This window comes from Psittacula echo (genome assembly GCF_963264785.1).
Source record: "Psittacula echo genome assembly, chromosome: 3".
NCBI classification, from domain to species: domain Eukaryota; kingdom Metazoa; phylum Chordata; class Aves; order Psittaciformes; family Psittacidae; genus Psittacula; species Psittacula echo.
Genome location: NC_137736.1, coordinates 6,411,183 through 6,533,078, shown reverse-complemented (window position 1 = coordinate 6,533,078; position 121,896 = coordinate 6,411,183). Strand labels below are relative to the sequence as shown.

The following is a 121,896-nucleotide window of genomic DNA, read 5'->3' as shown; positions in this document are numbered from 1 at the left end:
GGCCAAAAAAATATTCTTTGTGGGCTCCACCCTCTCCCATTTTTCCCCTTTAAGGCTTTCGGAGTTGACTGGATACAGGTGGCCTGGACTTTAATCTTTCTGATGAGAGAAGGAACCCGGTGGAAACCAGGTGGAGAAGAACAACAGAACAATTACATGAGTTCTTGAACAGAGTACAACAAAATGCCAGGGCGTAGCGTAACAGATGAGTGCTCTCTGGAGTTGTTGAAGACCAAAAGCTGTAGTCCCACTATTAACTTTAACTGCATTAAATTGGGCTCAATGTTAGTTGCTACCTTCTTTGTTCACCATGAGCTGCCTGGCCCCACTGCCTCTGATCTATTGGTGTCGCAGCTGAAAGACTATGTGGGGAATCATTTTGGGAGACTGATGTGGCTGAAAACTACCCTGTCAGAAAAGGAAAGATAAAAGTTTTCAGGTCACTGCATAACTCCCTGAAGACTCATACTTACTCATGGGAGGTGGCAGGTATATGTGGCTGAGCTAAAAGCTCAAGGTTTAGATTCATGGAGCTTGCTTAGATTAGATAGGGGAGCTTTTTGTGAAATACTGGCCTATTTTTAATGAACATTTCTGAGAACTCTCTGTGAATGACAGACGTGAGCAGTGAATGGCCTTACAAGTGTTGAAAGGTGTTATGATTATTGCTATCTTGAATGTTCTTTGCCTGAAGTCTTTATATTCCTGTGGAGCTGCAGCTGGAGTGAAACCTGGCCAGGGCCCCTGACATACTGGTGTGTGCTGTGGAATACACTGCAATGGCCAAGTGGTGAGGTTTGGTCTGAATTGGTCTTCTTGTTTGGTTGGTTGCTTATTTTTTAAACGCAGATCAGCCATTTTCAACAAAAATAAAGCTCTTTGCTACAGTTTTCAAAGAACTTCACTAATGAGCTTTCTCCTCAGACCTGCATCCATAGCATGAGTTTTTGGGGTGGTTTTGGTTGGTTTCTTCCCAGTAATAGCTTTTCTAGAACAAGACTGTGTAGCTGAGCTGGCGTGCCATCTATCTGATTTTCTTTATAGCCACTTGGCTCTGAGGGGACTCCAGGTGCTCAGATGTATGAGCAAACTGTCCACACCTCTGAGAGTTACTGTGCAGTGACTAAGTGTAACTCTGCAGGAGTAACTCTGTGCCAGGGCATGTTGAAAAACTGTGGTTAAGTGCACTAGTTCAGCTGCCCGTGAAAGAGCCTGAGCCAAATGCATTTTACCTCACATTAACCTTGAGATAAGATGGTGTAATTTGCTTCAAGATGAATTACTGGTGCTCTGTTGAGGGACTTGTTACGCTGTGATGACTTGCTGATGTGTTTGAACTATAAAATCAGACAAAGAGAAGTGGAAGATTTAGGCAAGGAGGGTAGGACTAGGCATTACTTAAGAGCAGAATAGCTGGACAGAGAAGACGGATTGGATGTGAAAGTGCAGTTTTAGAGGAGAAACTTGGCTGGCTGAGCACAGAAAAATTAGTAGAAGGGTGGTAGCAGTGTGCAGGGGAAGGAGGGAGAGGCAAGGTGAGCAGCTGGTAAAGTGGAGCAGAAGTAATCTGGACAAGAAAATGAGAGGCCTAGATGTGGAGCTGAAGAAGTGGGGAGGGGTATGGAAAGGCAGGACAGGAGGGGAGAAGGCAAAGAAGTTGAGCTAAACAGATGATGAGGCTCTCTACTCATGTCTTCCTTCTGCCCTCCAAAGCCTGGGAGGGAACTGGGTTTCTTGAATGTGACTTTTTTCCCCTGCAATCCATGAGGACCTGTGAAACCCCTGGCAAGACGTAATCTTTAAACTTTAAAAGGCTTTAAACTGAATTATGCAGATAGTCCTCTTCCGCTCTCTGTCAAATGACAGCACTGTTGTGATTCTGGGTGCATGTGATGCTTCGTGGTGGTTTTTTCCTAGTTATTAAAAAAAAAAATCTACATTACAAGCAACCAAGCTTAAGTATTAAAAACACTGTTGAGACCTTGACGGCAGGAAATGCCAAAATCAATGAGTTAAAATTAGTAACCAACCTTTAGCGTGCCATTTCCCATTTTTCCACAGGATGTCACCATTTCTCCACGTGGGGTCCATCGCCGTGTAACCTGGGTGGCACCAGTTCAGCGCTTCTACTAAATGTGAAATGAGATCAGATTAATTTGGCCCTTGGACTCACTCAAGGTAAGCCCCAAACGGTTTACTAACTGTGTATAATAAACAGCTCCTTCCAAAGGTGTGATTCAGAAAGGATGGGAAAGCAGCAGCACAAGGCTGCAGTCAATGTGATTGCTGGGTTTTTAATCCAGAAGAAGGAGGCGTTCCTCCCAGCCCACCAGGAGAGGTGGTGAAGGAAAGTGTGGAAAAGAGGAGGATGAAGATGTGGTTGCTCTTTTGGCAGGAAGCTGAGGTAAGTCTCCAGAAGGGGTGAGAAGACAGATGCTGTGAAATCTAATGTTTTGTGGAGTGAGGCCTTGTCTCTCTGCTGGCTTTTGGCTATAGTAAGACATCTTATCTGTTGTGGAATGCCTCACTTGTAACCTGCAACATCTTGTGTAAAAATGACCTTGGAGTACTGATGTGGTGAATGGAGCTTTGCCAAGGTCTTTGGTTTCTTTGTGCTGTTTTTACTAAGAGCTCTGCTAAGAGAAGCATTTCGGGACACAACAGCTGAAACAATTAAAAACAGATGAAAGTCTTTAACAGGAGACCTGTTCTCTCTTGCTTTGCACTTCTTGGTATGACTGTTGGCCCATTTTGAGTACTAAGAGCAATCTACAGATGAGGATAGCCTAAAAAGTCAAAGTTCAGAGAAAATACTCAGTGATCACAGTTAAAAGGATTTGCTTCAAAGCCTGTTGAAAGGTTTCAGTAATGGCTTTGAGTTGCCCTTGAAAAAGAAGGCAGGATTAAGGACATTTTCAGCCCATGCTGCAGAGAAGTCCAGTTTGTGACAAAACCCCAAGTTTACCAACATTTCAGGCATCCTGTGAAGGATTTTCATATACTTAATTTCACTTGGATTGGGTGAACTTTGGATAAGCAGCTTAATGAACAGGGATGACATTTGGATGATTTGCTGGGCTGAAGTCAGGAATGTTGTTGTCTCCTACTCGCCTCAGTAGGAAAAGTATCTTGGATTGAATTCCTTAGGGAACTAGTGAATTCCTAGTGTTCACATTCCTCCTGTGCAATACTCAGAGGAATAAATAGCAATGGCAACACGTTAGCTTGCAGCTTTCAAGTTCCAGTGTGTTAAGACGTTTCTTTTCAAAATTAACTTTACATTCCCTCTGTTCCTTGCTGGTCAGTCAGTGGCTGAATCAGCAGGGGAGATGCTACATCGTAGTCAGAGCGTGAGGTAAGAGAACAACATGAGGAACAATGGATGGAAGGGGAATATTATATTGACTTAGCAGATAAGATTTTATCCCAAATTTCTGATGTAGAACTTGGGATGAACTTGTATCTTCAAAGCAGTCCAACTACTTGCTCCTGGAGATCTGGATGAGGGATGTGTTTATACCTGGGTTGTGACTGGATTCCATGTCTGCTTTTCATGAGTTTGGGTCCAGCCTTATCTGTTTGTCAATTTTAAAAGTAAATAAATTAACAATTGTATTTGCTGCTAGCTGCCTGTTGAATGGGGAGAAGAGGAAAAGCCTACTGACTGGGAAAAGGGAGTCCAAGAGCAGGGAGGGAAGGAAGGAAGGCAAGAGGCAGCTGTAACTAGAAGGAGCTTGAGGAGGAATGGGAGATGTTTCAGGGAGTGGAGGGAGTTCCAGCAACCACTGACTTCTAGTTCTGGTGACAGCATGGAGCTGACAGAAACAGCTAAGCAGAGAGAGGACAGTTCTTTCCTTAAAGAAAGGGCAATCCTGAAAACCATCTGGGGCCTATTAATAGTCTGGATGGGAAGATGTGAATTGCCCTGTGTTTCTCAGCCTAGCCTGAGGAGAGGCCCTACTGAAGTACTGATCTCCCTAACACTGGACTGGTGGTGCCTGCTCAGCATGCAGGGGTGCAGGGAAGGTCTTCTCACCAGCAATGGCCGTCATAGGCTCACCAATCCATCCTGCTTCCCCCAGACTAGGCAGGGGGCCAGCATGATTAAGAGTGTCAAGGACTGTAGAGAGAAGTTTGTCTCCTTGAGCCAAGGAGAGCTCCCTATGCAGAAGCTCAGGAGTTCAGTAGCTAGGTTTTTACTGGCTGCTTGATGGATAGTTTCTACTAAAGCCTGCAGTAGCACAGGGCAGCTTAACAGTTCAGCAGACAGGGAGACATGTAGTATGTATTTATCTGGTGTGTCAAAAACTATGAAATGCAGAGGTCAGCAGCATTTCTCTTCTCCTTGCTCTTTCTCCTATTGTTTGTCAAGGTGCCTGGTCAAGTCTGACTTCCAGCTATTTGGAAAACTTTTCCAGGGAGTGAATGCTTGCCTCAACTAAAGGGAGCACCAGGGATCCTGATTTTCTGTGACCATTTTAGCCACTCCCTTCCTGGAAATTAAAGAGCTGGACAGAGGTTATAGAGACTCATATTACACTACATTCTTAATTCATCTTAAACAATTAGTGCAACATGATCTGAATCCTGCCTATTAAATCTTTCAAAACCATCGTATTTGCTTATCCTTAATTGCAATCCACTAGACAGAGGTCTGCTGAGGGCCAGCACACAGCCAGGGACTCAGGGGAGGCCTACCAGAAATAAAAGGGTGAAACAGCAGTGACAGGACATTCAGGCCATGGGAAGATGGGGGCTTTCAAGGATTGGCAGGGATGCATCACTATCACTTCCCTTGTGTAAGGAACAGCCAGTGCTGTCTTCACTCTTGAGAGTTCCCCTGGCTTTCCCCTCTGTCATTGCCCCCACCCACAGTGCCCTTCCTATACTACTTCCCAGTCTCAGATGGTGGAGAGTGAACAGAACACAGTACAGGATCTAGAGCACATCACTGATGTCTTAACATATCAACCGTGAGAGCATGATAGGAACTTGACATCTAGCATGTTGATCTGGAAACATGCTTTTGATCCCCTCTTTGATCCTAAGTACGTCTCTGGAAGGACTCCTAAGGGAATTAGACCTGAAAGAATCCATTCTGGGTTTTAAATAAGGGACTAGAGTAGTTGAAGTTAGGATGTGTTGAGTAAAATTTAGTGTTTGTTACACAGGGTGAGTACCAACCCAAAACACTGCACCAGCATACTGTAGAGCATATTGAAAACTAGGGCAAAACAGTCAGGATATGGGCTTCAGGTGAAGGTTTAGTTGAACTTTTCTGCCATGTAGGTGACTTGTATTCCTATGTCATGTTTTGAAAAATAATTGTACTCCAGCTACGTAATGTATTTAGGAAGATGTCATTGTAAATAGGCTGCCTTCAGAATTCCTCCACCTGCATATGGAGATGCTCTAATGTTTTATATCTGACTCTTAAGCATTTGTATTATTTTTGGTGGGAATAAGGATTCTAAATATGTCCTTGATAAAGTGACACTAATGATTATTAGATTTACTTAGAAATCCTTCTCCTAGATCAATGAGAAGAAAAGCAGAAGAAATCTAGTGTAAATGAACTTGGTGTTCGAAATCAAGACCCGGCTTGACCACTGATGTAAAAGAAACAGTTTAAGAGTGAATTTTCTACATTATTTTGTAACTTTGTGAGTAACAGCTGCAGGGAGTCTAAACGGACATCTAAATGGAGATATGTAATGTTGCAGCCTGGTTACAAGCAGCTTGCAGCACTGTACAGCATATGTCTTGATGCAGTATTTAAAAGGAGCAAGATGCTGGGATGTGAGCACATAGAATTATGCAGCTGCAATCAGTAGCATCTCAAAAATGGAATGACTCATGTATTTGTAAATACTAATGATTCCTTCCAGGCTGCCAGTTAGCTCCCACAGTTTGTTGTGAATGTTAAACTATTTTCTGCAGTGGAGTTTCACATTTCATAAAACACAATCAAGAGAGACTTGAAGAGATTCAAACAAGCCAGATTTGCTACAGACACAGGCATCAAAATGGCATGCCACCAAGCAGAATAAAATGGTTAACGGCAGCAACACTTAGGGGAAAAAAAAGGACAACTGGGATGTGTGCAGTGGAAAAGAAGTGAAATATTGCTGCTTCTCAGTTGATTGACAGCTTAACACCATTCATTGAAGCCACATGAACACTGCCTGGTTTTTCAGCAGAACTGATGAAGGATAGAAGATTGTATTATGGAGCATTTTATGGACCTACAGTGAGGCATTTTTCTTCAATACACAGACAAGTGGACTTGGGTTCTGAACGACATTTCCTCTAATGCATAACGCACAGACCTTAGGTGGCATTTGATTTTGTGTGGTGACTAATTTGAGATCATCCATGCATGCATGTGGTGCTACATATTAACAGTGGCATAGCTGTCTGGTTGCTTGAGGTCACATTCTGATCAGTTCTGACAATTCATACAGGGTTTGAAGTTTGGAAGTCTTACTCCTTCAAGTCATGAGAAGTGAGAATGAAAGAGGGTTCCTGTTTGGAAAGAACTATACAGGCAGCTGTCTTGGTTAACTCTGCAGTTAAAAAAAGATAACTGAGGATAGCAAAACTTCCCCCCGTGTGACTAGTGTGTATCTTCTTCATGCCTGAACACTTCTAACCTGGAGCTACTTTTTTTCTGATTTTTAACTGAAAACAGAGTCTGAGTGCAGTGGAGGGACAGACTGTTACAGATTCGTGTCTTTTGCAGAATTAGTGATGTTATTTTCCAAATGCAAGTTAAGATTTTCTGATTCCTGAGTTAGCATAGAGACTGTCAGACAATACACACTTGTCTTCTTCAGCCATGCTCTTTTGTTGTGTTGGTAGCACATGCAGCCATTTGAGTACAAACACCTGGTCCTTCCTTCCCACCAATCTGTGCAATGGATCTACTCCAGAATGCTTGGATTTTCATGGGTGTTTCCCCACAGAAGGGAGCAGCTGATCAGCAAGCACTGAAGTAAGCCTGGCCAGGCTGGAAACGTGCATCCAACATCAGCTGCCGCCTATCTGCATTGTGGAAAAGCTGACACATATCCAAAGGCTCGGCTGGTTTTGCCTCCAATGCATGTGGAACAGGCAGGTTACTTTGTGGCAGAGTTCAAAATTCCTTCTTTTGCCATGTTCCCAGGGAGCTTGCATGCTGAATTTGCAGTGTTGCATGCATGGCAGATCCATCATCTTTACTAATATGTTTGGGTATGCTTTCAGCAGGCAGGACAAAGGAAAAGGTATAACATGAAAGTGTTAGTGGTCATAGTCTTAGCACAAACTGGGGATGTGCAGAAAACAGTGTCTTGACTGTACTGTAAAAACCAGAGTTTCTTAGCAAAAGCAAGCAGCGCAATTCTTTAAATTAGTTTTGCTGCAAAATTTGACTGGGCCAAGAGTTTCTGCTCTGGGTGTTGTTGTAAGAGTCTTTATTTACTGTGGAAGGCTAGGCCTCAGAGCCCTGATCCCAACATGAGATCCCAGAATTTTTGAGATGCTGTGGGCAGAGTCCTGCAGTGTCAGATGAAGTTCGGCTTCTAAAGTGGAAAATGACTGCAGTCTTGCAAACTACCTTCTACCTCCAGCCTCTGATGCTGTGAAGATGTGACCAAATTTCTGGCAAGAGATGGTCTGTTTGCAGTACTAGTTTGTAGGGCATTCATAGAGACAAAAATGCCTTAATAGTCATCTTCATTCTACACTTGTTTCTTTAAGGGCTTGCTTGCCAGTATGGAAGGAAACTCTTTCCATATAGCCTTTTGTTGTCTGTCTACCAGGAGGGGATGGTTCAGTCCTGTGGTAGAGCATCTCTGCATGCAGTAGTCCTGAAACATGGGAATTTGCTTCTCAGCCTGGGAAGGAACTGCCGCATCACTTCTTGAGGTGATTTTATCCCAGTGAACCACTTGCCTTCACCTAAAGATGGAGTTTGAAGCTTAGAGGGGATGTAATTAATTACTTTAGAGTCTCTTCTATTGTACTAGACCAGAGCAAAGGCCCTTCTATCCCAGCACTGATTCTCTCTCAGGTCGTATGGCTGAGCTGATGGTATTTGGTATATTTTGCAGCTGTTCAAAACCAGAAACTCTACGCTGTACTTGGGCAGTTAACATAATAGGCAACAGGGCCCTGACAGGTCATCTTGCTCAGAGGTTTGAAGTCCCGTAACACAGGCAACTTCTTTGACAATTAAACACAAAACATGGTTGTCTGGGCTGCTGGGGCAGTGGCTGTCTCCTGTTTATACTAAGACAAAGACAAAACTATCTCTCTAGACCAATATTAAACAGTTTCTTTTTTTCAAGTTGATAACGGGTTAGTGGTTCCCAGAATAGGCACTACATGAAAAAGATACAAAAATAGTCTGTTTCCCCACACAGATTTTCCACAGCTTCATTTACCTTCTGTCATGTATATCAGAAGTGTAAGAAATCTGGAAAACCCCAGACTGCTACTGTCAACTGTCAGTGGTCGGGGCTTACCCTGCCTAACAGTGAATGTAAGTATATTTTTGAGGTTTCTTGAAAAGCATGTCCATTTGAGTCTAACAGATAAGTACTTCTTTTTTTGGACAACCATTCTTTTAGTGGTGTAACTGAAGGCAACGCAATGACTGCAATGCTACTGTGATGTTTATACATCATGAGTCACTGTTGGATGTTCTTGGATTCTGATAAAGGCCTGCACAGAATCCCGTGAAACCCATGGCACTGGGCAGTGTAAGTGAGACTCCTTGAACCCCAGAGCTGTAAATGGCCAGTACTGTCTGTAGTCCTTGTACTCTCACATGTGGCACCAGGCTGCCAAGTGACACAGTAGATTGAGGAAGGGTTTATTTTTCATTATCTCTTTCACAAACCAAGATTTTCACTGCATCTCTTTTCCTGGGTACTAGACCTGACAGTTTTTCCAGCACAGTAGCATGCCCTTAGCTATTTCTCTTTGATTGGTAGATAAATCTGTTCATCCTGACACATACTCTTTAATATAATTCTTCTGCCACTGTCAGCAGGCAGAGAACAAACGGAAAACAAAAAGCGCCAAGTTAACAATCAGTCCTTAGGAGCAAGAATAAAATGAGTTTTGTTTGGTCTTTTCCTGGTTTCTACAGGCCAAATAAATGTCATTCAAACTCTCTCTTTAAATAAAAGATGTTAAGTAAAAGACACAGTTCAGTTGCAGACTTGGGAAACCCCCTTTGAGGATGTTTTTTTACTACAGACTTTCCCTCAGAGTTTGTGTTGCTATCACTAGCTCTAAGCTATTGGATAGTGGCCAGCAAATAAAGCTTTAGGAAGAAAAGACAAAGCTAGTTAATTTGAAAGAAAAACATGCTTAATATGTTAAAAACCCCCTTGTACCAAGGCACTGTTTTGGAGAGCTGATGTGTGCTTTTTGTAAGCTCCATCTTGAGGTGTATTTGCATGGATGTGGGAAAAGCATATTCTGGTCAGCATATGCAACCTGTACATCTTCCAGTTCATCATGGCCTCACATGCTGAACCAGGAGGCACAGCACAGGTCGGTTTGAACAACTCTCCCAGCCAAAAGGGATGGCTGGGGAGAGGCTACTGAGCTGGGCTTTGTGGATAATTACGTAGGTGGCTAATTAGGTGAGCGTTACATGACACCATTTCAGAAACAGGATGGCAGTCTCCTCAGGAGCCTGTGTTTCAAGGCGTCACATTGTCAGGCTGCCACAGAGGTGCCTTGATGATGGAAACAGAAGAGCCTCATCTACCTCTGCAAGAAAAATGTGGAGCTTTGGATTTCTGGCAAAAGAGCTGGAGTTTGCCTCTTGTCTCTGGAATTCTATGTGAGAATGAGGGAATTGAAAAAGAATCCTCTCCTATCATTTACTCATTCAGGTAGCACAAGTGAGTGATGTGGAATTCACCTTGGTGATCCAGAGAAATAGAAAAGCAAAATCTCAACAGAATGGTCTTGCTTCTGGCCTGGCTTATTGGGAAGGGTAAATACTGAAAATAATTAAACCATTCTCTCTGTCTTGCCAAGGACTCTTGAAAACAATGGAGCTGCTTGAGATTTCCTGCCTTGCAGGGCCCCTTTCAATCTTTTACTTGACTGGAGTGTTCTCATCCCTAACAGATATTTTGATTTCCTAAGTTTTGCAGAGACTGAGAGCATGTAACCTGTTTTATAGGAGCCACTGCTATTTACTCTTCATCACTTCTGTGACTGACAAGTATGAGATCACCTGCCCATGAGGTGTAAAAACCTAATTCTAGAAGTCAATCTAATACTTTCTGTCCTTCCAAACGTTCTTGTCAGTGTTCCTACAGTTTTGGATCCCCGTAGTTTATGATACAAGCTGCCAGTTAGCCTTTGACCCTTGGTACACCCCATTAAAAGGCAAAGCAGCTGCATCCCAGTAGGCATAGTCTTTTTCCCTTCCCAGCTCTCAGCAGTGTCACATCCATTGCTGTGCAGCCCTTCCCATGTTACCTGTGTGGCATGTCCCTTTGCTCTGCAACATGCTTGCCAGTCTATAGGTGTGTGTGTAACCCTGTCATCATCAGGGCTGGCTGCAACACAAGTATAGCAAGCGGCTGCCTTAGCAAAATAGCCAAGCTTCTCCTATGAAAGCAGGCTGAGAGAACCAGGCTTGTTCAGCCTGGAGAAGGCTCCGGGGAGACCTTAGAACAGTTTCCAGTGCCTAAAGGGGCCGACAAGAAATCTGGACAAGGCCTGTAGTGACAGGACAAGGGGAATGGCTTTAAGATGACAAAGGGTAAATTTAGTGTTAGATATTAGAAAAAACATCTTCCCTGTGAGGGTGCTGAGGCGCTGGCACAGGGTGCCCAGAGAAGCTGTGGCTGCCCCATCCCTGGCAGTGTTCAAGGCCAGGTTGGACAGGGCTTGGAGCAACCTGCTCTAGTGGAAGGTGTCCCTGCCTGTGGCAGATGGTTGGTGCTGGATGAGCTTTAAGGTCCCTTCCAACTCAAACCAGTCTGGGATTCTATATGGCAGAGACCTGGAAGGCAAGACTGGCTGCTGATGTCTGGTTTGGGGCAGACTGCAAAGGGAAAGCAGCTCTGTATCGTTTCCCCTATTGCCTATGGCAGGGACCAGCCAGGCTGGCCCCCAGCCATGAAACAGCAATATTTCATGTTGCTAATGATGATGGCTATGAGCATTATTTTCTTATCATGTGAGGAGAAAGTTCTCTACAATGAGGGTGGTGAAACACTAGCACAGGTTGCCCAGAGGCCTGGATGTGGTTCTCCGTCAACCTGATCTAGTTGAAGATGTCCCTGCTCCTCACAGAGGACTTGGACTAGATGATCTTTGAAGGTCCCTTCCAACCCAGACTGTTCTGTGATTGTGTGATACATGCAATGCTTGCCTAGCCACGTGTTCTTCACTGCCACACTGCGATGAAGAACTGAGCCCATCTTCCCCACTGCTTGACTAGGGGAAAAAGAGCTTAAGGAAGCTGGCTACTACGTTCTGATCATGAAGCTTGGCTCTGGCACAGCTGAAATCCTCCCTGTTGATGTGCCTGCTAACACTGCGGTTGGTGACAACTCCGCTGCCGACGCCATTTTCTACCCTGCTGCCCGCTCCCCCCTTCCCTTTTCTTTCTGGCCGTTAAGTGTTCCTGGGGAAACGCCTCTTTGGACACCTCGTTTATCGTTACAGAAGTGGGGATCCCTTTGGGTGACACGTTTGGTCTGCCCTCTCTGGGATAACGGACAACACCGCCGCCTGAGGGGCCGGGGACGGCGGGGAGAGGCGGCAGAAAGCTGGCGGACTACATCTCCCAGCGTGCCGCTGGGCGCAGGCAGGCCGGGAAGGGGCGGCTGGCGCGGCCGGGCACCCGAAAGCAGCTGAGCGCCCCAGGCCGTTCTCGCCGCGTTCTTGCCCCGCAGGCTGTGCCCGCCGGGAGCCGCCCGCCATGTCGACGGTCGCCGCCGCCAGCTGCGACGCCAAGGGCGCGGAGGAGCCGCGGGCGGAGAAGAAGCCGCTGAAGCCCTGCTGCGCCTGCCCCGAGACCAAGAAAGCGCGGGACGCCTGGTGAGGCCGCAGCCGCCGCTGCTGGCGGTGTGGGCTGTGGTGGCCCCGAGCCCCCGGGGCGGGCGGCAGCTCCTGTGCGGGTACTCCCCTCCGGGGGCGCGGCCCATAACCGAGCTGCTTGAAACGGGCGTTTTAACTTTAACCCGTCCTCAGCCCGCTTCCGCCCTATGTGCGAGGTCTGGCCCGGTGCATTCCCCTTCCTGCTGCCTTCCAGGAGTTCGTGCCCTTAACAACGTGCCGGGGTGATGCTGGGAGCTCTCCCTAACACGGACGGAGGGTGCTGGAGCAGCCAAGAGGGATGGGAGAAGGGAGGAGGAGAACATGCTTTAGAGGGATAAATTAGAAATTAAGAGATTAATATTTCATAGCCCTGGTTTAAAACAGGTTTCAGAGATTAGCTTTTAATGCTGCTTACAAATCTTCCCTACTGTTAACGAACTAAAGCAACAAGTACCAGCAGGTAGTAGCATTATTATTGTTTAATTAATTATAAATGCCGTTTTCTTAAATAAGATTTTTTGGGGTTTAGGACTCAGGGTGACATTTCTCACAGAGGTGAAATCTTGACAATTAGGTATATAGCTGCATTTGTAATTTCTTTGTTTTTAACCTGACAGGCGGTACTTTGGTTGTTTGGTAGGTGACATGATGCTGGACATTGTATTTTGCTGAAGTTAGGGGTGTGGTAGAGTGAAGGTGAGTCCAGGGCCCCCTGTGAAAAGAGTGGTAGGATGCAGTTACGGGATCAGATGGTGTTGTTCAGGGCAGCCAGCAGACCTGGCCCTACTTAGTGTAATTAAGCTTAACGCCTCTTCCCTGTGAGGATGCTGAGGCACTGACACAGGGTGCCCAGAGAAGCTGTGGCTGCCCCATCCCTGGCAGTGTTCAAGGCCAGGTTGGACACAGGGGCTTGGAGCAACCTGCTCTAGTGGAAGGTGTCCCTGCCCGGGGGACAGGGGGTTGGAGCTGGATGAGCTTTAAGGTCCCTTCCAACCCAAAACATTCTATGATCAAATGATTTAGAAAATAGGATATTTTAATTATTCGCAATTTGGTAGTTTCTTCCTTTGGTGGCAATAATAACATAGCATGGCATCTGAGGGTTGATCAGGCCCATGACTGGTGCTTTGCAGAGTGTTGGAATCCTCACCTCTGGGAACAGGAAGCACTTTGGTCAATCAGAGAGGGAGTCTGAACCGCTTTTGTGGTATACATGATAATATAAGTGGTGGTAGGCTCTTACCATTATTTGAATATGTGTTAGACACTTGGATGGATGAGTAACATCAAAAGTTACCATATGTGGTAAATAATTTTTTTGGCAGTCGCTGGGCAGGGGTTTTTTCCTTCAGGTTCCCTAAATACCAACTGAAGCTGGACTAAAACCTCATTTACTGGTCTCTCTGTTCTGGATTGGTCTCTTACTGGAGAAATTTTGTTGCTTCTGTACCAAATTATTTGAACCTGGTTGCTGGTGAGATCAGCATACTTGAGGTGATGTGACAGCTTTGCCTTGTATAACAAATCCCTGTCTAGACTTGCCCAGAATAGACACAGACCTGTTAATAGGAAAGCCTGTTACTCATTTCGTCAGGTTTTTAAGTATGCAGCTCCAGACTGTGGCAGCTTTCTGAGAGGTGTGAAGTTTTTGGCAAGTATAGTACTGCCCTGAGCAGGATAGGCAAAAAGATCTCTGAAGCTGAATAGAGATTTTTGGTTGTCCCCAGCAGCTTGTCAGTTATGCGGCTTTGACTAATAGTAAGCAAACATTTTGATGTTGAACCTTGGAAATCACTTTGTTTTGCAGCATCATCGAGAAGGGCGAAGAAAATTGTGGGCACTTAATTGAAGCTCACAAAGAGTGTTTGAGAGCCCTGGGCTTCAAGATATGAGATGAGCAGGACTCTGAATGTGGTGAGTACAGCCTTCAGGACTTCTGCTTCTGAAGTGCCCTGGAGTCTCAGTTGGTGCTGCTGGAAGGCCCAGAGTACTGTTCATGGTGGCAAAAGTGTGAGAGGGAAGGCAAAGTACTCCTTATTGACACTGGAGTGCTCATGAGGGTGGTGAAGCCTTCTGGCAGCATACAGCCTTTGCGTGTAGCTCTTCAGCAGCAAAGTATGGTTGTGCCTCTGTTGTCTTCCAGTAGATCCAAACTTCCCCTTGGATTTCTAATGCTAGGGTTGGGGGATTGGGTTTTGTGGGTTTGTTGGTGGTTAGTTTGCTTGGGGTTTTTTTTTATCTTTGAACTGTCCCTCAGTATCCAGTGGAAATCCATGTTTTGTGAAGCTGCCTTTCCTCTCTCTTCTAGGTGATGTCTGTGGTGTGACTGTGTTCTGGAAAGCTGCAAAATAAATTATTTCTGCAAGTTACTTCAAAGAGCAAATATAAAGAAAGAATCTATTTATAAAGAGCTGTTAATGATAGACTGTGCATCACATCTGTGGCTTTTCCACTGTTAGCTCTTGATCACTGCTATAGAAAATATATTTTTTCCTCTTAATAAAAGTCTGAAAATGACCAGTGTTCCTGACTTCTGTTTCTTTTTAAGTAGAGAAATGACAGTGTTCCCCTCATTGAAACCAGTGTGCTATAGGAGTGGAGGGAGTGAGAAAAGTCTGCTTACTCATTGACATGAGAGCACAGGTTCCTCTGGTGGTGTGGTTGAACATATGCGCTTTTGGTGGGTTTTCTCACTGATTCAAATTGAGAAATCACACTAATACTTGATCTGTTCCTGCTTTCAGCAAAGTCGTGCTGGAGCTTGTAGTGCGGTTTGTGACAGTAGATGTAACTATATTTGTACCAAAAGATGACCACAGCCTTATGAAATGAACTTTCCTTAGACTCAAAACTGGATTTGCTTTCCCCTGTTAGAATTCTTCAAACTTCTTTTGAATAGCTTTACCCTAGGATTCAAGCTGCGTTATTTCTGATTTTATCAAACTCAAATTCTTGAGCCAGTGGTTCATAAAGGGAAAGGGAGCAGAGGACTACAGATGTGTGTACCGTAGATTTGCCTGAAAAACAAGCTTTTTTATGCTGGTTTTTGCTGTGTTCAAGGTCTTGTGCTAGGTGTGCATGGCCTTGTATTTTCTACATGTTTTTTTCCTCACCTGTGTGACATGACAGTGGGAGGGTGGTTGTGGCCTTTGGTTCCTTTTTGCAATCAAGCCAAAACAGTGCAGTTGGTAGTTTGTTACACCTATGGAGGGACTTTGTTTTCATACTATGTTGCTGTGCAACCCTAGTGGTGGTGGTCTTCCTTTGGTGAATGACTTTGCTTAAGGCAGCATCACTGATTGCTTCCTTCTCCTGCCGAGTTTGCTTTTCAGAGACTGAAGATACAAAATCTGTGCTTTGTCTTGATTCTTCTCCTGGCTTTGATCCTGTTGGAGGGATGAGTGCAGTCATCATTGTTTCTCTGCTGGGTTCTGCATGTTCTGAGCACTGAATAGCAATGAAGAAGCTGTGGATGGTTACAGTGTAGCGCTTGGTGGTGTCTCTGTCTCAAGTTGTGTGAGGAGGGTTTTGACTCTGCTTTTGGAAATGTTTCTCGAAGGTCCTGGAGTCTGAGTAAATGCGCTTTAAAATGTCTGCCAGGGACAAGCTGGGCTTTTAAGACTTAGTTTTCTGCTGCTTGTCTACTCTCCTGTCTTAAGAGTTGTGCCCATGTTGGTTTCCAGCCTATGAGAAGGGATGCATGTGGAGCTGGCTGGACAGGCCAGTCTGCTCCAGTGGAAGGTGTCCCTGCCTGTGGCAGGGGTTGGAACTGGATGATCTTTAAGGTCCCTTCCAACACAAACCTGTCTGGGATTCTGTGAAGGCCTGTAGCTGTCTGGGGAGCAGGACCTGGCACTCCTCATGGTGTTTATTCTCATCTTGAGGTGGAAACTTAAATAATGCCATTTATTTTTGAATCAATGCGTGCCAGAGCTTGAACTGAAGAGAATGTTAAAAGGTGGACAAGCACCAGCTTTGTGGTAGCATGTCCAGTCTGGGTAAACTGTGGAAATGGTGTTACAGAACAAAGAGTGGGGCAGGGGTCAGAGGCTGTCAAGTGAGATTCAGTGCTATTAAATTGGGTCAAGGTAAGGAAAAAATCGGTTTACAAAATTTACAAATTCTTTAAGCTCAAGAAATGCGACATCTTGGTGTGCCTGAAGGTAAAAGCATGGTAAGATACTATGGAAAGCTTTTGGAATGAAGATGATGTGATCCTGTGGTACCCATATGCAGCATAGCCAGAAAGGTACTGTACAACTCTATACTTAAAGCAACAATGGGAAAACCTTGTAGTCAAATCCCATTTCTTGCTGAGTGGCTCAATTTGTTGCTACAGGTTTCCTGGGGAGTGGATTCAAGGCTTGATTTGGGGAGTGGGAGCTACTGGCGCTGTGTTACTAGTTACCAGTAGAGCTGGTGAGACACTACCCTGCACAGGGTGTTTGGTATAACCGGGAGGGTGTGAAACTTAGGAGTAGCAGGAAATGGGGCTGAACTGTGTAGCAGTTCAGTTATGTACGGTACATGTCCCTTTGTGATTCCCCATGAGGTAGTCTGGAGCAGGCTTTAGACCTTTCCCAACAGCTGTAAATCAAATGTGACTATGTATGTGAATATTTTGAAGCTACAGGGTTTATTAATATGTAAGTACCTGCTTTGCAGACTAATGCCAGCGATGCACTACATAGAATCATAGAATAGTTAGGGTTGGAAAGGACCTTAAGATCATCCAGTTCCAACCCCCCTGCCATGGGCAAGGACACCTCACACTAAACCATGCCACCCAAGGTTTCATCCAACCTGGCCTTCATCACAACTTTCCTGGGCAACCCATTCTAGTGCCTCACCACCCTCACAGTAAAGAATTTCTTCCTTATATCCAATCTAAACTTTGCCTGTTTAAGTTTAAACCCATTACCCCTTGTCAAAAAGGATTTTGATTACTACATAACAAATCAAAAATGTCTGATTATGCCCTCTCTGACTTTAACCTGTCAAGGTGTTACTGTCCTCAACACAGGTGATTGTACTAGTCATCTTCAGCTTATGGGATCAGTATTGAACCAGTAGACTTCCTGAAGATTGGCAAAATAGCCAGCTGCTGTGAGATTCGGGACTGATAAACTCTCAGTGAAGTGCTGCAGGACAGAGGATTTGTTTGGCAAACATAGTGCAGCCTGCACCTGGATGGCATTATCTCACGGGGCTAAGTATTATATGCTACTGGTTGAATTCATTGTAAGTGGGGAAACCAGTGGAGTATCTGTTTACAGACTGCTAGTTTCACTGCTGAAAAGCTTGACATGTCTATTTTATTTCTTCACAGACTCATTTTGCTGTAATGTCTATGTGACTTCTTCTTCCAGGGAAGAGTGTTAATGCTGCTCAGGTGTTTTCTGTGCACTTGCTCTCTTGATGGCAAATTGGTTTGGGCCTTGGTACCTCCCTTTTAATACTTGTGTGGCATTCCCCCTTGAATTGGTATTGGCTTTTGAATGCTCATCTTGGATGACCCCAGTTTCTCTGGAGGGAAAGCTGTGTTCTAACTCAAGGCAAGGCATGAAAATAGAATTTCTCTTTGGAAAATAAAGAGCTTTTTGGACTTGTGCTGGGTGGAAAACTGAAAGTGCTGTGGAGACTGCATGGCTACGGTGTGCTCTAGGAAGAAAGGAAGATTTGAGCCTTGGTGGTTCAACCACTTTACAAATCTTCCTTATTTTAAAAGAAAAACTGGGCCTGAAAACACCTAAATCAATCTCTAGCATGTGCTCAGAGATCTACCTTTTGAAAGGCTATAGCATTCTCTCTGCAGCGTCACATTCAGAAAGGCTGTATGGTTTCCAGTGAGAGCTTGGTGCTGTTACTGCTGTGGGCTTAAAGCTTCCTGTCTGCCTTCTGTAAGGAGGTCACAGCAGGCTGTCTCCATCCCTGGCAGCACTCTGACCCCAGCATGTGCCTCTGGGGTTACTGGAGCGCCACTCTTTGTCTTCTGAAAGATGCCAGAGGAAGCACCTTCTTTGTCCTAACAAGTTGTTAATGTTGTGTTCCAGGTATTTTCTAGCTCAGGAATTTACCCGAGGAGTGAAATTAGTAACTTCCTTTTTGGTCTCTTTTCTTTGATGTTGTTGCAAAAGTTTCTTGGTAGTATGGAAAGGGGGCAGAAATTGCAATGTTGCTTCTCAGAATGCTTCCTCTAACATTGTTCTACACTGCTGTTCACAGCAGTTCAGTTTTGTCTCGGAGGTCTTATGTGAAGTATCTTTCTCCTGAGTGTTCCCAGTCTTGATATCCCATATCCCTATTTTATCAAATGTCTGCCTATCTCAGAAAGAGGACCCCTTATAATATTGATCTTTTTTCAGAAGCTTAAAGGTAGACAAGTTGTTGTTGAGATCATCTAGCAAGTACATGGCAATGGTATGAAAAACACAACTTGGCTCATAAGGTTTTTATTGTAGTGCTTCAGCTATAAGGTCATCCTTCCCTCTTTGCAGAGAAGGTCAAGAGAAATTAGGTTCTTCATTTCCCCATAGCTCTTGCAGCTGAGCCTTGTTTTGCTTCAGTCTGTAGGATTGATCTCTTATAGGGACCACTGGAGAAAAGGTTCCCTGATTTCCCTTAACAGAAACCATTCCCCCCCCCCCCGTTCAAAGCTTAATTTGTCTTCCTTCCTTCACACATGGCAACCTGTCACAATGGCACAGCTTTTGCTGTTCCTAGGAGTGGTGCCACTCTGTGTTGCATGTGGACTAATCATTGTAGAGGTAGATAGTACTGCCCAAGCTCGTGATGAATTCTTTCAGGCTGCCATGAAGTGTTGCTTCAGCTTTGCCCAGTAGACAGTGTTATCCAGAGCCCTATTAGTAAAAGAGGCTATCAGTGTGTCTTTAAGTGAATGGTGCCAGTGGGAATGGCATGTTAGGCAGGGCAGCTGCAAGCTCGGACTGAAACACAACCACCCTTGAAACCCTATCTCTACTCCACTGACCCATGCAGGCTGACTTCATACTGTTGACTGACCGTGCGGGTTGCGTCAAAGCCTGAAATGTAACTGCTTCCAGGCAACAGGGCAGATCCTGCCTGTACGACTCACAGCGTGTTACTCGAAGCAGGGGAGAAATTGCATTTACGCATCTTTTCTGTAGCTGACCACGGAGGACTGGACTCGGCAGGTCCCTCGTGCCTGTGTCCTGGGTTACCCAAGTGGAAATTGTTTGCTTTTCACATTGAATGAAGTCTGAAATAGTTATGAAGAAATAAAAATGTGAGATGGCGTTTCCCGAGGATGCTTCCCTACAGAGCCTGTTATCTGTGGGGTGGGAGAATCGTCCCTCGGCTAGGGTTTCCCCACAGAGCATGCTCCCAAGTGTTACACTCTCAAAGTTGTAGGCAGGATAGTGTCCTCTTTGTGATAGATGAAGCTGGTCCCAGTGGCACATTTACTGTAGCTTTAAACTTGCAACCACAACTGCCTGCCCGTGCAGAGCTTTACCTCGTGGCCCTCGGCCCAAAACGCTGCACGAGATGGAGCTCCCTGGGGCAAGGGGGAGGCTCTGCTGCTGCGCCTGGAAAGCATTTCTGGAGAACCAGCCTCTCTTGCTAAGTGCTGCAAGCCACAGCAGGAGAAGGGGGTGACCTTTTTCCTTTTTAGTGCTGGGTGAAAGTCCTGCAGGAGAGCAGGAGCTCGGAGCGGTGCAGAGCCCCATGTGTGGCCGGAGCCCGCTGCGATAAGCTGGTTGTTTTCCCCCGTCCTTTCCCCTCCTCGTGCTGCGCCGAGCTTATCTGGTGGCCTGAGTTATGTTAAGTAGCGGGTGCATGCTTGCTCTCTGTTCTCCTCCCTGCTTTTGCTCCTTGGATTTCAATTCCAAACATGGTTATCCATTTGGGGTCTCTCTCCTTTCCGCTGCCAAGTGATACACATTCCACACTCAACACCAGCTCCCTCTGCTGCTCTCTCACGGTCGCTATTTTCATTTGCCGGAGGGCAGGCGAGAGAGCAGCGAGTGCAAGGAGATCTCTGTCCTGTTTGTGAGTTTCCCAGCTAATGGCCTCTACTCTTCCTTTGATTGAGCTCTTTTCACCTCCTATTTGCAAGTTTCTTTTCTCGGTGCTGTGGCTAAGGAGGGGGCCAGCCGCCGGTCTGTGAGACACAAAGCAACGAGCCCTTTTGGGATTGTTTTTGGGTGCAGAAACCTTCAGCAGCGTTTTACCATGTCACTCTGAAGCACGCTGCTGTGGGACCGGCTGGTGCTCAAGAGGAGGAGGAGGAGGAACATCAGCTCTGGTTTCAGACCTCTGCAGCACCCTTTGTGTATGACAATTCATTTTGAGCACAGGACAGCCAGGGAGGGTGGGGAGTGGGGAAGGATGAGTGCAAGCAGCCTCTCGTGGGACCAGGCTCTTCTCCAGCCTCCGGTGTGTGATGCCTGGAAGGACACTTTGGAGGGGGCAGCTTATCATCTGGCCAGCTGCATTGTCCTCCTGGGTTACATGGGGGGAAGTGGCATCTTTGGGTCCCTCTATATTTTTGGCCTCCTGGCCCCAGGCTACTTCTGCTATGCCCTGTGGGGCTGGCTGAGTGCCTGCGGACTGGATATCTTCATCTGGAACATGCTGCTCGTCCTCGCCTGCTTGCTTCAGCTGGCTCACCTGGCTTACCGGCTCCGCAGAGACACCATCCCCGAAGAGTTTAACCTCCTCTACAAGACCATGTACCTGCCCTTGCAGGTGCCCCTGGATGTCTACAAAGAAATTGTGAAGTGCTGTGAAGAGCAGGTCCAGTCGCTCGTCAGAGACCAGAATTATGCGGTGGAGGGCAAGACGCCCATTGACCGCCTCTCGTTGCTGCTGTCTGGCAGGTAAAGGCTCTCCTGTTTCTAAGCAATGTCTGACAGCAAAGTGCCGTGGTTTATTGTAGTGATTTCACCCTCTGTGGTTTCATCCTCTGGGGTGAGGATTGTTTCCTTCATCTGAAAGGGCTTTGAGATATACATCTGTTTGTTGGGAAGGGGGGCAGAGTGGGTATTTCAGGGAATGGGTCCCAGAATCAGGCCATGTGCAGTGAAGCACCCAGCTCAGCCATGCTGTGATACCGCTGGGGAACCTGTGCCTCTTTCTCTGTCATTTTAAAGTTGTCTCGTTTCTGGTGGGAGCAGACTGGCTGTCAGAGAGTGTTCCTCAAGGCAGTGTGTCTGGACCTGTGGTCTCTGGGGGTACCAGACACACCTCTGTGATGCGAACGGCTGTGCACTGAGTGTGCTGAGTCCACCTGCTGCCCCAGAGAGCAGTGTTCAGGGAGAGGTCCCACCACTGTTCCCATCACCTCAACCCTCAGGGCTCTGAAATGTCTCACTTTGAGGGTCATTTCATCCATAGAGAGCACACTTTCCTGTGGTGGATCCTCATCAGGCCTCTTTCTTTCCCTGTGCTGTCATGCATTCATCATGTTTCTTCCTCTGGACTACCGAGGAGGACCTTGAGGACCTAGATAGTCACACTGGGTATTTGATTATTGAGTGAATTGTGCTGAGCAAGTACTGGCATTTGTTCCCTGGAGATCTTGTGGCTTGCCTTTATGAGCATTTCTCTTTGTGATGTGCAAAACCCAAATGCATACAAACAGGAATGATACTAGCTTCCCAGCTGCTGCCAGGCACTTGGCACTGAATATCAAGTGAAAGTGGGAAAGGAGATCTGTAAATGGGAGCAGTGCTGAGCTGTAGGAAGTGTGTTTCATAAGGGTTTTCCTTTAGAAAGACAAACCCAGCATCACCCTAGGACTTACGTTTTACTGTGGTGGTCCATCCTCTCTGGTGAGGGGATGTGTAAGGAAGGCTTGTTCTTCCTTTTCTTGGTGTTTGTCCCATTTCTAGGATGTGTTAAGAGCATCCTGGGACCACTCACCAGTGCTGAATGGCAAAGCACTGGGAGGAAATGGGGAATGTGTGTTTCCATTAGGTGTCTTTCCCCATACCAAACCTCTGTGGTCTGCATGCTCTGAAGTTTACCTGTGTGCCAGTGGGAAGAGTCTGTGTTGTCTTGCCCTGTGCTGGATAATCTGATGCTGCTCTTCAGGCATGAAGGTGCTGCAATGGACAGTAATCTGGTGCTGGTGGGGTAGCTGTTCTGCTCTTTTGCAGTGGGAAGTGTGTATCTTGGCTGATACAGGATGCTTTGTGGAGATGGGATTGGATTTGCATTTCCTGGTATCCACTCTGTTGCTTTGTGTGGTCCTTGCTGACCCAGCAGAGGATTGCTACTATTAAGGTGCCTCCTCTTAAACTGGACGATAGCAAGACAAGGAGGACTTGGAAATGCAGAATGTGCCTGGATCAAGAAACGTGCCTCTTGATCCCTGACCCTTCCAGGCAGCACCCCCAGCTGACTGGAAGCCAGCAGTGAACTGAGCCTTGTAACTCCTGAATTGCTCTTGCTGAGTTGTCTTTGCGCATTGTACAACAGGGGAACATGGTGACAGGAAGGAAAGAGGCCGCAAATCTGGTGGTGAAGAGCTAAGAATAGAGCTCCAGAATGCCCTGCCACTGCCCCAGGCCTGCACAGCTATCCTCTGCTTCCTGGGTGCAGGTTTGACCTTGACATTGGTAGGCAATTGTAGCAAAAATAAGGGAAAGGGATACTTGGGACTCCTAGAGAGGTTGAATGGTAATGTGCACCTAACTGTGAGCTGGCAGCGTGATGTGTCAGGAATGATGGCCGATGTGATTTTGGGAGGTTCTGGATGTAACAGCTTCCCAGCATCAAGTCAGGGAATGTCTTTGTGCAACCCTGGGGACAGGAAGAAGATGCAAGCACAAACAGTTGGCTTATAAGTGCTTGAAAAGCAGCAGCAGTCTTGCAGGGTGAGAAGGGCTGGTTTAGGACCAAGCATTGCACCCAGGAGGGCTGGCTTTGTACTAGGAAATGGAAAGCAGAAGGAATATGGGGAAGTGGCAGCAAATATCCTTTCCCATAGAGAAAGGAGCAACAGCCCCGTAGATGGGAGCATCTGCAGCTGTCCTGGAGAGGGTATGAGACACACATGAGATAAGGAGAAGTCTTCCTCCCTGGTGGGGCTGGCTGCCTGCATGTTGTGTGAGTTGATGAGGTTCGTGTGACATCTCCTTTGTGGCCTAAGTGTGTCCTTTCTGCAGGGTCCGAGTGAGCCAGGACGGACAATTCCTTCACTACGTCTTTCCATACCAGTTCCTGGACTCTCCAGAATGGGAGTCGCTGCGACCCTCTGAGGAAGGAACTTTCCAGGTAACCCAGTTTTGCTCCTTGCTGCTTCGTTGTGTGTCTGAGAAGGGGATGGAGGGGGCTCATGATGCCATTCAAAGCTAACTGCGAACGCTTTCCTCCCCTTCCTCATGGGTTAGCCAGCACAGGATGGTGCGATCAGTTGTGTTCCTTTTATTCCTACCTTCCTCTGAAGAGCTCAGTGCATGCTCCTATCAGCTGAGGGATGGTGGAGCATGGTGCTCCTTCCAGTTTAGCAGGGAGAAGGGGTGCCGGATTGCTGGCTCTCTTCCATTACAGCATTCCCTAGTACCTGTGTTAATGCATTTGCCCTGGGCACTGCTAGCAGGGTGCATCATTCCCGCATCAGATGGCAGTCATTGCAACATGCAGCAGTGATGTCAACCCGTAAATATCCTCTTCCTCACAGAAGTTTCTGATGGTTATGTGCTTTGGGTGGAGAGGCAGAGAGGATGATTCACACCCGAATATGGTTCTTTCTGAGCAGAAGAATCCTGTGCTGAGAGATCAGACTAATTCTTATTTGAGCAATTAAAAGGATTTTGCTCTTGCTGTCAACACCCCACAGTATTTGTTTGTCTTTCCTTCTGGAGGAGGATACTTAAGCCCACATCTCTCTGCCTTTAACTCACATTCCAGGGCAGGCTGATCACTGTCAGGATGTTTATCTAGAATATATCAGTTAGGGCATACGAGGAGGGGTTTTGCTAATCCCTTGGGAACATGGCACAGTCATGAGAGAGCAATGAGGCTTTCTCATGAGGGCAGCCACGTTCTGACGTGGTTAAACCGGGGCAGCTCTCTGAACGTGCTTTCCTCAGGTCTGAATTTGTCCCATGTACAAAAGAGTCATGGTAGTTGCTCCTAAAGCTTCGCCATCATCAGTGATGATGGCCTTGCAAGAGGAGCAGCTGCAGGAGACGGCTTCTGGTGCAACTGTGCCACAGGGCTACGGCTTATGAGCAGAAATAGTGATGTCGAGCTAAGATAATGGGGTAGAGAGGGCAACAACAGCATGGCTGTGCTAGGGGTGAGGGTATCTCATGTTTTGCACAGGGTTTAAATCCAGCAGCAGATTGCTGCTAGCTCCTGGACTGTATCTGCCACAGAGTCAAGCAGAGAGTCCAATGGCTGCCTGGTGCCTGAGGCAGGGAAATGGCTGTCTGATGGCATGCAACCTGCAAAGACCTCGGCAGCATTTTCTGAGCTAATTTCTGTGGAAATGAATGTTCCCAAACCTCCTGAGTGTCTTTATTGGTGGTGCATGAGACAGCTCAGGACCAAGCTGGTGCCAGGCTGCACCAGCCCTGCCAGCACCACGCTTTTGGCCTTTCTCCTGCTCGGTGATACAGGGTTGGACAGGGAGGTTGGCTCTGCCTGGCACCAGGATGGGGAGGCAGAGCCCTAGGTGGGGAGAGGCTGCAGCCATGTGCTGGAATTGCCCCAAACCCATGGCTGCTTACTGAGGAACATTACTGAGGACAAGGGGGAATGGCTTTAACCTGCCAGAGGGGAAACTGAGCTGAGCTCTTAGGCAGAAGCTCTTCCCTGTGAGGGTGTTGAGGCGCTGGCACAGGGTGCCCAGAGAAGCTGTGGCTGCCCCATCCCCGGCAGTGTTCAAGGCCAGGTTGGACACAGGGGCTTGGAGCAACCTGCTCTAGTGGAAGGTGTCCCTGCCCGTGGCAGGGGGTTGGAGCTGGATGAGCTTTAGGGTCCCTTCAACCCAAACCAGCCTGGGATTCTATGAAGAAGTAGCAGCCTGTGTGAGACCAGCATTCAGCACGTGAGACTTGACCAGTCCATGTTCACAGCAGTTCACAGTATCACAGTATCACAGTATGTTAGAGATTGGAAGGGACCTCAAAAGATCATCTAGTCCAATCCCCCTGCCAGAGCAGGAATACCTAGGTAAGGTTACACAGGAATGTGTCCAGGCGGGTTTTGAATGCCTCCAGAGAAGGAGACTCCACAACCCCCCTGGGCAGCCTGTTCCAGTGTTCTGTCACCCTCACTGAGAAGAAGTTTCTTCTCAAGTTTAAGTGGAACCTCTTGTGTTCCAGTTTGTACCCATTACCCCTTGTCCTATCATTGTTTGCCACTGAGAAGAGCCTGGCTCCATCCTTGTGACACTCCCCCTTTATATATTTATATACACTAATAAGGTTCCTGGCAGGACATTACTTTTGATGGCCATGCTTAGCCATTGTGATGTGGTGCTTTTGGCAGCTATTTAACCCACTAGTCTTGTCTTTCCTGAGTAAGTACTAATACTCTGTGGTATATCTCAACCCTTATTCCTAGCATCACAATCATTTGGTTACAAAAGTGCACATGTGACTCTGGGACTTTGCTGGAGAAGTGCATGGGAGGTTTTCCCTGCCCAAGTTTACCCCATCTCTGTCTGGATTGAGCAGTTTTGATCCTGGACGCTAAAAAAATGGCAGAAACTCAATGTGGTCTACAAGGAGAGCTGGTTTCCTTGAGCTTTCTGTTCTGGCTATGTCTTCTTCCCACAGGGCTGCTGGCTCCCAGAGCCTGAAGGAGTTGGGTTTCAGGGCTGGCGCTTTTCCCCAGAAGACTGAATTATGGGCTCTGCCCATGCCACCGCACTTGTGTCGAGGGGATTCATGAGTGGAATCTGCCCTGCTGTCCTGGTTAGGAGGCAGGTTTTCTTATTACATCTCACTTAATCCCCCGTGAGAAGCAGAGGCTTTTGACTGCTGTGCCAGAATTGGTTAGGAAAATGAGAATCTGGTCACTTCAGTTTCCGTGTGACCCTTCCTCTTGCTCACCTCAAGCCTGGGAAAGTTCTCAGGTTTTATCTCCTATATTTCTTTCATAAGGCAGCTGCTTGCATGGCAGCGGCATTAAATATCAAACCCAAGGACACGCACATGCACCCAGACCATGTTCAGCTTCCCAGTGGCACTCTGCCATGGTGGCTAGCCAAGGAGACCCCTGATACAGGGTGAAAGGGAGCCCCCGGGATATTTTGGCTCCTGCACTTGTTCACATGTTGGTGTCTTCATTACACTCGGATGTTCTTCTTTAGCCCAAGGCAGTTTGACCCTCCCTGTCTTTCTTATCTATTAGTGTTATTATCATAATTATTATATTTATATATTACAATATACACTCATGTATTCTATAACAGTTTTTGTTATTAATAGTCTGGTCTTATAGCTAGGGGGAAAAATGGCTCTGTTTACATTGGCAAAACCCAAAGCAAAATGAAATGTTCTCTAACATCAACCCAACAAAGCCTCAGGTGAGCTCCCTACCTAAACACACAGTAAACCCCTCTCACTGAGCTGTGCCCACCTCCTTCAAAGCCATCCAGCCCTACAGCGCCCAAGAAAGCTGGTGAGACAGGCTGTCCCTCCTGTGCAGGGTGACCAGGCAAGCCTTCCAGGTGGCCCTTCCCACTCCCAGGGCCTTCTCGGCAGAGGGTTGTGCAATCCAGCAGCAGGATGTGCTGGCAGCCTGCCGCAGGGCTGGCTGGGCATGCAGAACACCCCCTCTGCAGCCTGTCTGTGGAGGGATGAGGACATCATAGAATCATAGAATCAACCAGGTTGGAAAAGACCTTTAAGATCACCGAATCCAACATTTACCCCAGCAGTGCCAAGGCCACCACTAACCCATGGCACTGAGGGCCTTGTCTACACGGTGTGTGAACACTTCCAGGGATGATGACACCAGCCCTGCCCTGGGCAGCCTGTTCCAATGCCTGAGCACCCTCTGCGGAAGGAGTTGTTCCTCCTCTCCAGCCTAAACCTCCCCTTGTGCAGCTTGAGGCCGTTTCCTCTTGTCCCATCACTTGTTCCTTGGGAGCAGAGACCGACCCCACCTCACTCCATCCTCCTGTCAGGCAGTTGCAGAGAGCGATAAGGTCCCCCCTGAGCCTTCTCTTCTCCAGACTAAACCCCCCCAGGCCCCTCAGCCATTCCTCATCACACTTGTGCTCTGGACCCAGCCTGTGCTGCCCTGCTCACTTCAGTTGTATCACTCGCATGTCAATAGGGAGCATCATTTGAAAGTGAGAGAGTGATATTTAGCCAGCCACTTGGCTAGGTTAAGTAAGGGCATGCCAGTAATTGCATAGGAAAACCTGGCCTCAGGCTCCCTGGGGAGGGAAACAGGTAGGTAAGGATGTATCTGACCAGCTTGGATGATCTGGCTCCAAGGAGAGCATGCATTGAAGAGGCTGGGGGCCTTCACTGGAGAGAAGCATGCAGCCCCAAGGCGAGTTACCCACCCCAGGCAACGGGGCTTACTCTTCTCCCTCCCTCAGGTCACGCTGACGGCTGAGACCGACTGCAGCTTCATCACCTGGCCGAGGAAGAAGCTGTACCTCCTCCTGAGGAAGGACCGCTACATTGCCCGGCTCTTCTCCTCCCACCTGGGCTATGACATCTCAGAGAAGCTCTACTCCCTCAATGAGAAGCTCTTTGCCAAGTTCGGCCTCCACTTCGACATCCGCTTGCCCAGCCTGTACCACGTCCTCGGGCCAGCCTCCTCCGAGGGGGAGTCGGAGGACTGCGAGGAGTCACCGCCTGCCTCTGGCCAGGCTGATGGCTCTGAGCCCCCTCCGCAGCCACCGCCACCGCCGCCACCGGCTCCTCGGCCCCGGGCATCCCGGCCTGACAGTGACCTGCTGGGTGAGGATTCCACCAGTCTTGTCTTGGAAGATTTTGCTGAGTTGCCGGGGTCTTTTATGGACTATGTGAGCGAAGGGGAGTATATGAAATGAGGGCACTCCCGGCATGGGCACGCCTCACCCTGTGTGGGACCCCCGCGTAAGTACCCGCTTGTGGAAGCAAGTCCTTCCTGGGATGTGGCTGCCCAGGCAGAGGGGTAGCCTCCACCTCTTGCCCTTTTTTGCCATGGTTTTGCTGGTCCCTAGCCCTTTTTTGCCTGCTGCCCTAGGGAATCCCGGGAGGTGGGCTCGAGCTCTGTGATTGTCCCAGGGAAAAGCAGGAGGGTAGAGGCTTAACTCCAGGCACCAGCCACACTGTGGGGTGGAAGGGCCTGTAACCCGGCCATAGGAAGCTCTTCCCTTCCATCAGAGAAACGAGAGGCAGAGAAACTGAAATGGTGCCCAGGCTGCTGGGTGGTACATGAGTGCCCGCAGAGACCCCACAGGGCTTGACCTGGCTTGCCATGAGGTAGAGCTGTGCCTAGAGACATGCCAGTACTGAGCTGAGGAAGATGTCTGCAGGTGAAAGAGCAAACAAGCCAGGAGATGGTGACAGGGGTAGAAACAGCTGCAGGGTTTACAAGGAGTAAATAGCAAGGAGCTGCTGTTCGCCCTTCAAGTGCTCAGTCTGGGCAGGGGGAGAAATCTCAGTCCTTCCTCCTCCTGCCTGCCACAGCTCATCCCCACATTTGCTCTGTCCTTGTTTCTGCTGAGCCTCATCTCAGCCAGATCTGCTCTGTCTCTTCAGGGTGCTGAGCTCTAACACTGCCTGTGGCACAGCTCTTGCCTCCCTGGGTGGACTGACAGGCTGAAAACAGTTTTAGCATACCCCAGACTCTGCTCTCTGCTGAGTGGGAATGAGATGCTGTCTTCCAAAATGCCAGCTCCTTACTCTGCAAGGGAAAGATTCCCAGGCTTGGTGGATGTGAGGGCAGAGGAGCGATGCAGGCAAACAGAAATAGACAGGAGGGTGCCTCGGGCTTGAAATCCAGATCCAAGTGGCCCAGAGAGAAATTCCACACTCCATTACTTTTAGCCAGCCACTGCAGGCCAGCTGCAGAGCTACCGCCACCCCATCGTAGCGGCTTTCTGGCATCCAGCAGCCAGACACCAAGCCTGGGGCAGGGATTTCTGTCCCAGAAGTGACCACTATATATGGCCCAGTTGGGCCTGCGTGGCAGGGAGGAAGTTGCAGAGCTGGGTGCAGGCACCTAGGAACACGGTTCACCATCACACCCTGGCGCTTCCCTGGGTCTATTCCTGACCCAGGACCCACTGACTCCCTGCAGTCATCTTCCCTACCCCAGTGCTTGTGCACAAGCCTTGTTGCTGTGACGGCAAAGGGGCAGTCCCTCCTCGGTGCTCTGCATTGTAAGGCTGCCTGGGTCAGCCCACACTTGCTGTCCGCAGTAGGCCTCTTGTGGAAAAGGCATTTCTCCCTGTTCCATCAGTTTCTATTCTTTTGAAAGCGGAACTGGAAGATCTTCCTGTTTTGTGCAATTCTGCTTTGAGTTGAGTCATGTTCCTGCACTGCTTCTGTGCCTCCCAACGTAACATCTGGGATACGAAAAACGGCCGGGAAGAAAAAAGGGGAAAAAGCAAGTTTGGTTTTGCTTGAATTGGATACGAAGCTGGCAGGAGTTTCACCTTGGGTTGTCTTCATTTGTTTGTTCATTTGCACAGAGAGAAAAAGAGTTTGTTTTATTCTAGCATCGAGGTTGTGGGAATGTGAAGTCCCTGGTCCTGCTGGTACCACTGCTGGAGAGAGGGATTTGCAGCTTAGCTTTTTTGCAGTCCTTACTTGGCAAGGCAAGAACACTGAGAGAAGCATCCCCTTGTCAGGCGTGTTGGTTGGATACATGCAATCGAAAATGAAGGCAGGTTGTGTTGTAAACGTGGTGAGGTCACTTTGTGCATTGCTCAGATTTCCTCAGCAGAAGAGTATCCATTCTCAGGTCACTGGCAGAATTCTCCTACCTGATCCAGCTCAGTAAAACTGGAATGTGCAATGCAGTTTAAGAAGGAAGGAGGCAGGGAGCACCACAGCTTTTTTCGGTTCTTGGTCTTTTGTTTCCACTCATTTTTAGAGGCAAACCTGTGAACATACACGCGAGGTGTGCGCGTATGTGTATGTTGGGGCAAGCTTGTGCCACACAACACAAAGCTCTTCTTCCTTTCACACAACCCTTTTAAAACATGTTGGAAGCTGGAAGCTTTTGTCTTTCTAGATCTTGTGTGTGAGGTGACATCAAGGTGTGCTGATACTTGCAGTAGACCTGTGATAAAAGCCCATATGTTTCAGAGGCCAGTGTTTGGGGTGGGAGAGGAGGATGATCTTCCTCAGAGACAAGAGCCAGTGTGGTATTTTGATTTCAGAGGTAATTAGGGCAAGGAAACACAAACTGTTTTGTGTGTTTGTAACAGTGGAACAAGCGCTTCCTTGTTACTGTGCTTGGGTAGGCTAATCACATCACATAGAATCACAGAATGGTTTGGGTTGGAAAGGACCTTAAGATCATCCAGTCCCAACCCCCCTGCCATAGGCAGGGACACCTCACACTAGACCACATCTCCCAAGGCTCTGTCCAGCCTGGCCTTGAACACTGTCAGGGATGGAGCATTTACCACTTCTTTGGGCAACCTGTGCCAGTGCCTCACCACCCTCACAGTAAAGAACTTCTTCCTTATGTCTAACCTGAACTTCCCCTGTTTCAGTCATCACCCCTTGTCCTATCACTACAGCCCCTGATGAAGAGTCCCTCTCCAGCATCCTTTTAGGCCCCAGCAGCACAAAAGCGGTTCTCACATTCAGAGAGTACTCCACAGCGACTTGGGTGCCTAACCACGAAACTCAGTGGTACAGAGAGGCTGCAGTTTCCTCTTCTGGCCAGGCACTTGCCACAGCTCAGATGACCTGAGCAGGTCTGCCATGGTCTAGGGAAAGCACTTTCATAACTTTTCCCTTGGAAGTGGTTAAAATGTGCATAACAAACAGGTATATTCCCTGCAGTGTCATTGTTTGAAGTAAGTGATAGCTGCGGTCCCAGAGATCAGAGCTCCCCTGGGGCTTTCTCCCTGGTCTATGCCCTCATCTCCTTCCCCAACAGCTTCCAACCTGGGTAATCAACTTCCAGCTCTCAAAATTCCTTGTGCTGAAGTGCTTCTATAGATCACATTCCTTTCCATTTTCTGGCACTACACTGGCCACCTTGCAATACCACACACAGGAGGGCAATTCTGGAATGCTCAAAGTGCTGCAAAAGTCATGCAGAAGACAATATTCCTGGGACATTATATTGGTCTGTTATTCCTATAATCCAGGCCCTTGGAAAGAGTTTCTAGTCTGCTTATGGGCAAGACAGACTGTGATACCACACTGATGAGCACATGATTTCTCTGAGGAAGAGAGAGATTTCCATAACTTACAGGCTGCCTCTTTGAAAGGGGCAGGTAAAGGTTCTGTTCCAGATTTGCTTCAGCCGTGTACTGCTGTACAGCTCAGTGCTCCATAGCAAACTAAGCTTTATTCCTTGCACGCAAATTCAACCAAGCAAAAGCCACCTGCTTTTTATTCCTTTTCATATTGCATTTGTTCTAGTTTGCTGCTGTCAAGTGCTTGCAAGATGTGAAGCTGTTGCTACCTAGGTTTGCATGGATGTATCTTGTGGCTGGCTTTCTATCTAGTGAGTGAGGTGGATGGAGGGAGGGATGCTTGATGGCCTGTAGCTTGTTAACTCTAAGTTAGTAAGAATTGTTTCATACCTGCTTTGAGAGCAAAACCAAGAACTTGTGGAGTCTGTTTCACTCATACCACAGAAAATGCTTTGGAGGAAGCTGGTTTTGCTGTCTCAGGGTGCCCCATTTTCTGACTTATCACATGTTGAAGAATTGTTTTGCATGGTAATTTAGGAAAGAAAAGGAGAAAGACAAATAATGGTGGGCTCCATGAGGTTTGTGTCTTGGGAAATTTGGAAGTAAGATTTATTCCTGTGATAATAATGGTGTGCTCTTTGCCTCTCTGTCTTCCCTCTCCTCCCTGTTCTTTCCCCCTCTCCTGCCTTCCTTCTCTCTGCAGCATCTGGAAACCTTCTCCGGAGTTCTCCCCACCTTCTCTGCAAAGGACGAGCCCCTCTGGCTCCCACTCAGACACCCGAACTCTAGGGAACAACAAGCTGTTTTGATCCCGAAGCCCCTCCAAAGGAGCGTATGCTCACACAGGTTTCTGACCAGAGAGACACTCTTTAGCAAGCACAGAGACGTCTGCCTGCAGACGTGTACACTCAGGAGCACGTGAATTACACGCATGAGACTGCAGTGTGACACTCCAGCACCTCCCACCCCGTGGTTGTTCACCAGAGCTGCCTGCCCCAGTGTGCTTCCACAGTTTGTTTTCTAGTCCTGCATCTCTGAGGTGTGTCGGCAGCTCTGATACCAAGGTACACCGGTATCGCTGCAAGCGGTACCAGCCTGCTCACAGAATCTGTGTTCCCTTTGATTTAATGATTCTCATTAAAGTCAGAGATGAAACTACTGGTGTTTGAGGATTTGGAGAGGGAGGTGACACTCTTTGAAAGGCTTGGGCCGATCTTAAGGCACGGAGGGAAAGGACAGGGGAAAATGGGTTGCCTGACGGCTTTGGTAATGGGCTTGCAATGGACAGCATGATACAGAGATTTGGTATCATGCACCTCAGTGGGCATCCACTCTAATAAGACCAGAAATTACTTTTCCAGGGGTTAGGATTTCTCATTTATGACAACCACCACTTCTCAAAGAAGTTATCGACTTCTGGTGAACGGTAGGTTGTTTGAGTTGATTTATGTGAAGTAACAAAGGGGAGGAATTGGGACTGGGGGCAGGCGTAGACAAGAAGGAGAGCCTGAATCCGTGTGTGTCTGTCCACTCCCCCTTATTTTTGTGTAAGTGTGCTCAGTAGGGGATGACGTCAGGATGCACACACTGAGTGAAGAAGTGAGTACAAAGCATCTCTGGTGAGAGCAGCCACTGGCAGGAAGAAGTGCAATATCTTGGATGAAAATAGCGTGGAGAAACAGCCTCTTCAGGTTCAGCTGCAACGGGCTTTGGCTGATGAGCTTCCCCAGCCATCTCCTCTGTCAGGGATTTGGAAATGGCAGTGCTGGTGGAGGAATCCACTGCCGTACAGAGCCTGGTGCAGCCAAGCTGGGTGGTGAGGGTAGGAGCCTCTCCAGGGCAGACATCCAGGGAAGGAGTGAGGACCGTCAGTCCCTCCATCAGCACGCTCAGGGCAGGGTGTTCTCTGTGTCTCTTGGCAGAGAGGTGTGGGGACATGGCCGTTCAGTGTGTGGGGCTGGCTTTATGTCAGCCCTGGGCTGGTGGAGGCAGCCCTACCTGCTTTGTGCTGCTCACACGGGGGCTGTGGCCCAGAGTCTGGTTTGCAAGACCTCTGCTCTTGCTGAGGTCTGGAGAGGGCTCTGAAGTGGTGCATACGTGGGACCCATGGTGCAAATGGGCTGAGCTGAATCAGCTGGTGCCCTCCACAGGTGCCCGCTGAGGTTATGTTTGAGTCTTCAATAAGAAGCTCCCTGGAAACTCTTCAGTCATGGCACTGACTAACCTAGATCTCTGTCAGGTTGTCAGAATCCAGCTCTAACCCCCTCCTGAGTGTAAGCTGGAGATGGTGTTTGTTAGGTGGCCTTTCAGGGCCCAAAAGCTTGGCCGTGAGCTGACAGCAGGAGCTAACTCTGCAGTGACAATGTCTAGTGGAGCAATAGTGACAGCTCACGACAAATGACTGAGGCTTCTTCATGGCAGAAATGCCTTTAGCATGTCACCCTCTCCTGCCCATGGTGGTCCTGGTGCACTTCTTTCACCCAGTGAAGCCAGTCCAGAGAACCAGAGAAAATGGCCTATAGAAGATGTGATCTGTGGGCAGAGGTGATGAAAGACTCGTCTTCTCTTCAATTTGCATATTCATCAAGGTGGTGGAAAAGGTGCAGATGGGTAAGGGCTATTTCTATGTACATGTGCCTCATATTGTAATCATATTGTAATCTTATGTTGTAATTGTAATATTGTAATCATCAATTCCTTCCAGACCTCAGCTACTTTTCCAGGTCTGAAAGGCTGTGCTGAGTTCCTAGAAGTAATTTGTGTTAGGTGGCCCTGTAACTATGATGCTCCATCCTCCTACTATTACCTTCCATTCTGAGCAGTTGGTTGAAGCAGTGTAAAAGTGGTTGCAAGAGCATTGCCACATTCCTGGTGTCTGTTTAACTTTATGTGAGCTTCAAAGAGAACAAGCCAACAGCCAGAAGAGCTGCTCCAAGCTTGTCAGGGAAAGGAATCTATTCTGATTACTTAGCAAGAGCACTAATATGAAATCCATAGGGTCTCACTCTGAAAGTGTCTTATAGATGGGCCTACTAAATTTCCCATTGGAGCATTGGCTAAGAATAACTCTCTGAACCACATCATTTCCCCTTGCTGAGGAAAAATAATACCTCTCACCTTTAACATGAAGAGCTCAGGACACTTTAATATAAACCACAAGTGAATCATTCCAACACTCCTGTTGTAGGAAGAATGATATTATCTCTTCTTTCATATAGATCCAAATCTTGACATTAAATTACTTGCTCTTCTCACTCACTCAGTACTCACTTAGCACATTTCTGCTGATCAACACAGCTCCTGGGAGTGGGCTGATAGTTGCACTCAGAGCTGGGTACAGAACCCATGAGACAGAAGTCCAAATCCAGCCTTTTAACTGAGAGGTCGTCTTGTAAGCAGTCAACCTGGTACTCACTGATCTGCCACTTTCCCTTGACATCCTGTCCCTCGTGCAGGAAGTAAATAACCCATCCAGTTTTATGGTGAAAGCATCATCTGTGAGCAGACAGCAGCAATAGGTTTAGGGATCCTTTCCGTTCGGGGATATGCATGCATGCTGCAAATGCAGTGGCTAGGCACAAGCAGTGTGCAGCTCATAGGAGATGTCTGTGTTGCTGGGGAGGGTGAGGTTCCAGGGCAGGCATGACATTATCCTCCTGTGGGAAGAGCACAGGGAAATCAGGCTGGGCATTAGCAAGTGGTGGCTGCTATTCTAACACAGGAGCAAGCAAAATGTTGATAGACCTTGTACTGCTTTGCAAGGGCATGATGAACAGGGTGCTGTGCCTTTGCCACGATCAATTGGCTGGAGGGTGAATTGGGATGAATTGTATGGGGTTGTGTTCTTCATCTTTCCACACACACCCCCTCTCTGCCAGCAGTGCTATTGCTGCCCTGAGTGTTCTCAGTTTAGTGGTAAGAGCATAGCTGTGAACCTGTGCAATTCTACAGCTTTCTACCTCCATTGCAGCCAGGTCCAGGGTTTCCAGCAGTGCAGGTTAGCACCCCTTTAAGGCAATGTGCCATGGTGTGCCATTCATAAGTAATAAAAGGCCATGTATCTGCAAATCCATCCTAACTTTACAGTGCTTTGCTCTGCAAAGCACGCTAGGAAGGAACAGACTTTATGCTCAAGGGAGTGCCTGTTATTTACATAGGAATGCCTCTATTTTTCCCCTATGTGGGTCTAGTGGATCTATTTTTACTGCCTTGTGCTTGAGTCTCCTTCCTGCCCATCAGAACAGAATTTGAATGTGAGCCCATTTTGCCTTCTGCTTCTGTTTTTTCCTGCTTTGAAGTACCCGGTAGCTTGCTTCAGCTGGATGCAGCATAAAGTCAACTCAGAAGCAACACGGACAGAGTTTAATGTGTCAGCATATACCCAGCTACTTTGCCTTGCCTGCAGGAACTTTGGATCTGCAGAACTCCTAGCAAGAATATTATACCATTGAGAAGACCTTTTTCTCTTGCAGGATGAGGACTTGGTTGCTTCTACTGTAGGTAAGGTAATCATGGCTGAAGGCATATACTGTTACAATGCACAGCCCAGGAAATCCCAAAATAATTATCTTTAGCCTTAGTGCTTTATACAGCTGTGCAGTATGAGAAGCAGAAATATATTATTGGTCTTCTGTTGTCTCACCCTGAAAAATGTTTGTCATGTTTCAGACGGGGGCCCATTGTTGACAGGGGAAAGATGGAGAGAGTATTCAAGGAGAAAAGGAATAAATTCCAGTTAGTACAAGATTTTACCGTGGTTTGTGACTTAAGCATCTTCAAGGTGATGTAAGTCACAGCCACTTTCCTTTCACAGTGCAATGCTTTTATCCTTGAGGAATAAATGTAGAAAACTACCTTGGTAATTTTTCTCCCTCACAGGTAGAAAATGATTTACACGGAGACACCGAGGTGATGGGAGAGACCTCTTTACGCGTTTGTCTAAGCAGGGGAGAGGATGCATTGTTTCAAACCACAGGCTGCATGCACGGCATTCCAGTGACTTACTTGCTATCCAGAGGCAGTGGGGCTGCACAGAACTTGCCGTCAATGGATGCCTCGTCCTTCCTCCAAAACTGGTTCTTGGGGAGATACTTGAGAGTCACGCTGTTTACCTGGCAGAGGGGAACTCTGTGGGCCAGCAGCCGTTTGCCCACCTCCTGGTGCTTCGGTCTGCAAGGCAGGGTGAGAGATGTGAGGGAGAGCATTCAATCAACCTGCAGATGCAAGCCGTATGCAGAGCTGTTGAAACACTGGGGGAACCTGAGGTATTATTGGGAAGGCTTCACATAATACAGTGGAGTGAGAAGACTCATCTGGCTGTCTCTCCATGATTCATCTCTGTAGTCAAGACTTTCTACAGATAAATACCCTTCCTTCCATCACACAACTACAAGAACTGTTTTTGCTGTTGCACATAGATTGAAATGCTGCCCCAGTGGCCACAGAGAGGTAAGTGGCCAACATCTGTGAAATCATGAACGGCACAGATGGGGATTGGTTGTTCACCATGTTTCCCAGTACATAAACTAGGCTGATCAAAGAAAGGTAGGAGGTGGCAGGCTCAGAAAGATTGCACACAGCAGAGTACCATTCCTTTTAAGCTGTTAAAATCCTTGCTGTGGGATGTTGTGGATGCTAGAAAGTTTATGTAGCTGTACAAGTCACAGGAAAGGGACCGGACAAGCTCATGGAAGAGAAAAGCTAATAAGGACAAAGATCACCTTTGGCTCTTTAAGTCCCTGAGATACAATTACTCAGACACTGGGAAACTATCTGAGGAAGTATTGCTACATGCTTACACTCCCTTTTTTTTTATGCTTTTCCTAGGTATTTGCTTTTGACCATGTTGAAGGTGTGATGCTTGGATAGAGGGACGCTTGTCCCTATACTCTTACCCAGGTAAAATGAACTGAGAAATACCAGAGGTTGGGTAAGCAGTGATTAGAGCCCAGTCAGTTGGGTGCTACGAAGGGGTACAGGCCAGCCATTCTATGTAGATGGGCCACCCCCCTCATGTGAAGTCCATTCAATGGACTAATGCTTGATCTTCTTGGCAACTCTAAGAGCTTAGAGATCATAGATTTCTTTGTGCCTATGAAGAATATGTGTGTAGCTGACTCAGCACAACCCCAGAAACACCTGGGTGAATGCCTGAACGGAAATGTGATGGTAGGGAAAGGAGAGAGCTGACAAAAGGGTCAGGAAGAGCCAACATTTCTGTTAACCAACATAGCTCCTTGGAGTGAGCTGATAGTTGCACTCATCATCCTCCTAGGCCAGAGTGGCCAACCCAAACCAGCACAACCAGTCCCTCCCTTAAACCGCAGTGGTAGGTGTTGGAGGTTTTGTGTGTCAGACTGTGTCTGGCTTGAAGCTGCCAAAAATAGGAAGCATCATGAATGTGGTTATAAAAGTGAATAATAGATAGCAAATGGAAAACAAACAGAGGGGAGGCCATCTCTCTGCTGTGTGTTGTCCATGGGCAGGATGCAGCCCTGCCTTAGGACACAGGAACACAGTAAGGTTAAGCAGGTTAAAGAAAGTCACTCCTGGGACTGACATTTTCTCCAACCCCCCACAACCTTTGGATGGATGTAGGACTCTTGGCTGGCTCCAGACCCATGGCAGGGGGTTGGAACTGGATGATCTTAAGCTCCTTTCTAACCCAAACCATTTTATGGTTCTGTGATTCTTGGATATGGGGGATGATGCTGTGTGATGTGTAAGCCATGTCAGTGCAGCTGAGAAGTGTGCTGTGTAACAGGTTCCTTACTCTGCCAGACCCATGGCAGCTATGGGGCTTGAGGCCATGTTTCCTGGGGCACTCTGAGCCACCGGTGGGGTAACGGCACCTCAAGGAATGAGACTGGAATTGATGCTTGGAGGAGAAGGGCAAGATGAGGCAAGACACAAGCACGAGTCACTTGCTGAAAGTATGAGACTGGCTGAACACTCCCCAGTCCCTGTGCACTTCTGGGGAGCTGCGGGATGACATGCGTGTCAGATGACCTGAAATGAATCAGTGATTCATCAGTCCCTGAACTGCTACCTGGAAATCTATGCCCATTATGCACCGAGCTTGACTGCACTGGAGGGCAGAGCTTCGCCTGCAGTGGGGAAATCTGTTTGCTACAGTGTGAATTAGAAGGGATATCTTCAGTTTTATACTCTCAAATCTGGAGGTTTATTGCTGTAAGCCCATTTTTTCAGTTTAGCCTTGTGCTTCTTAGGAAGGCACTTAAATGAGACAACAACTGCTGTTCTCTCAGGGTGAGGGTGCCTCTGGATAGGTTACCCTGCTGTAACTCTAGTGTCTCATTAAAACTTGAGGGTACAGCAAAGCCTGGGGATTGCCTGCCTGTCTCACTTCTCCAGTGCTCACGTGCCTCCAGCAGGACACCAAACCCTGTGCGCCGCAGCTGCAAACGGAAGCGCTGCACGGGGCCTGACTTGACCTGGGTGTTGCTATTTCCTCCCTTTCTTCATCTTTGGGAAAACTGGATTTGGCTCCAAGTTCTGGAGGGGTCGAACAGACCGAGCTGCACCAGGCAGGAGTACTAATCCAGATCACAGCGCCTGGCTGTAAATCTATCACCAGTCAGCTATGTCAATCTGGAGAGCACTCTGGAGCATGGCTTCCCTTTCCCTAGTTCTCATCCCTACCTCCTGGTGCCCGGGACTGAAGCAGCAACACAGTCAGCTTCAGGTGACAGTGCTTTGGTTTAGCACTAAGGACTGCGTGGAAGCCAGTGCTGGAACCCCTCTGATCCTAGGAGAGCTGGCTGGTGCTCTATAGCAGACAGTTTTCCTGCTTCCTGAGGCAGCCAGCAGTGTGTGCTAGCCGCATGTGCACCTTGTGGTTCCCAGCCCACAGCAGTGGGAAAGAAGGGATAGGAAGAAGTGGGAAAGACTTCTGGGGAACTTCTGCGGTGGAGAAATACCCTGTGGCAAGGGCTGTGGAACAGGAGCCTGAGTCTGGTCCTTTAACTCAGATACAGTTTGGAGAAGGGATATGCTTTCAAGAGAGATCTGTCTGTCCGCACACATGGTCTTCATCCTCTGCCTGCTGGATGATTCCCTATGGTGAGAGCCTGAGAGCTTTGCTGCATTGCTGCAGAGGCAACAAGCTACCGAACACATTCCTGTGCAGAGATGCACTTGTCTCCTCTTTGTAACTGCTGTCCTGTCAGGCATCAAGAGAGCTGTCTAAGACTGGAACCTCTGATGGATGGGGTCTTGCTGTAGCCATCTCTGACTGGCAGAGCAGTAATAACTATCTGAATGTGGTTAGAACTGGCACCAGGCATGCATATGGTGTAGAAAACAAAGTAGCATAGCAACACAAACGTGCAAATCTGAGGATTCCAGAGTATACCTGCTGCACTCAGGGAGGAGGCAGGCCTGCCTAGGGGTACTGAGTAATGGTAGCACATGCCTGATTCTCAAGAGCATACAAGGTAAATGTGGAGAGGCTGCAGAAGAAAGGTTGTGATTCATCACACAGTGACTGCCCCATAGGGAGATTTGCTATTGATGCGCCTTTCCTGGACTGGGGTAAACAGCCTTACACATGGAGCTGCAAAAACCAAACAGGCCAAAAGCATGCACTATCACTCACATGGTGATCTTCACTGTGTCCTTGGTGCTGTTGCTCCAGAAAGTGATCTCAATGCTGGTGACTATGTTTCTTTTCTTCTGCAAATGGAACTCAACCAGGCTGTGATGGACTGAGCAAGAGGCAAAGTCATGTGGGAGTGAGGGCTGGTATTGTCAGTTAGACCTGGTATTGTCAGTTAGACCTACCGCTGCCAAGAGGAGCCTTCTAGCACTGGTTTCCTGGCCCCACCAGCAGTAAGAAAGAAACTGACATAACAAAGAAACTGGTCTCTGTGCTACCAGAGGCACAGCCCAGTATAAACAGGCATTTTCACCCCCCTTCAGTCCTGAAGCCATGTGCCTGTGTTAACCCAGGGCTCTGCTCACACTGATAAATCCACTGGGAAGGGCTTTATGGTGGAGATGTGCAGGGTTAGGGCTCTTCAGCTGTGTGTCTCAGACCATCTGGGCCACAAGAGCTGATTCTAACGTGGATGGTAGCTTATAACTACCTGGATCTACCTCATTTGGTCAACACCCTTCTGACTAACTTTTGTTCACATACTGCTTACTTACCACAGAATGGAGCTGAAGGACTGGTCATTAAATACACTTTTACTTCCTTGGGAAGCTTTGTCATGTTGACACCTGCCTGCTCCAGCAGACCTGCAGGAGGAGATACAGCCAGCGCAGGGAAAGCCATGAATGACCCAGAACAGAAACAGAATTGTTCCCAATTCTCCTCCACTCACCCCAACCAACTCCACTGTCTTGGGGGACAGACCCTGTTTTATACCAGTGCAAATCAGAGCAAGCGCAGGTTTGTGGTTTCTGCCGGGCAGGTTAATGTTCCCTCAAAAAGCTTATGCTGGCTACCGCAGGTAATCATCATCAGAATACCTCTTGGTGGTATCTCCTTCCTCTGCTAATAGACTGTTATCAGTGTGCAAAATGAGGGAAATGAAAGACTACCAAGTGAGGAAACTCAGTGCAAATGTAAATGACAATGCAAACACTGGGAAATGTAATTTGTTGGTCAAGTGAGAAGACCACCATAACTTGAGGCCTGCCCCACTGACTAGCTGACAATGTGGGGGTGACATGGGGAAGGAGTAGCTGATCTGAGAGCACCTATCCCAGAAGAGGCCTCTCCCTATATTCCACTGGTACCAGACTGCAAATAGCACTAGAAGACACTGCCTCCCCTTGTGCCACAGCCCAGTTTCAGAAGCCTCAAAGAGGTAGCTATTACCTTCTCCCAGTCCAGGGAGTTTGTCTTTGGGATGGCCATGGCATGAATCTATGGGAAGGTGGTGACACAGCCGCAGTGAGTGGTTTGTGGGAGAATGGGACTTCAGGCTTGGGCTAAAATTTCCAGCTGCTTCTCTCAACAAGACACTTCTTGAGTTAATTGCCCACTTGTTTGGCAAGTGATTCTGGAAACGCGTTTGTGAAATGAAAACTGTCATGATCAGAAGGTCAAGATTTTGGTGTTCTGTCTTGGGCAATACATGAGCTTTTAGAGCTTCTCTATAGAAGCCTGAAACCGAAACAGTTTCTTCCTATCCCCAAAGAGATTCAAGGCAAATCCTGCTCAGAGCAGCCTGAACTGCGTACTGTGCTCTGCACTGGCACCCCGTCAGGAATGTATTGTCATCTGCTCCAGGAAGGTCTCATGCTGGTACTGTACCTATTCTGGGACAGGAGAACAGGAAGGGGTCCACACAGTCCAGGCAATGACCATTTAAAAACTCTTGATGACTTGCACAAGGGAAAGCCACAAACGGACAGGAATTTTTCAAGGCACTGACATAGAGATGTACTGCCCTCATGTGATCACAGATCAGGTATTTATAGCCTGCAAGACAAAATGCACCCAGAGAAAAGCAGCCATGAGCCTTCCTGTTGGCTTCAGCCTTTTTTGCCTGTTCCCAAGAAACACTCCTACTGATTCTGCAGCAATCCTCTTCCCGTTAATAACATTTTGCAGAGCATCTCTGTGACAAACCCAGATCCCCACTGCAATAAAAGTTATGTAGGAAGTTAGAAGTGCATCTCCCAGGCTAATGGAGCCCCTGAGAAGACAGGGACTGCTGCGCTGCCATGTCTCCATCAGCGTGCCATTGATGAGGCCCCAAGCGCTCTGCAAGGGGGTACAATAGCTTTGGCTCCCACCTGCACTGGGACCCCAGCTATGGAAGTGAGGTGCCATAGGTGTTCCCTGTAACCTGGCCCCCCACGCAGAACATAGTTAAATATTTATCCACTCTATTTACTGTGTAACGTCCCATTCTCAAAGAGTTGTAATCATACAAGCTGTCTTCTAAGTATAGACACAGTTTGCAGCATGAACTACAAAAAGCAGCTTTTGCAGTAGTACCTAAGAGCCTTTCAAGCAAAAATGTTTTCTTTGTTGATACAAACTCTACTTATTCTAGGGTTTTGGCTCATACAGAAGTGTCACTAAAATCACATCTCTCTCTTGACCACAGAGTTGCCAAGACACTTGACCTGTACGTGGTTTTAATTTCATCTGCTTGATGTACTGCTGAGAGGAGATGTGGGCTATGAATCCTGCCACCATATATCTTTACAAATACATGTTGTATCACTTTGATGTCTGCCCAGACTGCAGCAGGAGCTGGTTGCCAAACAGCATTTTCACAGGTTGCTAAACGGCCAAGAAAGCCACAGAGTGTTCTCACCTGCAGAGAGGAATCGGGGGCATCCTGGCTGATCTTTGCCTCCATTGACGAAGTAATCGATGTGGCCTACAGGGATCCGGATCCCAAAATCTGAAAGGAGGTGAAATGCTACTTCACTCCTACGCTTGATCTTCTGTAGGCTTTATCCTATATGGTGTATGACAGGCCCCAATAACTGGTTGATTAGTAATGCTGGACCCAGCTCCAGTGCTGGAGACAGCAAGGACAGATTTCCTGTTCCTATACACCTGCATTGTGCAGGTTTGCTGCATGGAGCAGAAAGTGCCCCAGGCCCTGCCATCAAAATGACTGGGAACTGCAGCTTAATCACCACCTCTGTGACTCAGGTTCTCGATCCTTTGCAAAGGAGAACAAAACTGACCACAACCTTAATGTGGCATGGTTGAGAGTTATGTTGGTAGAGGTTTTCAGGATCTCCAGGCAAGAGGTGTGACTCAAGGGCAGGGTGTTATTCCTCAGCCCATGTTCTACCTACATAGACCCCAAATGCTTTAGAAAAGTTACCCTGTTGTTGAAGGAGCTGTTGGTTTGACTCTTGTTACTTTCCCTCGGGGCTAGCAGTGGCACCTTTCTTACATTAGGTGGGAAAAAGCAAAGTGAGACTAGACATGTATTCCTTCCATATGGCAAAAGCCACACTGAGCTGATTCTGCACAAACTCACTTTGTTGAGTGAAAAAACCTCGCTGAGGGATTGCCCTCTGTTTAATCTCCACCTGGTTGTTGCTTGAAGTGCTCTGTGGTATGGATACATGCCAATGAATTAATCATTAAAGCCTATCTCACCAAGAAACTTCCTCAGAGGGAGCCTGAATTTCTGGTAATCTGGCACAAAAGAGGGACAAGGACATAAAGGCTCCCCAGGAATAATGACGGCAGGATGGACAGAAGCATGGGCCGATGCAGATGGAAGACAGCTTACTGTCAGCATCAGTATGAATGGCTTCCACAAAGAGGGCATCCCCAGGATCCAGGCGTTCCTCAGGGCTGGCTTTGGTGTACTTAGGGCCTGCAGGATCCAGGCCTGTAACAAAATCAAACACCTCAACAAGCAGTGCTCTTCAGCGTCTCTTTCTTATTTCTGGGCCAGTTATTTTGTCAAAACTTTTAAACTGTTGCTAGGCAGAAGTGATGAATTATTCCCAGGTTGCACTGATTGTGCTCCAGAATGGTTTCTGCCCCCCCTGACTTCCACTGCAGCTTCCTTACCTTGTCCTCCTCCACTGTTCCACTCTCCCTTAGTAGTTTTGTACCTCAAGTTTCTAGGCTGTAAAGCCATGACTGAACTTCAAATAGGCTCTGACAGAGTGGGTACAGAGTGTCTTGGCTTTTCAGTGGAAAAGGATAAAACTCACAACACCTTCCCTAAGTGTACTATAATTTGTATTAACACTACAGTCTGAGAAATGTCACTGAAGATCATCAGTTGGGTGATGAATCTGGCATCCCAGGTATTAACTAATCCACGCATTACAAAGCTTTGATATTATCAAACATCCTTAAAACAAAGAGGCTTCTGGGGTCTCTCTCACAAATAAAATTGAGTCCTTAAGCATCTATATTTTGCCCAAAACTTGCTCCTGGAGCAACTTCCAGGGAGACAGAGGAATACAGAGGAAATTGTCCCTGTCAGTTCCACAGAAAAGGTTAAAGAGATTTGTTTGTTTGTTTCTAGCTGAGGTTTACCCTGTTCACTTTTCATAGGCAAGTAATCTCACAAGATGTTTTACACCCCAGGTAACATCAATAGTTTAAGAAACAGCTCTGCTTCACATGCCAGTTTCCAGCTGGCCAAGTTTCACTGCCTCGGACTCAGTCCCATTAATTCTCTATGGAGAAGGCAATATCAGCAATGTACAAGCTGACATGTCTGCGTTTGTGAGAGGGTTTCCTTCTTGGTGACAGTTTCCCCCCTATCAAAATGAAACTCCGTCCCTGGGAATTCCCAGAACTTGGTAAGACCATCAACAACCTGGTCTAACTGAGAAGGCAGCCCTCCGTTGTGGCTTTTTAGGGGTGGTGGGAGGTTGTCTAGAAATCTTCTAAGGCCCCTTCTCACCTAAATCACTCTGTGGCTCTATTCACACTCCATACCAAACAGCTGAGTTGAACCAAAAAGCTGTAAATGCCATGATCAGGCTCTAACCATCTTTCTCTGTAATTTGCCCACTACAACCTCTTCCCCACACCCAGGGGACTGGCTCTCTTTGTTTAATGTCAGCTCTGATTTGGTACAGCTGGGTGGCCTTAGCTCAGTCTACTGTGAAAACAGCTCATTTGTGGGAGAGAGCAGCAAGAAGCTTTATCTGGGGCTTCCCAACACCAGCTCAGGCTCTTGCCTTTGGTCCTTGCTGGAGCTGTGTTGTAGGGATGCCATGCTCAGCCTGGTGTCCTGCTTTTATTGTAACAGGACTTCTTGGCTGAGCTTGGGCTTGCCTCATCACTACAGGTTTGCCTGGTGATCACTCAGCTGTGGATGACCCTGGTTCCTGTCCCTGTCCCTGCTCTGCTCTTCTTGCCCAGATACGGTAGGACTGTGCCACTTGTCAGTGAGGCCACTGCCCCTGCCTACCTGTGGTTGTCCCCTTGGCTCTCAGCTCACATCTTTCCTGCAGAGCAGCTGACCTTTGCTGCTCCACACAAAGACATGCACTGTGTGGGCTTTAGCTTGAAGAACCACACAGGTATAAAGGGGAAACAAAGGATGTGGGTGTTGTGGGGTTTCATTACTCATGAGGCCTTGTATTCTTTTTATGCTGGCAAACATTTTGAAGAGTGGAGCAGGGGTGGAAGGACACTTTTGCAAATACATGCATTCTTTTGGCAGTGTGGAGGGGACTGATGGCTGGAAAGGGATTGTTAGGCTCTTCTGAAGCTGGGAAGAAGCCCATAAACTTGGAACTAATGAGTCCTTATGCAATTAAAAGACCACTATGGATGACTCCCCTTCCTTAGTCTTTCATTCTCTCACTGGAAGAGCAGACAAGGACCACAAACTCAGTTTTATGATACCTGTTATTCGTCCCAGCTGACCTCCATGGAAGTGCCCCACCAGGCCCCCGACATGCGCCCCAAGGCTTACCCCAATGATGTGGATGGATGTCCCTGAGACTCCCAGGGCCTGCAGATTGAGGATAATTCAAATTAATGTTTCTATAGCAGAAAGGTGAAATACCCTCTCTCAGTCCATACAGCAGCTCTGTAGCTCTTCTAACATAGGACTGCCTTTGAGGTGTATGGTAGAGAACCAAACAGCTGTGGGAATGACGGATATTGCCCCTTCTGTTTTTCAGAGTCTTTATTCCACAGATGCAAACCCAACCCTAACCAAGTTGGTCAGGTAAGATGTTCCTGTTTATAACTACATGGCCTGTAGCTTCTCTTTCCACAGCTTGTTTCAGGCTGAGTTTTCCTCCCTCAGCTGAGTGATCCATGTTCACCACGGGAATAATCTTTTTCTCAGTAAAGCTGATAAAATTTTGTCACTTTTATACCACCATTGTGCCAATATACTGATTAGTACTTTCAGATTATATTTGCAGAGATTAAGGATTTATCCATGAGCTGAACTGCCAGGTAAAGCACAGCCACTTAGATCTGATGTGAGATGACTCCATCCACAGGAATTCAGCTGCCAGCAGGCTGGCCTGCATGATGTAATACCATGCAGTGGGAGAGCATATGGTGCATGACAGCATGAGGGAAAGATGAAAAATCCTGACTTCTAAATGAGGCCATATCCTTGAGCAGTAATGAGGCTTGTGAGAGGAGAATACAGCCTTCTGTGGTGCAGTGCTGCAGGAAAGGCTGGACTGAAAAAGTCCTCAAGTAATTAGACTACAGCTCAGCACAGATATGGACTGAGAAGTGGGGACACTGTCCAGCTTAGTCATTTGTTCACTCTGTGACCTAATCAGTAATGAGGTGTGATAGTCCTCTCCCCTTCCACCCCATCCCCATCCTTCCAATGACACAGTGGATCCAAGGGTATCATACAGGTTAGAAATGTGTGACTGTGCACAGCAAGGTGTGTAGATAGATACCCAGGAACTCCTATGCTGGGCAGCCTGGGTCTGCAGTGCAAACATTACGCAGGGAGTTTATGCACAGCTGGTTAGCACAGAGATGTATCACGTTCACTGTGTAAGGGGTGTTCAGCTGTGCAGCGCACAAACTAACGGTGACACATCTGGGGCTTTCCAGCTACTGGGAGGTGTATCTGAAGCCCAAAGCAAATATAAAATGACAACAGGGGTGTGTTTTCAGAAAATGTCAAAACTCAAGAGAAAGATGAAAACCCAGTGGCGTGCTCAAGTCTGCACTGAGAGGGGAGGAAAAGAAATCTCTTTAGAGTTACGGAGTCCTCACTCTGGAATAACGTTCCTGGAGACAGCAGGTTGGGAGCAGCTCTCTGAATCTTTTGCATGAATGGTGTTCTTTGGCCATGCTCCCCCCACTCCCCCACTGGAAATGCACAGTAGCTTACCAGGAGCTTGCTGATGAATTGTGAGATGGAGAGGGCCAGCTCTGTGACATTTTCCACCGCAGAGGGATAGGCTCCTGTAGACCCATAAACCCAGTCTACTGCTATCACGTTCACCAGGCTTGTGTTCAGTATGGCACGGACAAGCCCTTCAATCCAGGAAGGTTTAGTACCCAAAGCCCTGTGGAGTCATCAGAAATGAGTATGTTAGGTGCCTTTCAAAGTAGGGCATATGTTGTTCGCTGGTGCTGGGGCTTCACATGTCTTACAGCAGCCTGCCAGGCACTTGTTGAAAGCTGGGTCTGGACACCAATAGCTGGCATCTGCAGCAGTGTAGTAACACCTTCCAGAACACACTGGTTCAGAAGGGAACCAGCTATTTTAATGATTAAGGTAACATCTGCAGGGCTCAGGCTGAGATCTCAGTCTTGTTGTGGTGCCACCACAGAGCTCACCTCAAGTACATGAGCTGACCGGGAACATTTGGATCCTGCTCTGCTACCAACTGGCAGGAAGTCCTTGGCCAAATCACCTTGTCTTTCACTGCTACATTTCCTCACCTGTAGGCCATTAAAAAACCCCAAAACCCCATAAAATCTATGCACAAGAACTCAAGGAAAACAGAGAGGGCTATGTTCTACCCACTTCCCTTGTTACCACCTGGTGGGAGGCATGCTATGTCACATGAGGGCAAAAGCTGGTTTTCTGAAAAGACCCTGCAACACCTTCTGTGCTTTCCTCTTGGTCTTCCGTGCACTTTCTATTCAGGCTTTTGCACATCAAAATAGTGCTATATGGTCACACCTGGCTGAAAAATTGGAAAGGAAGATAAGCTTGCAGAATGGTGACAGCTTAAAAGAACCCAGCTCAAATCCCTGCCCTTTCAAGAATAGTTAATGTGTCTGGCAGGGCTCCTAAATGGCTGGCTAAGCCAGGCTGTTGATAAGTAAGGACATGAGCTCCAAGAAGACAATTTTAAGGGGCAACAACCTTGAAGAAAAGACTTCTTAAATAAAAAGGTTGAAAGAAAGTAAGAAAAGGGATGAGGTAAATGAGGAGAGAGAAAGAGAGAACATGCAGGAAAGTTAAGAGAATGAGATACAGAAATAAAGATATTTTAATTTCCTAACTTTTTTTAGGCTCCAAAAAAATGTGAAACACACAAAAAAATAGGCAGCTGGCCACAAACTAAAGGACTTCAAGTTGCATTGTTGGTTGTCAGCACTAATTTCCATGCCTCTGCCCTGGCCCACCAACAGTCCCCAGGTCCAGCTTTGGGCAGCGCACTCCAGACTCTATCTTCAGCTGTTTTGCATGCTGCCACTCTGCTGAGAGACTAAGAAAGTCACAGAGCAGGAAGTTTCCCTACCAGCCGCACCCAGTGCTTGGGAATGCCCCAGCAGCATTTAATTTAGCAGTGAAAGCTTAGTCATGGTACTCTTCTTTCTCTCACCTGAAGCCATGGATTATAATCTTGGTGTCCAAGCTGCTGTTGAAGCTGCAGTTCTTGATGCCGTCATCAGCTAAAATCAGCTGCCCACAGCTGGGGTTTGAGGAGGTGAACAGAAGAAACTGGACCTTAAGTTTACTGCCCCGAAGGAAATTGGCTGTCTGGAAGTCAGTACAGTGATGCCCTGAGAGTTTGTCTGTATTCCCTACAATGAAAGGCAGCGAACAGCATATTCACTCTGCACCTCTGCAATGGGAAAAATAAAAGCTCATTCTAATCCATTAGGAAAAAGAAAGTAGCATTCTCACTTCTATTGATAAAAAGGATAGAATACAAATTACATAGCCTATTCTGGAATATATATATTCTATCTATACAGCCTATTCTGGAAACTTAGTCTGATGAAGTTGTTTCTGTCTTTCGATGGAATTCCAGCACTGCCTGGGGAAGATAACTGTGGATGTCATGGTAGCTTTGACTTGAGAGTGGTTTTACTGAGATGTGAATGACATTCTGTTGTTTTTGGTTGGGGCTGTTTTTCAAATCAGCCACACACACCAGCTATTACATACATTTATGAGGTGGCTACTAGATCTTTGAAAAAAAAAATGGTTGCCAACAGGTAGTCACCACTGAATGGGGATATTTGTATTCAAATACTGGTAGGCTTAGTAATGGGGTGAAATTTATTGACCTGCAATGAGCAGGAAGCTAAATAATTAAATGATCCCTTCTGACCTAAAAAGTGTTATTTTATGAACCGGCATATTTGCATCCTGCTGCAATGACAATGCAGCCACTTTCCCTTTTCTGGACTGGAAGAAGCGAAACAGCCTTGAATCTGCATGTGCAATGATATAGTAGATAAATAATCAGACAATCATGTTCCTAATTGCTGGCTGTTCCTATAGGAGACACTTTACACTAGCTAAGGCAGAACATGGCCTAAGGGTCAGCAAAGTCTCACAGGAATGAGATGCAATATTCAGGTTCCCCTTTGTGGGAAGTGACAATCCCTTGCTGTGGTTTATTTTGGCCTTCCTGTGTACTGAAGGCACGAGAGAAAGACATGTTCTCTGACATCAATTTGGAGAAAACGCAGCTCCTGAGCCAGCTTAATGAGGAAGGGCGGGTTCAGGGCAAGCACTGTGTGGTCAGAAATGGTGTAAAATGAGAGGGATCGTGAATAAAGATACGGCACACTCTGAAGCACTGTGATGCAGGTGATGTGGAGCTGCAGTGATGATAGCAGAGTCATTGCCAGCACAACTGAAGAAAGAAACAGAAGCCTGGAGCCTGTTTATTTTCTCTCAGCTACTGCAGATTACACTTGCTACACTTGCTTTCAAAGCATGAGGTGCCAGTGTCAGAAGTCAAGTAGTTCCTTTTTTGCTTCCTTATACTTCAGAGTAAATCCGGATCATTCTTCTACATCAGGTTAGTGGAATTCAGTCACTGAGACTGAATGAAAAGAATGGGAGAAGAAAGTACCATTCTTGCACCACCCTTTCTCCTGGCACCTAACTTGATTATAGCAAGGATCTTTTGACACACAGGTTATCTGGGGAGACTTGAATTCAAATCCTTCTATGTAAAACCTTCAATCCCTTTGCCAGGCGCTCCTGTTTCTCTTACCTGCTTGTGCTGAGTTGAGCAGCAAGAGGACAGCAAGAACAGTGAGCGGCTTTCTCTTTGGATCCTCAACCATCTTCCTGTTAATCCACTCCAAGTAGCAGGCAGAAACAGCCATCATGGGTTGCTTGATCAGGTTCACTGTGTTAATGATCAACCAGCCTGTGGTCTTTTGGGAAAAAAGGGTAGGGGCAATTACCTCTGCTCTTATTTGGCCATTTGCCGTAGTCTGTGTCAACAGAAACAGATGAAAACCATGCCGACGCTTCTTTCCTCGCTACCTCCATTTCTTCAAGGCAAGCTTCCCATTTCAAAGATCAGCTAGTGACACCAGTCTCAACAAGTGACAGAGTTACAGGGCTTTATCCTCACCACCTAGACCTGCCTGCTGAATTCTGACTAGGGACACTGATTTGTCCAAGACTTCACAGTAAGTCCGTGCTGGGAAGATTCGTATCAGTTTCACATCTATGTACTTTCCTACTGCATTGTTGTCTCTTTCCTGTACTTCTAACTTTAGCAGTAACTGCTAAAAGACCACAAAGCAACAGATTACTTCTGAAAAGTGAATGGAAAGACAGGCTAAAATGTAACTGGTGGCCGTAACACCATAATACACTTAGACTGTACATTTCTTAGGGCAGGGGCAAGCTTCACTTTTCCTTTGGAGACTGCATTTTCAGGTACTACAGGAAATAAAAGCATGATCTCAGGAATGCACCAGTTTCATAAGCATGCAAAGACTTCAAACAGACTCAGAATATAAAACTTTACTGCTTTGGTGTAAACAGATGGAGAAGCATAAGTGAAGAACCAAATATGTAACCAGGAGTCAGTCCCACGACACTCATGAGGTGGTGGTACCACCTCCCTGGCTGCGTTAAAACTGTCAGGTAAGAGCATGCCTGTTTCCTAAGTCTCATTGGTGTGTGCTGGTCCTTCCTGCAGAAGACCAGGGAAGATTTGCCCTTGACTGTGTTAAATGGCAAGAATGTCAGGCACTGGAACAGGCTGCCAGGGCAGTGGTGGAATCACCATCTCTGGAACTGTTCAAAAATCATGTAGGTGAGGTCCTCAGTGACACGGGTTAGTGGTGGACTTGGCAGTCCTGGGGGAATGGTTGGACTTGATGATCTTAAAGGTGTTTTCCAACCTAGGTGATTTGGTGATTCTGTGAGTGAAGGAGCAGTAACCTGTCCAGGCACTATTCTACAGCTGCTTTATTTGAACAATAAGATGAAGAAATTGGTTCAGTCTGATCAGAAAGATGACCAAAGATCTCTCCAAAAGCATCAGATGTTATCTTCCTTTGCAATTATTTGCAATAGCAGTCATTTCCTTGCCCTAGTTTTCTCCAGCCAAAGGCTTTGGGGCTGTTTTAGGCAGAACAGCTTTCTTATTTCCAAGTCACTCCTGAGAGAAACTTGTTCAGTTCTCATAGGGAAGTTAGGCAGCATCAACTGCCTGGCCTGGAGGGCTACTGAATCCCTGCCCCATCTATATCATCCTAGAGAGACATATACAGATACAGTCTGATCCTGAAATACCTGGCTCCATAATCAAGCTGGCTTATTGTCAGAGAAGTAGGTTCTTAGTGTCTCTTCAAATATGTGAGTGAGTTTGTCAGCCCAGTCAGTTCTCCAAGAATGAAAGCTGCAATGAAAATAGCCAAATCCTGGTTTCCAGCCTGCTCTTCATCTTTCCAATCCAAAGATAAAAGCCCATAGACTACAATGGGCCCTCTCCTTCATTACACCCACAAATTCCAGTGATCTGGATAATCCCTCAATCGAGAAAGAAGGAAATAAACTTGTGAAATACCAATAGACAGTGATACGTTCATACAAGGCTTCAGGGCAACGTGATAACTGTGTAAATGACTAATTTCTTAAGGTAAAACAAATTGGAGCACCTAAAGAAAACCAGCAAACACTTCTTTCCATTTTTTTATTGAGAATTCTGGCAGTAAGCCCCATTCTGTGCAGCAGGATGCAATGGTTACTCTTTGCCAAGTTCTATGGACATTTTGAAATGCCAGGTAATATAAGGCAGGCACCGGGTATCACAGCTTAGAGAAGAAAAAACCTGCTGCCAAGACGCGCGCATCTGCTATGTGTATGTATAGAGTTTTCAACAACATCCTGGAATGCTAAAAAAAAACCCCAAACGAAACAACAACCCCCCTGTTGACACTGAAAATTCTGTTTCCTGAGCAGTTTCGCGTTGTGTTTTCCGTTTGGGTTTTCTTTTTCTTCTGTAATATCAGGTTTAGTAATTCCAAGAAATTCTGGATTGCATCAGCACACTGCGGTGGCTCTGCATGCAAACAGCGAACGCCACTCACTTCCTCTGTGCTGAAAATGCTCTTGCCTCTAAGAACTATTTTGGTAAGAAGGGGTTTCTTTTTATTCGTGAACTTATTTACTCAGTAACTACAGTTATATTAGTTCAGAAATTTAACCGTGGTGTCACTCGTGTTACCCCTCTATGGAACTGATGATAACGGCAATGCTGTGAAGGCACTGCCTCCGATTTCTTCCAGCAGTTCCTCACAGCATGATTCACTTGCGAATGAGTCCGGGATAGGGAAAGCAAACAAACTCCATTTTACACACGATTTCTTTTCATGAAAAACACTGAAAAGAAATTGCATTGTCTGCACATTCAAGCAAACGCTGAAAGTGCCCAACTCGACTGGGAATGTCATCCTCCCACCCACAAAGCTGGCAGAGGCATACAAGCGCTGCAAGTGCCCAGTAGTCAAGTGGAAATCTGATCACAGGAAAATGCACTTTCCTGGAAAACCGTTCATTGATACCAGAAACGATGCCATCAGGGTGGCAGCATGGGACCTTGGAGGAAACCAACTGTGAATTATGCAAATGATGACTATTTAAAACCACTTTGTGTTCCTTGCATTCAAGGGAGGGCATGAAATGCATGCAGAGTTTGGCTCACTCTACATTAAGGCCTGGATCCACTCTATTGCCAGAATAGTTGGTATGACAGCTCTGGTAATTCTTGTCCTTTGCCTATGGAGTAGAAACCATGGATTAGAAAGCATGGAGGCTCCAGCATATTGTTTCTAGAACTGACAGAGGAACAGAGTTTAGTTCTCATGTCAACAAAAAGCCATTCAAACTCCTGACTTTCAGAAGAGTGTCCTAACTATGAGATAGTAGGAAGAAAGCATTAAAAATTGACTCAGTAACTGAGGAAGGGAAAACACGGGCAAGGCTCATTGGGTACTCAGTAAGGAAAGGAGGAAAACCTGTCATTTTCTCAAGTCTTTCATGAGTACTTTAGGGACATGCTACCTAGTATGATTATATAAATAGGAACATGAGGGAAGAATGTATCCTTGCCACATATCCTTATAGTTCCCAAAACCAGAGGTGAGGGCACCAGCCACCAGGCTCAAGTTTCTCTCTTGCTTCACTCAGTTTCTTTGCCCTGTGAAGCCTTTGTCACACTCTACAATGTGGAAGCTCTTCTTCAGTAGGAAGAACTTAGTCCTGCTTTGGATGCATGTGGGTGAGCTCCTGTGGTTCCTTCCACTCTAAAATAATCTGTTTCTAAGTGAAAGTGTCAGTCCCTACTTCAAATTTCTCTCTGCTAACCCCAAAGATCTCATAAGCTATGGGAAAGTTGACCTGTGCAAGGTGGGAAGTGGCATCCTCCCAGCAACCAGCTCTAATCTGGTCTCTCTCAGCCAAGACATAAAACGACGGTGAGAGCCTCCCTGTCCTGTACTAGTGCTGTGCTGGTGTTCCCTGGGGCAGGCAGCTGAGCATGAACTGCATGCTTTGAGGCTGTAAGCTGTACCTGCTGGCAGCTGGAATCTTCTCATCCAGGACAAGGAACTGTGCTTCGAGACCAGCCTTCAGAAGGAGATACTGCTGGGGTGTCCCTCAAAATGAACAGCAGGCTTTTGCAGACCATCGGTGTCAAACGCCAGGCTGCAGGGAGTACTGGATGTTCGGGTGACCATCGTTTTCTGAGGCAGCGAGCTGCACATTACCTGCTGAAATTTGTTCTTCCCCTAACCTGTGTGGCTCCCAAACCCGCCTGGACGCGTTCCTGCGCAACCTGCTCTAGGTGTCCCTGCCTGGGCAGGGGGGTTGGACCAGATGCTCTCCAGAGGTCCTTTCCAACCCGAATGATTCTACGTGATTTCATGTCAGCTTTCCAGCAAGCAGAGCTGATGCTCCCGCTGTTGTAGGGCAGCACAACTTGTGTTGCCAGCGTTCGCTGCAGTTGCACCCCACGAAGCAGAGCCCCCCCTTCGCAGCACCACCTCCCCCCCAGCTCCTCTCTGCCAGCCGCAACCCACCAAGACACCGGCACGGTCCGCAACGCCTGTGAAACCCCCTTTGCTGACCTTGGCCCGGCGGCTCCGCAGGCGGACCCAGCTCCTGGGGTGAGTCGCCTGAGGAAGAGGGAGGGAGAGGGGAGCAGAGGATGCGAGAGGAAGATGGAGAGAGGGAGATGAGGAGGGAATAGCGAGAGAAGGAGAAAGGGAGATAAAGACGCGGAGAGGGAAGGGGGAAGAAAGAGGGAGGGAATAAGGGAGAAAAAGGGGCGGGGAGAGGCGGCTGAGCTGTTCTCGCCCTGAGATTCGTATTTGTGCGGTGCTTGTGAGGGTGGGTGGTGCTTGTGAGTGAGGAGGCGAGGGAGGGGAGGCTGAGCAACACTTGTGAGTGGGGTAGCGGAAGAGAGAGAGCAAGCAGCCGGCCGGGCTGCGCGGCGCGGTCAGACCAGACCAGACCATGCGGCTGGCGGTGCCGCTGCTGATGCGGTTCCTGGTCTTCCTGGACTTCCTAGGTAAGTCTTGAGGGGGGCGTCGTGGCGGACCCTTCCTGAGCCCTCCGCGTTTTCTCTTCCCTCCTTCCCTGCCGCCCGGCTCCCCTCACTGGCGTCGGGGCGGGCGGCGAGTGTTAGCGGCAGCCCTGCGGAGGAGCTCTGCGCCCGTTACCCTCCGGAGCAGCGGCTTAGTAAGTTGCGGTGTGCTCCGGAGTTGAGGAGTCCGTAGGAAGCGCGGCGCCGAAGGGCGGTTCCTGCCTTCCAGTCCGTTTGAATGGAGGTGCTTGGCAGAACCAGTTCCTCTCGCGTGTACTGGAATCCCGTAATGAACAGGGCGATAAAGCTCCTTTCCTGTGAGGAAAGCTAAGAGCTGGGCTTGTTCAGCCTGGGGACGAGAAGGCTCCGGGGAGACCTTAGAGCAGCTCCCAGTGCCTTTTTGATGAATGGGGGAAAGTCTGGACTTCTCAGAAGTTCGTGTTGCTTGTAGAATGTGGCTAGTTCAGTAGGTTGCTGATAGAAACGCTAAGCATAGTTTTAAATGGTATGAATTGGAAGATCAGTCGTCAGCAGCATAAAGCTGACACCGATTGTGTTGTCCTGTTGTCTTACTCTTGGGTCTTCCTGAATCAACAGGAAGTCCTGAATTGCATAGAATCACAGAATGGTTTGGGTTGGAAAGAACCTTAAAGCTCATCTAGGTCCAGCCTCCATGCCGTGGGTAAGGGGCACCGTCCACTTGAGCAGGGTGTTCAAAGCCCTGTCCAATTTCTCACAAAAGGAAAAAAGAATCCTGTCCTGCCTGCTTAAAAGCTCTTGATAAATCTTTGTCTCCAGAGCTGTGGCTGTGATATTATACTAATACCAAAAAAACCCCACCAAATAGGTGCGTTTTTTCCATTGACATTTAACGCTACAGGATGGACGCAGAGTGAAAAATGTTACTTGAGAGTTTCTTAGCTTAATGTGATTAATGGTCATAGTCCTTGGAAAGCCAGGATCATCTCTGGATTGATGCACAGGCTCCTTGGATCTTGAGAGTTGACAAGTGTGGTTAAAGGTGTTTGTCCGACACAGAGGTTAACTGCTGTGAAATGGGAAATCTGTCCCGTTATAAAATGAAGTAGAAAAGAGGGGGGAAAATCCCTGGGAAATTTAGGAAACACACGATGACACTTGTTTTCTTTAGAAGCTGAAACAATGATGGAGACCTTATACATTATTTCCTTGAAGAAAAGGAAGCTGTCAGCATTGAGTGGGAGGTTTGTTAAGATTGGCAGTAGTGCAGCATAGCAGAAAAGTGAGTGAGTGATCCCTGGTTTTAGAGGAGAGGAGGGGATGTTGATCCTGTCTTACTCCTGGGAGCTCTGAGTTCCTTGCTGCGATATCATTTTTTCACCAGCCAACAAAACAAGATTGCACTGAAGAGGACAGTGATCCCCCCGTACCAAGCAGCAGCTATGGAGGGAAAATGTGTTTTCTTTTCAGCTCTGCTTTCTTCCAGTCTCATTTCTGGGCTTGAAGAAGAAACAACCTTGCTCTTGTAACTCCAGCCTAACTTTTGTGACTAACTTTTGAGAGCAAAGGTACAGAGAGTTCACATGCATCAATACCCAGGCTTAGGAAGTTATTAGTGGTGGGCTGAGGAGTGGTGGCTCTCCTTGCTTATATTGTTGGTATCTGGGAAATGGCTGCTTTCTTCCCAGGAGGGAATTGCATTACCTTGCTCGTGCCAACAGCCACTGTGGCTTGATACATTAAGCCACCTCAGTTTGGCTGTGGGTCTGTGAGCTAAAGTTAATGAGAGGCAGTTTCACAGTTGGTAGAGCAGGGAATTTTTCTCCATGCTAGGAACACTGTAGGTCCCTAGGCAGTAAGAGAGGACTTCTTGATGAAGACACACTCCTAAGCATTGCCTTTATGAAACAAATCTCTAACAAGACACCAAGCTTCATCCCATCAAAAGAGTGTTTCATTTTGCACAGCATCCTGCTGCCTTGTGCTCTCCAAAGACAAATGTTTGGAGATCCGGGGTTCTGTGCTTTTCTGGAAATTGCTAATTGAGATGAGTGGAAAGAGATGGTCATATTGGAACAGCAGGGGCAAGTGAAATGTTTAAATCTATCTCAGCAGGAGAGAAGACAAAGGCAGCAGGGTTGTCATGAAAAGATGTGGGAGTGGTAGCTGAGCCCTCTCTCTTTACTTTTCCAGTTCCTGTGCCTGGAAAAGGCTGCTGTGTAAGTGCAGACAACAAAAGTAGAAACTGTAATGGCATGAGAACCATACTCATTGCAGATTGGATGGTCCTTAAGAAGTAAGGCCTGGACAAGACCTTCTGGGCATGAAGTTCCCTACCTGAGCACACAGAAGTGTGTTTCCCATTGCTTGTCTTCATTCTGTGTCTGAGAAAGTTTCTGTGGTGTGGCAGCAGGCCAAGGAGCAGAATGCTGTAGTATGCTGTCAAGCATTGTTCTTTGCCTGTGGGAAACCTAATCTTAATGACTGGCCATGCTGACCTCCTGACTGCTTTCCTATGGAAAGGAGATAGGATGTGGAGTGAGATGGGCTACAGTTTGTTTTCTGGACTCATACACAGTGAACTGACTTGTTCTGGTGTGATAAAGCTGCAGTATCTGCAATGATTTTATGAGCCGTAGTAAGTTTTCGTATGAAGATGGCTTGAAAAGGGAGGGAAGCACAGAATGATACAGGAATTGATGAGTTCTTGACCTGATGCCATTTAGGAATAACCCCCTCCCCCCCCCAAATCCACAAAAGTAAACCCAAAATAGTAGCTGTCACATGGGAGCAATCGTCTTGAATAAGCTTGTGAAATATTTCTTTTTCACTGTGTGCAGTTGCTGTATTTATACTCACGCCCTTCCTTCAACTTAGTAGTGGAGTAGAATCAAGTCCTTATTGCAAGTGTAATTTGAACTTGGTATTGCCATGTTTTTGTCAGTGTCCACATACATGTCTGCCATGGCAGTAGTCTTGTGATTTTCTTCTTTGTTAGAGCCATTCAGAAGTAGGAGAAGTAGGAAGTGATTGCTGAGGACGGGGGCAGGGACACAGAGGTGCTAATGGTTTACAGCATCCCTTCCCCACAGCAGAATGTCGTAACATCTGTTAGATGAGTAGAATTTTTTAGCACATGTAGCTCTCCTTAATAAAAACTAGGGAAAATCTCTTACTGTTCTTTTCTGTTGTTGTGTGTTTGTTTGTATTGAATGTCTAGGTCTTTTGAGCAGAATGCAATTGATTCAACACTCGTAGCAGTAAGGGTTTCTGGACAGCCCCCTGCTTTTGCTTGGGAAGTTAGTTAACATAAACTTGATGAAGTGAGGTTTCCAAGGGAAGTCCCCAGGATCCCCATGATTGCAGAGCAGATGCTTTGAACAGAGTAGCAACTTTGTATTGGAAGTGTGCTTTTTACTAACTCTGTGGATACTCATGCTGGAAAAATTGCAGTTTATTTGCTGTGCAAGATTTTCCGTCTGGGCATTCTGCAGCAGAGTGCTGAGACAGATTTTGCTGGTGATGACAACTCTTCATTTCATCTTTTTCATCAGACCATAGGCAGGAGGCCTAATTCAAGTGAATAAAGGGAAAGTACTGAGGATAGAGAAGCTTAGGATAGGGAAGAAGATTCGGACAGTGATTCTACCTGGGACTGTTATGTGGAAACTGGATCCCTTTGTGGTGCCTGTCACACAATTGTGCAGAAAGGCCAGGTTTGAGTAATACTTAACTGAGGCATGCCTTATTTATCAGCATTGTGATGTGCTTCTAACCTAAATTTGAATGTATCTGGTAATGCATACAGTATTAGTCAAGCAAGAGTGTCTAAAACAATTGCTAAGGTAACTTTATTATCTTTTTTCTCCCTGTAGCAGGCATCTGCTGCCAGGACCTGTTTGGCGTTGTGGGAGAAAATTTTACTTTTCCAGTGAATATAGAAAAAAAACCAGAGGAAATAATTTGGACGAAAAACAAGGATAAAGTGGCTGAATGGGAAGGACAAAACACGACGTATTTTTCTTCTTTCCGTAACAGAAGCTTCCTTAATGAGGAGAATGGCAGCTTGACTATATTTAACTTGCAGAACAGTGATGCTGGCGTATATGTACTGGAGTACTTCAATGCTCAGAAAGAAAGTTCTCTCTTAACCTTCACACTTACTGTGCTACGTAAGTAGTGGAAGAACTGCATGAAGAACTTGCACCACTTTATTCACTTCAAGAAGGCTAGAAAGGGGATTGTTTATTTGTCAGGGAAGCAAATGGAAGCAGTGAGAGGCCATTCTTTTGGCTCTATTAAATTGCTTTGGCACTTCAAACAAATTTCCAAAGGTGGCATCTAATTCATGTGCCTGTCATTGCTCACCTTGTAATGATTTCTAGAATGAGTGTAGATGGCACGCTATCTACTTTCAGGTAGATAACCAAACTCTTTGAGCAAGCTGGCCCAAGTTATCCCAGGCATTAGATGTCTACTAAAGATGTTCCTTCAGGCATACTATACATAGTTAAATATCTTTGGTATTATCCTGTGCAGATCTACACAGCTTTACTTGTAGTCTTTGAGAAATATATTTGACCAGTGTGTGTATTAATCCTCTTGACAGTGAACCGTGAGGAGTCTCGAACTAGGCACAGAACCACCACAAACAGGGCTGCTTTTAGAAACAGATTTCTCACAGATGTGCATGGGCACGCACACACACATATATTTTTATCTATGCACCCTCCTGCTGCTTTTGTTGTCTGTGCTAAAATTCAAGGCAGTTTATAACCAAAGTAATACAGAATGGTTTTTGGTTTTTTACGTCTTTCTAGCTCCCCCTTCAAAACCTGAAGCAAGTTGCAATGACAGCGGGGATGCCTTTGCGTTGAAATGCACAGCAGATTTCTCAGAGCCTCTGCATTACACATGGAAGTTGAATAGCATACCACCAATCGTTCGTGACATCCCAGAAGTTTTCATCACTAAGAAGGATGTTGGTGCTTCCACAAAAGCTGTCTGCTTCATTAAATTCTCTCAAACGGAAAGGAGCTCTGAAATCTCTTTGACTCAGTGCTTTTCAGGTAAAAAAGGTAATGAACCCTCCATGGGCTGCAAGTGAATATCTGCTCCGCTGTGGACCTCCATGGGCTGCAGGGGGATATCTGTCCCACCATGGACCTCCATAGGTTGCAGAGGAGTCTTTGCTCTGGTGCCTGGAGCACCTCCTCTCCTTCCTCCTTCTTCACTGATTTTGGTGTCTGCAGGGCTTTTTCTCTTTGCACATTCTCACTCCTCTGTCTGCTGTTGCATGACAGTTTTTATCCTTTCTTAAATAGGCTATTGCAGAAGTACTACCACTGTTGCTGATGGGCTTGGCCTTGGCCAGTGGTCCATCTTGGAGCCAGCTGGCATTGGCTGTCTGACATGGGGGCAGCTTCTGGTATCTTCTTACAGAAGCCACCCGTGATGTCTCCCTGCTACCAAAACCTTGCTTGCAAACCCAATAGAAGATGTTTGATGAAATTTTATTTGTCTGATTTCTGGCTCAGCCTTTCATAGGCCAAAAAAATGGGATGGACATCGCCTTTCAAGTGGTGATGTGCCTTCACTGTACTAAGGAATTTATCATCTAACTTTCCCAGAGCTGGTGTAGGGTTTTGCTAATAACTGACTCTGGCACATTAATTTCTTGAAGTTACTTTTTAAAACCCAGATACCTACAAAGATACTCAGGGTTGTATCTATTCTGAAGTAGTGTAGCACACAGTTGCTTTCTAACTGACCAATCCTTATTTTATTTGTTTAAAGGAGACAGCCATCACAAAAGAAGCAGAGATGGTCTTATTGCGGCTTTTGTTATTTGCATGGCAGTTGCAGTAATAGTAGCATTTCTATGCAAAAGAGGTATGTATAGTACTTCCTAATGGAGCTCAACATGCTTCAAGATTACTGAACTGAGTTTCTGTAGAATGTTAGGAAGTTTCTGACTCTGGGATGTATTGTAAACACAACAGAAGAAACCAGTGCAACTTAGGCAAGGGCAATAGGTTTGAAAGAAGTAATATACTAAACTTTTTGCGTTCAGACACTGGGCTCTGTGTAGTGGGAAATGTTGTTGTTTGTATTTGCATATTTCTCCTTCAGACCAGGTGTTTCATTTACTATGTGTTTCTATTTACCAAGTGTTTATGGCCTCTCCCGTTCCTACCTGAGTGTGCCTTAACTACCTTTTTTTCATAGCATCATAAAGCCTGCCCTCAAGATGTATTTGTTGCTAGGACAGGCCTATACCAAGGCCTCTTGAGTACCTTATGCTGAATCTGATCCAACAACTTGCTGTGCTCAACTAATATCCATGAGACAGGAAGCTACCAGTTGGAATAGTTAAAGCATAGTGCTGTGTCTCAAAGATTTTGGTCTGCATAATAGCTAGGTGGTGGTCATAGAAGTAATTTCATCAGCCTAACAGATTCAGTGGCAGCATGAAGAAGTGAAATCAGCTTCCATCAATAATTGTGAATCCCTCGATTCCTAAGGGACATAGTTGAAGTGCAGGTTGACCTGCTTGGAAAGAATTTCACTGCAGTTGTGTAAGATTTTTCAGACGTGAAACTGTAGGTAAATACGTAATAAAACTTTCTCATTGCTGATATGTCTGCAAAGCTTATGTAGATTAGGCGATACTGAGAACTGTTGCTGAACTTTGAATCCATCTAATGATGGCAATCAACTATTCTATGTCAGAGAGGCTTGCTTTAGTTTACCATAGCTCAAGCATGCTTTACTCTGACTCTAGGGAGATCTGTCTTTCCTGTAGATGGATGAAAATTGTTCCACAGAGACTATAATTTGTAGGATGGCTTGAGCCAATCTAGGCACTTACTATCAGTAAAAGTGGGGGTCTTGCTCTTTGGAACAGCTTTTATGTTCATCACACCCCTCTGAGGCAGTTAAACTAACTCAAGTAGCAGGAAACTGACTCAGCAGAAAAATCTGGGCCTGTGAGACTTAACAGGTTAAATCAGATCATGAAGGGCTCTGAAGAGCACTGGGCTGACACTGGAGGGGTGGAATGCTGGTCAGTGACGGAATCAAAGGTAGAAGAAAGGGCAGGAGACAGGAAGGGCTGGGGGGATGAGGGAGGCTGTTGCAGGGATAGCAGGACAGGCTGAGACGTGCCTATGAAATGTGTTGCATGAAGCTGTTACTTTCTCACACTGTAAAGAATTGCTGCACTTTCAGCCTGCTGATTTCTCAGAGCTGAAGCCTTTGACAGTACCGCCTGCTCTACATAGAGCATAGCTAGTTTAAAAGTACTTGACAAATAGAACATCTGTGAAGAAACAAAGTTTTGGTGGGATGTGAAATTAGGTTAGCTATAGCAAATAAACTTGGCGAGGGAAGAAAGGAATGGATGGAAAAGGTAGTTTTGTTATTTGCAAAATGAAAGCCGTGTCCTTATCACAGTCTGTACCTTGCTCAAAGGGGGCAGCGGAGCGGGAGGTGTTGATCTCTCTCTGGTTACCAGCAGTCATGTACAAATGTGAGAAAACATGGATGAGTGGGAGTGAGTTAAGACTGATTAGAAGAAACCTGACTCAGTGATGTAGATGAAACTGCCAATGAAACTCATGAAACAAGGAAACAGACCTAAAACAGGGCTGTAGATCTGGAGAGGAGGCTATGATATCCAAGTCAAATCCTGTTAGTTGCCAGTGGGTAATACTGAAGACCAAGTGATGAAAGTTGGCAAATTATTCCTGGCTTGTGTGATGTGCTGCTTTGCACAGGCACACACTTGGCCAAACTGTGCTCCTACATCACACTTAGGTTTAGCATCTGAAATATTATGTAACGTCAGGGCATCATATATAACTGTGCTTTCTTTGGTACTATTTGCAAGCTCTGTGGGGACAGAACATTTTGCATGTTCTGTAGGGAGTGTGAAACCTGATGCTTATTGCCACAGCTATAAAATGAGGGGGATGCTAATTTCATATTCAGGCCCTCACTGCATAGACACAAACAGCAGCTCCCTCCCCCCAGGCTGGCTTCTCGATCACGTTCTTCAGTCCTGCCATCAAGCTGGTATAAATCACCCACAGGTAAAGCAGTAAACCTGCTTGGGTTTTAAAGATACAAATAAAAAATACCTCAGTCCTATACAGGAACCTTGTGAGAACTAAACTAGGGACATAATTCTTTTTCTTGTTGTCTACACAGATGAGTACCATATGTTACCATATGCTGCTCTCCTAGACTGCTGGCATCTTATCCTAGATTGGAGTGATGCTCAGCTAGAGACTAGCGGAAAGGATGGGTAGGGCTATCAAAAGAGGAGCAAAGACTAGATAATGCTGCCTTGGCACATCCAGTTGGTTCCTTTTTTACTGTTTGTCTGTGTACACCAGGACAGACACACTGATGTGAGCTTTGCGTATGCTTTATTGGTTATCAGCCTGGTTAGAGGTTGATGCATGTTGCATGCAGTGAGTTAAGTTGGCATGTAGGGCATGTAGTCTTGAACTTGCTGGGTTCTAACTTCCTGCACTGTAACTTCCCTTTACTTCCAGTTCCCTTGCTTGTCAAATAAGAGCTCTATTTGCAGTCCTCAAAAGAGAAAACTCAACAATCACCTGACATTACTGTGTGGAAGAAATAGCAGCAGCATCACATGCATGTGTGGTGGTGCACAGCTGATACTAAGCCTGTACCTGAACCTTTGCATAAAAGCAGTGTCTTTAATGCCTAGTTAAATGATCTAAAGACATAGAGTCAGGGCAACCTCACACGCTACCAGCTGCTTAGCAGGCGGCTGGCAATAAGTGAATAAATGTTCTTAACGTGCTGCAGTTGCAGGGAAATGTTTTTAACCATATACAGATAATTTGGGTAAAATGGCTATTGGCTATCAGATACCATGGTTCGCCTACCTGTTGTAAATGGATTGCTTTGGATCATGTGAAATGTCTTAATTCATCTTACACTTTATTAGTATTTAAAGCCTGCAGTATTTGTGTATAACCAGTTCAGTTTCCAGAAAAGAAGACCTAATAATTTACCTGTGTGCTTTTCTTTTGCTTCATCTCTTAATTCATTATCAAATAATTGCTTTGTAGAACAAACAAGAATGGAAGAGAAGCTGTAGAATTCAACACTGAAGAAGCTGCCACCTTTTCTCTTGGAGGTTTTCCAACAAGCACTGAGGTCATCCAGTGGATGCTTTGAAGGCCAGCTGAACTGTTTCCAGTGTCTGCTCTTCTTTTCTTAGAAAGGACAGTGACACTAACACAAAATGTAAGAGTTAAGGTCTTTTTTATCGTATTTAGAAACTAACAAAGACTTGTCCATTTACGGGAATGTAGATAAATCAAAAACTGTTTAGCTTTCTATGCAATGTTAGATCACTACTTGTTTACAGACAGAAGAAGGGTAGTTGATCCTTCAGCAAACCCAGGTGCCTTTTCTCATCTCTGGCCTTTATTCTAGAACTTTTGATATTTTTTGCACTTTTAAGGTTCCTTTTTTGTCTTAGCTTCTGCTTCACAGTATTCTAAAAGAATGTCAATCTACCCATTGCTATACAAAGAACAATATGTTTTTAGGCTGCTTGTGACTGGAAAGAAAACTTGAAAACTGAAGTCATACATACACTGAAGCTCAAAAAGAATCAAAGAGAAAAGAATACCATGTTAATACAGCTGTTGGGTGCCTTTGCTGCCAGGGTACACTGCTGGCTCTGGATGCCGGAGAGGGACTCTTCATCAGAGACTGTAGGAATAGGACAAGGGGTGATGGGTTTAAACTGAAACAGGGGAAGTTCAGGTTCAATATAAGGAAGAAGTTCTTCCCTGTGAGGGTGATGAGATGCTGGAACAGGTTGCCCAAAGAAGTGGTAAATGTTCCACCCCTGGCAGTGTTAAAGGCCAGGTTGGGCAAACCCCTGGGCAACATGGTCTATTGTGAAGCGTCCTTGCCTATGGAAGGGGGGGTTGGAACTGGATATATATTACATGTACATTAATATATAATATAGAATCATAGAATGGCTAGGGTTCGATCATCAAGTTCCAACACCCTGCTGTGGGCAGGGATGCGTCACATTAGACCAGGTTGCTCCAAGCCCCATACAGCCTGGCCTTGAACACTGACAGGGGTGGAGCTATGTTAAATAAGCTAAAAAAACCCCTGTCACATCTTTTTGTAACGCATACTTACATTTCTTACACTTTAAATTTAGTAAATGATCCCCAAAACTAATCATTAACTTGAAGTGATTTATTTATTTGTATATTTAAGTCACAACCCTTTCTCCACTGCACCTTCAAGGGATTTACCAGGATGATGCTGTCTACCTCTTTGTAAGAAGTTTCCACACAAAGATGTCCTTTGTCATGTGTATCAGGGTAAGGGTAAACCTGTAGCTTGTTTTCCTGCTTGGACAAAGGCTTGCTTTCTGTTATTAATATGGAAAATAATGGTGGAAAAAAATGATTGGTTGGAAGAACTGGCTAAAACTGCTCCCAGAAACTACCAGTTCATCCGGTACGCATCATTCTTCCTGTGTAATTTAAAACTAAAATGCATGCAGAAGTCTTACATAGGAAGTGGTTTTGAAAATTCCTTAACACTTGATATCATTGACTTTGTTTCCAAATCAAAAAGCAACAGCTTTCACAAATAGTAAGCGGTTGGGTTTAAGTAACCACCATTGCTGGAAATCTTTAGCATAATTCATGCAATTTTTTGAGCTTTATCCGAAGTAGAAAAGCCCAGGCTGACATAAGACCAAAAACTACAGGCTCTACACCGTCTCACTGTATGCTTTCACCCACTCACTTTGCACAGCGTCCTGGTTTCAGCTGTAACAGGTGTAGTTTTTTCTCCTTCCTTGTGGGTGATACAGTGCTGGGTTTCAGCTTCAGTCTGGGCATAATGCTGATAGCAACAACTAGAACATCAGTGTGTTCAGTAATGTTTACCCCTCCTCCAGTGAGGAGGGTCACAAGAAGCCTGGAGGAAGCAGAGACAGGACACCTGACCCAGTGTAGCCAAAGGGGCATTCCAAACCAAAGCACATCATGCCAAGTATAGAAACTGGCGAAGCCCCCTTAAAGGGACGATCACTGCTTGAGTCAGGCTGGGAATCGGCCAATGGGTGCTGAGCAATTGTATTGTGCATCACCTGTGTTTACTGAATGTTTTTCCTTTCCCCTTTTCATTTCATATTCCCTCCCCTTGTTATTTATTAAACTGTTCTTATCTCAACCCGTGCATTTTATGTTCATTCATTTTTTCTGCCAGGAGGAGGTGGGGAAGTGGAGGGGTGAGCTGGGTGGTGCTTATTTACTGGCCTGGCTTAAACTGGGACTCACAACATCTGCTGTGTGTGAGAAACTTCTACCCACTGGTAGAAGCACAGATGTTCACAGAATCATGGAATCAACTCAGTTGTAAAAGACCTTTAAGATCATCAAGTCCAACCTTGACTCCAGCAGTGCCAAGGCCACTGCTGAACCAGGGCACTGAGGGCCTCGCCTCCACTGTGTGTGAAGACTTCTGGGGATGGTGACTCCAGCAGTGCCCTGGTCAGCCTGTTCCGACACCTGAGCACCCTTTGGGGAAGGAACTGTTCCTCATCTCCAGTCTAAACCTCCCCTGGTGCAGCTTGAGGCCATTCCCCCTTGTCCTTTGCAGTTTTCACAGCAAAAGTGAAGCTTAGGGTCCTTTTGGCATTGTTGTTTCTTTGGGTTTTGTGATGAGTAGCTTGGGTTTTTTCCCCATAGGGATGTGAAGGCAGACATTTGGGAGAATAACCTGATGTGACTTCCTGCCAGCTCTGGCAACAGCATTTGCAGTGCCATTCCTACGTCCCTCCCTCCAAATGTCCACTGCACAGTAACTAAAGAAGAATAAACACTTTTTCTGTGAAAAGTGTGTGTCCGGATAGGCAGTTTTCAATAGCAAGTAGTAGAGGCTCACTTGAAATGCAAGCAGCTGCTTGTGTCTTGTGTGCAGCTTAAGTCCAGAAAATGCCAACTGCATTCCAGAAGTGAGCCTGCCCTCTGACACCCTGGAGTCCCAGCTCATGCTGATGGTGAGAGCTGATTGCTGGAAATGACAGAAACTGAAAATGAGTAGGAGCTGCTGCTGAGTACTTGTGGTGAGAAGACACACCCCAGCTGATCCTTTACTCTCCTTTTCATGCTGTATTTAACCTTCAGCAGCAGTGCCTGGGGAAACGTTGCTCCTCGTTAATCCCAGAAGAAATGAGAGCTTTTTCATGGACTTTCAATTCCGGTGCCAGTTGAGGTTAGTGGGAGTCAAAAAACAGAACCCAGGAATATCTCTGTCCTTTTGACTCTTCCAGGAAATTTAAGCAAGCCCAGTATGACCAGTTAACTGGAAAAAAAGCATAGCCAGCAGCTGCAGTGGCGCTGACACATGAGGAGAACAAGTCCTAGTAAGAGATTGTTTTATTCCTTTCAGGGAAGTTCCATTAGGGAACGTTAAGTCATATTGTTGGAGGTGGGAGTGGGAGACAATGGGGAGCATTTGTGTTGCTGCCTGTGGGTTTCTACAGTAGGTTTATGATGCCTGTGTTATTCAGGGCGCTCTCTCAATGGTTTTTGGCAGTTTTCATAGCACTGAGATGTGCTGACAAGCAGAAAAGGTGTTCTGCTCCAGAAGCAGCTGCCTGTAACTGTCTGAAACTCCTGAATATGAGTCTACAAAATGTTCTGAGATCGTGCTAGTTGAGTGGCTCTACAGAGCTTAAATAACTTATCAGAGTGCCATTCCCTGCGCCTGTCCTCCATATCACAGCCTATGGGGCTACCCATAGAAATGCTGCACAAAGAAGAGATGCCTGAAAGTCTTTATTTTTTCATAAATTTTGTATGCCCAGTCCCAAGACAGAAGAAAAAGTTGAGGAGAAAAGGCAGCTCACGTAGAACGGGAGGGTCTCAGTTGGCAGCAATGGTTGCTTTGATCCAGGAGACGTAATTGCAGACCTTAGTGTAAACTCCAGGGTAGCCTTTCTGTGCACATCCAGTACCCCAGGAAACAATGCCTTGGAGCTGCCCGTTGCAGACTACTGGACCGCCGGAATCCTTCTGTGCATACAAAGGATATGCATGGTCAGCAAGTGGTACCAGCATAAGTGATGAGCCAGAGATCCCAGGTATCACTGACAACTGAGGGAGCTCCATCATGGTTTTTCTATACAGAAGTTCTACAAAGGTCATTTCTGATTAGCACTCTCCATCTGATGCTACTGTGCCTGCTTTAGCTCCAAGCACAGCACAGCTAAGGATGAGTAAGCTGCCTATTTTTGACAGATGCAGTCCTTGGCAGACAATTAGGCTGTGTGTGTCTTAAACATTATTCTGCCAAGTATTTCCAGGGAGGTAGGTCCATGTCAAACGCAGAGCGATTGTCAGGTATAGCCATTTGCCAGACTGCCTGGCATATTGGCTACTTCATTTTGGTAAATCCAAAACTAACATTTGTGTCCTAAGCTCTAAAGTCACAATGATTACTATCCACTCTCTGATGCACTGCTCCTCCATTTTTAATAGCCTGAGGTGCTGAAGGCTGCTTCTAGAAATTCAGTGCAGAGGTACTGCTGTCTCAGAAAGAGGCAACGACTGAGTGTTAGAAACCCAGCCTCACGCAATAAGGAACTTCCTTCCTACACCTCCACTGTTGTTAAAAAAACCGATAACCTTCAGACATGACAATGCAGTTAGTATAGTAATTCTCTAATATGAAAGCCTCTTCCACTGGAAAAAGGTAGGAGAGAAACACAGGGGAAAGGAGAGGCAGATACTTTACCTGGCAGGAGTCTTTTCCTCCCTCCAGGAATCCTACACATATCATGTTATTTGTAATATCACCAGGGTAGGCACTGCTGCATGCACTTGCGGAGAGTACAGGAGCATTCAGGCACTGCAAGGTATTTGGATACGCATCTACAAGAAAATAGGGATAAATGGTTGATAACATCTCTGAGTTCATTTCAGAGCCTGGAACGAGCTGTCTGCGCAGAAAAGTAACCACTGAACATCCTGGTTCTGCAGTTGTCACTTCTCCTCTGAACAGCAATCACAGCATGGATGGAACAGGTTCTAGCCATGGGTCCACCATTCTACATTGCAGCCACACTGATTTTTGTGGTACTGGATTGGGTTTTCATGGTAAAGTTTTGGTAGTGGGGGGACTACAGGAGTAGCTTCTGTGAGAAGCGGCTTGAAGCTTCCCCTGTGTCCAACAGAGCCAATGCCAGCTGACTCAGCACTGGCTGAGGCTGAGCCCATCCACAACAGTGGTACCCTGCTCATGATAACGTAACACTGAAGGGGGGGAAAACCCCTGCACAATTGCAGTGGGATCGTGGAGGAAGAATATGTGAGAGAAACAGCTCTGCATGCACCAGGGTCAGTGAGGAAGGAAGGGGAGGAGGTGCTCCAGGCACTGAAGCAGATTCCCCTGCAGCCTGTGGTAAAGTCTGTGGTAGGGCAGGCTGTCCCCCTGCAGCCCATGGACGTTAATGGTGGAGCAGATACACCCCTGCAGCCTGTGGAGGACCCCACGCTGGAGCAGGTTTGCTGCAGGACTTGTGACCCTGTGGGAGACCCACGCTGGAGCAGTTTGTTCCTGAAGGATGCACCCCATGGAAAGGACCCACACCGGAGCAGTCTGTTCCTGAAGGACTGCACTCTGTGGAGGTGACCCACATTGGAGGAGTTCATGTAGAACTGTAGCTCATTGGAAAGACTCACACTGGAGCAGCTCATGGAGAACTGCCTCCCATGGGAGGGACCCCATGCTGGAGCAGGGGAAGAGAATGAGGAGGGAGCAGCAGAGATGTGTGATGAGATGACCATAGCCCCCGTTCCCTGAACTGCTGCGGGAGAGGAGGTAGAGAATTTGGGAGTAAATTTAAGCCCAGGAAGAAGGTAGGGGTGGGGGGAAGGCTTTGGTGGGCACGTGGCATCCCGCTCAGGTCAACCACCACAGTCTCCTAGAAAATCACCAGTTGTCAGGTCTGGAGCTCAGAGCTACTGTGAAGCACATATACTGGAGAAAACCTGTGCTGCAGGAAAACCATCCTCTCACCGCTTCAGGTTTCGTTGTCACCAGTGGGTTAGACACCAGTCACTGTTCACACCTCTGACCATGGGTGTAATAAAACGGAACTCTCTTGTAGTCGTTTCAGATCCACAGTCACGTATTTTCATCTTAAGCTCAGAGAAGCGACAACTCTATTGACATTAGTTAATTGCTAGTGCTTGGCGCTGCACAACTGACAGCTCCAGACCACAAAATCTATGGCACAAAATCTATGACATTTTGAACAACACATGGATGACTTAAGCAGTTCCATGTCCATAACAAAGAATCAGAGGAAGCACCTCATAAAGTCTTGCTTTTAAAGTAGTTACATGGTTACTGTCCTACACGAACTGGTCACTCAAAAAGGCCTGTCCCACAACACTTGCCTGTTCTTTTCCCTGCACTGTTAACTGTGACTTAAATGTCTCCCAGGCCCTCATGATGCTATACATTCCCACAGGGTACTCACTAGCGTTGCTGCGTGTGTTTCCCCAGCCAGAGATGAGGCATTCGGTGCCTGCGGTCACACAGCTGGTAGGCAGAGAAATTGTTTGTACAGCTTCGTTGAGCTGGGCTGGTGTGGCAAGCTTGATGAGCATAATGTCATTGTCCAGTGTTTCAGGGTTGAAACCAGAGTGACGGATGATTTTAGATGCTCTGATCACCTGCTGTGTCGATTCTTTGAGTGCCAGGTTATGTTTCCCAAGCTGCACTTCGATGGAACTGGAAAACAGAAGAAATGGCATATACTTCATGGCTACCAACAAGTTACAAGGAACCTCCCTGTCACCTTATGCACTCACTGCAACACAGCTGTCATAACAGCTGTTTTCATGCAAGGTTACCTTTCCTGTCCTAGGAATCCACACTGAGATCTTACCCATTCACAGTTCAGATGGTGAATTTCTGCAGGTTTATTTTGTTGAGCTGAGACAAGTTGAATACGTAACAGTGCTTTATACAAGCTTTTCAGGGAAAGACAAACTGTCACGCTGAGCTCGTTCCCTTCCCTCTTCTCCAGTGCCTAAGTTTTAGCAAGATTAATGGTATTCATAAGAAATCACAGCCTGTAACTCACTGCTCAATTGTCACACTGTCATTTCAGAAAGTGCCCTGCATTTGCAGAAATGTTTGCAGGAGTGGAAAACCCCTTACGATGCTCCATCCAAGCTTTCTGAATGAGATGCCCATTCCTTGAACGGCTTCACTTACATACTTGGATCTCACAGCTCGGAAGTCCTGCTGGAAGTGAACTGGAAGAAAGAAGTAGGTTACAGAAGATTGTTTTTCCCACTTACTACTTGTAGCAGTGAGCTGCTGACAGGACCCACTGGCTGGTGATAAGGGAGCCTCCACAGAAGTGAGTCCCAGAGTTCAGGGACACCTGAAATGGGACAGAGTTTGCTGTGCAGGTGTAGCCTCCGACAATCTTGTCATCATCATCATCATTGTTGACGGGGAAGGCAACTGGAAGATAAGAAATGGCACATGTCAACATCTAGCTTAAGGAATCTTGTGCCCCTGGGACTGAAGCATCTGACTTGCCCATAGTCCAATGATTTACTGCAACTTTAGGACTTCATGGGCCAGAGGTTGTATCTTTATACTTCATAGACCTTAATAGAGAGGCTGTCTATTTTTGAAGCTCTGAACTCATTTCAAAACTCCCGGGTCAAGAACCCCTATGAAGTCATTCCATCCCCCATTTTGAGACACAAGCCATTTTGATCAGACAGCAGACAAAAGAAGGTGTAATGCACTGCCTTAAAACTTTTGCAAGTTGAAACTGGGCTTCACTTTCCCCCAATCAAATACCTTACAAACGTGCTCAGGAAATGAGCTTCCTTAGGAATTACAAGAAGAGAAGTAAAAAGTGCGCTCACCTGCCACGCCAACAAAGGCAACAAACAGTATGTATTTCATGGTGGTGACACAGCCCCACAGCCCAACTGGTGGACTGGAAGCATGAGCTGCTAGAAATACGTTTTTCAAAATGGCCTTATCTCTTGTCCAAGGTTTTCTCCAGGCAAAAAGTACACAGTGGAAAATTTGGAGATCCAAATGTGGGGATTAAGAGGCATTGGCAGAAGGTACAAACCATAGATCAGTTAATCATAAACCTTTCCTAATAGGGAGCTATTCTAAATTATTGCAGAGGGTGCCCTTCAATTTAAAAATACATCTGGGCTTTGGAAGATGTGTAGCTGTTCGTTTGTCTCATTGTTCTTTGCAGCAACTATTGAGAGCAGCCCTCAAACCCCTTTGAGATTCCTCTGTGCTGATGGTGTCATTCTTAAACATGCATTTTTTTGCTGGAAGCTGAATATTCTAGATAATGGACCAAAACCAACAGGGTCTACAGTGTCTCACTATATGCTTTCACCCACTCACTTTGCACAGTCTTTGGTTTCAGCTGTAACAGGTGTGGGTTTTTTCTCCTTCCTAGTGGGTTTCAGCTTCAGTCTGGGCATAATGCTGATAGCAACAACTAGAACATCAGTGTGTTCAGTAATGTTTACCCCTCCTCCAGTGAGGAGGGTCACAGGAAGCCTGGAGGAAGCAGAGACAGGACGCCTGACGCAGTGTAGCCAAAGGGGCATTCCATGCCACAGCAAACCATGCCCAGTATAGTAACTGACAGAGTCCCTTGGAAGGGACGATCGCTGCTTGAGTCAGGCTGGGAATCGGCCAATGGGTGCTGGGCAATTGTGTTGTGCATCACCTGTGTTTACTGAATGTTTTTCCTTTCCCCTTTTCATTTCATATTCCCTCCCCTTGTTATTTATTAAACTGTTCTTATCTCAACCCGTGCATTTTATGTTCATTCATTTTTTCTGCCAGGAGGAGGTGGGGAAGTGGAGGGGTGAGCTGGGTGGTGCTTATTTACTGGCCTGGCTTAAACTGTGACTCACAACATCTGCTGTGTGTGAGAAACTTCTACCCACTGGTAGAAGCACAGATGTTCACAGAATCATGGAATCAACTCAGTTGTAAAAGACCTTTAAGATCATCAAGTCCAACCTTGACTCCAGCAGTGCCAAGGCCACTGCTGAACCAGGGCACTGAGGGCCTCGCCTCCACTGTGTGTGAAGACTTCTGGGGATGGTGACTCCAGCAGTGCCCTGGTCAGCCTGTTCCGACACCTGAGCACCCTTTGGGGAAGGAACTGTTCCTCATCTCCAGTCTAAACCTCCCCTGGTGCAGCTTGAGGCCATTCCCCCTTGTCCTTTGCAGTTTTCACAGCAAAAGTGAAGCTTAGGGTCCTTTTGGCATTGTTGTTTCTTTGGGTTTTGTGATGAGTAGCTTGGGTTTTTTCCCCATAGGGATGTGAAGGCAGACATTTGGGAGAATAACCTGATGTGACTTCCTGCCAGCTCTGGCAACAGCATTTGCAGTGCCATTCCTACGTCCCTCCCTCCAAATGTCCACTGCACAGTAACTAAAGAATGCTTGTGTCTTGTGTGCAGCTTAAGTCCAGAAAATGCCAACTGCATTCCAGAAGTGAGCCTGCCCTCTGACACCCTGGAGTCCCAGCTCATGCTGATGGTGAGAGCTGATTGCTGGAAATGACAGAAACTGAAAATGAGTAGGAGCTGCTGCTGAGTACTTGTGGTGAGAAGACACACCCCAGCTGATCCCTTACTCTCCTTTTCATGCTGTATTTAACCTTCAGCAGCAGTGCCTGGGGAAACGTTGCTCCTTGTTAATCCCAGAAGAAATGAGAGCTCAAGTGCCGGTGTAGAATTGATGTCATGGATTTGGGGCACCAAACTCCAACCACAGCTGTCAAGGCAGGTTTGTGTTGTTCTGATGTGCACAGGGTAACTTTCGGTTGTTTGCAGACACCCAGTCCTGGATCTATCTGTGCTGCTTACAAAGTTACATCGTCCCCAGTTTATCATTGCCTGAGCAACTCCTGGGACCAATATTTAACAGATTACAGTGTGAAAACAGTTGTGTGAGTTGAAAGAAACTTCACTGGTGCCCAAGAGCTAAAACTTCATACGGAGCTGCACAGTTAGAGCTGTGAGGACCAGCTTCCAGGAGCAGTAAAAGCTAAGGACAACAGGGACGCTAACAGACAGCATGGTTATCTCCTGAGCACACTTGTATCTATGCCTTAAAGCCAGGAGCTGCTAACACCTGGCAGACTGCAAGGAGCTGATGGCATGCCCTATGTGGCACACTGCTGCTGGAACACAGGCTTGCAACCTGCAGTAGCAGGTGAATTCACTAACACCAAAGCAGCAAGGAGGAGGTGAGCTTGTGTGCTCCCATTGTCTTTGGGTGCAGTTTGAACTGTGGCCTAAGTGCAAGGACATGAAATTGGTGTATCCTATGCTCAAGGGTGAATTGCTGAGGTGAGCAGCTCGAGAGAGGACGCCTTCAACACCTGAGAGGGGGGAAGCTCAGCGCCCAGGAACCTCCATTTAGAGCGGCGAGAGCCACCGGGGGATCCTCGAGTCCTCGCCAGGCCTTGCCCAGGAGCCGGCAGCTCCCCTGAGGCGAGCAGGGACTCACAGGGGGCGGAGCCAGGAGGGGCGGCACCAGCCCTGAGTGGTTAAAAACCTGCCCCAGGGAGCGCGGTGAATGAGGCGGGCGGTGAGGGACTGGTGCGGCTGTTGGTGCAGGCAGGGCGAGCCGGCGGTGAGCGCCGTGGCGGGCTCTCGCCTCATGACCAGGGCCTGCTCTGGTGGGGCTGTTCAGCCTGGGAAAGAGAAGGCTGCGCGGAGACCTCATGGTAGCCTTCCAGTATCTGAAGTTCTTTACTGTGGCGGTGGTGAGGCACTGGGATGGGTTGCCCAAGGGTGCTGTGAATGCTCCATCATTGGCGGTCCAGTTTGGACAGGGTGACATAGATTAGTGTGAGGTGTCCCTGCCCATGGCACGGGGGTTGGACCTAGATGATCTTAAGGTCCTTTCCAACCCTAACTATTCTATGATTCTATTATTTAAGTTTCTACTTTGTTAAGTTTTATGTAACCCAAATATAAATCTTGGGTCAAAACTTGGGTTTATTGCACCTTCTGCTTTATCCCTGTTGGATATCAGAGGATGGGCCTGTGAGTCCCAAAAGTTGTCTTTTTTTCCCCTAGCAGTTAGAGAGACAAACTGTGCCTCTCTGCTTAGAAAAATTAATTCCTAGACTTATAAATTTCAAGAGGATTCAGTGCTCTTCAAGAGTATGGTTTTGATCCTCTTTTGGTTCCTGGGGAAGAGAAGGGAGAAGAGAGTGTCAAGCTGGACCAAGAAGATGGAACTGAGGGGAACTGAGCGATGAATGGTAGCTGGAGGTAAGTGCAAATAAGGTCCAGAAATTCTGTGTACAGTGCTGCAAAGCAGACTGGGTATTTAGGGCTCCAAGGGGAAATTAATTCCAGAATCACTTCTTAAAATGCTAGCCGTTTGCTGCAGTATGCTGTGTCTTGCAGTCCTGGCAAAAAAGGAGCCATGCCTTTCCATTGATACTAATTTCCCTGCTAATTTTGGTTGAGAATTACATAGTCAGAGGTTTCACTTCCAGTTGCAAGTTCTCAGTTCGGAGTGACTGTTAAGCTAACTTAAATTACTAATTCAACCAGACTTGTCAAGGAAAGTCCCTGGTGGTGGTGGTGTCTGTCACTCAAGCCAGAGGACTGATACAGGAAGACCATGTTTGAAAAGGAAGTGAGCAGGTCTTGGTAAGCAGAGTGGCAGCCTGAAGCTTGTGTGTCTGGGTGGTGTTGCTCTGCTGGGTACTATTTCCTTTGGCTCTGTCATGGCTAGCTTAGGTATCTTTCAAGGCCCGTGCATGCCTTAATGATGCTGAATTAGTATGTGTTAGCACACACTTGCTGAGATGGCACACATGCTTTGTTTACCACCTCCACCATTTTCACAGCACTGCTTGATTCTCTCTAGGATTGTTCATGGGTGGAACCACTTCTCCTTCACTCATTTTACACCCTGTTCAGTGGGCACAGCTCTTTATATCCCAGGGAAGGGAATGGGAAACATAGTGCTAAAAGTTTCAGCTTAGTCTAAGATATAGGACTGCAGAATGCAAGATACTGAAGGTGATTTCAGGTGCCCCTTCAGTATCCTGTCTTCTACAGCAGCAAAACTATGTGCTTAAGTGACTACTCATGTCAATGACTGCAGACATTTGTCTTTCGTTTCAATTGAGATAGTTTTAGAAATACGTTTAGGATTTTATTTGTCTGTCTCTGCCTAAATAATAACAGTGAGATATTATTTGCTGGCCTTGGTCTTAGTCTGCCTCTGATCTCAGCACTGTTTATTCAGGGTCTAAGACCATTCTACTACAATTCATTGAAGATGATTCTGTCTCATTCTCCGGTCTACAGCTCAGTGTCCTCACTGTCTCTAACAGGCTCTCTTTCCCATGGTGCCTTTAATTTAAAAACAAGCGAATCACCCCAGTACTGGTTTTGAAGGAGTGTTTCTATGTGGTGCTAACGCCTTCTCAGGCCATGTTCATAAGGCAATTTCCAAGAACGGCCAGCAGAGACCAGTCTTGTTCCACTTTAACGTTCATCTGCAACCTGCCAAAAGGAAAAGCCTTATAGGCCACGAATTCAAATGAGTGAAAGGGAGAGATGACAGACAGTTCCTTGATTTTCATTTCCATGTCTCTCATAGGAGGCTTCATGGGTCAAGCTGTATGAAGCTTCAGACAACAAGGAAGGGCTAGCATATTGCAAGCAAGAGACATTTAAGGCCGTATTTTCTCACAGTGGTGTCATTTTACTAGGGGAATTTCACAGAAAATTTGTGATGGGATCATATATATCAGCTCTGGATTATCCTTCATCGTTTACAGAAGAAGCAGCTACAAGGAAATGGGCAGGACTACAGAGACTCCCTGAGCTTTGCAGATTTGTTTTAGGGACATTAGGAAGCTCTTTTCATAAGCATTCTGTGCTTTTGACCATGAAGCCCTAAAATTAAGCAACAACCCCTTCTCAGGACCTATCTGCACACTGAAAAGATCAAATAGTGAAAGGATATTTAAAATGGCGTCCTATGGTAGGTTGAACTTGGCTGGCTGCTCTGTGCCCACCAAACCCATTTATCACTCCTCCTCCTCAGCAGGACAGGGGTGAAGCGAGAAAATATGATGAAGAACTCACAGGTTGAGATAAAGTCAATTTAATAACGAAAAAGCAAAGGCCACATGAAGATGCACAGGAAAATAAAGGGATTGATTCTCTACTTCCTATCAGCAGGTGATGTTCAGCCACTTCTTGGGAAGTAGGGCCTCAGAGCACCTTAGAAGGCATTTAAGCATTTGGAAGAGAAATGCGTTAATAATGAATGTCCTCTCTCCCCATCTTTTGTCTTAGCTTTTTACTGCTGAGCATTATGTCATAAGGCATGGAATATAGCTTTGGTCAGGTTGGGTCAGCTATTCTGGCTGTGTCGCCTCCCAGCCTCTTGCCCAAACCCAGCCTACCGGCCTTTGGAGTAGGAGGTGTGGCAGGGAAGGGGTGGCTTTGGAGAGACAGCCTTGATGCTGTTGGAGCATGCTCAGCAGTAGCCAAAACAGTGGTGTGTTATCAGCACCTTTCTAGATACAAATACAAGCAAAGCACTGTGAGGGAAAATTGACTCCATCCCAGCCAGACCCAACACACATTCCCTATACAGATACTGATGCTATGTATATTTCCTTTATTTCCTTCCCTTTGCCTCCTAAGTGCAAGGTCCTGCATGTGAGTCAGGGATCAATCAAAAGATGAGTGGAGACTGGACTGAGAGCAGCCCTGAGAAGAGGGACAACCATGCAGCACCTGCAAAAGCCAAAGAACGAGGCACACACTGAAATCCTGCCTGAAACTGTGGCCTGTCCACACCGCTTCCATCTCCCACTTCTTTACCTTGTCCACTACATGTCCCGTCTCTGCCAATAGCGGGTTGCCATGTGGGGGCTTGCACAACAAATCTAAGCCACCAACAATGAAGGATAATTTATAATTTCAGCAACAGCATCACATTGAAAAATAACTGCTGGCTCAGGCACGAGCCATTGCCAACCTTGCCCAAGCAAGCTCCAGTGCGAACCTGCTGCCTTGCTCATTGCTTCGTACCATCAGAATAATACAATACCTTGAAAGCAGTTACTGACGGATGCACAAGAAGCCCGGCATCAAGCCCTAAAAACGTAAGGGTGCGAGGAAGAAGTCCCCGTCTGTGAGACTGAATGGCCAGGGAGCTGAGCTGCAGACGCAGCCTGCAATGACGGCGCAGACGAGGGTCATCGGGTACCGTTGGAGACGCGAGACCGCCCCACGCCTGAAGCGCATCAACAGGAGCTCCCGGTCGGCGCTTTGCCGATGAGCGCTGGCACTCGAGGCCCTGGAGGTGGCGCCCGAGGTGCGCGTTCGTGCGCGCGGAGCACCGGGGACACAGAGACCCGGACAAAGGCCGGACACAGCCGACTGGCGGCGCGAGAGCCGCGGCCCGGCTGCAGCTGCCCTGCCCGTCACTCGCTGCCCGGGGATGGAAGCAGTGGCTCCCTTTGCCTGCCCGCAGGGGCTGCTCCGGATACCCTTCTCCCCTGCGCTGACTTCAAACCCCTTCCTGCATTTCACACCTCGGGCTCTCCTCCAGCCCCTCCGCAGCCCCAGTCCCTCGCCTTCGCTTTCAGAGGGACGGGGTCTGCAGCCATCGCCGACAGAAAACCCGTGTCAGCCGCTGGTCTCTTAAGGCCATGGGCTGCAGAACTTCTTGTAAGAGTTTCATCATTTGTGATCCATGTTTTATTGGAGTTCCCTCTGAATGTAACAATGCCCTTTCTTTCCAAATTGTCCCAGGGGCATGCACCACTCCAAATGCATGCTTTGGACCAGTATAAATGGTGACTCTTTTTCCATGGCTTAATCCTAAGGCTCAAGTCAAAGCTATGAACTGTGCCTTTTGAGCAGTATTACTAGGCAGTGCTGTAATTTCTAATATTTTGTTATTTGTTACCATTACATATCCAGCTGTTTGTTTTTCTTCCACTGCGTAGCTGCTGCCATCAGTGAGAATATCCACATCTGCATCATTATGAGAGCATCAGCACAGGTTTAATTTGCTGGGGTCTGATCAAAAGGGGAAGGAAACCCTGGCAGTCAAGAAATGAAAGACAACATGAAGGCTCTGCAGAGCTGGCAGCGGATGTTATACCAGAATGTAAGAGAACATGTAAGGTACTTGTTGAAACTACTAGAACAGTGGTCTCCAAACAGTTCCGATTGCACAGCCCTATCAGTAAACTGGTTTTGAGCACCCACCCCAAGTACAGCTATATTTAGTAGTTGAAATTATATGCCTATAATGCTGAATTATAGGCATATAATACTGAAATTCTAATGTTTTCTGTGTAATAGTGAAGTTGTAATGTGTTCTTCCCACACCCCAGTGGATTGTCTAGTACACCCCTATGGGTGTACAAGTGGGCTTGCACCCCACTTTGGAGACCACTGCACTGGAACATCCTAAACCAGGAGCCTGTCTCTGACCATTCATTACAGATACAAAGAGCAAAAGATGCAAACCCCTTCCCCAGCCACTCTGCTGGCCTCCAGCAACCAGGGACCTGATGTTCCTGGGTCAGGTGAGATGTCTTTCTATCAGCTCCTCCTGTGTGGCAGAGATTTGGGAGGAGAGAATTAGTCGTGCCTCCACCACCAAGCTCTGTGAGATGTACAAGGACTGGCTTCAGAAACTCCTCTGCTTCATGCTCCTGGGAAGCTTTATCTCTGCCAGCCCATGGTCTCGCCATCTGCCTCTTTCCCAGGACCTTGCATCAGCCTGGGCTAATGTGTTCACATTATCTGAGTCCAATGACGATATGGCTGACTGGAATACTTGAACTGGGAACACAGCTTTCTAGAAATGCAACCTGCCATTGCTTGTCCATTGATAGTGTCTAACACAGCTGCCTTCCATTTTCCAATCCTCCTCCTTCTTGTGCCCCTGGAGCTGCTAGCATTCTGCTGCAGCATCACTGCATTCAATGAGAGACTTGTTTGCAGCAGGAGGTGTACCCCAGGACTGTATTCACATCAAAGGTTTTTGGGGTAAGCTGATGCTTTATACCTTCTAACCTGGAGGTTTTCTTCTATTGGTAAATGGAGTCTTATTTAATTTTCTTATTCACTATATTGGGAAGGCTTCTATGAGGTCTCCACACAGGCTCTCTTCTCCAGGCTGAACAGCAATAGGACACAAAACTACAATCTGATCCTCTTTGTGTACTGTGCCCATCTCAATGACCTTCCGAGGATGTAGCTCAGTGACAGAGCATTTGAGACAGCCAGGCACAAACCCCTTTGTAGGCAAAGAGCACTTGTTCCTTCATACCCTGCTTTTCTTCTCGCTTTCCTCCAGTGTCAGATTTCCTTTGAATTTCCCCACATTTCACCTATTCTCTGCTTTTTTTACCCTTTCATTTTACTCAAACTATTTCCTTTTTCTTTTTTAGGAGACAGCTAAACATCCCATAGGCAACTTTGGCAGCTTTTTCATGGACTTTCAATTCCAGTGCCAGTTGAGGTTAGTGGGAGTCAAAAAACAGAACCCAGGAATATCTCTGTCCTTTTGACTCTTCCAGGAAATTTAAGCAAGCCCAGTATGACCAGTTAACTGGAAAAAAAGCATAGCCAGCAGCTGCAGTGGCGCTGACACATGAGGAGAACAAGTTCTAGTAAGAGATTGTTTTATTCCTTTCAGGGAAGTTCCATTAGGGAACGTTAAGTCATATTGTTGGAGGTGGGAGTGGGAGACAATGGAGAGCATTTGTGTTGCTGCCTGTGGGTTTCTACAGTAGGTTTATGATGCCTGTGTTATTCAGGGCGCTCTCTCAATGGTTTTTGGCAGTTTTCATAGCACTGAGATGTGCTGACAAGCAGAAAAGGTGTTCTGCTCCAGAAGCAGCTGCCTGTAACTGTCTGAAACTCCTGAATATGAGTCTACAAAATGTTCTGAGATCGTGCTAGTTGAGTGGCTCTACAGAGCTTAAATAACTTATCAGAGTGCCATTCCCTGCGCCTGTCCTCCATATCACAGCCTATGGGGCTACCCATAGAAATGCTGCACAAAGAAGAGATGCCTGAAAGTCTTTATTTTTTCATAAATTTTGTATGCCCAGTCCCAAGACAGAAGAAAAAGTTGAGGAGAAAAGGCAGCTCACGTAGAACGGGAGGGTCTCAGTTGGCAGCAATGGTTGCTTTGATCCAGGAGACGTAATTGCAGACCTTAGTGTAAACTCCAGGGTAGCCTTTCTGTGCACATCCAAGACCCCAGGAAACAATGCCTTGGAGCTGCCCGTTGCAGACTACTGGACCGCCGGAATCCCCCTGTGCATATGAAGGATATGCATGGTCAGCAAGTGGTACCAGCATAAGTGATGAGCCAGAGATCCCAGGTATCACTGACAACTGAGGGAGCTCCATCATGGTTTTTCTATACAGAAGTTCTACAAAGGTCATTTCTGATTAGCACTCTCCATCTGATGCTACTGTGCCTGCTTTAGCTCCAAGCACAGCACAGCTAAGGATGAGTAAGCTGCCTATTTTTGACAGATGCAGTCCTTGGCAGACAATTAGGCTGTGTGTGTCTTAAACATTATTCTGCCAAGTATTTCCAGGGAGGTAGGTCCATGTCAAACGCAGAGCGATTGTCAGGTATAGCCATTTGCCAGACTGCCTGGCATATCGGCTACTTCATTTTGGTAAATCCAAAACTAACATTTGTGTCCTAAGCTCTAAAGTCACAATGATTACTATCCACTCTCTGATGCACTGCTCCTCCATTTTTAATAGCCTGAGGTGCTGAAGGCTGCTTCTAGAAATTCAGTGCAGAGGTATTGCTGTCTCAGAAAGAGGCAACGACTGAGTGTTAGAAACCCAGCCTCACGCAATAAGGAACTTCCTTCCTACACCTCCACTGTTGTTAAAAAAACCGATAACCTTCAGACATGACAATGCAGTTAGTATAGTAATTCTCTAATATGAAAGCCTCTTCCACTGGAAAAAGGTAGGAGAGAAACACAGGGGAAAGGAGAGGCAGATACTTTACCTGGCAGGAGTCTTTTCCTCCCTCCAAGAATCCTACACATATCATGTTATTTGTAATATCACCAGGGTAGGCACTGCTGCATGCACTTGCGGAGAGTACAGGAGCATTCAAGCACTGCAAGGTATCTGGATACGCATCTACAAGAAAATAGGGATAAATGGTTGATAACATCTCTGAGTTCATTTCAGAGCCTGGAAGTGAGTCATTAGTTAATTGCTAGTGCTTGGCACTGCACAACTGACAGCTCCAGACCACAAAATCTATGGCACAAAATCTATGACATTTTGAACAACACATGGATGACTTAAGCAGTTCCATGTCCATAACAAAGAACCAGAGGAAGCACCTCATAAAGTCTTGCTTTTAAAGTAGTTACATGGTTACTGTCCTACACGAACTGGTCACTCAAAAAGGCCTGTCCCACAACACTTGCCTGTTCTTTTCCCTGCACTGTTAACTGTGACTTAAATGTCTCCCAGGCCCTCATGATGCTATACATTCCCACAGGGTACTCACTAGTGTTGCTGCGTGTGTTTCCCCAGCCAGAGATGAGGCATTCGGTGCCTGCGGTCACACAGCTGGTAGGCAGAGAAATTGTTTGTACAGCTTCGTTGAGCTGGGCTGGTGTGGCAAGCTTGATGAGCATAATGTCATTGTCCAGTGTTGCAGAGTTGAAACCAGAGTGACGGATGATTTTAGATGCTCTGATCACCTGCTGTGTCGATTCTTTGAGTGCCAGGTTATGTTTCCCAAGCTGCACTTCGATGGAACTGGAAAACAGAAGAAATGGCATATACTTCATGGCTACCAACAAGTTACAAGGAACCTCCCTGTCACCTTATGCACTCACTGCAACACAGCTGTCATAACAGCTGTTTTCATGCAAGGTTACCTTTCCTGTCCTAGGAATCCACACTGAGATCTTACTCATTCACAGTTCAGATGGTGAATTTCTGCAGGTTTATTTTGTTGAGCTGAGACAAGTTGAATACGTAACAGTGCTTTATACAAGCTTTTCAGGGAAAGACAAACTGTCACGCTGAGCTCGTTCCTTTCCCTCTTCTCCAGTGCCTAAGTTTTAGCAAGATTAATGGTATTCATAAGAAATCACAGCCTGTAACTCACTGCTCAATTGTCACACTGTCATTTCAGAAAGTGCCCTGCATTTGCAGAAATGTTTGCAGGAGTGGAAAACCCCTTACGATGCTCCATCCAAGCTTTCTGAATGAGATGCCCATTCCTTGAACGGCTTCACTTACATACTTGGATCTCACAGCTCGGAAGTCCTGCTGGAAGTGAACTGGAAGAAAGAAGTAGGTTACAGAAGATTATATTTTTTCCACTTACTACTTGTAGCAGTGAGCTGCTGACACGACCCACTGGCTGGTGATAAGGGAGCCTCCACAGAAGTGATACCCAGAGTTCAGGGACACCTGAAATGGGACAGAGTTTGCTGTGCAGGTGTAGCCTCCGACAATCTTGTCATCATCATCATCATTGTTGACGGGGAAGGCAACTGGAAGATAAGAAATGGCACATGTCAACATCTAGCTTAAGGAATCTTGTGCCCCTGGGACTGAAGCATCTGACTTGCCCATAGTCCAATGATTTACTGCAACTTTAGGACTTCATGGGCCAGAGGTTGTATCTTTATACTTCATAGACCTTAATAGAGAGGCTGTCTATTTTTGAAGCTCTGAACTCATTTCAAAACTCCCGGGTCAAGAACCCCTATGAAGTCATTCCATCCCCCATTTTGAGACACAAGCCATTTTGATCAGACAGCAGACAAAAGAAGGTGTAATGCACTGCCTTAAAACTTTTGCAAGTTGAAACTGGGCTTCACTTTCCCCCAATCAAATACCTTACAAACGTGCTCAGGAAATGAGCTTCCTTAGGAATTACAAGAAGAGAAGTAAAAAGTGCGCTCACCTGCCACGCCAACAAAGGCAACAAACAGTATGTATTTCATGGTGGTGACACAGCCCCACAGCCCGACTGGTGGACTGGAAGCATGAGCTGCTAGAAATACGTTTTTCAAAATGGCCTTATCTCTTGTCCAAGGTTTTCTCCAGGCAAAAAGTACACAGTGGAAAATTTGGAGATCCAAATGTGGGGATTAAGAGGCATTGGCAGAAGGTACAAACCATAGATCAGTTAATCATAAACCTTTCCTAATAGGGAGCTATTCTAAATTATTGCAGAGGGTGCCCTTCAATTTAAAAATACATCTGGGCTTTGGAAGATGTGTAGCTGTTCGTTTGTCTCATTCTTCCTTGAAGCAACTCTTGAGAGCTTAAACTATGACAGACAGCAATATAGACATTTATTTGGGAAAAGCAATCAAGCAAACAAAGAAAAGAAACCCACAAAACCTCCCAGTGTTAAGTTTGTTAAGTTTATTGTAGGAATTTCCTTTTCTGGAGTAACACGTCTGTGTTTATCCCATAGGACACAATGTTTTCCCAAATAAAATGATTCAAAATTAATTTCAGTAAGTGAGTACAAAAAAACCTATTCTGTGCCTCTCGCCACCTCCCCGGTTAAATTGTTCAAATGTAGGAATGTGCACCATATAGCTTTGAAAGCACTACTCTCATGTGATCTGTAGGATAATACAAGCTTAAGTACCAAACCATGTTTTCATTTAGCTTTGGAGTGGTTTTGCCACAGAAGAATTTCAGTGTAACATTGATGTTTATGGACGTAAAGTCTATGAACAAAAATGCTTTGAGCACAAATAATGAGACGTGCTGAAATCCTTCTCTGAAAGAGTGATAATTCCTGTCATGATGCTGAATTTGCTAAAGCTTAATTAGTTTGATGAAAAATCCTTTTTCGAAGCAGCTGCTAAGTTCATCGTGTTAGCTGCTGGGAGACATGGGATACCCAAGTGACTTTAAACAGAAGTTGCACGTTTTGAGATGCTGACTTTTTGTGAGAAAGTAAGGAGTAATAATTTTTCTTAATTTTCCTTCCTGAGAGCCCTGAGCGTGGGTGCACAGTGCCACTGCCCAGATGGGAATTTTCCTTCACATTAAAGTACAAGCCAAAGGCCAGGGTCTCCACCTTATCTTGGGCTTTACACTGGTATCAGTGCACAGTTCTGTTACAAACATATTTTATCCTGTGGAACAAATAAAGATTAGAGGCTTTCTGTGGAAAAGGGAAAAACCTGTAATAGGACTAAGCATGGAAAAAAATTACCAAAGCTGTCTAATCCCACCATACCTATGCACAGCATGAACAATTCTTGATCTGCAATAGTATTTAATTTGATCTCCCTGTGGATTTATAATTCCTTTGTCCATAACATGCCATTGGCAATAATATTGCTTTAACCTATTTTTTAACCTATTGCTTTAACCTTTAACCTGAGATATAGCTTTAACCTATTGCATAATATTTAGGCTATGAAGGGCAGCTTCATTTTCCTTCATTTCAGAGCATTTAATATTTGGTTAAGCATCCACCCAAATTTCAGGAAAATACAGTAATTCAGAGTACAAATTAGGAAGATCGACCATACCTGCCTTTATCTTGGCACTTGTTTTTTGTTTTCCATTGTTACTTATTTAATCTACTCTGATCTTTAATTACCAGTTATTCTTAAGAGTATGAAAGACATCATATAGGGATGTCTGGTAACCTCCTTGAAGACAAAGGTCTCCCTGAGTCTCTTTATGCTACTTGCTTAAATCAAGAAGAGAAACTCTTCCCAGGCCTCTGCCAGAGCTCACAGGAAAAGTTTTGGGTCATAGTTCCTGTGGTGCTAGTGTGCCTAAGTTCTTGATGGCAGACATCTAGTGAACATACCTCATCCAAGTCCCCCTCATTCTCCTGTCTACCTCTCAGGGGCCTCTTCTAGAGGACCACATGAATCCCAGAACTCCAGGGTGCGTGCCAGCAGAGCAGCTCATGGAGAAAACTGATCTCAAATGAAGGTAAATGGGACATTTGTAATACACAGCTCAGAGGTCATCTAGCACTCAGACTGCTTCAGAACAGCTCTTCAGGCCTTTCAGTGAGAAAGATAAACAGACTCCTTTGCATTCAGGCTGAAATTGGAACACCTATTCCTGCCCCACTGTCCTTTCTTTACGATGACAAATTGCTAAAGAAATGTAAATATCGTCTTCTGCTCAATGATGCTGAACATTCCACAGACACATTGTAAAGACTTTTTCATGGACTTTCAAAATATACACTCCAGGATGCACACCTCCTGCTGCAAACAAGTCTCTCATTGAATGCAGTGATGCTGCAGCAGAATGCTAGCAGCTCCAGGGGCACAAGAAGGAGGAGGATTGGAAAATGGAAGGCAGCTGTGTTAGACACTATCAATGGACAAGCAATGGCAGGTTGCCTTTCTAGAAAGCTGTGTTCCCAGTTCAAGTATTCCAGTCAGCCATATCGTCATTGGACTCAGATAATGTGAACACATTAGCCCAGGCTGATGCAAGGTCCTGGGAAAGAGGCAGATGGCGAGACCATGGGCTGGCAGAGATAAAGCTTCCCAGGAGCATGAAGCAGAGGAGTTTCTGAAGCCAGTCCTTGTACATCTCACAGAGCTTGGTGGTGGAGGCACGACTAATTCTCTCCTCCCAAATCTCTGCCACACAGGAGGAGCTGATTGAAAGACATCTCACCTGACCCAGGAACATCAGGTCCCTGGTTGCTGGAGGCCAGCAGAGTGGCTGGGGAAGGGGTTTGCATCTTTTGCTCTTTGTATCTGTAATGAATGGTCAGAGACAGGCTCCTGGTTTAGGATGTTCCAGTGCAGTGGTCTCCAAAGTGGGGTGCAAGCCCACTTGTACACCCATAGGGGTGTACTAGACAATCCACTGGGGTGTGGGAAGAAAACATTACAACTTCACTATTACACAGAAAACATTAGAATTTCAGTATTATATGCCTATAATTCAGCATTATAGGCATATAATTTCAACTACTAAATATAGCTGTACTTGGGGTGGGTGCTCAAAACCAGTTTACTGATAGGGCTGTGCAATCGGAACTGTTTGGAGACCACTGTTCTAGTAGTTTCAACAAGTACCTTACATGTTCTCTTACATTCTGGTATAACATCCGCTGCCAGCTCTGCAGAGCCTTCATGTTGTCTTTCATTTCTTGACTGCCAGGGTTTCCTTCCCCTTTTGATCAGACCCCAGCAAATTAAACCTGTGCTGATGCTCTCATAATGATGCAGATGTGGATATTCTCACTGATGGCAGCAGCTACGCAGTGGAAGAAAAACAAACAGATGGATATGTAATGGTAACAAATAACAAAATATTAGAAATTACAGCACTGCCTAGTAATACTGCTCAAAAGGCACAGTTCATAGCTTTGACTTGAGCCTTAGGATTAAGCCATGGAAAAAGAGTCACCATTTATACTGGTCCAAAGCATGCATTTGGAGTGGTGCATGCCCCTGGGACAATTTGGAAAGAAAGGGCATTGTTACATTCAGAGGGAACTCCAATAAAACATGGATCACAAATGATGAAACTCTTACAAGAAGTTCTGCAGCCCATGGCCTTAAGAGACCAGCGGCTGACACGGGTTTTCTGTCGGCGATGGCTGCAGACCCCGTCCCTCTGAAAGCGAAGGCGAGGGACTGGGGCTGCGGAGGGGCTGGAGGAGAGCCCGAGGTGTGAAATGCAGGAAGGGGTTTGAAGTCAGCGCAGGGGAGAAGGGTATCCGGAGCAGCCCCTGCGGGCAGGCAAAGGGAGCCACTGCTTCCATCCCCGGGCAGCGAGTGACGGGCAGGGCAGCTGCAGCCGGGCCGCGACTCTCGCGCCGCCAGTCGGCTGTGTCCGGCCTTTGTCCGGGTCTCTGTGTCCCCGGTGCTCCGCGCGCACGAACGCTTGGAGCTGCTCTGCCTGGGAGTGTGGGGTGGCCGGCATGTGGAAGAGAGAGGTGGTGAAAATGTTGATATGCCTAGACTGTCCCAAACCTTTGTTCACATAACTGTCTTTCCATGTGTTGCGTCAGTGTGTGTTGGTATGCACAGCTTCACTGGCATAGATCTTGCCCTCTTGGGAGGAAGAATATGACTTTTTATCTTTATTTGGTTATGTGTAAGTGAGAGAGATAAAACATCTGTTACCTGTCACCATCAGTCCATGCTCCCTGTGGTCAGTCTCCAAACTGGAAGCACACTCCTAGGTGAAGCATTTTCATAGCTAGGGTCACAGGCACCTGGGAGAAGCTTCCTATAACAATACAGTCAGAGGAATACAAAATGAAGAGCTCAGCATCCTACTTCCCTCCCTTTCAGAGCAACTGTGATGAACACAGCAGAGACCAAAGTGGATATTCACAACCAGACCAGGCTACAAACAGGAACACTGCTCTGTAGTAAGCAAATTGCTCTCAGTGCAAAGGAGTTACCTGTGGGCTTGAGGTTTGTTTATCATTCTGGGGCAGGAGAAAAATAGTTGGGAGGAAAGCAGCATGAACACTGTCATGAAGTTACCAAGAGCAAAATAACTGCATTTAAAACCAGTTCATAAAAAAGCATATTTTTTTTTCTATAGGAGAAAAATGTCGGAATTAAAAATCCAGGGATAATGTCTACACTCAGAGGTAATTGGACTGTCACACACAAACAGGCAAAGGAAGGATGTGGCCTGTGGTTCTGATGGCAACCTTTCACGGTGACAAAAATGGGAGGGCAGAGCCATGAGTGGGATTGTTTTTGTAGAAGGCTGTATCATTGTGGGGGCAGATTACCCACAATGATATGTTTTCCAGGAGGCCTTTACAAAAACCCCTTTGTGCCTTGTGGAAGGGTTAACCTGCGTTAAGACACCTACAGAGAATTAGAATCATAGAATAGTTAGGGTTGGAAAGGGCCTTAAGATCATCCAGTTCCAACTCCCCTGCCATGGGCAGGGACACCTCACACTAAACCATGTCACCCAAGGCTCTGTCCAACCTGGCCTTGAACACTGCCAGGGATGGAGCATTCACAACGTCTGTGGACAACCCATTCCAGTGCCTCACCACTCTTACAGTAAAGAACTTCATTCCTTATATCCAATCTAAATTTCCCCTGTTTAAGTTTTAATCCATTACCCCTTGTACTACCCCTACAGTCCCTAATGAAGAGTCCCTCCCCAGCATCTCTGTACCCTCTCTTCAGATACTGGAAGGCTGCTATGAGGTCTCCATGCAGCCTTCTCTTCTGCAGGGTGAACAGCCCCAACATTCTCAGCCTATCTTCAGATGGGAGGTGCTCCAGTCCCTGATCATCCTCGTGACTCTCCTCTGCAGCTCAGCAGGCATGTTCTGCCTTGGTTTTTCTTGACAGACCTGGTATATACTAAGACTTCCTTTCATCATCTGAGAACCAGCCCTGCCCTCTGTGGAAAACAGTATGCTGAGACATTGACATAATTTTCATAAGGCAGGTGATTGACTACAGATGCACCTAAAGCCTCTTGGAGTATGTGAAGCAGAGAATTAGGTTGTTTTGGTTGTTTATTGGTTTTTGTGTTTTTTCTTTTATGACATGATAATGTTTGCAATAGACAATGGTTCTTTATTAATGTGATGAAAGTGTTAGAAAAAGAATTCTGACATCTAGCAGGCATCTCTCAGAGGCACTATGCAAAATATGCTGTATCTTTCTTATCTTTCTTATCTATCTTTCTTATCTATCTTATCTTTCTTATCTATCAGAAAACTGAACGGGATTGTAAAAGGCTATTCAGCATGGCTCACCTGCCATTGAAAGGGAAAATAAATGGATTTTAGTTCAGTGCAACAAAGGTGAACAACCTACATGACTGACATGTGACTATGACAACCACAAAGCAAATATTACTTGATTATTAACTCTTCAAGGTGCAGAATGGAAGGCTTCACAATGCTTAGCTTACAAGACTGACAATCAAGCCTCCTCCACTTCAGGCACATCTGTATGGTTTCTACACCTGCAAAATGAAAATAGCAGGTTCACAACAGCTACTGGTTGGGCAGAGAAGTGATTCAGAGCAGTCTGCAGAGGAGGACTTGAGGGTGTTGGTTGATGAGAAACTGAACATGAGCCACTTCAGTGTGTGCTTGAACAGAGAAACCGTCTGTGTGCTGGGCTGCATCAAAAGGAGTGCAACCAGCAGCTTGAAGGAGGTGATCCTGCCTCTCAACTCTGCTCTCGTGAGAACCCACTTGCAGCACTGTGTGCAGTTCCGGTGTCCTCAACATAAGAAGGAAGTGGAGCTGTTGGAGCAAGTCCAGAGGAGGCCACAAGGATGATCAGGGGACTGGAGCACCTCCCGCATGAAGAGCGGCTGAGAAGTTGAGGCTGTTCAGCCTGGAGAAGAGAAGGCTGCGTGGAGACCTCAGAGCAGCTTCCAGTATCTGAAGGGGGCTACAAGGATGCTGGAGAGGGACTCTTCATCAGGGACTGCAGTGATAAGACAAGGGGTAATAAGGAAGTTAAACAGGGGAAGTTCAGGTTAGATATAAGGGAAAATGTTCTTCCCTGTGAGGGTGGTGAGGCGCTGCCACAGATTGCCCAGAGGAGCTGTGAATGCTCCATCCCTGGCAGTGTTCAAGGCCGGGCTGGACAGAGAGCCTTGGGTAACATGAGGCATTCCTACCTATGGCAGGGGGTTGGAACTAGATGATCTTAAGGTCCTTTTCGACCCAAACCAGTATATGATTCTATATCAATGGGATAACATGGAGAATATAGAAAGGTTGTAAAACAACTTCAGATGAAATGTAGCCTGTGAAAGTGAGTATCAAAAAAACTCTGGAAATTCTTTTATAAATTATTATACAGATTATATAATGGTATTTCAAGCTGGTTTTCAGCCAGATCCCTTCAGACAGAGATTAAGGGATCTTGGGAATCTTTGGGATTTCAGATACAGTAAACACTGCTGAAGCTTCTGCTTACTGAAGTCAGCTGCAGTGCTTTTCTTAGCTTATAGTACAACACTTCGTCACTGTGACCACAAATAGCTTGACTTTCGGTGCTGGCACAAAACTTACAGTAATAGGTAAGATATTTTTGTTTTCTCTTTTAAATCACTTCAATTCCCACATCTTTTCTTTAGAGAACTTCACTTCAACCTTATTGTCTCTTTCATTATAAAACTGCTGGTTTTGTGATGTGCTAGTAACCCGTTCTACTTCAAAGAATAGACTAAATTTAATACTCTAGGTAGGGACACGCTTTTCACTTTGGAGGATTGAATGAATGCCTTTTCAGTGAATAGAAAATTGACCATTGAAAGAATTAGAATGAGGAATGGGTTAAAAAATATATGCATTTCATAAGTATATTGTCTTAATCTGCAAAAATCACTATTTCACAAAAATATAACTATTTCCCATAATGCTGGTTCTTCTGGTGCTATAGATGATTAAGGACAAGTCAATGAAAGGTTATCTGTCTGGAAAGAACTGAGTTACGGTAACACTTTGGACAGGTCTAGAAAACAAAATAAAGACTCTACAAACTTAAATGACTTTGGATCTTTCCAGGGTAAACTAAAGCATGTGTTAACTCAGGTAACCAAGAAAGACAAATAAGTGTACTAGAATTTCCAGTTGACAAAACAGAAGCCACCCAAGTTTATAATAAGCAATACTAGCAGCTCTTTGCAGCCGTTTAATTCCAAGTCTCCACAGAAAACTTAGCAAGTTTTTCCAGAAAACTGGTGATAAAAAGATCATTCAGGACAATGATCTTCCTATTTCAGAGGAGACGCCAAAAGGCCACTGAAAACTACAAAAGTGAATATGTCATTCGTTTCAAAGGAAAATAGCTCTCAGGGAATGTTTCTTTCTGGGCTACACTTCTGGGAGAACAAGTCTGCTTATGATAAATGATAGTGATCTCTTCTCATTGTATTGCTCCTGGAGTCAGAAGTATTGGTGTCTCAGGCTTTCATATCACAGCATTCCACTGCCGAGTCAAGCGACTACAAGTGATACAATTCAACCTCCACAGAGGCAGTGATCAGCACATTATTTGAAATCCAGTGTGAATCTGAGGTCCCTGAGCTGATGAAAATCATTACAGTGATCCCTCACTGACCACAGTCAATTATGCAGCTAACTTTAATAATCATAGCTAAGAGAACAGGGAGAATTCCTTCCAGTGAAGGAGAAAGGGAGGGATGTTCAGGAACCAACCAAATGGGGACAATATACCAGGACTCTGTGTATTGAAAGTTATTTTGTAAGTAAAAAAAAAAAAAGGCATTTTTTTGACATGAGAAGAATATTCTTGATGTTGAAAGAAAACGAGGCAATAAGGAAATTAATGTGTTTAATTGAAAATAAGCAAAGAAAATTATTGCCTCTGAATATGGGAAATATTTTTTAATAGTACAGCTAGATAAACAGATAAATGTCCTCTAAACTGTAACAACCAATTCATCTAAGCCTGAAGCAAAAGGGCTGTGAAAGAGGTATTTTTGTGACTGAACTCACCTGGTTAGACACACAGATGTGATAGTGTTCCCTTTTCCTTACAGACATCTCCCTTTTATAGGGGACCTTAAATGTACCTTGTGTTTCTTTATTTGCTGGTACTACATGAGGGGAGGGTTTAGTCCACAGGCTCAGCTCAGACTGACAGTAGAGAAGAGGTTTTCCTGCAGCTGCAAAACAGTGTGAATAACGCAAGATTGTCCTTTGGCAGTGGGACAAAGCTCACAGTCGTAGGTAAGACAGAATTCAGATCTCTGTGATCTATGTAATACTGGTTTAGAGGACAAGAGCATTCTTAATTAGCAGCAGAATAATGATCATTTTTCATACAGGCATGAGGACAGGATTAATGCTTTCTTGGTTGCTTGTTAAAATGAGATCTGCTAATATGGAAGTGTAGGAATTGCAGGCACAGGTTTTGAGATCCTTCTGTCTATTGCTTTTGTCTTCCCGTACTGGGAACATAGTGAAGGGAGAAAGGTAGAAATAATTCTATTTCCTTCAATTCTCCAAGAAAACATGGAGGTTGGGGATGAAAGATTCTCCTTCGCTATGTAAGTTTTTGCAGTTCATCTATGTAAGAAATGCAACATTTCAGAGGTAGAATGTGGATTCTTGTGTCTGCTGAATCAAACAGGAAAAGCTGGTACTTTGCCCCCTTCTCCACAGATGGTGGGCAGGCTGCCTGGAGTTGCTTTTGGGCACTGGCTTCTTCTAACAGTCCTTTTCATGGCTTCTAATTCTCAAAAAGCACCATATTCTTTTTCTCTCAGTGCACTTCTCTATTCTTTCTCCTTTTCAATATTTGCTTTCTCTGCCTTATCCCCTCCCAGGGAAGGATTTAACATCCCCTATATCAAGGCACTTTGGAATCAGTGGGCAAAAAACCTTTTCCATCTGCTACTGTCACTGTATATGTTATGCAAACTGTATATATATATATGTTATAGCAAACTGTAGAAATACACACAGGTGCCTGCTCCTTTAAACAGCACCATTTTAAAGAACTAAGTGGCTGGCAAGAAGAGCATAAACACACTGTAGGTTATAGTCTGATTGTGTCTAGCTCTGCTTGTTATCTTTGGAGTTGGTGCCATGCTCAGAGTTACAGGTAAGTAGCTGTGATTAACCCAAGCGCTCAATGTGGAGAACACTTAAAAATTTCTCTTGCATTAATGATAGGCAGCATATCCACAAATGATCTTAAAATGAAACCAGGAGTGAAAAGTAACAAGAAATCATGAAACTGACCTTGCCATGATGAGAATGGAGGAACTGTGGTATTTTTTCTCTTGGGTGGGTGAAGAATGTGTGACAGAAAATGTATAAGTTTATGCATGGAAATGATTAAGCATTATGACAGCGTCTGCCACGAACACTGGGGAAGATCAGAACAGAATGGGCTGTTGATAGCACTTTTTTTTCCCTGATTGTCACTGCTCTTGCTTGTACCAGTCTCATTGTTCCATTTCAAGCAAGCTCATTTCTGGCTTTCTTTGTCTTTCCAGTAGTTTTATCATTCTTTCTGTCTGCCTTTTTCACTTGCCTTCCCCTTTGCCTTTTTCTTGTGTCCTCCCTATAATTTTCCAAGCCTTCACTCATTAGCTCTTTAGGCTCTGAGCCAATGAACTTCTGTCAGAGATACTTTTAGGTTAGGAAAAAAATTCCTAACGCCAAGTACTAGAAGGGAGCAGTGAAAGTGATCAACCTCTCCTCATATCCACTGTAAGCAAAGCGGAGCAGCACCAAACTGCTAAGGATTTATCTGGGTGACTATGCAGCGATCTCTCCCGAAGTCTGTACCAGCTCACACATTGTCACAGAAGCACCCCAGGGATCTTTGTAGGCACTGACAATCGTGATTAAGGCTAACAGTTGAAAGCAAACACCGGAGCTTAGAGGTCAAGATCTATGCAAGATGTAAGTTGCTGCTAATTCTGCTCATTCTCTCTACTCTAGAAAGGAGGGAGTGATCAGAGAGAACATCTACAATTTTGTACATTTTTTGTATAATTTGTACAATATTTTGTATACATATTTTTGTATACAATATTTTTGTATACATATTTTGTATAATTTGTACAATTTTTGTACATTTGTAGTGTCTTCACACTGAAAAATGGTAAAAGTTTTCCATTTGGCACCATAGTTCTCTCTGCACTTCTGTTTCCATGTGCAGTCTGGTGGGTTTATTATGCTAGATGAGTAAAAAAAATCACTAATAAAGATGGGTTGGGGAGAGGTGGCTTTTAGGGTCACTGCGTAGCTTCTGAGTAATACCTCGCTGTTGCCTTGTACATCCTTTTGAATGTAGAATTCTGTTGTCTTTAGTCTTATATGTAGGTATTAAAGGTATTAAATACTTTAGGACAGGAGACAACTTTTGGTTTGTGAACATATAGAATCTTGCATCAATTTGGGAAGATGTGTAGTCCAGGGCTTCTCATAATTAACTAATAAATAACATAAATAAAAAGTTATACATTTTATACTCTTAAGAAGGATGGCAAGTTAAGACAGAAAGCAAAACTTGTCCCAGGCAGATTCAGGTTTCCTACTTAGAGTGTTCTTCACTTCAGGCAGTGAGAAGGATTAACTCTTCCCTTTCAGGTCTCCTCTCAGAAGGAGGAGTGTTCCAGTAGGGTATCACATAGCAGTATAATTCTGAATGCCGCAATAATCATCATGTCTTACTACATCTCCAGGAATGTAATTCAATCAGTTGAAGGTGCTTGTGCCGTTTAGCACAGACTCAGAGCTACTTGCACGATGTTACAAATACAGGCCTTATAGCACTACTGGGTACTTTTCTCCCTATCTGTTTGCTCAGGTTCCTATTAGGAAATAGCTTTCCTATTCTTCTGACAGAGATAATATTAGAAGTTTAAACACTCATGCATTTCTGTAGCCAGACCTTTTATTTTTCTCCATAATGAGAGAAGACAAATGCTTTCAGTTTCCTAGTGTCTATATATATCTAACAGATATGAATGGCCTAATAGGCAGTTGTTAAAAAGCCAGATATACCAGGAGTCACAAAGCACAAATTTTAAGCAGTTTCTCACTGAAGACAGTTACGGAAGCTCTGGGCCATATTGCTTTCTGTTTCAGGGAAGAACGATGAAATCATACCTCCAGCCGTGGCCATCTTTTCCCCTTCAAAGGCAGAGATCCAACAGAAGAGCAAGGCCACACTGGTATGCCTGGCCTCTGGTTTCTACCCTGACCACCTGGACCTGGTCTGGAAGGTGAACGGTGCTACAAGGACAGAAGGGGTGGGGACAGATGAGTTTTCCACACGCAATGGGAGTACCTACTCATTGACCAGCAGACTGAGGATCTCAGCCCAGGAATGGTTCAACCCTTCAAATCGCTTTGAGTGTGTTGCCAACTTTTTTAAGGATGGGACACTGGAATCAATACACAAATTAATCTACGGTGATGCTGGTGAGTAAAAAAAAACATGTATCACAAACTAGAAATCACAAATGAAAAGGGTGTGGGTTACAATGTGAAACATATCTCTATACAACTTCAACATGGGGTATTGTTACGGCACAAATATTTATGTAAATATGTAGGTATCTGCATATGTCACTTCATATTCCTGGGACTCTGTATCTACATTATCATTGTACAGCTATAGGTTTTCAAAGTTTCCTTCAGATTTTCCCTGAGAAATTCCTGTATTATAGTAAATGTGCAGTATTATAAAATCTATAGCGTTGTAAAATTAATTAGCTGGTATACTGTAAACTGAACTTCAAAAATTGCTGCTGTTTGGATTGAAGAGAAACATGACTTTCAGTCCCTTTTTCTCTTTCAGGCTGTGCACTCACGGAAGGTATGTGTGTCTTCTCACAGGCAAATATCTGTATGTATTTTAATCCCAGTTTTGCTGATGTGAAGTACAAGGTTTGTGAGACTTCAACTAGAATAATAGCTTTTACTTCCCCATCCAAGTTATTTGTACTTCAGAATAAAACCCTCCATGCTTCAAGAGGTTTGTATGTGCCTGCTGTATGTAGATGTGGTTTGTAGAGGGGTTTAGCTCTTCTTTATGATTCTCTCGGTATAACAGAAGAAATTGTTGAATCTCCCTATAGAGTATAATTTGCTCTTTTTATCATCTCCTCCAGTGCTTAACACTGCCTTCTGTTGGGAAGCTTTTTGCTCAGCCATGAAAGCAAAAATTCATACTCAGCCAAGTGATTACCACATTAAGATTCAGAATCCTGAATATTTCTTAGTATCAGATTCAGAATACTTATTACAAGTCACATTCCCCTCCAGACTGCAAGGATATCCATATCTATGTGTACATAGAATCATAGAATAGTTAGGGTTGGAAAGGACCTTGAGATCATCTAGTTCCAACCCCCTTGCCATGGGCAGGGACACCCCACACTAAACCATGTCACCCAAGGCCTCATCCAACCTGGCCTTGAACACCGCCAAGGATGGAGCATTCACAACCTCCCTGGGCAACCCATTCCAGTGCCTCACCACCCTCTCAGTAAAGAATTTATTCCTTATATCCAATCTAAACATCTTTACACAGTCCTGGTTTTCACCAACTTCTTTTATGCTTCAGGAGTCTTAAGGTTGAACCAAGACCAGGTTCAACTGCAATTCCTTAAAAGTGAAAAATCCACAAGAATTAAAGTTCTAGAGACTATGTTACTGTGGGCTGTGCAAAAATTCCCTGATACAGCAGCAGCTCTCACAAGGCCACAGACAATAATGCATGAAAACAAAATGTGTATCTTGTGGTTCAGCTTAAGTGGAGTTCCTAAGACGGATTCACATGAACAGCCTAGTTTTTCAGCAAGTGTGTCAACACAATGGTTAAACATTCCCATTCAGGAAATACTTTCTTAGCATTAAGCCATTCTCTCTTTTTCCTAGACTTGCTTTCTCTTGGTTCTTTGAATCACAGTGTTCTGTCCCATCCACTACTATCTCATATCAACAGAGCCATTCCATTTGGCTCTAGTTCCCGTGTATCACCTGGCTAAAGATTTCAAGGGGTTTTATTTGATTAGAGCTACATTAGATCAGTTTTTTGTGATGATGATTCAATGCACAAATGATGTTTGTTTTGCAGAGTCCTACTTGCGGTATGGAAATTCGCTGAAGCTCACTTACCTCATTCTCTGTGGCAAAGCCTTGCTCTACGCAGTTTTGGTGAGCGGTCTGGTGTGGACAGTCAAGGTAGGCTTGTGTGCCACTTGCAGGTTGAGATTACTCACTAATACAAGGGTCAGCGATTACAGAAAAAAATCTGTTTCCAGCTGAGAAGCTGTTCTTCATGTATTCTGTCAGGCTTTGTGCAGGTTAGTTTGAAAAATCACAAGTGATGAGTTTTCTGTTTTTCCAGAACTCAAGTAAAATCAATGCTATCTAGCAGAGAAATTCCTTATCAAAATACTCTTTAAACACATGAAAAAAGATGAAAATTAAGGACAACTCCTCCAGAAAATAAAGAAGCGAAATATCAGATATATCACACTTTTCTGTAGGTATCGACTTATGATTGCAGTGAAAGTAATAAACAGGGGGGTTGAGGAAATATGTGGGATAAATCTGAACGAAGATTTACAAAGAACAATGGGCTAAATCTGAACAAATGGGAGATATATACCACTATTTACATAGTGCTAAACTTACTCTCTTACAGCCTTACAATCTGATAGACTGAATATTTTTGCTGATTTGGGCTGGTATAATTTTAATTTTCTTCATAGTAGCTAGAATGGGGCTATATTTTGGGTTTATTCTGAAAACAGTGTTGATAATTGAGGGATGTTTTCACTATTGCCAAGCCGTGCTTACTAAGAGCCAAGGCCCTTTCTGCCTGTCGCACCACCTCAACAGTAAATAGGCCCAACTGGGATTGAAGAAGTAAGGGGGAGATGTGCATGAGGCATTTTGTGACAGGGTTTAGTTGTGGTCTTGGTTGAACTTGATGATCTTAAAGGTCTTTTTCAACCTAGCTGATTCTACGATTCTTTGTGGAACTAACTACAGGAAATACTTTAAATCGTTAAGTTTCTCATATGGCTGAAAGGTATTTCTGGTGAGAGTAGTGGAAGTGTCAGCACTTGTTCTCTTAGAAGCAGGACCGGGAGATGTATTTCAAAAAGTGACCTGGTAGAGCTGAAGGGTGAGTATGAACACAATCTCAACTATGGTTTAATGTCTTTTTAAAAGGATACTAGAGAGAGTAGGTTTTGTACTTTACTGGATCACAGTCATAGAATCACAGAATGGTTGAAAGGGACCTTGAAGATCATCTGGTTCCACACCATGAGCCCCTCCATGAGCAGGGACATCTTTCACTAATTGAGGTTGCTCAGGTAGATGACATCTGCAGCTCTTCCCTTGTCACTGATGACTGATGCAGTCACTCCATTACAGAAGGCCACCAGATCTAACATACAAAGTTATTCAGTGTGTAAGTAAATAATCTGTACAGGTTAAGACACTGTTTGGTGTAAAAGGGGAGAAAGCATGGACATTCAACATGGTTATTTCTGTTGATGCTCTCAGGAGACACAAGAGTTGGGACACCGATAAATATGGTCCGTTGTTTCCTCTATTGTTTATTTGTTCCTTTTGCCTTTTTCTAATTATGTATTTATTCTGTTTTGTTTTCAATTAGGTTGGTGGCAAGTTTTATAGAGAATAAGTGAAAAACTGTCGTAATGAATGAATGAAGATGTGTCCATCAGCAGGAACATAGCAAATTAGAATTTCTACTTTTCTATAGCAAAGGATCTATTCTTCTGCCTAAGAACTTCTGACTATTATTTCTTGGCAATTCACTGTCCATCTCCTGTTCTTTCCACTTTGTTGTAATCACTTTTGGGTTTTCCCTGTACTTCTATATCATATTGTATCACATTGTGTTGCATGTATCTTATAGTATCATATCTTTAAAATTAACACCTTGTTAATGCTCTGAGGCTGCAAACCCATCCTTGCATTGGGAATAAAGTTTTAGCTTCTTTTCCATTCAAGAAGCATGAGTTATTCGTTTTTATTTTGGTGTTTTGTAACAATAATATCCTACAACATAACTTCCTGTGAATGTTGCCAGTTTTTTTTAAGAATGGAATACTGGAATTGATGCACAAATTAAATCTATGGTGATCCTGATGAGCAAAATATATGTGCATGAGGAGGTCATCCTCTGTAGGTTCCTATATCTAGAGTAAGCAGTCATTACTGAGGGCGTATTTCTTGCCGGGGCTACTATAGAACTCAAATCTGTCAGTCCCCAGGAAACTGAGGCCAAGAACAAGAATCCAATCCTGGTTTTCTCCAAACTTGCTACAAGCCATGTAATTCCGATCCCACACCCACCCTCTATGATACAAGTGACTGTACAAACAGAGCACTTTAAAAGAGCTGATGATATGTGGGCTCAAATAATATCTCCTATTTATTTTCTTATGGTTTTGATTGCAGTGTCTTCAAGGGTAAGTTAAACAATTTATGTTTTCCTCTCTTGACAGTGCCTTTGTTTATCTATACATACAATTGTGTATGCAAAGAGAGATGTGTTTTGTGTGTGAATGTCTCAATCTGTCTTGTGTTTGCTTTTGCTGGCAGGCACAACTATTCATGCCTGGATGCAGGATTGTATGTATGGACACATCCATTCATGTTCTTGCTGAATACACGTGAATGGATGTGAACATCCAAATTCTGTCTACTGTCATGAAATCTTCCATGAGACTGACTACTAGAACTCAACATTTCAGTATAAAAATACCGCTTAGAGCAGCAGACCTACCGTAGCACAAAGATGCATTGATATTTAGTGAACAGTGCAGTAAATCACTATCTCTGCATTCTACGGTACATTATCTCCTTAAATATATTGCAGAGTTATTATAAATTATATTCCCACCAGAAAGACTCAAAATCCAGTTTCATTTGATGCCTCCAACTTTTAATTCTTCAGGTCAATTCTTTATCAGTCATGCCAATGTGAATGTGAAGATTCAATCACTAGTTACATACAGTTAAATACAATCAGTAGTTAACGTGATATTTCTGCTAAGGGCATCCAAGTTATAGCTTGTGCAAAAGAGCGCTGAACAAGTTACCCTAACCACCAGTGTGAAAAAAACCCTGTCCTTGTCAGGTCAAGTTTTCTAAATAAATGTTTGTTTTCTCTGTCGTTTTTTATTGCTTTCTCCCTTCCCTTTCAGCAAACGATCAGACAAGTGCTCCAGCTGGGAAATCTGTGTCCATCATGCTCATTTTCAAGAGTGTTTTGAATGGGATGTTTGTGATGAGGCTGATGCTTAGGTCCAAGGAGAGGAACAGATTCTACTCTGTACACAGTTGTTCCAACTCAGTCTAGGTTTACAGGAGACTGTGGTGGTGCTTCGCCTCCCCTCTGTCCTTGACCCATCTGCCTCCCCAAGAATGCCGGTTAGCCTTTGCAAAAATGTAAGGAGTTGGATGGCTGGGTGCCATCCACATCAAAATGTGTGGTCTTTTTAAAGTAAAGCTTAGAAAAGAAAATTAGGGAGTATAAAAAAATAAGAAAGACCAAGAAAAGCAAAGAAAGAAAGAACGCAAATCAGAACAAGGGAAGAGCATCTAATCTGTGCGGGAGGAGAATGGGTAACCAGTGTGGTTCTTTAAAGCTGTGTTTGTGGGCATCATTTCTGTACAGCATAGACTGCAAAACTGAGGGATTTCTAATACTGGAGACTGTTTCTGGAGATCTTTCATCCATGTTGCATCTCATTAAGCTATTAGCTTGCGGTGCAAGTTAAACAATTGGTAATTCAGAGGTAGAATACTCTGAAATAAATGGAGAATCATAATTGGAATCATGCCGTCTACATACAGATGCATCCTCAATAGAGATAGGATTAATGAAGGCCAAAATAGAGGAGTACTTGTGGAGCTTGGGAATGCAATAGCAAGACACAAGGAGTATGAGGCATAGAGTGAAGACCCTGAAGGGACCTTATATTGAGCATAACCAGGGTCTTCAGCAGAAGGAGGAAGTTTCTCTGAAGGGCTCAGCAGAAAAAGGTACCTCAGAATCAGAGCAGGTGACTTGCCAAAATGTGCTTGAAAAGGTCTCTTTAAGGGAACACCACCTGAATTTGAACAAAACAGGATGTGGTTTGACATTTACTCAAAAAGAAGCACTTTGATAATGCAGTGGCCTCTCACCACACCACCCCTCCCCAGTCTTCCGGGATAAGGCTCAAGGTAGAGCTCTCTGTTCACCGTATTACAGTTGGACAGAAATAGTGATACATATGGGCCTTACGAAATCTGGTGGGGGTTTTGTCTCATGTTATCATACAATCTTCTTGTGACTGGAGTCTGCGGATGGATTTTGCACCTGCAGCTGCTGTTTCTGTTGAGCTACACAGAGCAAAGGAAAGACTTGTGGGTTTGGGGGAGTTCCTGACCTGCTTTTACAAAGTGAGGGAAAAAATAATCACGAAAACATTTTGTTTTGTCTAATCAGAGTCTAATCTCGACTGCATTGTTCTTATTGAGCTGTGAGAGAGGTAGAAGTATGAGGCGTAAAAAGAGAGATGTGACACACATAGTAGCGTATGCTTCACTGTGTAGCCAGAGGTAAACTGGACAGTCAAAGCAATTTCTATATAAATGGCAATCTACATGTTATTCCTTGAATATGAATTCATTCTCAGTTGCATTCTATTTTGTGCTATCTCCCTTTCCTCTTTACAGCCTCCATACACATGGAACTTTTCAGGACTGTGTCTGTGCACTTGCAGACCATGGTAATGGGCCCGCTTTTCTCATTTTAATCTCATCTGTGGCGTGTTCCTTCTGCTTAGCTTCTATTCTTGTATCTTTGCCCAGTAATCTTCTCATTACCGTTGACAGTTATAGCCATACAGATTTCTTGTCATTAGGGTAACATTTCCAAACAGAATGAAAAGCATTCTGGCTTTCATTGCTTGATAGGATACAGACAGGAATAAGAGGGAACATACTAGTCACTAACTCTGAAGTATTTCAGACTTCGACATACATACATTTCAAGAAACAGCTCAGTGTCAGGGAAAAAGATGGCTTAGAGGACAATAATTTCTGAACGTGTAGATTGCAGTTTCTATCTCCTATTTTACGTCTGCTGTTGGTTAACAGTCTTTATTAATTGCTCAGATGAGATAGAGAACACACAGTGATCAGGACAGGTGAGTTCAGCAATTAACCTGCACTTCAAAGACCTGTTCTACCTCTCTTGTTCCAAGGCCCTGGCAACATCTGGTTTGTGAACAGGCTATTGGCCTTCAGACCCTCTTCCTGTGCTGAGAGCGGCTCCCTTCTGAGAGAAACTGCTGGAAAGGAGAAGTTTATGTAAACAAAGGAAGTGACTTTGAAGTGCTGTGTTCAAACTGCTGGCACAGAAATAGACAGCAGAAGAGTTCATCTTCACAGATAAAATATCCAAGGAGAAGTCTGAGAGGTTTGGCCGTTGAGCTTTGTATCCAATGTGGAAGTCACCCTCAAATTCGTTATTTGGACCTGCGGAATAATAGATCAATTGCAGCCCCTTCCCTGGCTGCTGCAGATACCAGTACATGGCATTGTGATTATCATTTTGACTGCATGTCAGAGTAGCTTTCTCATCTTCTTTCAGCACAAGGCTGGAGGTTTGGGTGATTCCAGCTCCTATAAGACAAAGCAGAACAGAAACATTATTAAAACAAGGAAGCTACTTTCTCCCAGCAGCAGAGCAGCTCTCATGGCTTTACTGATTCCTTACTTGCTCCAAAGAAGCACAAGGACACACACCAAGTTGTCCATAACCTCATTTCTGCCCCAGTAGTCAAGTGTGCGTGCCCCTGCAAGGGCCTTATATAGGTCCATGGCACATGCTTCTCCTAAACCAATAGCATCCATCTCTGTAACAGTGAAAACTGTGGTGAAAACCAAGCTCCTGCCTGCAACAAATTTCAAGCACTTTGAATTGTGTGTGTGTGTGTTGGAAACACACAGAAAGTTTCAAAGCGACTCTGACTCTCATTCTGTCAGACAGAGTATTAGCATATGTGAATAACAGAATGGGTTAAATGTTAAAGGAGAACATCTGGATTGAAATCCCATGTTGTCAGTGTTTCAAGACAGGATTTCAATCCACATGAACCAACTCTCTAGTATTCTGTGCTGTTGTGTATCACAAAGCAACCTCATTGCCCTCTACAGCTTCCTAAAGAAGAGAAAGTGGAAAGGGAGGTGCTGATCTCTTCTCCCTGGTATGTATCCAGATAGGATGCATGGGAATGGTTCAAAGCTGTGTCAGGGGAGGTTCAGACTTGACTTCAGGAAACATTTCTTTACCGGGAGGGTGGCAAGCACTTGAACAGGGGCTTCCTCGAACGCTGACTGATGGCAATGGCTTCTCGGTTTTAAGAGGCATTTGCACAGTGCTGTTAATGACACACTTTAACTTTTGATAAGCCCTGAACGTGATCAGGCAGTTGGACTGGATGATCCCTGTAGGTCCCTTCCAACCGAATTCTATTCTGTTCTGTTCTATGCTGTTCTCTTCTGCTCTGCTGTGTTCTCACTGTGGATCTCCAAGAATCTGGCCTGAGACATGCAGTCTGCTTGGTAGTCTCACAGGACTGATTTGGGATGTTCATGGACCAAGAAGCAAAGAAAACACAAGGATAAACTTACAAGATGTTTCTTTCATGATAATGACACCTCCATAAGAGCACTAAAGGTGTCCACAGGGATGCTATGAGCTGCCCGTGCAGCCTGGTTGTTAAAATGTGGTCCAGATGTTCCCCTTCACTTGCCCAAAATGAGTTAATGTTTTTTCCTTCTTCTTCTCCTGGGCACCCTTTTCCTGTTTCCAGTTGCTGGCCCCTCACACCTGTGGCATCCCCACCAGTTGCTGCCACTCGGGACCTTCACACCCTCCTTTTGATCATGGGCATCATAATCTCATGGGCCCATGGGACTTGTGATCAGAGCAATTTCTGAATAAATGGCAATCTACATGTTATTTTCCTTGAATGTGAATTCATTCTCAGTTGCATTCTATTTTGTGCTATCTCCCTTTCCTCTTTACCGCCTCCATACACATGGAACTTTTCAGGACTGTGTCTGTGCACCTGCAGACCATGGTAACGGCTCCTCTTTTGTCACTTTAAGCTCATCTGCGGCACGTTTGTCTGCTTAGTTTCTATTCTTGTATCTTTGCACTTTCCATCTCCTTCATTCTATGTCTGCTTTTGGTTAACAGTCTTTCTTGATTGCTCAGATGAGATAGAGAACACACAGTGATCAGGACAGGTGAGTTCAGCAGTTAACCTGCACTTCAAAGACCTGTTCTACCTCTCTTGTTCCAAGGCCCTGGCAACATCTGGTTTGTGAACAGGCTATTGGCCTTCAGACCCTCTTCCTGTGCTGAGAGCGGCTCCCTTCTGAGAGAAAGTGCTGGAAAGGAGAAGTTTATGTAAAGAAAGGAAGTGACTTTGAAGTGCTGTGTTCAAACTGCTGGCACAGAAATAGACAGCAGAAGAATTCATCTTCACAGATAAAATATCCAAGGAGAAGTCTGAGCGGTTTGGCCGTTGAGCTTTGTATCCAATGTGGAAGTCACCCTCAAATTCGTTATTTGGACCTACGGAATAATAGATCAATTGCAGCCCCTTCCCTGGCTGCTGCAGGTACCAGAACATGGACTCGTGATTATCATTTTGACTGCATGTCAGAGTAGCTTTCTCATCTTCTTTCAGCACAAGGCTGGAGGTTTGGGTGATTCCAGCTCCTATAAGACAAAGCAGAACAGAAACATTATTAAAACAAGGAAGCTACTTTCTCCCAGCAGCAGAGCAGCTCTCATGGCTTTACTGATTCCTTACTTGCTCCAAAGAAGCACAAGGACACACACCAAGCTGTCCACATCCTCATTTCTGCCCCAATAGTCAGTGTGCGTGCCCCTACAGGGCCTTATATAGGTCCATGGCACATGCTTCTCCTAAACCAATAGCATCCATCTCTGAAACAGCAAAATCTCTGCTGGAAACCAAGCTCCCGCCTGCAACAAATTTCAGGCAGTTTAAATTGTGTGTGTGTTGGAAACACACAGAAAGTTTCAAAGCGACTCTGACTCTCATTCTGTCAGACAATGTATTAGCATACATGAACAGTAGAAAGCGTAAATATTCAAGGGGAATATATGGATTGAAATCCCATGTTGTCAGTGTTTCAAGACAGGATTTCAATCCACATGAACCAACTCTCTAGTATTCTGTGCTGTTGTGTATCACAAAGTAACCTCATTGCTCTCTACAGCTTCCTAAAGAAGAGAAAGAGGAAAGGGAGGTGCTGATCTCTTCTCCCTGGTATGTATCCAGATAGGATGCATGGGAATGGTTCAAAGCTGTGTCAGGGGAGGTTCAGACTTGACTTCAGGAAACATTTCTTTACTGGGAGGCTGGCAAGCGCTTGAACAGGGGCTTCCTCGAACGCTGACTGATGGCAATGGCTTCTCGGTTTTAAGAGGCATTTGCACAGTGCTGTTAATGACACGCTTTAACTTTTGATAAGCCCTGAACGTGATCAGGCAGTTGGACTGGATGATCCCTGTAGGTCCCTTCCAACCGAATTCTATTCTGTTCTGTTCTATGCTGTTCTCTTCCGCTCTGCTCTGTTCTCACTGTGGATCTCCAGGAATCTGGCCTGAGACATGCAGTCTGCTTGGTAGTCTCACAGGACTGATTTGGGACATTCGTGAACCAAAGAGGAAAGGAACCCAGGAATAAAATTGCAAGATGTTTCTTTCATGATAATGACACCTCCATAAGAGCACTAAAGGTGTCCACAGGGATGCTATGAGCTGCCCGTGCAGCCTGGTTGTTAAAATGTGGTCCAGATGTTCCCCTTCACTTGCCCAAAATGAGTTAATGTTTTTTCCTTCTTCTTCTCCTGGGCACCCTTTTCCTGTTTCCAGTTGCTGGCCCCTCACACCTGTGGCACCCCCACCAGTTGCTGCCACTCGGGACCTTCACACCCTCCTTTTGATCATGGGCATCATAATCTCATGGGCCCATGGGACTTGTGATCAGAGCAATTTCTGAATAAATGGCAATCTACATGTTATTTTCCTTGAATGTGAATTCATTCTCAGTTACATTCTATTTTGTGCTATCTCCCTTTCCTCTTTACTGCCTCCATACACATGGAACTTTTCAGGACTGTGTCTGTGCACTTGCAGACCATGGTAATGGCTCCTCTTTTGTCACTTTAAGCTCATCTGCGGCAGGTTTGTCTGCTTAGCTTCTATTCTTGTATCTTTGCACTTTCCATCTCCTTCATTCTATGTCTGCTTTTGGTTAACAGTCTTTATTGATTGCTCAGATGAGATAGAGAACACACAGTGATCAGGACAGGTGAGTTCAGCAGTTAACCTGCACTTCAAAGACCTGTTCTACCTCTCTTGTTCCAAGGCCCTGGCAACATCTGGTTTGTGAACAGGCTATTGGCCTTCAGACCCTCTTCCTGTGCTGAGAGCGGCTCCCTTCTGAGAGAAAGTGCTGGAAAGGAGAAGTTTATGTAAAGAAAGGAAGTGACTTTGAAGTGCTGTGTTCAAACTGCTGGCACAGAAATAGACAGCAGAAGAGTTCATCTTCACAGATAAAATATCCAAAGAGAAGTCTGAGAGGTTTGGCCGTTGAGCTTTGTATCCAATGTGGAAGTCACCCTCAAGTTCCTGATTTTCACCTATGGAATAATAGATCAATTGCAGCCCCTTCCCTGGCTGCTGCAGATACCAGAACATGGACTCGTGATCATCATTTTGACTGCATGTCAGAGTAGCTTTCTCATCTTCTTTCAGCACAAGGCTGGAGGTTTGGGTGATTCCAGCTCCTATAAGACAAAGCAGAACAGAAACATTATTAAAACAAGGAAGCTACTTTCTCCCAGCAGCAGAGCAGCTCTCATGGCTTTACTGATTCCTTACTTGCTCCAAAGAAGCACAAGGACACACACCAAGCTGTCCACATCCTCATTTCTGCCCCAATAGTCAGTGTGCGTGCCCCTACAAGGGCCTTATATAGGTCCATGGCACATGCTTCTCCTAAACCAATAGCATCCATCTCTGAAACAGCGAAATCTCTGCTGAAAACCAAGCTCCCGCCTGCAACAAATTTTAAAGCACTTTGCAGTGTTTGTCTGTTGGAAACACACAGAATGTTTCAAGATGGCTCTGACTCTTGTTCTATCAGACAGAGTATCAGCATACGTGACAATAGTCTTTTTATTCACACTCGCATGTTTGATTTCAACTTTTGACCTTTTCTTTCAAGAATAAACCAGAAAATGTTCTGTTTAACCAAGTAAAATGATTCTTTGGTATTGGTGACTGCCAGAATGTTGATTTCTGGAGGAGAGCAAATACAATACAGATGCTCAGACCTTCATCAGTTTTCTTCCTTTTCAAACTTTCAGAAGCTGTATGGATGATCTCGTTCTGGAAAGAGCTTTGTATGCGAGTCTGTTTCAGCCTTAGCACACCACAGGTGAAGGAGACTTGGCTTGTTCCTGAAGCAAACATATGACAACTTCTTTTCCCTTGGTTGTGCCAGCAGTACCTGTACTGCTAAACCCAGCTTCCAGGATTCAGAGGGATGCTGCTGTCTCTGACACAGTCTTTTAACCTGTGTTAACAAGGCTGATGGCTGCCCTACCATGGCTTTTGGATGCTCAGTGGGAACCATCACAGCAGTTGTATTTGCTACCTGTAGCTTAGAAGCGAGGCCACAGAAAGAAATCCCAAAATCAACCAACTGAAAATTGTGCTATCTAAGCCAGTTTCTTTTTGGAGTGGAATGATACCATCTGCTGGAATGAATGGGTGCTTACAGAGATCCTTAGGGGCTGTATTTCCCACCGTTCTCTAGCTCTGCATTAGCAAAACTGCATGGAAAGGGGAATGGAACAAATATACCAGAGATAAGTTTGTCAGTCATTAAACTGGTGACTGTGAAATGCTGAATTGAAAGTGTTGACTCAGAAACACACCAGTTCTTTATCTGTAGGAGAGAGATCGCAGAGCTGAGATTGAGACTAGGATTTCCCAAAGCCAACATAATGCAGCTGAGGAAGGGAACGAGTGTGTGAAGCAGCCTGAAGAGGTACCTAAGCAGATCTACTGTTAAAGTTGTCCTAAGCTGCAGGTTAATGGGGTTGGAAAGCGATACCTGTTTTCACATAGAAAATATAATTCAAGAATTCTCCTCTGGGTTGATGTGGGACTGGGGGCAGAGGAGTGGTTGACAGCAACAGAATGGGTTAAATGTTAAAGGAGAACATCTGGATTGAAATCCCACAGGATTTGAACCCAGCCAAACCAGCTCTTAAATGTTCTCCATATATCCTGGTCCACTGCACTAGCGACTGGCTTAAGAATGCGAGCAGTCAATCTGCATGATGATTGTGTCAAAATGCATGGAATGCATAGGCAGACTTCTAGAAAATGGATAAATAAACACATTTAGACTGGAGCTCCACTGAAGTGGCACAAGTTTAGCTGTTTCTTTACCTTTGAGCCTATAATGAAAGCTTGCAACTGGCCAACGACAACTGAGGAAAGAGGTTAGGGTGTGAAGCATAGAATTACAGGGAAATATTAATTCGTGTGCACGTGTCCCAGCAAACTGGGGCAAGCCAAACATGGTTTTACACACACTTCATCTACCCTTCAAATGTTCGGGTAGTGCACAATTTGACTGATCACTGAGAGCCACACTACTAATTACCAGTCATAGCAAAACTCTGCAAAGCAGATTTGTCCCCCAGAAGAGCATTAAACAACCCTACCTACAGAGAAGGCCACACAGACTTCACCGCATCACTCCACGAGGATCAGGAACCTACAGCAGCATCAATCTACTCCTGCCTTCCTGCTTCACAGGCTTCAAACGCACAATTTAGCTAGGGCTCTTCAAGGAGCTAGAGACAGAGAGCAACAGGACCCACGGGAGCAGACCGAGCACCCCATGTCTGTGCGGAAGGGCTCTGGCTTCGACAGCAGTTTCCGTGAGCACGGAAACCGTGACCAATTTCATGCAGCTTTTCTCTCCAAGCCCCAACACGGCCGAAGAGAGCAGAGGTGCGCTCGGGGGCGGCCCCTGCGGGCACTCCCGAGTTCCAGGAACAGCCTTTGCACAGCAGCAAAGGGCAGAAACCCCACAGCCTGCGGAGTTTTAATCCCTTCCACTCCCTCGCTGGGTCTTCTCCCTTCCCCCCCCTCCCGGGTGGCAGAGATCCGAGGAGATCCTCGACCACGGCTCTTTCTCAGCTCACTCCGGCCAGGCTCACAATGCCCTTCCCCTGCGGCTCGCCCGCCACAATACCTTCTGCAGGGCTCCGGCATCACCCCCTCCACTTCCCAGCATCGCTCATGTAGTTTTCGCAGGAGCCCTTCCCGCTAGAGCCATGCCGGCCGCTCTCCCGGCATCAGGAAACTTGGACAAAGACCATTTTCACGGCGCAAGGGACACTGCCTCCATGGGCCAGCGCCAGGTCCCTCTCGCTCTGCGCCCACTGCCTCTTTGTCCCCTGGCCCCGGGCACTGCCCTCGGTCCTCGACCGATGCCTTCCACGACTCGGACGCCTGCGAGCGGTCCCGCTCCCCGCGCTCCTCCCCGGGCCCTTCTCCCGGAGCGGCTTTTCCTTCTCCTCTCCTCACCCCGATCCCGCTCTCCTACAAGAGTCTCTCCCTGCTCCTCCTCCCTCTTCCCAGGAGCTGCCTCGCTCCTTCCTCCCCTCCCTCCCCCGGGCTCATCCCGCTGCTTTCCCCCTGCCGCCCGCCCCTCCCCGCCGTGCCCCTCCTCCTCTGCTGGCCCCCTCCCCAGCGCTGTTCTGTGCCGAGGCCCGACCCAGCGCAGCAGCGATCGGCAGCAAATGGAGGTGGGAGGGGGCTGCGCGATCCCGCACGGAGGCAGCGGCCGCCATTCCCGGCCCCGTGGCGGCGGGCACCGGCCTCTCTTCCTCCGTTGCCGGCGCACTCGGCGCCCGCCGACGCCTCCCTTCTGGCGGCTTCCGCAGCCGGGGCCTCGCAGTGGTCGAGCGAGGCGCGGAGCCACCCTCGTGTGGGAACCGCTGCACTGAGCGGCGCCGGGTTCCGTCCTCGATCCCGGCCGCCGCTGCACGGGCTCCCTCCCGCTTCCTCCGCTACAATGACAAGTTAACGTGGTATTTCAGCTGAGGACATCCAAGCTTGTGCAAAAGAGCGCTGGACAAGTTATCCTAACCAGCAATATGAAAGAAATCTGTCCTTGTCAGGTCAAGTTTTCTAAATAAATGTTTGTTTTCTCTGTCGTTTTTTATTGCTTTCTCCCTTCCCTTTCAGCAAACGATCAGACAAGTGCTCCAGCTGGGAAATCCGTGCCCATCATGCTCATTTCAAGAATGTTTTGAATGGGATGTTTGTGATGGGGCTGATGCTTAGGTCCAAGAAGAAGAATAGATTTTAATCTGTACACAGTTTTCGCATCTCATTCTAAGTTTACAGGAGACTGCGGTGGTGCTTCCCTCCCGCCCTCTCCTTGACCCATCTGCCTCCCCAAGAACTCCTGTTAACCTTTGCAAAAACGCAAGGAGTTGGATGGCTGGGCACAGCCCTGGCCATTAACTCTAAGTGCTTAACAAACGCAGGAAGGGCCACAGAGAGGACAGAAAGGCCTGGATACTCCGTTACCATATGAGGAGTTCTTTTGAGATGGCAAATCATTCCTCAGCAAAGCCGTGATACCGGGATGAAGATTTACAGACTACAGCCAATCATCGACCCCCGTATAAATAGTGGTCCTGAGAGAGAGCCCCTTTGAGCACTCCTAGACTGCAGAGAGCACTTGTCTGCCTCTGAGTAGGATGCTCCTCAGAGCCTGTGAACTCTCAAGGTTTACTCAATAGGGGGATCGTCTGCTTGGGCTGTCACTGTAGCTCACTGACACTGAACCCTTCGCCTCTTCAGGAAGGCTGAGAAAGCTGACGTGAGTATAGTTTTAGTAATACCCCTTTTCACTGCACCCGAGGGGAATTTTTAATATACATATGTCTATATATGTAACACACCTCTACACTGAGGTATCCCTATATCTCTATCCTAGTGGGTTGTGTTAATATAGATACTTAATTGTAAGTGCATGTATACTAGCTTCAGTAGTCAAGTGCTTTCAGAAATTCTGTGATTCACCTTAACAATACATACTGCTGCTAAATTACATCTGTCATCCTTTAGACATAAACCAGGTCTGAGGCTAAGACTGGGTTCAGCTGCACCCAGACTCCTCTCTGAGAGGAAGTTTAGAAAGCAAGGGAGTCTACTCTGAACCTAGTGACCCAAGGGGAGGATTTCCTTATTCCCTGTATTCTTTTTGAAAATAGGCAGGGTCTTCAGCAGAAGGAGGAGGTATCTCTGGAGGGCTCAGCAGAAAAAGGTACCTCAGAATCAGAGCAGGTGAATTGCAAAATGTGCTTGAAAAGGTCTCTTTAAGGGAACACCACCTGAATTTGAACAAAACAGGATGTGGTTTGACATTCACTCAAAAAGAACCATTCTGATAATGCAGTGGCCTCTCACCACACCACCCCTCCCCAGTCTTCCGGGATGAGGCTCAAGGTAGAGCTCTCTGTTCACCGTATTACAGTTGGACAGAAATAGTGATACATATGGGCCTTACGAAATCTGGTGGGGGTTTTGTCTCATGTTATCATACAATCTTCTTGTGACTGGAGTCTGCGGATGGGTTTTGCGCCTGCAGCTGCTGTTTCTGTTGAGCTACACAGAGCAAAGGAAAGACTTGTGGGTTTGGGGGAGTTCCTGACCTGCTTTTACAAAGTGAGGGAAAAAATAATCACGAAAACATTTTGTTTTCTCTAATCAGAGTCTAATCTCGACTGCATTGTTCTTATTGAGCTGTGAGAGAGGTAGAAGTATGAAGCATAAAAAGAGAGATGTGACACACATAGTAGCGTATGCTTCACTGTGTAGCCAGAGGTAAACTGGACAGTCAAAGCAATTTCTATATAAATGGCAATCTACATGTTATTCCTTGAATATGAATTCATTCCAAGTTAAATAGTATTTTGTGCTATCTCCCTTTCCTCTTTACAGCCTCCATACACATGGAACTTTTCAGGACTGTGTCTGTGCACTTGCAGACCATGGTAATGGCCCTGATTTTGTCACTTTAAGCTCATCTGCGGCACGTTTGTCTGCTTAGTTTCTATTCTTGTATCTTTGCACTTTCCATCTCCTTCATTCTTTGTCTGCTTTTGGTTAACAATCTTTATTGATTGCTCAGATGAGATAGAGAACACACAGTGATCAGGACAGGTGAGTTCAGCAGTTAACCTGCACTTCAAAGACCTGTTCTACCTCTCTTGTTCCAAGGCCCTGGCAACATCTGGTTTGTGAACAGGCTATTGGCCTACAGACCCTCTTCCTGTGCTGAGAGCGGCTCCCTTCTGAGAGAAAGTGATGGAAAGGAGAAGTTTATGTAAAGAAAGGAAGTGACTTTGAAGTGCTGTGTTCAAACTGCTGGCACAGAAATAGACAGCAGAAGAGTTCATCTTCACAGATAAAATATCCAAAGAGAAGTCTGAGAGGTTTGGCCGATGAGCTTTGTATCCAGTCTGAAAATCACCAGCAAATTCCTGATTTGGACCTGTGGAATAATAGATCAGTTGCAGCCCCTTCCCTGGCTGCTGCAGAAACCAGTACATGGAAATGACATTATCAGTTTGACTGCATGTCAGAGTAGCTTTCTCATCTTCTTTCAGCACAAAGCTGGAGGTTTGGGTGATTCCAGCTCCTATAAGACAAAGCAGAACAGAAACATTATTAAAACAAGGAAGCTACTTTCTCCCAGCAGCAGAGCAGCTCTCATGGCTTTACTGATTCCTTACTTGCTCCAAAGAAGCACAAGGACACACACCAAGCTGTCCACATCCTCATTTCTGCCCCAATAGTCAGTGTGCGTGCCCCTACAAGGGCCTTATATAGGTCCATGGCACATGCTTCTCCTAAACCAATAGCATCCATCTCTGAAACAGCGAAATCCGTGCTGAAAATCAAGCTCCCGCCTGCAACAAATTTTAAAGCACTTTGCAGTGTTTGTCTGTTGGAAACACACAGAATGTTTCAAGATGGCTCTGACTCTTGTTCTATCAGACAGAGTATCAGCATACGTGACAATTGTCTTTTTATTCACACTCGCATGTTTGATTTCAACTTTTGACCTTTTCTTTCAAGAATAAACCAGAAAATGTTCTGTTTAACCAAGTAAAATGATTCTTTGGTATTGGTGACTGCCAGAATGTTGATTTCTGGAGGAGAGCAAATACAATACAGATGCTCAGACCTTCATCAGTTTTCTTCCTTCTCAAACTTTCAGAAGCTGTATGGATGATCTCGTTCTGGAAAGAGCTTTGTATGCGAGTCTGTTTCAGCCTTAGCACACCACAGGTGAAGGAGACTTGGCTTGTTCCTGAAGCAAACATATGACAACTTCTTTTCCCTTGGTTGTGCCAGCAGTACCTGTACTGCTAAACCCAGCTTCCAGGATTCAGAGGGATGCTGCTGTCTCTGACACAGTCTTTTAACCTGTGTTAACAAGGCTGATGGCTGCCCTACCATGGCTTTTGGATGCTCAGTGGGAACCATCACAGCAGTTGTATTTGCTACCTGTAGCTTAGAAGCGAGGCCACAGAAAGAAATCCCAAAATCAACCAACTGAAAATTGTGCTATCTAAGCCAGTTTCTTTTTGGAGTGGAATGATACCATCTGCTGGAATGAATGGGTGCTTACAGAGATCCTTAGGGGCTGTATTTCCCACCGTTCTCTAGCTCTGCATTAGCAGAACTGCATGGAAAGGGGAATGGAACAAATATACCAGAGATAAGTTTGTCAGTCATTAAACTGGTGACTGTGAAATGCTGAATTGAAAGTGTTGACTCAGAAACACACCAGTTCTTTATCTGTAGGAGAAAGATCGCAGAGCTGAGATTGAGACTAGGATTTCCCAAAGCCAACATAATGCAGCTGAGGAAGGGAACGAGTGTGTGAAGCAGCCTGAAGAGGTACCTAAGCAGATCTACTGTTAAAGTTGTCCTAAGCTGCAGGTTAATGGGGTTGGAAAGCGATACCTGTTTTCACATAGAAAATATAATTCAAGAATTCTCCTCTGGGTTGATGTGGGACTGGGGGCAGAGGAGTGGTTGACAGCAACAGAATGGGTTAAATGTTAAAGGAGAACACCTGGATTGAAATCCCATGTTGTCAGTGTTTCAAGACAGGATTTCAATCCACATGAACCAACTCTCTAGTATTCTGTGCTGTTGTGTATCACAAAGCAACCTCATTGCTCTTTACAGCTTCCTAAAGAAGAGAAAGGGGAGAGGGAGGTGCTTATCTCTTCTCCCTGGTATGTATCCAGATAGGATGCATGGGAATGGTTCAAAGTTGTGTCAGGGGAGGGTTCAGCCTTGACTTTAGGAAACATTTCTTTACCGGGAGGGTGGCAAGCACTTGAACAGAGGCTTCCTCGAACGCTGACTGATGGCAATGGCTTCTCGGTTTTAAGAGGCATTTGCACAGTGCTGTTAATGACACGCTTTAACTTTTGATAAGCCCTGACGTGATCAGGCAGTTGGACTGGATGATCCCTGTAGGTCCCTTCCAACCGAATTCTATTCTGTTCTGTTCTATGCTGTTCTCTTCTGCTCTGCTGTGTTCTCACTGTGGATCTCCAGGAATCTGGCCTGAGACATGCAGTCTGCTTGGTAGTCTCACAGGACTGATTTGGGACATTCACGGACCAAAAAGCAAAGAAACACAAGGATAAACTTACAAGATGTTTCTTTCATGATAATGACACCTCCATAAGAGCACTAAAGGTGTCCACAGGGATGCTATGAGCTGCCCATGCTGACTGGTTGTTAAAATGTGGTCCAGATGTTCCCCTTCACTTGCCCAAAATGAGTTAATGTTTTTTTCTTCTTCTTCTCCTGGGCACCCTGCTCCTGTTTCCAGTTGCTGGGCCCTCACACCTGTGGCATCCCCACCAGTTGCTGCCACTCGGGACCTTCACACCCTGCTTTTGATCATGGGCATCATAATCTCTTGGGCCCATGGGACTTGTGATCAGAGCAATTTCTGAAAAAATGGCAATCTACATGTTATTTTCCTTGAATGTGAATTCATTCTCAGTTACATTCTATTTTGTGCTATCTCCCTTTCCTCTTTACAGCCTCCATACACATGGAACTTTTCAGGACTGTGTCTGTGCACTTGCAGACCATGGTAATGGCCCTGATTTTGTCACTTTAAGCTCATCTGCGGCAGGTTTGTCTGCTTAGCTTCTATTCTTGTATCTTTGCAGCATCTATCTCCTTCATTCTTTGTCTGCTGTTGGTTAACAGTCTTTATTAATTGCTCAGATGAGATAGAGAACACACAGTGATCAGGACAGGTGAGTTCAGCAATTAACCTGCACTTCAAAGACCTGTTCTACCTCTCTTGTTCCAAGGCCCTGGCAACATCTGGTTTGTGAACAGGCTATTGGCCTTCAGACCCTCTTCCTGTGCTGAGAGCGGCTCCCTTCTGAGAGAAACTGCTGGAAAGGAGAAGTTTATGTAAAGAAAGGAAGTGACTTTGAAGTGCTGTGTTCAAACTGCTGGCACAGAAATAGACAGCAGAAGAATTCATCTTCACAGATAAAATATCCAAGGAGAAGTCTGAGCGGTTTGGCCGTTGAGCTTTGTATCCAGTCTGAAAATCACCAGCAAATTCCTGATTTGGACCTGTGGAATAATAGATCAATTGCAGCCCCTTCCCTGGCTGCTGCAGATACCAGAACATGCCAAAATGATTATCATTTTGGCTGCATGTCAGAGTAGCTTTCTCATCTTCTTTCAGCACAAGGCTGGAGGTTTGAGTGATTCCAGCTCCTATAAGACAAAGCAGAACAGAAACATTATTAAAACAAGGAAGCTACTTTCTCCCAGCAGCAGAGCAGCTCTCATGGCTTTACTGATTCCTTACTTGCTCCAAAGAAGCACAAGGACACACACCAAGCTGTCCACATCCTCATTTCTGCCCCAGTAGTCAGTGTGCGTGCCCCTATAAGGGCCTTATATAGGTCCATGGCACATGCTTCTCCTAAACCAATAGCATCCGTCTCTGTAACAGTGAAAACTGTGGTGAAAACCAAGCTCCTGCCTGCAACAAATTTTAAGCACTTTGAATTGTGTGTGTGTGTGTTGGAAACACACAGAAAGTTTCAAAGCGACTCTGACTCTCATTCTGTCAGACAGAGTATTAGCATACATGAACAGTAGAAAGTGTAAATGTTCAAGGGAAATATATGGATTGAAATCCCATGTTGTCAGTGTTTCAAGACAGGATTTCAATCCACATGAACCAACTCTCTAGTATTCTGTGCTGTTGTGTATCACAAAGTAACCTCATTGCTCTCTACAGCTTCCTAAAGAAGAGAAAGAGGAAAGGGAGGTGCTGATCTCTTCTCCCTGGTATGTATCCAGATAGGATGCATGGGAATGGTTCAAAGCTGTGTCAGGGGAGGTTCAGACTTGACTTTAGGAAACATTTCTTTACCGGGAGGGTGGCAAGCACTTGAACAGGGGCTTGAGGAAGTGTGGACTGGATGGTTGGGTGGTGAGGTGGACTGCGAACTGTCTGAAGGAGAGAAGCCAGAGAGTTGTAGTCTATGGGGCGGAGTCTAGTTGGAGGCCTGTATCTAGTTGGGTGCCTCAGGGGTCAGTGCTGGGGCCAGTATTATTCAATATCTTCATCAATGACCTGGATGAGGGAATTGAGTGTACTATCAGCAAGTTTGCTGATGACACTAAGCTGGGAGGAGTGGTTGACATGCCAGAAGGCTGTCCTGCCATCCAGCGAGACCTAGACTGGCTGCAGAGTTGGGCTGTGAAAAATGGGATGAAATATAACAAGGGGAAGTGTAGAGTGTTACATCTGTGTAGGAACAACCCCAGGTTCCAGTATAGGTTGGGGAATAACCTATTAGAGAGCAGTGAAGGGGAAAGGGACCTGGGGGTCCTGGTTGATAGGACGATGACCATGAACCAGCATTGTGCCCTTGTGGCCAGGAAGGCCAATGGCATCCTGGGGTGTATTAGAAGGGGGGTGGTCAGTAGGTCTAGAGAGGTTCTCCTTCCTCTCTACTCTGCCCTGGTGAGACCGCATCTGGAATATTGTGTCCAGTTCTGGGCCCCTCAGTTCAAGAAGGACAGAGAACTGCTGGAGAGAGTCCAACTCAGGGCAACAAAGATGATTAAGGGAGTGGAGCATCTCCCTTATGAGGAAAGACTCAGGGAGCTGGGTCTCTATAGTTTGGAGAAGAGGAGACTGCGGGGGGACCTTATTAGTGTATATAAATATATAAAGGGGAGTGTCACGAGGATGGAGCCAGGCTCTTCTCGGTGGCAACCAATGGTAAGACGAGGGGTAATGGGCTCAAACTGGAACACAAGAGGTTCCACTTAAACTTGAGAAGAAACTTCTTCTCAGTGAGGGTGACAGAACACTGGAACAGGCTGCCCAGGGGGGTTGTGGAGTCTCCTTCTCTGGAGACATTCAAAACTCGCCTGGACGCCTTCCTGTGTAACCTCATAAAAGTGTTCCTACTACGGCAGGGGGGATTGGACTTGATGATCTTTTGAGGTCCCTTCCAATTCCTAATGTTCTGTGATTCTGTGATTCCTCGAATGCTGACTGATGGCAATGGCTTCTCGGTTTTAAGAGGCATTTGCACAGTGCTGTTAATGACACGCTTTAACTTTTGATAAGCCCTGAACGTGATCAGGCAGTTGGACTGGATGAACCCTGTAGGTCCCTTCCAACTATGCTGTTCTCCTCTGCTCTGCTCTGTTCTCACTGTGGATCTCCAGGAATCTGGCCTGAGACATGCAGCCTGCTTGGTAGTCTCACAGGAGTGATTTGGGACATTCACGGACCAAGAAGCAAAGAAACACAAGGATAAACTTACAAGATGTTTCTTTCATGATAATGACACCTCCATAAGAGCACTAAAGGTGTCCACAGGGATGCTATGAGCTGCCCGTGCAGCCTGGTTGTTAAAATGTGGTCCAGATATTCCCCTTCACTTGCCAAAATGAGTTAATGTTTCTTTCTTCTTCTTCTCCTGGGCACCCTGCTCCTGTTTCCAGTTGCTGGCCCCTCACACCTGTGGCATCCCCACCAGTTGCTGCCACTCAGGACCTTCACACCCTCCTTTTGATCATGGGCATCATAATCTCATGGGCCCATAGGACTTGTGATCAGAGCAATTTCTGAATAAATGGCAATCTACATGTTATTTTCCTTGAATGTGAATTCATTCTCAGTTGCATTCTATTTTGTGCTATCTCCCTTTCCTCTTTACAGCCTCCATACACATGGAACTTTTCAGGACTGTGTCTGTGCACTTGCAGACCATGGTAACGGCTCCTCTTTTGTCACTTTAAGCTCATCTGCGGCAGGTTTGTCTGCTTAGCTTCTATTCTTGTATCTTTGCAGCATCTATCACCTTCATTCTTTGTCTGCTGTTGGTTAACAGTCTTTATTGATTGCTCAGATGAGATAGAGAACACACAGTGATCAGGACAGGTGAGTTCAGCAATTAACCTGCACTTCAAAGACCTGTTCTACCTCTCGTGTTCCAAGGCCCTGGCAACATCTGGTTTGTGAACAGGCTATTGGCCTACAGACCCTCTTCCTGTGCTGAGAGCGGCTCCCCAGAGCACTTTCTGAGAGAAAGTGTTGGAAAGGAGAAGTTTATGTAAAGAAAGGAAGTGACTTTGAAGTGCTGTGTTCAAACTGCTGGCACAGAAATAGACAGCAGAAGAGTTCATCTTCACAGATAAAATATCCAAAGAGAAGTCTGAGCGGTTTGGCCGTTGAGCTTTGTATCCAATGTGGAAGTCACCCTCAAGTTCCTGATTTGGACCTGTGGAATAATAGATCAATTGCAGCCCCTTCCCTGGCTGCTGCAGGTACCAGAACATGGAAATATGATTATCATTTTGACTGCATGTCAGAGTAGCTTTCTCATCTTCTTTCAGCACAAGACTGGAGGTTTGAGTGATTCCAGCTCCTATAAGACAAAGCAGAACAGAAACATTATTAAAACAAGGAAGCTACTTTCTCCCAGCAGCAGAGCAGCTCTCATGGCTTTACTGATTCCTTACTTGCTCCAAAGAAGCACAAGGACACACACCAAGCTGTCCACATCCTCATTTCTGCCCCAATAGTCAGTGTGCGTGCCCCTACAAGGGCCTTATATAGGTCCATGGCACATGCTTCTCCTAAACCAATAGCATCCATCTCTGAAACAGCGAAATCTCTGCTGAAAACCAAGCTCCCGCCTGCAACAAATTTTAAAGCACTTTGCAGTGTTTGTCTGTTGGAAACACACAGAATGTTTCAAGATGGCTCTGACTCTTGTTCTATCAGACAGAGTATCAGCATACGTGACAATTGTCTTTTTATTCACACTCGCATGTTTGATTTCAACTTTTGACCTTTTCTTTCAAGAATAAACCAGAAAATGTTCTGTTTAACCAAGTAAAATGATTCTTTGGTATTGGTGACTGCCAGAATGTTGATTTCTGGAGGAGAGCAAATACAATACAGATGCTCAGACCTTCATCAGTTTTCTTCCTTTTCAAACTTTCAGAAGCTGTATGGATGATCTTGTTCTATTGAAATTATTTTCTTTTTGAAGTGAAACGTTGCCATCTGCTGGAATGAATGGGTGCTGACAGTGATCCTTGCGAGCTGTATTTCCCACCGTTCTGCATTAGCTGAACTATCTCCTACCTATATATATGCTATATAGATATAGATATGTATAACCAGGACCACAATGTTTCATTTCAGCTTGCATTTTATGAGGTCAGCAGGACTATATGGTAGAAGGAAGAAATCTTTCTAGTTAAAGATACTACAAGATAAAGGCATATATATTTAAGGTACTTTTAATTAACAGATATGACTATTTCATATTTGCACTCAAAATGTACTTGCTACTGAAAGAAAGAAGAGCAGGATTTCTAGGTCTACAACAACTATTCATTTTTGCACTGTTCAGATGTTTCAAATAATTTTATTACATACTGGCTAAAATGAACTAGGATCTGATTCTACAAACAGTTAAACATGCTGGGCTGAATCTGAGTGACATTAATAACTTTCTCCTAGCTTGATGAGTGCAATCTGTTTATTAGGCTTCCTTTCACTGTGCAACAATGTACACAAACCCTATTATATTTCATGATTCTATCTCACCTTAAGTAAAGAACTCATGCAGTTAGTGACACTCACTTTAAGACACTTCGCTGGCAAAGAAGGGAGCCTTTAACAAAAATTAGGTCCAGAAACAAGAATTAGGTCCAAAAGCACCCCTATTCATGGTGCTGTTCTGTTCATCACCAGACTACTTCTTGAAAGAGAAAAATATCCCACAAGCTAAAGCACACATAGAACTTTACTGCTTCATTTTTAAATCTGAGTGCCTTGACTTTTTCATAGAGAAAGATAAAGGATTTTAAATAAACATTAATAAAATACCATAACTAAGATATACATGGGCTTCTCCATAGCTTGAACACTACTAACTTTTACAGATGTATACTTGAAACCACAGAACAATACTTATTACATTTTCTTCACAAGTTTTTGAAGCTGTTTAGTTGAAGTTGAAAAAGAGTTTGGTAAACAGCATGATTATAGGGATGTACTTACAATGATGTAGATGTGATATCTGAGAGTCTGGATTTCAGAGGAGCTAGCTTTGGAGATGATCCAAGCAGGCTTTGCCAAGACCTTTGCTCACGCTTACAACACTGAGCATAAGAAGCAGCAATTTCAGTTGTTAACAGCCTCTCTGAACTCAAACAGAAACAACAGACATGCATAGTATTGCTGAGAGCCATAATGCAGATCAGCACACTTAGTCCTGGCCTCTGGTTTCCTGTACAACTTTGGATTGCCTGGCACACCATTCAAGAAACAAGGAAAACCCGATGGTCCATCACACTGACCCTCTGCTTGTAGCTATGGGCACAGTCATCTAGAATAGCTGTA

General features: G+C 45.7%; 6 protein-coding genes and 1 gene segment (V, D, J or C); 4 read left to right on the top strand and 3 right to left on the bottom strand.

Moving 5' to 3' along the window:
• The first annotated feature begins 11,728 nt into the window (after nucleotides 1-11,728).
• Nucleotides 11,729-14,580, top strand: COX17 (cytochrome c oxidase copper chaperone COX17). The gene is made up of 3 exons (XM_080613463.1): nucleotides 11,729-12,063; nucleotides 13,871-13,977; nucleotides 14,372-14,580. Exons 1-2 carry the CDS (start codon nucleotides 11,945-11,947, stop codon nucleotides 13,953-13,955), a joined length of 204 nt encoding a protein of 67 aa, XP_080469589.1. The 5' UTR covers nucleotides 11,729-11,944; the 3' UTR covers nucleotides 13,956-13,977; nucleotides 14,372-14,580.
• A 5,853-nt stretch (nucleotides 14,581-20,433) lies between these two features.
• On the top strand, nucleotides 20,434-32,182 carry POPDC2 (popeye domain cAMP effector 2; the record flags this gene model as incomplete). Its single annotated transcript, XM_080612765.1, has 4 exons — nucleotides 20,434-20,924; nucleotides 23,217-23,325; nucleotides 27,617-27,983; nucleotides 32,097-32,182. 4 exons carry the CDS (start codon nucleotides 20,434-20,436, stop codon nucleotides 32,180-32,182), a joined length of 1,053 nt encoding a protein of 350 aa, XP_080468891.1.
• Nucleotides 32,183-34,964: 2,782 nt separating this feature from the next.
• On the bottom strand, nucleotides 34,965-54,718 carry PLA1A (phospholipase A1 member A; the record flags this gene model as incomplete). The annotated part of the gene is made up of 12 exons (XM_080613925.1): nucleotides 54,660-54,718; nucleotides 50,282-50,447; nucleotides 48,650-48,851; nucleotides 47,200-47,377; nucleotides 45,726-45,834; nucleotides 43,636-43,737; nucleotides 42,694-42,783; nucleotides 41,679-41,846; nucleotides 40,565-40,654; nucleotides 40,011-40,119; nucleotides 36,398-36,562; nucleotides 34,965-35,049 (listed from the first exon to the last, which is right to left on the bottom strand). Exons 2-12 carry the CDS (start codon nucleotides 50,397-50,399, stop codon nucleotides 34,965-34,967), a joined length of 1,416 nt encoding a protein of 471 aa, XP_080470051.1. The 5' UTR covers nucleotides 50,400-50,447; nucleotides 54,660-54,718.
• Nucleotides 54,719-55,047: 329 nt separating this feature from the next.
• LOC308218505 (lymphocyte function-associated antigen 3-like) lies at nucleotides 55,048-67,463 on the top strand (the record flags this gene model as incomplete). The annotated part of the gene is made up of 6 exons (XM_080612682.1): nucleotides 55,048-55,102; nucleotides 58,972-59,268; nucleotides 59,917-60,165; nucleotides 63,308-63,404; nucleotides 67,103-67,181; nucleotides 67,455-67,463. 6 exons carry the CDS (start codon nucleotides 55,048-55,050, stop codon nucleotides 67,461-67,463), a joined length of 786 nt encoding a protein of 261 aa, XP_080468808.1.
• A 586-nt stretch (nucleotides 67,464-68,049) lies between these two features.
• Nucleotides 68,050-72,124, bottom strand: LOC308218766 (trypsin I-P1-like; the record flags this gene model as incomplete). Its single annotated transcript, XM_080613142.1, has 5 exons — nucleotides 68,050-68,199; nucleotides 68,921-69,057; nucleotides 70,671-70,924; nucleotides 71,500-71,668; nucleotides 72,085-72,124. 5 exons carry the CDS (start codon nucleotides 72,122-72,124, stop codon nucleotides 68,050-68,052), a joined length of 750 nt encoding a protein of 249 aa, XP_080469268.1.
• Nucleotides 72,125-81,396: 9,272 nt separating this feature from the next.
• Nucleotides 81,397-84,239, bottom strand: LOC308218765 (trypsin I-P1-like; the record flags this gene model as incomplete). Its single annotated transcript, XM_080613141.1, has 5 exons — nucleotides 81,397-81,546; nucleotides 82,268-82,404; nucleotides 82,784-83,037; nucleotides 83,615-83,783; nucleotides 84,200-84,239. The coding sequence occupies 5 exons, from the start codon at nucleotides 84,237-84,239 to the stop codon at nucleotides 81,397-81,399; spliced, it is 750 nt and encodes a 249-aa protein (XP_080469267.1).
• A 9,004-nt stretch (nucleotides 84,240-93,243) lies between these two features.
• LOC308219177 (T cell receptor beta constant 2-like) lies at nucleotides 93,244-99,699 on the top strand. The segment is given in 5 exons: nucleotides 93,244-93,279; nucleotides 95,837-96,172; nucleotides 96,552-96,569; nucleotides 97,833-97,939; nucleotides 99,390-99,699.
• The last annotated feature ends 22,197 nt before the right edge of the window (nucleotides 99,700-121,896 follow it).

What these genes read in the sequence shown, in the direction of transcription:
- COX17 (XM_080613463.1), top strand. Translation starts at nt 11,945, where the DNA reads ATGTCGACGGTCGCCGCCGCCAGCTGCGACGCCAAGGGCGCGGAGGAG. An exon ending in AAGAAAGCGCGGGACGCCTG is followed by an intron (nt 12,064 to 13,870) that starts GTGAGGCCGCAG and finishes TTTGTTTTGCAG; the next exon opens with CATCATCGAGAAGGGCGAAG.